The sequence below is a fragment of the Coregonus lavaretus genome (assembly GCF_964263955.1).
Source record: "Coregonus lavaretus genome assembly, chromosome: 31".
In the NCBI taxonomy this organism is placed as follows: domain Eukaryota; kingdom Metazoa; phylum Chordata; class Actinopteri; order Salmoniformes; family Salmonidae; genus Coregonus; species Coregonus lavaretus.
This window is the reverse complement of record NC_140018.1, coordinates 13118456-13262634: the sequence shown is the minus strand read 5'-3', so window position 1 is coordinate 13262634 and position 144179 is coordinate 13118456. Positions and strand designations below refer to the sequence as shown.

At 44.2% G+C, this 144179-nt stretch overlaps 1 pseudogene across 1 annotated transcript; it reads left to right on the top strand.

The window, feature by feature from the left end:
• Positions 1 to 48668: 48668 nt before the first annotated feature.
• On the top strand, positions 48669 to 137966 carry LOC311106768 (fas apoptotic inhibitory molecule 1-like; annotated as a pseudogene). The gene is made up of 2 exons: positions 48669 to 49199; positions 137892 to 137966. The product of its transcript is annotated as a fas apoptotic inhibitory molecule 1-like (transcript).
• The last annotated feature ends 6213 nt before the right edge of the window (positions 137967 to 144179 follow it).

The window sequence follows — 144179 nt, the reverse complement described above, 5'->3', positions numbered from 1 at the left end:
GTTTCTAACAACAGAAACAATTTCAGAACAATCTGAGATGGTGGGTGTCAATCCTCTTTCTTTTGCTTTTTGAGGTGGAACGAGACTGTCAGGCAGCTTACTTAATGTTTCATCATATAGTAAAATTAGTCCCCTTGTCATATTTTTCCACTCTCTTTTCAGTCATTTCACCATTCTCTGAGTGCCCTGGCTTCAAACCCATTTTCAAACACTGCAGCCTATCTCATTAAAAAGCTCCAATTTCCTGTTCAACTCCTGACAGACGTGCCATTCTGCTATTCGTTATGATGATGCATAGGCTTACAGTACAGAGTCACACCATTGGTTTAATCCTGAATTCTGATTGGTTAAAACCGCATGCCAGCCGGTGTCTATTCCACAAGTTACCACCGGTAACCACCTAGCTCCTCTGAACAACAGTGTCCTGACAAGTGAGCATATTTTCTATGCCCGGCAAAATCGCGCCTCATTAGCTCATAGTTATGGATGTATCAAAATAAAAGTCACTAGAAATCAGCTTAAACAAATGCAAATGCTACTACTTTGCTGTAATTCTGGCTGCACTGTTTGACGTGTCTGTAAATTATCCGTAGTTGGCTAGCTAGCAGCAAGTGATAAGAATGTTGCCAGCCAGTATGGCAAGGGAACATTTAGAACGAACGACTGGGTCGCGTCCATAGATACAGAACAAAAAGACAGAACAACTTGGTCGCGTCTCTAGCAACCGAACCAATAGAACAAACGACCAGCCGGCTTGGGTAGCAACCCTAGATTTGTGTCGGGACTATATCTTGTGGAAGGATGAAATAGTATGAAAAAATTAATGAACATACAGTGCCTCCGGAAAGTATTCAAACCCCTTGACTTTTTCCACATTTTGTTACGTTAAAGCCTTATTCTAAAATGGATTAAAACAGATGTTTAGAAATTAACAAAACATAAATACCTTATTAACATAAGTATTCAGACCCATTGCTATGAGACTCGAAATTGAGCTCAGGTGCATCCTGTTTCCATTGATCATACTGATGATGAGATGTTTCTACAACTTGATTGGAGTCCACCTGTGGTAAATTCAATTGATTGGATATGATTTGGAAAGGCACACACCTGTCTATATAAAAACCAAGCCATGAGGTCGAAGGATTGTGTCAAGGCACAGATCTAGGGAAGAGTACCAAAAAATGTCTGCAGTATTGAAGGTCCCCAAGAACACAGTGGCCTCCATGATTCTTAAATGGAAGAAGTTTGAAACCACCAAGAATCTTCTTAGAGCTGGCCACCCGGTCAAACTGAGCAATCGGGGGAGAAGGGCCTTGGTCAGGGAGGTGACCAAGAACCCGATGGCCACTCTGACAGAGCTCCAGAGTTCCTCTGTGGAGATGGGAGAACCTTCCAGAAGGACAACCATCTCTGCAGCACTCCACCAATCAGGCCTTTATGGTAGAGTGGCCAGACGTAAGCCACTCCTCAGTAAAAGGCAAATGACAGCCCGCTTGGAGTTTGCCAAAAGGCACCTAAAGACTCTCAGACCATGAGAAACAAGATTCTCTGGTTTTTCTTTGTTAATATGGGGTAGTGTTTGTAGATTGATGAGGGGGGAAAAAAACAATTTAATCAATTTTAGAATAAGGCTGTAACGTAACAAAATGTGGAAAAAGTCAAGGGGTCTGAATACTTTCCGAATGCACTGTATGTCAATCATTATTTGAATATGTTGGTAACCCGTTGTATAAACGTGATAATGCCCTCGAAGCCAGTGTTTGGAGGATATATTGGCATGGTTTGCCGGTGCTCAACTTCGTCTCAGGCCTAACAACACCCGTGCCAATATATCCTTCAAACACCGGCTTCTTGGGCATTATCACTTAAGTAGCCACTGGTAAAATACATTTACATTTCAGTCATTTAGCAGACGCTCTTAACCAGAGCGACTTACAGGAGCAATTAGGGTTAAGTGCCTTGCTCAAGGGCACATCGACAGATTTTTCACCTAGTCGGCTCGGGGATTAGAACCAGCGACCTTTCTGTTACTGGCACAACGCTCAATTTAATTTTCCTGCCGCCCAAAATAAAGGTTAATGCATGCATAAATGGCATACATAAATATAATGAATTTGCCCACAACCATATACACCTATTAGGTCTATAGGATTTGCATGTGGATATACTGTAAATCTACCTACACTCACCCTATCTGGGGCAATGCAATGTTATCAGTAATGGTATGATTGTCCTCATCCCACCCCATTACAAAGGCTGTGGTTACACAGGCAGCCCAAATCAGATTTTTTTGGCCCAAATATTGGCAAAAATCTGATTTGTCAAAAGACTAATTAGTGGCAAAATAAGTGAATTGGGCTGCCTGTGTAAATGCAGCCATAGACACATTTGAAAATTACAGCTATTCCAGGCCAATAGAGGGTGATGCTGTACGGTAGGTTGACAGAGGAACTATCAATGTGTATGGATGGAAAATATGGGCGAAACAAGACAAAGAACACATCAAAGACAGTACAGTACGAGGCTAAAACTGCTTCTCCAATAGAAGTCCCAGATCACATTTGTAGGCGATGTCATGGCAGTGTTGGCTTGCTAAGCTCATAAGTAGAAACACGTCATTGGGTCTAACGGTTGTCTTGCGCCGAACTGCGCATATGCAGGCCGTCAAATCAAAGGCAATTTTTGGACAAAAATTAAAATGTATCAGTTTATCAACTTCACGAGGTTGGAGTAATAACATGTTCAACTACTTAAGACATTGGCTCGAATCTAGGATGTCTTTCGATTTCGAGAAAATGAACAACTAAGGAATTATCTTTCACATCTCACACTGACTTCTCAAACCGCAATCCCCGGCCTGGTCTGTTTGGTCTGTTTCGCAAGCTTTCACAGAAGTCTCGCGATGTTGCGCCTCTGGGTTTAGAAACACTGTGAACACGCTGTCCACGTACTGTATCAATACCAAACTTTATTTCGATCAGTGATAGCATCAAAACATAGGGCTGCAGGGCTACGCCCCTCTTTCCGCGGTTATGGTTCCAGGAACAGACACCACCACTCATTTTTAGCATACACATTTCAATAACATGCTGGTTATCGTGGTTCCAAACATTGAATAGCTACAAAAGTCTCCTAGGTGAACCATTCAAAAGATTAGATATCGCTTTTTTTCAAAACAGCGATATATGAAGAAAAGGAGTCAAGGGCACAAGACTGTTGCTGGCTTCATGTGCTCTTAGGAAATAGGAAACTGGGAAGTGGTGATTGTGGGGCAGTGGAGGCTGTTGAGGGGAGGACGGCTCATAATAATGGTTGGAACGGAGCAAATGGAATGTATTTGATACCATTCCACTTTTTCCGCTCCAACCATTACCATGAGCCCGTCCTCCCCAATTAAGGTGCCACCAACCTCCTGTGTTGTGGGCGCATTTGAGAGGTAAGGCTGAAGCAACCAACTTAAGACGAATGTCCAGGAGTGAAGTCGGGGAGGTGCATATGCTACAGCCGAAAGTCGGACACTGATGTTGTTTTCCAACAGCAAGGCGCAGTGCAACATGGCAGTGTTGCCAGTAGCTAGATTTCCATCCAATTGGCGACAGATTTGTATGCGAATATTCCCACCAGTGGTGCGGTGTTTCGACCAAACAGACTTGTTGTGGATAAAAGTCAGTGCATGATGACATAATGCACACAAAATGTCCTTTTTGGCTTAAGTTTTCATGTACATTTTAAACTCTACTGATAGTTTTGTCACAAAAACTGTTGAATTAAATTGTAAATGTGCCTACTCGGTCTTGGTACGTGCGCTCTAGCCAACAGCGCGCAGATACAGTGCAGTAGGCTGTGTGGGTAGGCTAGTCTACATGATGAGATTATTATGGATAAGAGGTTTAATATTTGTATTTGTCAAATAGCAGTCAAGCATCGATCATCATGTCACCAGAATAAGACCCTCAATATTCATTGAAAAGGAGCACCAAGATCACTGTGCACTTTCACCACTTGACCACTTGTTGTCCCTCAAATACATCATTACAATTGTTGGTCAGCTAGCTAACGCATTTTATCCATATTAGCATTGACATAAAATCAGTCAAAAAAAATCAAAACAAGGTAACATGGTATCAATAACATGATGAAACAAGCTGAAACAAGCCACTTACGATTCCCCACATGGCAGTTTCTTGTCATTCTTGCTAGCAATCTGGCCATACAGAATTACAACAGCCCAACTTCTGCCCCATGGAAGCGCGGACATCGTTTTCGTGACGTTGTCAGCCAACCCCTTAGTGAGTACAAACTTCTTCTTCTTTGGTATAATGGCGTTCGCAACAATTATATGTGCATTCCGTCACGTACTGTACAGGTGGATAATAAGGATCCAAAAATTGGAAAAAATGTGGGGTAAAAAATAAACCTTTTTTTTTTCTCCATACAAACTATCAGTAAATAAATGTTGTTTAAACTAAATCAGCCTGCTTTTCTGTTTTAATCAGGTCCCTACACAGGCGCAGAAGGATCCTGTGATGGCGAGACATTTCCAGGCAACAGTAGTCCTTGTAGTGCTTCTGCCTACAAGTCTTGGAGGCCCAAAAACGTATTGGCTGCAGATATAATGATGCCCAGCTTCTAGGACTTCTTGGACACTTGTGCAGTACAATTAATAACTGTGGCTAGAAATGCTACAAAATCCACCTTTTTCACAATAAGTGTATCCAGATCACTTGATTGAAGTATAACATTTGCAACTGGTTGTCGTACATCCACCGCCATATCTTCTTCAGAACTGCCACTTAAATGCTCTTCACCGCCTCCACATAGGAGATTTGCTGTACAGCCCTGATCCTTGACACCTCAACCTCTTTCACCCTAACAGGGCACTAAGGGAATTCAGAAAGATGATCCCCACCACAGTTGCAACATTTTACATTCATAGACTCTTCAATAACATATTCCTTCCGTCTGCAAACACTTGACACATGGACAAACTTTTTACACTTCTTACATTGCATCGGGTTTTGCACGAACGCTCTTACGGCGTATCTTATATATCCCCCCCCAAAAATAAGGGGGTAGATCAGCTTAATAGTGCAGATAGATTGTAAATGCCATCAATGTAATTGTCTGCATCACTTCCAATCCCTCATGTTTATATATATATATATATATATATATATATATAGACAGTGCTATGAAAAAGTATTTGCCCCCTTTCTAATTTTCTCTACTTTTGCATATTTGTGATACTGAATGTTATCAGATCTTCAACCAAAACCTAATATTAGATAAAAGGAACATAAGTGAACAAATAACACAACAATTACATATTTATTTCATAAACAAAGTTATGCAACACCCAATTCCCCTGTGTGAAAAAGTAATTGCCCCCTTACACTCAATAACTGGTTGTGCCACCTTTAGCTGCAATGACTCCAACCAAATGCTTCCTGGAGTTGTTGATCAGTCTCTCACGTCGCTGTGAAAGAATTTGGCCCACTCTTCCATGCAGAACTGCTTTAACTCAGTGACGTGTGGGTTTTCAAGCATGAACTGCTCGTTTCAAGTCCTGCCACAACATCTCAATTGGGATTAGGTCTGGACTTTGACTAGGCCATTCCAAAACTTCAAATTTGTTGCTTTTTAGCAATTTTCATGTAGACTTGATTGTGTGTTTTGGATCATTGTCTTGCTGCATGACCCAGCTGCGCTTCAGCTTCAGCTCACAGACGGATGGTCTGACATTCTCCTGTAGAATTCTCTGATAGTGTTGTGGAATATAACCACTATACTTTATTACAAATAAGGTCTTACAGAGTTTTTGTTGCATCAAGAAATGACTTTATTCAAGTTTCAACAAAGCCAATACCAGTCTGCAGAATGGCACACCCCCTTACGGTCTCCCTCCATCTTATATAGTCCTTTTCAGTTTTCCCGCTCTTTTATTGCTCCGCCCACTTCCTTTGTCTCTGAGAGCGGCTAAACTCGACTTTCATTAAGTTCAGATCAATCCTTATCTTGCAAAAACACTAATGTTTAGTTTAAACTCTGTTCAACCCCGGCTCTTTTCACTGTGTTTGAAGACAGAAACAAAAGGCCCAAGCCAGTTTCAGTCTTTGATATGATAAGACAACCATGGATCTAAGTAAGAGCAAGCAATCTGACCCTAGGTCAGATTCCCTCTTTACCACCACACACACAGTGAAATGACCCAATTACATTCCTGGCCCAGTAACAAATAATTCTAACTCTATGTTCGTGATTAACCCAGTTTTATCTGATAATCCATAAAAAAATACACATCATATCCCTCCTAATGGGATTACTAATCCCATAAATTTACAAAAGTATATTATGTTTATGCTATCAATCACAATCTTTGCATTCAAGGTGATACTCATAATAAAAATATCACTATTTCTACTCAAAATAATTCCAACATAAGTGTTAGTCTCCTAACACATGAAAACTAACGTAGCATTGTTTTAACCATACTGTCAGTATGGTACCAATGTGGATGTGATGAGGAGTCAGGCGCAGGACACAGAGGTTTAGTCCAACAAACTTTACTATTAGTAAAGTGTACAATAATCCATACACGACCTCGAAAATACAGAGGCGAGAAACAGTACGCAACATGCGTAAAACAAATACCATGAAGAGCACAAAACACGCAGCTCAAAAGACACGCGGACAACAACACACAATATAACTAACACAAAACAGGGAACTTATAGGACACGTAATTAGGACACAAACAGACACTGGTGTACCAGACAGACCAAAGCAATCAACACACGAAACATACAACGGTGGCAGCTAGTATTCCGGGGACGGCGAACGCCGAAGCCTGCCCGAACCAGGAGGAGGAGCAGCCTCGGCCGAAACCGTGACAGTACCCCCCCCTTGACGCGCGGCTCCAGCCGTGCGCCGACCCCGGTCTCGGGGACGGCCAGGAGGACGCAGACCCGGGCGCGTGGGATGCCCACGGTGGAACTCTGTCAGGAGGGATGGGTCGAGGATGTCCCTCCTAGGTACCCAGCACCGTTCCTCCGGACCGTACCCCTCCCACTCCACGAGATACTGGAGACCACTCCTCCGGCGCCTCGAGTCCAATATAGTCCGGACCCTGTACGCCGGTGCCCCCTCGATGTCCAAAGGGGGTGGAGGGGTCTCTCCTATCTCCTCCTCTTGGAGTGGACCAGCTACCACCGGCCTGAGAAGAGACACATGGAACGAGGGGTTAATATTTTTGTACTCAATAGGCAGTTGTAATCTGTAACACACCTCGTTCAATCTTCTCAGGACTTTGAAGGGCCCCACAAACCGCCGACCCAGCTTCCGGCAGGGCAGGCGGAGGGGCAGGTTTCGAGTCGAGAGCCAGACTCGATCTCCCGGTGCGTACACCGGCCCCTCACTGCGGTGGCGATCGGCGCTCGCCTTCTGTTGACGGATGGCACGCTGCAGATGGACATGGGCAGCGTCCCACGTCTCTTCCGAGCGCCGAATCCACTCGTCCACCGCAGGGGCCTCGGTCTGGCTCTCGTGCCACGGTGCCAGGACCGGCTGATACCCTAAAATACACTGGAAAGGTGTTAATCCGGTGGAGGAGTGGCGGAGAGAGTTCTGGGCCATCTCTGCCCAGGGGATATACCTCGACCACTCCTCCGGCCGGTCCCGGCAATAGGACCTCAAAAACCTACCCACATCCTGGTTCACACGTTCAACCTGCCCATTGCTCTCTGGGTGGTACCCCAAGGTAAGGCTAACCGAGACCCCCAGGCGTTCCATGAAAGCCCCCCAGACTCTGGAGGTGAACTGGGGACCTCGGTCGGACACAATATCCTCGGGGACCCCATAGTGCCGGAACACGTGGGTAAAGAGGGCCTCGGCGGTCTGTAGGGCAGTAGGGAGACCCGGCAGTGGGAGGAGACGACAGGCCTTAGAAAACCGATCCACAACGACCAAAATGGTGGTATTACCCTGGGAAGGGGGTAGATCGGTCACAAAATCTACCGAGAGGTGGGACCATGGTCGTTGTGGAAGGGGCAGAGGATGTAACTTACCCCTGGGCAAATGTCTAGGTGCCTTACACTGGGCACACACCGAGCAGGAGGAGACATAAACCCTCACATCCCTGGCTAACGTTGGCCACCAGTATTTCACGCTAAGGCAGTGCACCGTCCGACCAATACCAGGATGTCCAGAGGAGGGTGATGTATGAGCCCAAGAAATAAGCCGATCACGAACCTCGAGCGGAACGTACGTCCGCCCCACAGGACACTCGGGGGGAGTAGGGTCGGTACGCAGCGCCCGCTCGATTTCCGCATCGACCTCCCATACTACCGGAGCCACCAGACAAGACTCCGGCAGTATGGAAGTAGGCTCAATGGACCTCTCCTCCGTGTCATACTGCCGGGACAGTGCGTCTGCCTTACCGTTCTGGGACCCAGGGATGTATGTGATCTTAAAAACAAACCGGGTCAGGAACATGTTCCACCTAGCCTGACGAGGGTTCAATCTCCTAGCTGCCCGGATGTACTCCAGGTTACGGTGATCAGTCAGAATGAGAAAAGGGTGTTGAGCCCCCTCAAGCCAATGCCTCCACACCTTTAGGGCCAGGACTACAGCTAACAGCTCCCTGTCCCCAACGTCATAATTGCGCTCCGCCGAGCTGAGCTTCTTGGAGTAGAACGCACAGGGGCGGAGCTTAGGTGGCGTGCCGGACCGTTGTGACAGGACTGCCCCAATACCGGTCTCGGACGCGTCCACCTCTACTTGGAAAGGCAAAGAGGGATCCGGATGCACCAGCACCGGGGCCGAGGCGAACAGGTTCTTCAGCTTGACAAATGCCCTGTCCGCCTCAGCTGACCACTGCAAGCGCACCGGACCCCCCTTTAGCAGGGACGTAATGGGAGCTGCAACCTGTCCAAAGCCCCGGATAAACCTCCGGTAGTAATTAGCAAAACCCAAGAACCGCTGCACCTCTTTTACGGTGGTTGGAGTTTGCCAATTACGCACAGCCGATACCCGATCTACCTCTATCTCCACGCCAGACGCGGACAACCGATAACCCAAAAAAGAGACGGACTCCTGGAAGAACAGGCATTTCTCTGCCTTGACATACAAGTCATGCTCCAACAGTCGTCTCAATACTCGGCGCACCTGGGCTACATGCTCGGCTCGTGTAGAAGAATACACTAGAATGTCATCAATGTACACCACTACACCCTGCCCATGCATGTCCCGGAAAATCTCATCAACAAAGGATTGGAAGACTGAAGGAGCATTCATTAACCCGTACGGCATGACGAGATACTCGTAATGACCCGAGGTGGTGCTAAATGCTGTTTTCCATTCATCCCCCTCCCTAATGCGCACCAAATTGTACGCGCTCCTGAGATCCAACTTTGTGAAGAACCGCGCTCCGCGTAATGACTCCGTCATCGTCGCAATCAGTGGAAGTGGGTAACTGTATTTTTTCTGTGATCTGATTGAGACTACGGTAATCAATACACGGGCGCAATCCCCCGTCCTTCTTCTTCACAAAGAAGAAACTCGAGGAGACCGGAGAAGTAGAGGGCCGTATGTATCCCTGTGCCAAGGACTCGGCTATGTAAGTCTCCATAGCCGCAGTTTCCTCTTGAGACAGGGGATACACATGACTCCTGGGAAAAGCTGCTCCGGTCTGGAGATTTATCGCACAGTCCCCCTGTCTATGAGGAGGTAGCCGTGCTGCCCTCGATTTGCTAAACGCTAGTGCTAAATCCTCATACTCGGGGGGAATGCGCAGTGCGGGCACTTGGTTCGGACTCTCTACCGAGGTCGCCCCTATGGAAACACCTAGACATCTCCCTACACACTGGGCAGACCACTCCATAAGAGCCCTCTGTTGCCACGCTATGGTAGGATCGTGGGTGCTTAACCAGGGAAGCCCCAACACCACTGGGTACGCAGGAGAGTCAATCAGATAGAACTGAATGATTTCCTCATGACCCCCCTGCGTAGTCATCCTCAGCGGTGCTGTGACATCCCTGATCAGACCCGACCCCAACGGCCGGCTGTCTAATGCATGGACAGGGAATGGAACTTCTACCGGCCGAAGAGGAATTCCTAACCTAGCACAAAATGCCCGATCAATAAAGTTCCCAGCTGCGCCTGAATCTACTAGCGCCTTATGCTGGGAATGAGGTGCCACCTGTGGAAAACGCACAGGAATACTCATGTGACCAACAGAGAGCTCTGGGTAAGTGGGGCGCCTACTCACCTGAAATGACTCCCCAGTGCGTGACCTGTTGTCCCCTCTCTCAGAAGACCCTCCCCAGCACCTGGCCGCGGTGTGTCCTCCACGGCCACAGTTGGTGCAGGGGGTGGCCCTCCTCGGGTTCTCCCCCCTCCTCTCTCTAGCGCCAGCACCCCCGAGCTCCATAGGAATTGGCTCGGAGGTGCTGGAGGATGGAATGGACGACCCCCACTCGGGACGTCCGCGGGTGGCCAGCAGGGTGTCAAGCCGGATGGAGATGTCCACCAGCTGGTCGAAGCATAGGTTGGTGTCCCTGTAGGCCAGCTCACGACGAACGTCCTCTCGCAGGCTACACCGGTACTGGTCGATGAGGGCCCTCTCATTCCATCCCGCATCCGCAGCTAACGTCCGGAACTCCAGTGCGAACTCCTGTGCGCTCCTCTTCTCCTGTTGGAGGTAGAACAGACGCTCCCCCGCCGCCTTCCCTTCAGGTGGGTGATCGAAGACTGCCCGGAAGCGGCGGGAGAACTCAGCGTAGGTGATGGTAGCTGCGTCTATTCTCCTCCATTCGGCGTTGGCCCATTCCAACGCCTTACCGGATAGACAGGAGATGAGGGCGGAGACGCTCTCGTATCCCGAGGGCGCTGGGTGTATAGTAGCCAGGTATAGTTCTATCTGCAGGAGGAACCCCTGACACCCGGCTGCAGAACCGCCATATGCCCTCGGGAGCGAGAGCCGAATGCCACTGGGTTCCGGCGCTGAGAGAGGAGGATTGACCGGTGGCGTTGGGATGGTGTATGTGGACGTGGGCACCTCTCCACTAGCCAACCGGTGCAGAGTGTTGGACACATCGCCTACAACGGCCTCCAGTTGCCGGATCATGGAGTCCTGCTGACTGAGCCGTTCTTCTGGTGACCAGGCTGTCGTCGCTGATCCTGCTGACTCCATAAGTGGTGTGTTGTTCTGTCAGTATGGTACCGATGTGGATGTGATGAGGAGTCAGGCGCAGGACACAGAGGTTTAGTCCAACAAACTTTACTATTAGTAAAGTGTACAATAATCCATACACAACCTCGAAAATACAGAGGCGAGAAACAGTACGCAACATGCGTAAAACAAATACCATGAAGAGCGCAAAACACGCAGCTCAAAAGACACGCGGACAACAACACACAATATAACTAACACAAAACAGGGAACTTATAGGACACGTAATTAGGACAAACAGACACAGGTGTACCAGACAGACCAAAGCAATCAACACACGAAACATACAACGGTGGCAGCTAGTATTCCGGGGACGGCGAACGCCGAAGCCTGCCCGAACCAGGAGGAGGAGCAGCCTCGGCCGAAACCGTGACACATACTACCTAGGACATGTTTAAGAATAGTGTCAACATCTTTTACTCACATACAGTGGGGAGAACAAGTATTTGATACACTGCCGATTTTGCAGGTTTTCCTACTTACAAAGCATGTAGAGGTCTGTAATTTTTATCATAGGTACACTTCAACTGTGAGAGACGGAATCTAAAACAAAAATCCAGAAAATCCCATTGTATGATTTTTAAGTTATTAATTTGCATTTTATTGCATGACATACGTATTTGATCACCTACCAACCAGTAAGAATTCCGGCTCTCACAGACCTGTTAGTTTTTCTTTAAGAAGCCCTCTTGTTCCCCATTCATTACCTGTATTAACTGCACCTGTTTGAACTTGTTACCTGTATAAAAGACACCTGTCCACACACTCAATCAAACAGACTCCAACCTCTCCACAATGGCCAAGTCCAGAGAGCTGTGTAAGGACATCAGAGATACAATTGTAGACCTGCACAAGGCTGGGATGGGCTACAGGACAATAGGCAAGCAGCTTGTGAGAAGGCAACAACTGTTGGTGCAATTATTAGAAAATGGAAGAAGTTCAAGATGACGGTCAATCACCCTCGGTCTGGGGCTCCATGCAAGATCTCACCTTGTGGGGCATCAATGATCATGAGGAAGGTGAGGGATCAGCCCAGAACTACACGGCAGGACCTGGTCAATGACCTGAAGAGAGCTGGGACCACAGTCTCAAAGAAAACCATTAGTAACACACTACGCCGTCATGGATTAAAATCCTGCAGCGCACGCAAGGTCCCCCTGCTCAAGCCAGCGCATGTCCAGGCCCGTCTGAAGTTTGCCAATGACCATCTGGATGATCCAGAGGAGGAATGGGAGAAGGTCATGTGGTCTGATGAGACAAAAATAGAGCTTTTTGGTCTAAACACCACTCGCCGTGTTTGGAGGAAGAAGAAGGATGAGTACAACCCCAAGAACTCCATCCCAACCGTGAAGCATGGAGGTGGAAACATCATTCTTTGGGGATGCTTTTCTGCAAAGGGGACAGGACGACTGCACCGTATTGAGGGGAGGATGGATGGGGCCATGTATCGCGAGATCTTGGCCAACAACCTCCTTCTCTCAGTAAGAGCATTGAAGATGGGTCGTGGCTGGGTCTTCCTGCATGACAAAGACCCGAAACACACAGCCAGGGCAACTAAGGAGTGGCTCCGTAAGATGCATCTCAAGGTCCTGGAGTGGCCTAGCCAGTCTCCAGACTTGAACCCAATATAAAATCTTTGGAGGGAGCTGAAAGTCCGTATTGCCCAGCGTCAGCCCCGAAACCTGAAGGATCTGGAGAAGGTCTGTATGGAGGACTGGGCCAAAATCCCTGCTGCAGTGTGTGCAAACCTGGTCAAGACCTACAGGAAACGTATGATCTCTGTAATTGCAAACAAAGGTTTCTGTACCAAATATTAAGTTCTGCTTTTCTGATGTATCAAATACTTATGTCATGCAATACATTTACATTTACATTTTACATCATTTAGCAGACACTCTTATCCAGAGCGATTTACAGTTAGTGTATACATTATTATTTTTATTTTCATACTGGCCCCCCTTGGGAATCAAATCCACAACTCTGGCGTTGCAAACGCCATGCTCTATCAACTGAGCTACTACCAACTGAGCAATAAAATGCAAATGAATAAAATGCAAATTGATAAAAAATAAAAATACAAATACAAATGAATAAAATGCAAATTAATTACAACTGAGCTACTACCAACTGAGCAATAAAATGCAAATTAATTACTTAAAAATCATACAATGTGATTTTCTGGATATTTATTTTTTTGATTCCGTCTCTCACAGTTGAAGTGTATCTATGATATAAATTACAGACCTCTACATGCTTTGTAAGTAGGAAAACCTGCAAAATCGGCAGTGTATCAAATACTTGTTCTCCCCACTGTATCTTCATTCAGATCACTCAGTCAGCTTACAATTCATAATCATAATCAAATTACCCAAAACAAATTTAGAATGACAATTCTTAGTTAGTCACCTTGGTTCCATCATTCAAAGTTAAAACTCTCACCTTGGCACATATTGACACTGGCATACTGTATAGTTATATTATCATAATTCTAGCATTACCTTCCTCATAACGAGAATTAAAAACAGATCAGTATCTTAATGTATTCCTAGTCTAAATTACTATAAATTTAGCAGTGTACCTCCTCAATTCAACATACTACCTCAACAAACACTCCCTTCCTCTACCGGCACTCAATCTTCTGGCGTCCTCCTTATGTTCTTCAGATAGCTTCATAGTTCATCTTGGATTGCCCATGGCAAAGTCCCAATTCCAATGTCACACCTGAGCTGCCACACCTCTACCTCCATTCTGTTTTGTCCATTTTGCCAACCAGTATACCCAAACTATGAGAAATGTTGTATTATAATAGATCTCTCTTCCTGCTCACTCCACATGGACTCCTGTCACATTCTTGAGAGAGAAGGCATAAAAGAAAAGGCAATTGATTGCTTTGATTTGATGCTGGTTCTGATTCAGGTCTCCTGGTAGAGGTGGTGCTGGACAGGAACGTCTTCAACGCCTTTGTTGCTCCTCTTCAGCCGGGTAGAGGGTGTTTGGTTTTTATTGAGGTTCACACCGTTCTGGACCGAATTATCTCTGCTATGCATTACGACATCATCCGTAGTAACCTCAGGAAAGGACAGATCATAACAGTTTAGTTGAGTTAATTTCTAATCCAAAACATCCCTATAAGCATTGACTATATGACAAATTATTATGTTTCACCACTCATTCTTATTACCAATTTCTAATACTTGATCCTGCTGCCTGATAGTTTTTCTTTGAGGGGTCCCTGCATTCCAAAGGCTATCTGTTTAAATGCCACCTAGTTTCACATTCTCCCTTGAATTCTCCCAAATTATATAACCCAATTGTTCTATTGTAACATTCCTATATTTGCTCATAGTCTATTTGATATTACTTTGGTGTTTCCCTTTTCCTTGTTCCTACTCTAACAATTGCTTACACTTCTCTCCTCATCCTGGTTGATCATAAAATTGTTTATATTTAGAATGTCCTAAATATGACAAAAGTTGTGATTGAATCCTAGCACAGTCCTGGTGACTGTGAACATTTTGAACTACTGTTAATTCTTTAAACGGAGATGTGGTGCATATTAAACTATTTTCCTCATTTCATTTTGATGTAATATATTGTACTCATCTATACCAATCGTTGTTTAACGGCTCCTTCCATTCCCTTTCTTCTGCAGTTGGTATGGCTCTAACATATACAGGGTTTAGTGCACTTTCCCAAGGAATAACTACTCCAACAACACTTCCCCCTGGAACTCTAACACTAAGTACTACATAAAATTGTTTATCTAAGTCTTGAACTGTTATCCTTATGTCTATGATCCATCTGTCTTTTTATTTTATTATTTTAAGGTCACCGTTACCCCATGTGATTTCCCCATAATCGTTGTGCTGGTTCCTCCCACACCAATAACCAGTTAACCCTTGTATTTTAGTTATGGTTCCTGCCTGTGCATGAATCTACATTTGAATCCTTTCTATATCTCTGTCTTGATATTTTGCTCTCCACTAATGTCAGTATGCTATTCCCCTTATTTTTAGGGGAACTAATCAAGGGCAGAGAAATCAATGATGGGGATATCTGGTGCGTCTTGGATGTATGAAATATCCTGATGGTCTTGAAGGTCTCGAAAGTCTCGAAGGTCTGCCCCTCCGCCGAGGGAATCAGCAAGAACACATAGCTCATCAGTAATTGCCATCCTCCCCCATGTGATTCTCACCAGCATCCTCAGCTCTCTCATCTCTTAGTCATCAGTTCCCTCACTCTGGTACAATGGTTTAGATGATACCCGATCGCGCTCCCCTCTATCCGTACCGCCGTTGGTGTAACCTGGACGACGATCTATGGTCACTTTAGCTGTTAACCTTCTTCCGTCACTAGCGTCTCCGGATCAGCCAGAGTCTCTCTCAATCTATCGACATCGGTCTGCGAAGAGTGTCCTTCTATCAGCCTACCCATAGGGAAGCTCGGAGTTACTGCTGCAAGGACACACAAGCACAGACACACACAAAAGACAACAATGCTACCCAATGGCGGGAGCCATCTTCCTCTTCTGGGGTTGGAACACTCCTATAGTGGGAAACATGGATCTAAGTATCTGTCTCCGCCACCTTTTACCATCATTGAGGTAGCCAACACCACCTGGTACGGGCCCCTCCACATAGGGTCTTTCCAACTCTTTCTTCCGTGGTCTTTTACCATCACATAGTCTCCAGGGCGCAGAAAATGCTCAGATTCTCCTACTCAGTTGGCCAGAGTTATCTTCACCCATGAAAATAAAATCTTAAGAACATTGTTAGGTTAGGTGAGACACAGTATGCTACTTATGTCCTCTCATCCGTCAAGAGAAACCTTGAGATTATGAAGCGCACCTACTTCCAGCTCATTGTAGTCCACTCATTTCATAGACAGACTGAATAATTCAATGAATTGTTCCATCCAATGGTATACAACTCATTAACAACCGTCAAACCATTTCATAAATGTTGTACCCCAAGTGTACAGTAAAGCCCAAATTACATGTATTTGCCCCTTTAAGACATACCACTTCTACCCCGTGAAAAGAAAGCCCCCCCCCCAAAAAAAGAAAATCCTATACAGCTAACATTTCATACTAAGTAGCTTGTTTGTGGTTATTTGAACACCATATAGTAAAACAATAAACAACCAAAAAATGGCCAGGCCTTATTTATAGTCTATGAAAATATTTCAAAGAAAAGAGAATCACTCCCCCCTTTTTCCTGGAACAAAAAGTACACATTTAGTTAGTTTCCATTTTGATTCCTCTTAATCAGTCCACACAATCTAAATTCGAAATTCTCACTCTCTCTTTTTTTTTATATATATTTTTTCATTTAATTTTTTTTATTTTTTTAGTCATTTAGCAGACGCTTTTATCCAGAGCGACTTACAGTTACATACATTATTATTTTTTTTTTCATACTAGTCCCCCGTGGGAATCGAACCCACAACCCTGGCGTTGCAAACGCCATGCTCTACAAACTGAGCTACATCCCTGCCGGCCAGTCCCTCCCCTACCCTGGACGACGCTGGGCCAATTGTGCGCCGCCCCATGGGTCTCCTAGTGGCACAGCTATCACTGCGATGCAGTGCCTTAGAACACTGCACCACTCGGGAGACTATTCCCACATCTCCTGATCCCCCCTTTCAGACAACCCCCAATAACATAACTTGTGACTGCTCCCTTCCCCGGTGAATTCCACAATCCAGTGCACATAAAACGAAAAAAAATAACATAAGATTTAAACCCCTAGGCTTTTCCCTAGCCGCACTGCTACCACTCAATCACCCCCAACATGCTTCGTGACGTCGAAAACTCAAATATGCTATCTCTTGCCTCGTTGGTTGTACTTTCCCACATGCCTGTGGCCCCCCTTCTACCAAAATGGATTACTAATGTGATGATGGTTTCGCCCATTAGTGTCCTCGTACTTCGATGCCCCTAACATTTTACTACAATCCACAACACTCAAATTCATCCCCTCCAAGGATTGTTTAAATGCAGCATGATACACCATTTGACTATTTGTAACCCTCATTCGCACTGTCACCCACACATACTGTCAATTTACATTTCACCTTTCAGAATCCATTATCTTTGACCCTCGGAAGGATTCTTTAACCCCACTGAATGTAATACTTTTCCCTGTCACAAATACAGTAAATGTATCAGTGTAAGGAATCAGTGATATTTGATCCCAAGTATCTATTAAAATGTTGTTTGAGACGTGGGTCTCCTACATCTCCCTCATCATTCATACTGTAGGGGATTTCCATCAATCCCAGAAAAAAGACTCCCAATCAAGACATATCAGACATTATCATGTTTCATTAAGTATAATATACACCTCTAACATAAAACCCATAACCACTTTCCAGTAATCTAATCATTTCAACCTGCTGCATTGATTTTAGTAAAAATATAAATTGTTGTGCAATCAATCCAGAACCTACAAAAAGTTAGTCCTGTCCCCTAGTCCAAAATAAATGCTTCTCTAGCTACCCTGATTTGGTCCTTCCCATGAGTTCTAAGACTGCTGCCATTCATCTTAGCTGGTGCCATTTCTTTGCCAATTTTCCTGTTGTGGTTGCCTAGGCACCCACGGCTTGGTAGGACAATTCCTTATCATATGCCCCGATTGATTGCACCCCCAGCAGACGCCTGGTCTTCTTGTTCCACCACTCTGGTGTGTTTGATGCTGTGGTTGGTACCATTGATTTTTGGATCCATTTTCATTATTCTTGTTTTGCCACTCTCCAGGGGATTGTTGTGTGTACACATTCACTACTGGTAAGGCAGGAGCTCTTTGGCCTTGCTGCTGAGGCGGTATCTGTTGACCTTCTTTTTGCCCTTTCTTGTCAGCTCTTCCAGCTGCCACTGTCCCAGTTTTCTCAGAATCTCTCTCCACTCCTTCGCCAATTTCCGTTCATCCCTCCTGTATTTCTCCATTTCGTGGATAATATGGTCGCTGAATTCCTTGCGTGATTCTGACGTTAGTCCCTCTGTCTCACTCTGTCCTTGATCAGAGTCAGCGTACTGTCTAAATTCTTCACCTTCCTCCTCATACTCTTGTTCATCTATCCCATAATTTTCCAGTTCCGTTACCATTACCCTCAGTCCTCCATAACAGTCTATATCTAAATGTGATTGTTCTCCTCTTCTTGGTGTGGAAACCTGCTGCTTCCTTTTTTCTACTTCTATCTCTACATTCCCTGTTATTGAGACTAGACCTGTGACCTGAGAATACTGCCCCCCTTCTGTGTATGGTGGTGGTGTAGTTAAGCCAACCTTTTTTGTTTCACTCTGTCTCTCCACTAGCATCCTTCTAGCTTTGGCTATGCTGTCCCTCCAACTCTTTCCTTCCTCCCAGAACATTTTCAGGATTTCTCTCTCTTTCTCTCTCCTTTCTTTTCTCCCCTTTCTCTCCTGTTTTATAGTTCTTTATTAGGGTATCCATTTCCTCGCACACTGTTACATCAAATGTTCCCTCCTTTGACCATTTAGTTACTATTTTCCTGGTCCTTTTTTCCCATTTGTCAGAGATATTACCAATATTACTATTTTTTGGGAACCTTCTCTTCATGATTGCTACTGGTGTTCCTGCCATCTCTACTTATTGTGTGGTTCAGTGTCTATATTAGGGTGTAAGGTCAATTATTCCTGTTGCCTTTCTCAGCTAAACGTTTTTATATCCCTCAGTTAATGGTATTTTCCTTCCTAATATATCTTCATACTCTTTCTTTCCTTAAATGAGATTTTATCCCTTGCCTTTCCTTTCCTATCCTTCTATCATTACTGGATCAATGACACGTAATTACTGTTTCGCATTAAATTGTGCCTTTTTCTGATAATACTACAATTGTAGCCTATTGCATTAATTTAGTTTAAAATATAAGTTTGTTATTCAACAAATCTAGAACCCACTATAAATTGGTGCTATTCCATCAGCATAATAGCTAAAGCTACTTGCATCCCCTGGTTCACGTAACGAAAACAAATTATTGTTTTAGAATTCACCAATTATTTGCATACACCACTGGTGTTAAGCAACCTATCGAATAAAGTAATAACAATTAGAATTTGTCAAAGAACTGTTTTCCATTAAACTATTTAGACTTCTACTTGAAATCTATCTTACAGCTCGATTCGTACTAGCTGGACTGTCTCTCTTTTACCCGCGAACCAGAGCCATAAATTATTTTCCTTTGTTCTCAATTCAAATCATTGCCACAGCGCCATTGCAATTGCCAGCCCGCTATACATTTTCTGTAACTGTCCTTTCTGATTACGCTCTAATTAATGAAACAAACACTGGCTATAATTGACCCGCATACACTCAATTCATATCCATATTCAATTCAATATTCCAAATTCCAACCCTATTCCCAGTAGTTTAAACTTTCAAATCATTAGGCACCGCAAAAAATGACTACCTCGAAAACATCTCACTATTCATGTTGAATAGGTGACTCTTTCAATTCGAAATCAGCAAGCTGCTAAATCGTCCTGTCTTATAACACAAAATGAACAGTGACTGTTCTATCAATCTAAGCAACCCATCACCATAATTGGACTATAATCAGAAAATCTAGATTTTAGTCAGTAATGCAGAATCTATGCTTTATTGGAATGACAAGTAAATCCTCCGTTATTCCAATTATAAATGGTCTGTATTTTTAGTATCTGGCACATACCACATTTATCACAACATAGATTTGAAGGACACAGATCTCACACGCTCAACGTAAATAACTTAGCAGTCAATGAGTCAAACCCACATTCATTGATTTGGAAACAGATCTAACGACTTTACTCAAATTAATTATATTTTCCCCCTGATATACTAACATTCCTTGACTATATCACCTCTGCTTCTGAAATGATAGATAGCTGTTATAATGAAGCATTATCTATGTACCCTCTCCCACCCCCCACATACGTCTACGTGTTTGGGCGTGCAAGCCAGCACTCCACTTTTTTATCGACTCTCTATTAATCAATTACCCACACATAACATACATCATATTTCAATATTATTCATATCATCCACCGCATTCGTATTTCTAATGATTCTTTATTGCCGCAAGTTAATTTTACCATACCCCCCGGTATCATTATATCACCAGCTCATTCTCCAAACTTCAGATTTACTCATACCACATTCACACACCGCTACTTCCCAAACACACAATCAATATTCGTACAACCTACAGGAATTTTCTTCTATAAAAGTACCCAAATTTGGAAAGTTAACTCTATCAACATTTACTTTTATATTTCCCAAATGTAATGATCACCTATGAGCTTGTGTTGTGTTGACGTCATATGATCACCCCCGTACACGTGACCTGTTCCTCCAACAGGATTTCTTTCTCCTTTACGTTAGTAAATTAATATCCACTTACTATTAATTCTTCTCTCCTTAATGCAAGATTGGGCTTTCCCTTTCTCCACCAGCCTTAGAAGCTTCAAACGATCTTAAATATAGTCCCTTTCCTTACACTTTCTCCACAAAGGAAAGGCTATTATTTACAGGATTTATTTTTGTTGTTCGATCACCCACACAGATAAGCAGCCACTCGTGCTTAAATGAATCACTGAATGACTCACAGCCACTCAAGATAACCATTCACCCAAACGAGATGAGCAGACCTACTCTATCTTATTATTTCTCTATACTTTGAAGCCCTGGTGGCGCTCACAACCGTTCACCTACTTGAGATGAAAAGCGCGACTTCCAATTTATGGTGTCACCTACTCAGGATGACCTACTTTTTTTACCCGATTAGCTGTCTAATTTGTGCATCCCCTCATCCAGGATAATGCACACCTACCGAGTAGTCCTCAAACGATGAACTCCACATTAGAGCGGTACCGTAGGCCCTCTCAGTCTTATGTACAACTCTTGGCTAGCCACCTGCCCGTCCAGTCCTCTGGAGTGCTAACTTAGCTCTCCACAGCGGTACCGTAGGATTTAACTTATTTACCCTTTTCAACAATCACATTGCATGCATGCTTATTCTTTATTCCAACAAAAACTCTGTTTTTTCTGCTAAATGTGGTCCTTAAATTCTGGAGAGAACCCTTCGGTACCCTACCCTCAGATTCAGCTTGATCCAAACACACAGTTTAAGTAAGAACGTCGCTTACCTTTGTTTAAACAGTGGCCACTGATTGTGAGATTCGTCAAAACCTCCTCCGATGGCAAAGCACTCAAAGATCTCTTATAACCAGTCCCTTCGTGGTCGCCAATTATGTTGTGGAAAATAACCACTATACTTTATTACAAATAAGGTCTTACAGAGTTTTTGTTGCATCAAGAAATGACTTTATTCAAGTTTCAACAAAGCCGATACCAGTCTGCAGAATGGCACACCCCGTTACGGTCTCCCTCCATCTTATATAGTCCTTTTCAGTTTTCCCGCTCTTTTATTGCTCCGCCCACTTCCTTTGTCTCTGAGAGCGGCTAAACTCGACTTTCATTAAGTTCAGAGTACTACAATCAATCAATCCTTATCTTGCAAAAACACTAATGTTTAGTTTAAACTCTGTTCAACCCCGGCTCTTTTCACTGTGTTTGAAGACAGAAACAAAAGGCCCAAGCCAGTTTCAGTCTTTGATATGATAAGACAACCATGGATCTAAGTAAGAGCAAGCAATCTGACCCTAGGTCAGATTCCCTCTTTACCACCACACACACAGTGAAATGACCCAATTACATTTCTGGCCCAGTAACAAATAATTCTAACTCTATGTTCGTGATTAACCCAGTTTTATCTGATAATCCATTAAAAAATACACAGAGCAGAATTCATGGTTCCTTCTATTAAGTCGTCCAGGTCCTGAGGCAGCAAAGCATCCCCAAACCATCAAACCACCACCACCATGCTTGACCTTTGGTATGATGTTCTTACTGTGGAATGCAGAGTTTGGTTTTCGCCAGGCATTACTGGAACCATGTCGTCCAAAAAGTTATACTTTTGAATCATCTGTCCATAGAACGTTCTTCCAAGAGTCTTGATGATCATCCAGGTGCTTTTTGGCAAACTTGAGTCAACTTTTTGGACGAGATGGGTCCCATTATGCCTGGCAAAAACCAAACACTGCATTCCACAGTAAGAACATCATACCAAAGGCCCAGACCTACAACCTGAAGGTGCACCAGTGCACACACACTGATGAGAGGCCCTAAAGGTGTGACGCCTGCCACGCCACCTTCCGCACCACCAGTCACCTGTACAGACACGCCCGCAACCACCTATGCCACACAGCCCAAGCCTACACCTGTCACACATACTGTCACCTGTACACCTACCAAACAGGCCCAACTGTTACCTGCACAAACTAAGCCTTTACCTGTCTCTGCCAAGCCCTCATCTGCAGAGACCAAGCACGTGATTTGGGCAGTCAAACCAGCCACAAGGTTTTTCAGTGGCAGGGACTGGGAGACTAGTTAGGATCGAGGCAAAGATGAACAGAGCAAAGTACAGAGATATCCTTGATGAAAACCTGCTCCAGAGTGCTCAGGACCTCAGACTGGGGCGAAGGTTCACATTCCAACAGGACAATGACCCTAAGCACACAGCCAAGACAATGCAGGAGTGGCTTCGAGACAAGTCTCTGAATGTCCTTGAGTGGCCCAGCCAGAGCCCGGACTTGAACCTGATCAAACATCTCTGGAGAGACCTGAAAATAGCTGTACAGCATCGCTCCCCATCCAACCTGACAGAGAGGATTTGCAGAGAGGAATGGGAGAAACTCAAATACAGGTATGCCAAGCTGGTAGTGTCCTACCCAAGAAGACTCGAGGCTGTAATCGCTGCCAAAGGTGATTCAACAAAGTACTGGGTAAAGGGTCTGAATAGTTATGTAAATGTGATATTTCTGTTTGTTAATTTTAATACATTTGCAAAAATGTGTTTTTGCTTTGTTATTATGGGGTATTTTGCCGCCTGATAGATTGCTCTTCGAGGAGTGTCTGCATTCCAAGAGATATCATTATCTAAATGCCATGTGCTCTCACACTTTCCCATACATTTTCCCAAATCATGTTCCCTGTTTGTTTTGTTATAGCATTCATACTTCTGCTCATAATCTATTCGATATTTCTCTGGTGTTTCCATTTTTCTTGGTTCTATTCTGACATCTAATTTTTTACACCACTTGATTATAGTATTTGTGATGGTCAGGACTTCCTAAGAAGGATAAGCATTCTGCACGGCAATAGGGTCTCTCTGATCTTTTGAGGTGACAGAATTTTCGTTTAAAGTCAGCACAGTACCTGTGGCTATGTGGACTTGGTATTACCATCAGTTCCTTTAATGGGGAAGGGAGCATACTAGACAATCCGTTTTCTTATTAATTACTTTAGCTGAATACTGTGCCCATCTGTACCAATCATTTTGTAATGCTCCCTCCCATAGTCTCCTTAGTTTTGTTGGTGCTTTCATTATTTCTGGTATTACTGCTGGGGGATCTAGATTGTTTATTTTCCTGGTTTCCCCAATTAGTCAAAGATTTCCATACATTTTGAAAGAACCCAGTTTCTAATTTTGTCATTATTGGTTTAGTTGTTACAATAATTGATGGTCCTTGGGTGATTGCCATGGTTGCATTATCTGTCCCTATTTTTATTTCCTGTCTAGGCTGACGTGTGGAATTAGGAGTAATATCAATCGTTGTTATATTGTTCCCTTCTGACTATTTAGTGCTGACTATTTCCAAAACATATTTTGCATCATTCTCTTGTGTCAACTCCTCTAAGGTAATTTCCCAAGTAGTGTTTCCCTTATCAATGCATTCTGTTTTACAGCCATATTCATCCCAGATTGCTTCTCCCATTGTTTGATGATAAGCCCACCCACAAAGTGATAGTTATGGCAGAGGTTTGATCCTCCTTATTGAAAATGATCTTTGAGTTTCTGTAGCTGTCATTTCTTGGGCTGGAATAAAAATAATAGTTTGAGCTGTTTCCAATGGTCCCTGCTTTTTTATTCAATTTTTTATTCTAGCTTCAGGGGGCAATTCCTTAAGTACTGGTGAGATCATAAGCTGTTTGGCTTGTTTTATATCCATTATTTTTGCATATCTATTCCCTACAAGTTTTCAATTTTTATTTATTTTTGGCTTAACTTCCACACAATTATTTTTTAAGCATTTTATTTTAAACAGTGCATATCCTTCTATCTGACATCTACCTAGTCTAGGCTAGCCTGTGTATTTGGTCTCTGTTCACAACAGATACTCTTCCTGGCTCATTTCCATTTCCTTTCTTATGCGCCTGACACTTTATTATCGCCAATTTTGTGGGGTACATTAACGCCGTCATTAATTTTACAATCTGCTCGTGGTGTTGTATGGGTGTACCATCACTTTTCCTAAATCCTCGTTGTTTCCAGACTGCCCCAAATAAATGACATACCACATGAGCATATGCTGAATCAGTATAGATGTTAACTGTCTTTCTTTTCCCTAGGATACTGTCACACCCTGGCTCTGGGACTCATTATGTTGAGCCAGGGTGTGTTCATTCTATGTGTTTATTTCTATGTTGGTAGTTCTGTTGTGTCTATTTCTAGGTTGTTGTATTTCTTTGTTTGAGTGACTCCCAATCAGAGGTAACGAGTGTCAGCTGTTGGCTCGTTGTCTCTGATTGGGAGCCATATTTAAACTGTCTGTGTTCACCTTGTGTTTGTGGGTTTTTGTTCCTTATGCGGTCAGTGTAACCGTGGACTTCACGAGTCGTGTTTTGTTTGTTTGTTAGATACTTTATTAAATAAAGTCATGTTCGTTTCACACGCTGCGCCTTGGTCTACTCTCCTTTACGACGATCGTGACAGAAAAACCCACCATCAAAGGACCAAGCAGCGTGTCCAGGAACAGGCAACCTGGACGTGGGAGCAGCGTCGGAGGGTCGAGAGGCAACCCCAAGAAATTTTTAGGGGGGGGCACACGGCATGGACGACGGAGGCAAAGATGGGGCGAATCCAGGAGGCCACCAGGCCAGGGGTACACCGCCCTGTACGTCCCGTGCGGATGCCTCACACAGAGTGTGTGAGGGTAGGCATTCAGCCAGGACGGGTGGTGGCCGCTGTTCACTCCAGGCCTCCTATCCGTCTCCACAGCCCGGTCCGGCCTGTTCCTGCCACCCGCACCAAGTCTACGGTGCGCGTCGCCAGCCCGACCCGGCCTGTTCCTGCCACTCGCACCAAACCTACGGTGCGCGTCGCCAGCCCGGTCCGGCCTGTTCCTGCCACCCGCACCAAGTCTACGGTGCGCGTCGCCAGCCCGACCCGGCCTGTTCCTGCCACTCGCACCAAACCTACGGTGCGCGTCGCCAGCCCGGTCCGGCCTGTTCCTGCCACCCGCACCAAGTCTACGGTGCGCGTCGCCAGCCCGACCCAGCCTGTTCCTGCCACTCGCACCAAACCTACGGTGCGCGTCGCCAGCCCGGTCCGGCCTGTTCCTGCCACCCGCACCAAGTCGACGGTGCGCGTCGCCAGCCCGACCCGGCCTGTTCCTGCCACTCGCACCAAACCTACGGTGCGCGTCGCCAGCCCGGTCCGGCCTGTTCCTGCCACCCGCACCAAGTCTACGGTGCGCGTCGCCAGCCCGACCCGGCCTGTTCCTGCCACTCGCACCAAACCTACGGTGCGCGTCGCCAGCCCGACCCGGCCTGTTCCTGCCACTCGCACCAAACCTACGGTGCGCGTCGCCAGCCCGGTCCGGCCTGTTCCTGCCACTCGCACTAAGCCAGGGGTGCGAGAAGTCAGCCTGGTAAGGCCCGTTCCTCCTCCACGCACAAAGCCAGGGGTGCGAGTCGTCAGCCTGGTAAGGCCCGTTCCTCCTCCACGCACCAAGCCTACGGGGTGCGTCGTCAGCCCTGTCCGGCTCGTTCCTGCTCTCCGCACCAAGTCTGTGGTGCGCGTCGCCAGCCCATTCCGGTCCATTCCTGTTCCACGCACCAAGCCAGGGGCGCGTGTCGTCAGTCCGGCTCCGGCCAGCGGGGCTAGACAGGACCAGGGGTACTTTGGGGGGTGTATCGGAGGGTGGTGGTCAAGGCCGGAGCCAGAACCGCCGCCGAGGAGGTATGCCCGCCCAGCCCTCCCCTGTTTTGTTTAGTTGAGGCGCGGTCGCAGTCCGCGCCTTTAGGGGGGGGTACTGTCACACCCTGGCTCTGGGACTCATTATGTTGAGCCAGGGTGTGTTCATTCTATGTGTTTATTTCTATGTTGGTAGTTCTGTTGTGTCTATTTCTAGGTTGTTGTATTTCTTTGTTTGAGTGACTCCCAATCAGAGGTAACGAGTGTCAGCTGTTGGCTCGTTGTCTCTGATTGGGAGCCATATTTAAACTGTCTGTGTTCACCTTGTGTTTGTGGGTTTTTGTTCCTTATGCGGTCAGTGTAACCGTGGACTTCACGAGTCGTGTTTTGTTTGTAATTTAGATACTTTAATATAATAAAGTCATGTTCGTTTCACACGCTGCGCCTTGGTCTACTCTCCTTTACGACGATCGTGACAGATACAGGCCGCGGTGAGTGCTTTTAGTTCGGCTAACTGGGCTGAGCATGGCTGTGGACAGTATTCTGTTATCACTTCTTTAAACTCCTTTCCTTGTTTTTGTACTACTGCATAACCTGCATGATTTCCCAAATGATCTTTATAACAGGACCCATCTACAAAATATTATTCTATGTACTCTTCCCCACATTAAGCAACGGGGCTGACTCTAGGTCTGGTCTAAGTCTGGGAAGCGTCAAGGAATCTGCTACACAGTCATGTGCCTGTCCCTCAAATTCCAAAGGAATTCTCTCAGCTGGGTTTACTGTACTGCACCATTTAATGGAAACATCTGGATAGGTCAGTAGAGTCATATATTCTAAAGTTCTGGCATTGGTAAGAACAAACTTTCCTTTCTCTATCAGTTCCACTATTTTATGGTGTGTGTGTATTGTTACTGGATATCCCATGGTGATGGTGGATGCCTTGTCATATGCATATTGTAATGCATCTAAGCCTTGATAGCAGGGTGGGTATCCCTGGACAACAGATTCCAATTTAGTACTATAATACGCAATGGGCTGTTTTCGTCTTCCACTGCATGTTTCTTGCATAAGTACCGCCGTCGCATACTTATCACATCTGTTTGCCATATACAACAAGAATGGTTTTGTATAATCTGGGGCTGCTAGAGCCGGAGCGGATTGCATCTCTTTTTTCATTGTTTCAAATGCAATTAGGGCATCACTGTTCCATTCAAGACTTGCTCTACGGTCTAGCTGTCCTGCTTCTTTCATGATTTCTCGCAGAGGAGCTGTTTTAACATTCACATTTACATTTTAGTCATTTAACCGCATACTCCTCTATCCAGTCTGAGCTGAATCCAGTCATCCCTAAGAACGTCATCATCTGAGCAACTGTTTGAGGAAGCGGCACTTTGCTAATTCCTTCTAGTTGTCCTGGCGCTATTGCCTTTGTTCCATGCGCAATTGTTTGTCCTAGGAATTCAACTTGGGATTGGCAGTACTGAAGTTTTGTTTTTGACACCTTGTGTCCTCCTTCTGCCAATCGCTTTAAAACCTTCATAGAATCAGCATGGCATTGTTCCAAGGAGGTGGCACAGATCAACAGATCATCCACATACTGAATCAATGTTCCTTCAAGTATCAGATCTTCCAGGTCTGCTCTTAGCACCTGATTGAACACATGAGGATAGTGCTTAAATCCCTGTGGAGTGCGGGTATATGTGTACTGTTTACCTTTGTATATAAATGCAAACAAATGTCTGCATTCTTCCGCCAGGGGCATACTAAAAAATGCTCCACATAGATCAATTACTGTAAAATACTTGGCTTCTGGGGGGACATTGGTCACCAGCGTGTGAGGGTTTGGAACGTCAGCAGGCCAGTCTTGTACTATGTCATTTATGGCCCTTAAATCATGGACTAGCCTCCACTTCTTTCCATCTGCTTTAAGAACTGGCAACAGAGGTATGTTACAATAACTTTGTGTTTCTATCAGCACTCCTGCTTTTATCAGTCCCTCGATTGTCATGCTGATACTCTCCTCTGCTTCAGGTTTCATATGGTATTGAGCCTTCCAGGGGGGCTTGGCATCTGGTTTTGTCTTGACGCATACAGGACTTGCTGATGCGTCAAGTTTCATGTTGTGACCACATCTCATGTGGTACAGTGGGGGAAAAAAGTATTTAGTCAGCCACCAATTGTGCAAGTTCTCCCACTTAAAAAGATGAGAGAGGCCTGTAATTTTCATCATAGGTACACGTCAACTATGACAGACAAATTGAGAAAAGAAAATCCAGAAAATCACATTGTAGGATTTTTTATGAATTTATTTGCAAATTATGGTGGAAAATAAGTATTTGGTCACCTACAAACAAGCAAGATTTCTGGCTCTCACAGACCTGTAACTTCTTCTTTAAGAGGCTCCTCTGTCCTCCACTCGTTACCTGTATTAATGGCACCTGTTTGAACTTGTTATCAGTATAAAAGACACCTGTCCACAACCTCAAACAGTCACACTCCAAACTCCACTATGGCCAAGACCAAAGAGCTGTCAAAGGCACCAGAAACAAAATTGTAGACCTGCACCAGGCTGGGAAGACTGAATCTGCAATAGGTAAGCAGCTTGGTTTGAATAAATCAACTGTGGGAGCAATTATTAGGAAATGGAAGACATACAAGACCACTGATAATCTCCCTCGATCTGGGGCTCCACGCAAAGATCTCACCCTGTGAGGTCAAAATGATCACAAGAACGGTGAGCAAAAATCCCAGAACCACACGGGGGGACCCAGTGAATGACCTGCAGAGAGCTGGGACCAAAGTAACAAAGCCTACCATCAGTAACACACTACGCTGCCAGGGACTCAAATCCTGCAGTGCCAGACGTGTCCCCCTGCTTAAGCCAGTACATGTCCAGGCCCGTCTGAAGTTTGCTAGAGTGCATTTGGATGATCCAGAAGAGGATTGGGAGAATGTCATATGGTCAGATGAAACCAAAATAGAACCTTTTGGTAAAAACTCAACTCGTCGTGTTTGGAGGACAAAGAATGCTGAGTTGCATCCAAAGAACACCATACCTACTGTGAAGCATGGGGGTGGAAACATCATGCTTTGGGGCTGTTTTTCTGCAAAGGGACCAGGACGACTGATCTGTGTAAAGGAAAGAATGAATGGGGCCATGTATCGTGAGATTTTGAGTGAAAACCTCCTTCCATCAGCAAGGGCATTGAAGATGAAACGTGGCTGGGTCTTTCAGCATGACAATGATCCCAAACACACCGCCCGGGCAAAGAAGGAGTGGCTTCGTAAGAAGCATTTCAAGGTCCTGGAGTGGCCTAGCCAGTCTCCAGATCTCAACCCCATAGAAAATCTTTGGAGGGAGTTGAAAGTACGTGTTGCCCAGCGACAGCCACAAAACATCACTGCTCTAGAGGAGATCTGCATGGAGGAATGGGCCAAAATACCAGCAACAGTGTGTGAAAACCTTGTGAAGACTTACAGAAAACGTTTGACCTGTGTCATTGCCAACAAAGGCCATCCTCCAAGGACCCTGAGCCACTATGGTTTTTCCTTGTGACTATGTGCATGTGGCTATGTGTGTCAGGTCATAAGCACAAACAAGTGATAACACTAGTTCCATTGTTACTCCAATCTCCACACAGCCACAACGAGAAGTTTTATCTCCGTCACATGTCATTGACATACCCAGACCAGCTGCGGGGAGTTAGAGGGAACCATTCTTTATCAGAAGTACAGCATTTGCACTAAATAAATGTCCCTGCTCTGTTTTAACCCTTTAATTGGTTCTTAATCCATAAACATTTAAGGCATATAGGCGTTTCATTCTACAACATATGTACTGGAAAATCATCCATACCCCCCAGTCAATACTTTGTAGAGCCACCTTTTGCAGCAATTACAGCTGCAAGTCTCTTGGGGAATGTCTCTATAAGCTTGGCACATCTAGCCACTGGGATTTTTGCCCATTCTTCAAGGCAAAACTGCTCCAGCTCTTTTAAGTTGGATGTGTTCCGCTGGTGTACAGCAATCTTTAAGTCATACCACAGATTCTAAATTGGATTGAGGTCTGGGCTTTGACTAGGCCATTCCAAGACATTTAAATGTTTCCCCTTAAACCACTCAAGTGTAGCTTTAGCAGTATGCTTAGGGTCATTGTCCTGCTGGAAGGTGAACCTCCGTCCCAGTCTCAAATCTCTGGAAGACTGAAACTGGTTTCCCTCAATAATTCCCTGTAAATAGCGCCATCCATTATTCCTTCAATTCTGACCAGTTTCCCAGTCCCTGCCGATGAAAAACATCCCCACAGCATGATGCTGCCACCACCATGCTTCACTGTGGGAATTGTGTTCTCGGGGTGATGAGAGGTGTTGGATTTGCGCCAGACATAGCGTTTTCCTAGATGGCCAAAAAGCTCAATTTTAGTCTCATCTGACCAGAGTACCTTCTTCCATATGTTTGGGGAGTCTCCCACATGCCTTTTGGCTAACACCAAATGTGTTTGCTTATTTCTTTCTGGCCACTCTTCCGTAAAGCCCAGCTCTGTGGAGTGTATGGCTTAAAGTGGTCCTATGGACAGATACTCCAATTTCCGCTGTGGAGCTTTGCAGCTCCTTCAGGGTTATCTTTGGTATTTTTGTTGCCTCTGATTAATGCCCTTCTTGCCTGGTCCGTGAGTTTTGGTGGGTGGCCCTCTCTTGGCAGGTTTGTTTTGATGCAATATTCTTTCAATTTTTGAAAAATGGATTTACTGGTGCTCTGTGGGATGTTCAATGTTTCGGATAATTTTTTCTAACCCAACCCTGATCTGAACGTCTCCACAACTTTGTCCCTGACCTGTTTGGAGAGCTTCTTGGTCTTCATGGTGCGGCTGGCATGGTGGTGCCCCTTGCTTAGTGGTGTTGCAGACTCTGGGGCCTTTCAGAACAGGTGTATATATACTGAGATCATGTGACAGATCATGTGACACTGAGATTGCACACAAGTGGACTTTATTTAACTAATTGTGTGACTTCTGAAGGTAATTGGTTGCACCAGATCTTATTTAGGGGATTCATAGCAAAGGGGGTGAATACATATGCACGCACCACCTTTCTGTTATTTATTTTTTTGAATTTTTTGAAACAAGTAATTTTTTTCTTTTCACTTCACCAATTTCGACTATTTTGTGTATGTCCATTACATGAAATCCAAATAAAAATCTATTTAAATTACAGGTTGTAATGCAACAAAATAGGAAAAACGGCAAGGGGGATGAATACTTTTGCAAGGCACTGTATATCTATAATAGTTATCCATATTACCAGAGCTTCATCTTATTCATTCTAACTATTTCTATGGTGGAATCGCGACTGCAATTTATGGACGATGCCAAAACTTTGGAGATAACAATAGATGGCGATGTCAAAGATAGGCCAGTTGTTTCCATCTGTGTGAAGATAAGGTTAGCATGCTAGCTAGCTACACTGACAGCTGTCAGTGCCCTATTTGTTGATGTTTATCAACTCCACATGGAAATTCCCACACCCAATATCTACAGTGCCCTCCGTACAGACGCATAAATATCATACCCCCTTCCCAAAATTGCTAACCTCCCCTTTTATTGTAATGTTGAGAGGTTAGCATGTCTTGGGGGGTATGATATTTGTGTGTCTGTAACTTTCTCACTCATCATTATTCACGATTTATTCGGGACTATCCGTAATCATGGTAGCATCCACATTAATGTAGAAGTGTTTAGAAACGTTCTATTTTTTTAACTAAAAAAGTGACTCCAAAATGACACAATACATAATTTACCATTCAGTTCTATTGGGCACAACATTATCTGAAACAAAACCAAACAAACAGCAAATGCATCCAACAAGTTTGTAGCGTCACAAGCTTGATGTAATCATTGTAATCAATATGGGACTAAATATTAAACTTCTGACTACTTTAATACACATACACTACATGACCAAAAGTATGTAGACACCTGCTTGTCGAACATCTCATTCCAAAATCATGGGCATTAATATGGAGTTGGTCCCCCCTTTGCTGCTATAACAGCCTCCACTCTTCTGGGAAGATGTTGGAACATTGCTGCGGGGACTTGCTTCCATTCAGCCACAAGAGCATTAGTGAGGTCGGGCACTGATGTTGGGCGATTAGGCCTGGCTCACAGTCGGCATTCCAATTCATTACAAAGATGTTCGATAGGGTTGAGGTCAGGGCTCTGTGCAGGCCAGTCACGTTCTTCCACCGATCTCAACATACCATTTCTCTATGGACCTCGCTTTGTGCATGGGGGCATTGTTAAGCTGAAACAGGAAAGGGCCTTCCCCAATCGTCTAGAATGTAATTCTATGCCGTAGCGTTAAGATTTCCCTTCACTGGAACTAAGGGGCCTAGCCCGAACCATGAAAAACAGCCCCAGACCATTATTTATTCTCCACCAAACTTTACAGTTGGCACTATACATTCGGGCAGGTAGTGCTCTTCTGGCATCCGCCAAACCCAGATTTGTCCGTCAGACTGCCAGATGGTGAAGCGTGATTCATCACTCCAGAGAACGTGTTTCCACTGCTCCAGAGTCCAATGGTGGCGAGCTTTACACCACTCCAGCCGACGCTTGGCATTGCGCATGGTGATCTTAGGCTTTCATGAAGTTCCATCTGAACAGTTCTTGTGCTGACGTTGCTTCCAGAGGCAGTTTGGAACTCTGTAGTAAGTGTTGCAACTGAGGACCGACAATTTTTACGCAACTACGCACTTCAGCACTTGGCGGGCCCATTCTGTGAGCTTGTGTGGCCTACCACTTCACGGCTGAGCCACTGTTGCTCCTCTGTTTCCACTTCACAATAACAGCACTTACAGTTGACCGGGGCAGCTCTAGCAGGGCAGAAATTTGACGAACTGACTTGTTGAAAAGGTGGCATCCTACGACGGTGCTACGTTGAAAGTCACTGAGCTCTTTAGTAAGGCCATTCTACTGCCAATATTTGTCTATGGAGATTGCATGGCTGTGTGCTCGATTTTATACACCTGTTACGGGTATGGCTGAAATAGCCGAATCCACTAATTTGAAGGGGTGTCCACATACTTTTGTATATGCAGTGTATAAGTGAATTTGTCCCAATACATTTGGTCCCCCAAAATGGGGGGACCATGTACAAAAAGTGCTGTAATTTCTAAATGGTTCACCTTCAAATTAAAGCTGACAGTCTGCACTTTAACCTCATAGTCATTGTATTATTTCAAATCCAAAGTGCTGGAGTACAGAGCCAGAACAAAAAAACGTGTCACTGTCCCAATAATTACGGAGGGAACTTTGTAAGTAGCCTTCGTCATTCTTCGGAGGTGGAACTCTATACCTCAGTGGGTGGAACCTAAACATGCATTTCCTATCTAGGACAGGAAATTACATAGAAATAGTGGCCGCAGGGCCAGTTCCAGGCATAAGCGACATAAGCGGTCACTTAGGGGCCCCCTACCAAAAAAAACCCCCACTAACACTGGAACTCAGTTGTGGTCTCAACTTACTATTGAGAGTAAGAATATTAGAATACACCAGGTACAATTGAGATATTTGTGCATCAGCAGTTTTTATCTTATGTCAGTCACTGACAGTAACTAAATTTTACATGTCAGCTAACAATTTTTAGATTGGTAGTTAGTCTAGCCAGATATTTAAACTTGGAGTACACAGAACGGGTACACAGGGCACGTGCCCAGGGGCCCTGACCTCCTGGGGGCCCCCATTGATTTTGTTAGTCATTCTCATTGATTTTGTTAGTCATTCTCACTCATATCATATTAGCATGGTATAAGTCATCACAAAATGTGTAGAATTGCAGGAAATTAGCTTTAAAATAATAATATGCCACTTAGCAGACGCTTTTATCCTAAGCGACTTACAGTCATGTGTGCATACATTTTTACGTATGGGTGGTCCCGGGGATCGAACCCACTACCCTGGCATTACAAGCGCCATGCTCTACTAATTGAGCTACAGAGGGCAACGCTCTAGTGGCCGGGGACTTTAATGCAGGGAAATTTAAATCCATTTTACCTCATTTCTACCAGCGTGTTAAATGTGCAACCAGAGGAAAAAAAACTCTAGACCACCTTTACTCCACACACAGAGACATGTACAAAGCTCTCCCTCGCCCTCCATTTGGAAAATCTGAGCATAACTCTACTAAAGCAGGAAGCACCAGTGACTCGGTCAATAAAGAAGTGGTCAGATGACGCAGATGCTGAGCTACAGGACTGTTTTGCTAGCACAGACTGGAATATGTTCCGGGATTCTTCCGATGGCATTGAGCAGTACACCACATCAGTCACTGGCTTCATCAATAAGTCCATCGATGCCGTTGTCCCCACAGTGACCGTACGTACATACCCCAACCAGAAGCCATGGATTACAGGCAACATCCGCACTGAGCTAAAGGGTAGAGCTGCGACTCCAGCCTACCTAGTCATAGATTGTTCTCTCTGCTGCCGCACGGCAAGCGGTACCGGAGCGCCAAATCTAGGTCCAAAAGGCTTCTTAACAGCTTCCACCCCCAAGCCATAAGACTCCTGAACAGCTAATCAAATGGCTACCCAGACTATTTGCATTGTCCCTCCCCCACCCCCTCTTTTACGCTGCTGCTACTCTCTGTTTATAATCTATGCATAGTCACGTTAACTCTACCTACATGTACATATTACCTCAATTACCTCGACTAACCTGTGCCCCTGCACGTTGACTCTGTACCAGTACCCCCTGTATATAGCCTCGCTACTGTTATTTTACTGCTGCTCTTTAATTCTTTTATATTTTTTACTTATCTATTTTTTACTTAACACTTGTTTTTCTTAAAACTGCATTGTTGGTTAAGGGCTTGTAAGTAAGCATTTCACTGTAAGGTCTACACCTGTTGTATTTGGTGTATGTGACAAATACAATTGTATTTTATTTGAAACAGCAAAAATGTCTCTCAACCTCATGGCAAAATGGGTAGAAGTTCAGGAAATTTTATGAAAACTGGCAATCTTTTCTCTCTGCCCCATGGCAAATCTCCGTCAAGAGGGGAGCCACTAAAATGTTTTGCTGCAAGGTGGGGGGGCCCCCAACCAATTCTGCTTAGGGTCCCCAAAAGGCTAGAGCTGGCCCTGAGTGGTGGCATTATGTCTTACAATGGAAACCTACCTGAATTTGTCCAACACAAACTCTCATTTTCGTTGCAAAACATTTTGCGTTTGGAGTAATAGGTTTCTGTTGCAAAACAGAATTGGCGTAATGAATACACCCCAGCTCAACCTTTTGAGTGGAGATAGATTGGATTTGAGTTGGGGCTTTGGACTCCAGCTGTGTTACACAGACACTAGGGGGCTCTAGCAAGTCAGTCATGATGATATACAGCATATGACACACACACACACACACACACACACACTCTAGACTGCTCCACTGGTCAATCATTGTGGCAGACACACTGCAGCACCACAGGAACCAACATCTTGCTACGCTTTCGAATGAGTCCAGGGAGGCCAGTAATACGAGCATTAAGACTTTGCCCTTTCACTGGGGCAGTATTTAGTCTGGGTCTGATCTGAAAAAACATCTGCATGGTGTCCCCATTTATCTCTGGGCTTGTATTACTCATAGCAGTAGTTGGTTATAAAGTGGTATCTTTCCCTCAATGCTATAAACAGACATTATTCAAGGACTGGGTTTCTTGAGTTTCGGTGATATGTATTCACCTTTATTTAACCAGGTAAGCCAGTTGAGAACAAGTTCTCATTTACAACTGCGACCTGGCCAAGATAAAGCAAAGCAGTGCGATAAAAACAACAACACAGAGTTACATATGGGGTAAAAAAAACATAAAGTCAAAAATACAACAGAAAATATATATACAGTATGTGCAAATGTAGCAAGTTATGGAGGTAAGGCAATAAATAGGCTATAGTGCAAAATAATTACAATTAGTATTAACACTGGAATGCTAGATGTGCAAGAGATTATGTGCAAATAGAGATACTGGGGTGCAAAAGAGCAAGATAAATAACAATGTAGGGATGAGGTAGTTGGGTGGGCTAATTTCAGATGGGCTGTGTACAGGTGCAGTGATCGGTAAGGTGCTCTGACAACTGATGTTTAAAGTTAGTGAGGGAGATAAGAGTCTCCAGCTTCAGAGATTTTTGCAATTCGTTCCAGTCATTGGCAGCAGAGAACTGGAAGGAATGGCGGCCAAAAGAGGTGTTGGCTTTGGGAATGACCAGTGAGATATACCTGCTGGAGCGCAGACTACGGGTGGGTGCTGCTATGGTGACCAATGAGCTAAGATAAGGCAGGGATTTGCCTAGCAGTGATTTATAGATGGCCTGGAGCCAGTGGGTTTGACGACGAACATGTAGTGAGGACCAGCCAACAAGAGCGTACAGGTCACAGTGGTGGGTAGTGTATGGGGCTTTGGAGACAAAACGGATGGCACTGTGATAGACTACATGCAATTTGCTGAGTAGAGTGTTGGAGGCTATTTTGTAAATGACATCGCCGAAGTCAAGGATCGGTAGGATAGTCAGTTTTACGAGGGCATGTTTGGCAGCATGAGTGAAGGAGGCTTTGTTGCGAAATAGGAAGCCGATTCTAGATTTAACTTTGGATTGGAGATTCTTTATGTGAGTCTGGAAGGAGAGTTTACAGTCTAACCAGACACCTAGGTATTTGTAGTTGTCCACATACTCTAGGTCAGACCTGTCGAGAGTGGTGATTCTAGTCGGGTGGGCGGGTGCCAGCAGCGTTCGATTGAAAAGCATGCATTTAGTTTTACTAGTGTTTAAGAGCAGTTGGAGGCTACTGAAGGAGTGTTGTATGGCATTGAAGCTCGTTTGGAGGTTTGTTAACACAGTGTCCAATGAAGGGCCAGATGTATACAAAATGGTGTCGTCTGCGTAGAGGTGGATCTGAGAGTCACCAGCAGCAAGAGCGACATCATTGATATACACAGAGAAAAGAGTCGGCCCAAGAATTGAACCCTGTGGCACCCCCATAGAGACTGCCATAGGTCCAGACAACAGGCCCTCCGATTTGACACATTGAACTCTATCTGAGAAGTAGTTGGTGAACCAGGCGAGGCAGTCATTTGAGAAACCAATGCTATTTATTCTGCCAATAAGAATGCGGTGGTTGACAGAGTCGAAAGCCTTGGCCAGGTCGATGAAGACGGCTGCACAGTACTGTCTATTATCAATCGCGGTTATAATATCGTTTAGGACCTTGAGCGTGGCTGAAGTGCACCCATGACCAGCTCGGAAACCGGATTGCATAGCGGAGAAGGTACGGTGGTATTCGAAATGGTCGGTGATCTGTTTGTTAACTTGGCTTTCAAATACTTTCGAAAGGCAGGGCAGGATGGATATAGGTCTGTAGCAGTTTGGATCTAGAGTGTCACCCCCTTTGAAGAGGGGGATGACCACGGCAGCTTTCCAATCTCTGGGGATCTCAGACGTTATGAAAGAGAGGTTGAACAGACTAGTAATAGGGGTTGCGACAATTTTGGCGGCTAGTTTTAGAAAGAAAGGGTCCAGATTGTCTAGCCCAGCTGATTTGTAGGGGTCCAGATTTTGCAGCTCTTTCAGAACATCAGCTGTCTGAATTTGTGTGAAGGAGAAGCGGGGGGGGCATGGGCAAGTTGCAGCGGAGGGTGCAGAGTTGGTGGCCGGGGTAGTGGTAGCCAGATGGAAAGCATGGCCAGCCGTAGCAAAATGCTTGTTGAAATTCTCGATTATTGTAGATTTATCGGTGGTGATAGTGTTTCCTAGCCTCAGTGCAGTGGGCAACTGGGAGGAAGTGCTCTTATTCTCCATGGACTTTACAGTGTCCCAAAACTTTTTGGAGTTAGTGCTACAGGATGCAAATTTCTGTTTGAAAAAGTTAGCCTTTGCTTTCCTGACTGCTTGTGTATATTGGTTCCTAACTTCCCTGAAAAGTTGCATATCGCGGGGGCTATTTGATGCTAATGCAGTACGCCACAGAATGTTTTTGTGCTGGTTAAGGGCAGTCAAGTCTGAGGAGAACCAAGGGCTATATCTGTTCTTAGTTCTGTATTTTTTGAATGGGGCATGTTTATTTAAGATTGAGAGGAAATTACTTTTAAGGAACAACCAGGCATCCTCTACTGACGGAATGAGATCTATATCCATCCAGGATACCTGGGCCAGGTCAATTAGGAAGGCCTGCTCGCTAAAGTGTTTTAGGGAGCGTTTGACAGTGATGAGGGGTGGTCGTTTGACAGCGGACCCGTATATTCTCATCCAGTTGGTTAGAAAGGTTAACCAAGGCTTCCAATTGACCTTAAGCAGACCATCAGTCAGGTTAAATTAGAAATTTGATAAAGGTGACACAGTCCCTCAGGCCATGCATGATATGGTAATGTTGTATTGATCATGTTGCTGTTGTTATATAAACAGTTTATCTTACAGGTAACACGCTAAAAGAAACTAATGAAGTGCACATAGTCCATTTCCTTTTATTGATGGAATGTCTTAAAAGGATTGATTGGTCTGTACTGCTTTTTAACTACAGATAATTACAGACAACAACACTGCCCTGCAATCAGTTAGCCTATTGATTGGCTGGTTATTGATCTGTGCCATGACATTTAGGTAGCATTTATCAATAACAGCTTTCTGAAGGCCTGTTGAATTTCTAGAATGATTACCCAATCACAGCCTCAACAGAATGACAGTAGAATGACAGCTAGTCAATTTAATACACATCCCTGTCAGTCACTGTATGGAGTAGTCTCTTGCAGCTCATACTAGGTGAAGTCGAAGGGCTTGTCTCAAATGACCTTCTATTCCCTACACAGTGAAGGTACCAGTTGGATTACCAGTGCCAAATGTAGTACACTAGATGGGTACTAGTTATGGTGTCATTCTGTAAAATATGGATCGTTATTCATCTATTCAGCACCCACACGCTCAGGTTTATACTGTAGCTATGGGGATCTCTTAATGTATTATTGTCCTTTTAAAGTGTCCTATGTCACATAATACACTTTCTACTTTAAACAGTCCCATTTTTAGACCGGCGATTTAACACAGCCTTGAACCAAACCCTTGCTAATGTTTTATTGTGTCTTCATCATTGTGTTGCGTAGGAAATGGCACTAGTTGTTCACCAATTAGTGTCCTCAGGGCCTGTTCTGGCACCGGACCACAGATGGTCCCATGACACACAGGGACTCTAGACAAAGTCTTGGGGCGAATTAGCGTAAACCAAGCACAAAGGACAGTGTCACCCAACATCAAAGGAGGTGTGTGTGTGTGTGTGCGTGTGTGTAACCCATCAAAGGCATGTGATGTCCAAATCATCCATCATACTTAATTTGCAGTTCCCTTTCTAAGTTGTATGGATCAGAGAACATCAGCAGTGAATCTCTGAATAGAGCAAGTCACGCCACAGAGCATGAGGCCTGCTATTAGTGATGACATTCATCTTCGCCGTACATAAAGTCTGTCAATATATGTCAACATATACAGTCCTTTATTGATACTTCTTAATACACACAGTGTGTTTTGGGCTTCATGTAATCCTCAAGACCAACTCCTCCATCTCACCCCACTTCAATTATTCCCTGAATTGTTCACCATAATAATGGATTTACCAACCCACCTTTCATTGTGCTTCATGTATGGGGGAGATTACATTGTGTTTTCGCTCTCAAAGCCTATGCTATTCAATCAAATCAATCAGTCAAATGTATTTATAAAGCCCTTTTTACATCAGCAGATGTCTCAAAGTGCTTATACACTTTTTATAGGCTACTCTGAATGGAAGGATTTAAAGCAAGTGGCACATACAGAATATCAATGCTTGTTTTATTTTATTTTACAAACAAAGGTTGCTATTGAGGATGTACTGTATGCAGAGCCTCAAGGCTGCTGTGCCCAATGTTGTCGGTCTCTCTGTCTCTGACTCACTCAGTGGGAAAGACGTTCACATTGCCCTGATAAATGGATGTTGAGTCCTGTGGCGTCTAACTTCTATCACCTGAGGAATATTGCCAGAGGGCTGACACTGAGAGATTTATGCAAGCTGGTCTGCCCCAAAACGCTATTAGTCAACGCTGAAGTACGTGTGCTGACCAAGACCAGTACCTGATTCAGCTAACGGGTGATTCCTCACGAAACTAGAACTAAAAATACCATGATTTTAGGGATTTTCACAATATTTAATTCATAGAAGGGTCATTTGGAGGAAGTGTTGTTGATGTATCTTTGACATTTGTATCTTAAAGCATATTGAGAAATAATTTATTGAAGTTGGAACATTTGTAAAATTTTGACCAAGGCCTCCTTTAAGACTCCATAATGTTTCATCTGTAGGTGCTACAAAGCTATGAAGCTTTATCGCTTGGTCCGTAATATGAGTAGTATTTAGATTTCAATAACAATTTTCTTACATTAATCTATGAATATTGAAAAATATAAACATGAATATTGAAAATATATTTTTTTTTATTTGTTTGCCAGCATTGCAAATAAAGATGTGCAGAAAGATAATCAGCCTCTGTGTCTATGGATCCTTTCCCCTTAGTGTATTTTTCATGACAGCCAGGCCCATCTTTTCAAAGAAATATGATTTATTTAAATCTCTAGTTGAGTAAAATAAGTTTTGTTCTGGCCACAAAATAATCCAGAGAATTGCGGTAAACAGCGCCACACTCAGGCAGAAAACTGAATGCTCTATACCCAGCCAGGCCCATATTTTCAAAGAAAACATAATTTAATTATATCTCTATTTGACCAAAAGTAAAAATCTGAATGTTCTATCATAAAGTGAAAACAATTAGTTTCCCTGGCTGCTACATGGCCGCTACTTAGAAATACTAACAGTAAATTCATAGATGACATTCACTGCTATAAACCTGTCTTCTCTCCAATATAATCGCATAGTTTACAAAGACCCACCATCGACCTTTGACAAATAAATCTCTGTGTGAAAAGGCGTCCCATGGTCTGTTTTGCTAACTAGCTCAATGTATTCCAAACACCAGTGGTAACCAGATGATCCCAATCATTTAGATAGTAAACGATGCCCCCCTCTGGTATGTTCTATTTAAACTGTCTGGGATTCGTTGTTTCCCTGTTTACTACTCAAATACAGGGGTGCAACTTTGCATTTATGTCCACCCTAGTTTTATCATTGGAATGTGATACAAAACGAGGCAACAGTGTGCTTTGGGACCATGTGGACACCTCAGAGCGGTCGGGTAGGCTGTTTGGAGTGTTTATCCGACTGGTTCTAAAACCAAAGTTGCGCCCCTGCTCAAATATATTTTACTTATTAAGTAAAAGACGAAATTAACTGCAATACACTGGTCTCAAATATATTAGCATAACTAGGCTACACAGAACATGGCGGACCTATGAATGAGAGGCTTTTCACTGCATTACAAAATGTCCATTGCAACATGCCTAGCTCTGCCTACTTACGGCAAGGTTTCACAAACTCGGTCCTGGGCCCCAGGATATGCCACATAAATTATCCTAACCTTCTATGTAAACAAACCATCTGTGGTGACAAATAATCTGTAGGCTATCACCACACCGGCATTATACCTAAAGTGGACATTGCCATTGGCTGCACAGAGTCACATTAACAGAAATCCCATGCAGCCTTGTTTACAAGTTCCAACATTGGAATGTGAGATGTAATCTAGCTACACCTTGATTAGGATGACAGAAATCCTCATAATTTTGTTTAATTTAAATTTGAGCATAATTATTTCTATATAGCCTACACATTCTCGCAATGAACTTCTAACACGAATGATGCGGGTGTAGCTTCCTGGCAATCGCAAGAGCAGCCGCTCACCGATTTGGCCACTTCCGACACTGCCAAAGCATCCACTATGTGGGTGTTTAACGCTTGATCAGATTGAATCCAGGCCCTTGTCACACACCAACCTCCTACACCAGGGGCCTCATTTATAACCGTTGATTAGATTTCACAACAATCTGCGTGTGCGTGCACCATTTCTGAAAAGACTGCACAAGTACAAAAATATTCCGATTTATAAACTTGGCGCATGCCATACATGCACATGTTTCCCGTTATAAATCAGACCCATCCTGAAGCTATGCGCGCGTGAACAAGCATTAAAACTTTGCCTGAAAAATGCTCATCATTCACCTCTTATGTCAGCCCAACCTCACATTCAATTCGTGCATATATGTACATAATGTATTTCAGCAGATTTCGTGCGTTTTTGTGTGGCTTAATTCATGAGAAAACACACAAATTTATGTGCTACTTAATTAGTGTGAAAAGACACACAAGCCTTTGCAACAACCATAGACGCCACAGCCTTTATTTCCTTCTTTTTTTTTTACGTTATGAATATATCGATATTTTGTCTTTATTTAATCCCTATTTAAACATTGTAGTTGTATGCCTATATGTAGTGTTTTCAATTTTTCCATAACACATTTCTCAGAATGAATTTAAGCAATGCGTGATGGCTAATGGTGTTTTATTTGGTTGTAGTTCCATGTATTTCTTACAAAAACGAATGTGTAAAGCGTTTTTATTGACCAGAATGTAACTGAAAATACAATGGCAGCCTTCATATCAAATTTGGGGAAATGTATTCAGTCATTGTAGTCTTAAATATTGTTGGCCAACCAAAATGACCAAAACGTTAACCCGTAATAAGGCCAGGGTGGAATTGTACTATGAGCTGGCTGAGTCTAAATACATGGCTCTGAGTGTAAGCACCTTTTCACTAGAAACTATCTTGGGTTAAAATTACCATCAGTGCGAAATAGCTAGAAAGCTTTTGGATTTCCACTGGGCTGCACCTTCATTTATGAGAGCGATAAATCATGTGCAATACCTACGTCAACCTGCGAAGGACAGCAAAACACCGGAAAGCTGCTAGCTTACCGGAAAGTTACAAGAAGAACAAGAAGAACAAGAAAAGTTACCTCATCTGGTCATGTGACATTTATTGTTTATTGATTTTTCGCGCCACACCAGATGTCTGGACCTTGGACAGATAACAGGTAGGTCGACAGTTCGTCCCTTGTTGTAAGAAATACAGCATGCATACACATTTATTTTGTATTTGTTAAAGTGTGTGGTTTAAAAAACGTGTTAAACCAGTAAGGAAGGTTACGTAGCTAAGGTGAATAAAGAAAGTTGCATAGACAACATAGAAATGTGTGGATATTTTTGTTTCATTACTTGCATGTATTTGGATATCATTCTCACTTATTATTTGAGCTACCTATACATTAGGCTATATATTCACCTTTTTCCTCTTTGCATCTTCAAAGAAATACATATTGCCACTCAATCTGTATTCATCTTGTGACTTCTCCTTGGAAGAAGGAGAAAGGGACCCTAGGAGGGACTTAAAGGAGTTGATCAAATCCTGTTAAGACATAGACAATCAGGTGAGAGGGGGTCCTAACTAGTCAGTGATCTAAATTGATTGTTCATGTACAAGGGAGGAGCCGAAACCTGCAGACACTGTAGCCTTTAAGGACTGGAGTTCAGCGTTCAACACCATAGTGCCCTCAAAGCTCATCACTAAGCTAAGGACCCTGTGACTAAACACCTCCCTCTGCAACTGGATCCTGGACTTCCTGACGGGCCGCCCCCAGGTGGTAAAGGTAGGTAGCAACACATCTACCACGCTGATCCCCAACACGGGGGCCCCTCAGGGGTGCGTGCTCAGTCCCCTCCTGTACTCCCTGTTCACCCATGACTGCATGGCCAGCCATGACTCCAACACCATCATTAGTTTGCCGACGACACAACAGTGGTAGGCCTGATCACCGACAACGATGAGACAACCTATAGGCAGGAGGTCAGAGACCTGGCCGTGTGGTGCCAGGATAACAAAAGTTCTACAGCTGCACCATCGAGAGCATCCTGACTGGTTGCATCACCGCCTGGTATGGCAACTGCTCGGCCACTGACCGCAAGGCACTACAGAGGGTAGTGCGTATGGCCCAGTACATCACTGGGGCCAAGCTTCCTGCCATCCAGGACTTCTATACCAGGCGGTGTCAGAGGAAGGCCCTAAAATTGTCAAAGACTCCAGCCAACCTAATCATAGACTGTTCTCTCTGCTACCGCACGGCAAGCGGTACCGTAGCTTCTACCCCCAAGCCATAAGACTCCTGAACAGCTAATCATGGATACCCAGACTATTTGCACTTTTTTTTAAACTGCATTGTTGGTTAAGGGCTTGTAAGTAAACATTTCACTGTAAGTTGTTCACCTGTTGTATTCGGCAAATGTGGCAAATACAATTTGATTTGATTTGAGTTGCACACAACATGAAAAAGAAAGTGACGGAGTAATAATGCAGTGTTGGTAAATGGTGACAGACTGACTGACCTGCAAGTAATAATACATATTTATTTGTAATGCAAAGTGATTTGTAGATCAGTCAGTCTGCATGAAGACCTTTAGTTACATGCAGGACATATTAAAACACACTATCAATGACATGCAGCTTTTCTCATAGACATGGGAGGTTTCTATGTGAAGGAATGTGTTAGGATTGGAAGTTGTTTCTTTTGAGATGGTATGGCCTCTGAGGACCCCCAAGACCAATTGGATGAGGCTATTAAAAAGGCAGACGGCTTGCTGAGGAGCTCAACCAAGAGAAGGACCCGCAAGCCCAACAAGAAGAGGCCATTAACGAGGCAAAAAGGCTGGCTGAGGAGCTCAACCCAGAACCGGTAATGTAACAAGTCATACATTACCAGTAATGTAAACCCTATAGCTCCCATATGTGCACAAATATTTCCAACACACCCCCAACACCACAGCGTTATGATTTATCATTGCATTTTGTTTGTCAAAGTAGAGCCCACATGGGACAAATGTAAATTTAAACGTAGACTCAGTGATATGACCTGATCACGGGCATCAATGATATTGCACATTGAGCATGAGGCACAAGGGTGCACTTGTTAGCATCCTTGTGAACTTCTACACATGTTAGCTGTGTGAGTGAGCCAGAACGTGGGTCTACTGCAGGTGCCTTTCCTCAGCTGACAAATCACTTCACCTTATGTGAAAATAAGGGCCAGTACATCAAGAGCCAGACTAGTGCAAACTTTTGGGCCAGTCACTGAGGAGGAAGATTCAGGTATTGATGAGCGATTTAACAATTCCTTGTTATTCAGTGGCCTTGTAATTCATTTATTGTATTTTTTTTTTAAATAAAGCCGTAGTTGAAACAATAACAAAGCACCTTCCCCTCCCCTGTTTTGGTAAAAAGCTCCCCTGTTTTGGTAAAAAGCTGAGTGATGGGGTTGGGGAAATGTAACCACTTTCAATTTATAGACAGAGCTATGGATGCAATAACTTACCATCAATGATATTAAAATAGTAGTTTTAACCATGTTTTAAGGCTATACAGTGTTTTTTTACATTTACTTTGTTTGCCAACATTTGACTAAAACAAGCACATAGTTTGTGTAAAACAAGCTTATATTTTGGGTTCTGATGGGGTACGACAGTTGAATTAAACTCATGAGGCATTAAATAAGTTATAATCTTCATGATTTTTGTTCCTCTAACTTTCTCACTCCTCATCATTCACCATTCATTAATGATTATCCATAATCATGGGAGCATCAACATTAATGTAAAAGTGTTCACAAACATCTTCTATTCTTACTTACAATAAAAGTGACTACAAAATGACACAAATTATTCACCATTCAGTTCCTATTGGGCACAAAATAATCTGAAACACAACCAAAACAAGCTGTAAATGTATCCAACAAGTTTGTAGATTCACAAGCTTGATGTAGTCATTGTGTTCTAGGAATATGCGCCCAAATACTAAACTTTTGACAACTTTAATCCATACATGAAATGTGTCTAAATACTTATGACATCGTCAAATGGTGGGGCTAGTTGCAAGATTTATTAGTCGTATGTACTGGATACTGATGGTAACACCATCCAACGAAATGCTGACTTGCATGTTCCTTCTCGATAATGAAATTCAAAATGCTGGAGTATAGAGACTAATTCAACATTTTAGCATCACTGTCCAAATACTTCTGTAGGGGAGTGCAATAACAAAATCCTGGCAGAGCTTCTTCCTACACATTTCCTTTAATATGAAGCAATCTGCCATTCCACATTATGGAATTAGTCTTAGTTGAATTCTTTCAAATCCACTATTGGAATGTTTACACAGTGTCTTTCCTTTTGCAAGGACTGTCTGTAATTGTGGAAGCTGGAAGCATTTGCCTTTGAGGAGAGTTTACTCTGTAGTCAAAATACACTGAGTGTACAAAACATTCCTAATATTGAGTTGCACTCCCTTTTGCCCTCAGAACAGCTTCAATTCGTCGGGGCATGGACTCTACAAGGTGTCGAAACCATTCCACAGGGATGCTGGCCCATGTTGACTCAAATGCTTCTGACAGTTGTGTCAAGTTGGCTGGATGTCCTTTGGGTGGTGGACCATTCTTGATATACACGGTAAACTGTTGTGAAAAACCCAGGAGCGTTGTAGTTCTTGACACAAACCGTTGCACCTGGCACCTACTACCATACCCCGTTCAAAGGCAATTCAATCTTTTGTCTTGCCCATTGACCTTCTGAGTGGCACACATACACAATCCATGTCTCAACTGTTTCAAGGCTTAAACATCTCTCCACGGTGATGCCAAATATGCACTTCATGAACAGGGTGTGTTTTATATATTTTTTTAGGCTGAATGTATTATATCAAAGTTAAAATGTATTCTTGTTTATTGTTGTATAAAATATTGTCCCTAGATTGTTTCTTACCATTGGACGTACCAGAGGTGATATGTTGTTGCCTGACAAGCACCATCCATGTTGGCCCTGGGAAACATATCATCCTCGTAGGAATAAATGGTATGTGCAATATCTACAAGAACCAAACAGTGATGTAGCAATGCAATGTAAAACAACATTAATTCAGACTGTACATTTTTTTCCTCAAGGTTGCTACAATGTCACTGTGCCTGTGCTGACCTGCACAACCTGTCTTAGCACCTGGACAGCAAACTTGGCAGATCTGATAAAGAATGGGTACTGGCCTGTCACTGTCAACTGTGACACTGTCACGGTTTCGGCCGAGGCTGCTCCTCCTCCTTGTTCGGGCAGGCTTCGGCGGTCGTCGTCCCCGGAGTACTAGCTGCCACCGTTCGATGTTTCATGTTTGTTTGGTTTTGTCTGTTTGTACACCTGTCCCTTGTTAGTGTTTGATTTGGTTGCCTATTTAGTTTTCGTGTGTGGGGGCAGGTGTTATGGCAGGTGTTATGGCAGGTGTTATGTGGTATTGTTTATTTGTCAAGCTGTTGCTCTTTGATATTACTCTATATCATTTAAACAATCCAAACAAGGTTTGCCCTTTCTCTGTCCAGTGTGAAAGTCTTCAAATGCAGTTGAGCTCATTTTTAGCTTAAATGTTTTGAGTTTGTAATGAAATGAATTATCAACATTGTCAAGTGTCCCACAATCAGTTACTGAGGTTGATTTATATTTCATATGTCATATATATAATGTATTTCATGTATCCTTTGAAGGGCTGATGACAAAGGATTATTTGATGGCGTATTTATCTGCAAGGTTGAGGATGTGTCTGACTTTGTGAACTATGTCCATACAAAGATTAAACATGTACGTTTCCTGTGTATCCTCTAATCTGTGAAATAGGACTGGCCTCGGGCCATCTGACTCAAGGCAGACTCGTTATACATATCATTTTGGAGAGATAGTAATCCTCTCTCTTCAAGTCCAGGGTGATTACACCACTCCCTCTGTTCAGAATGTGTCCCCATGCTTCACTGTCCCAAATCAACACACTTTACAAGTGCTTCTTTTTGACACTCAATCTCCCACTTCTGATCTCCATTGTAGCGAACACGGGGGGTAGCTCAGCGCCCTCAGCTAGATTTGAAAAACCTAACCACTGTCCCGTTAACGCTTTCCCCCCCAAACATTTTTCTACATCCTTGTCTAGGGTCATGGAAAATGGGTATGTGGAGCATCCCAGTGGACAGCAGCTAAAGAGTCGTCAAGGAAAACAAACAACAAACTTGATAAAGAGGGACTCTAAGTTGCCGTCTGCCGCCATGGAATACTTCTGAGGAGCCTCAACATGATGCGGAGAGATCTTTGCGTACCCACTGTTCTTGTAGAAGGAGTTGTCTGGCAGCAGGAACATACAATTAATGTGTACGGATGTGATCTGCAAGCCATACCTGACCAAAGTTGCCCTTCATTGTCCAGAGCTCGCCACTCTTCTAGACATGAAGCCACTTATTTCCGTCATGCAAGCAAAGGCACATTGTTGTTTCAATATTCTAGAGTTGGTGGCCAAAGCGGGCCAGTGAGGAGGACAGAATGTCGGGCGACCTGGTAGGGGTGTGGGAAGTGGCCCTGAGCGATGGAGTCCATCGGATTGAGTTTGAACATGGTACAACCACGGGGAAAAGGGTAATCTACATAGACGGAAAGGAAATTGTAAGGAGAGACTGGATGTTCAAGCTGGTGGGAAAGGAGACCTTCAACGTAGGAAGCGTGGACACCAAAGCAACCATTAACATTGACGCAGTGAGCGGCTTTGCTTACAAATACACACTGGAGATCAATGGAAAAACGTACATGTAGAACCGCTCCAAAGTCACCAGCACTTGGCTGCTCAACCTGGACGGCATCGACTGCAGGGTCGTCCTGGAGAAAGACACCATGGATAATTTGTGTAATGGACAAAAACTTGAGACTGCGGGGGAGTTTGTGGAAGACGGTATTGAAACACACTTCACTCTAAGCGACCACGACTGTTGCATTAAGGCCGTGAGCAGTGGAAAGAGGCGAGATGGCATTATCCACACTTTGCTCATGGACGGCACAGAGATACAGTGGGGAGAACAAGTATTTGATATACTGCCGATTTTGCAGGTTTTCCTACTTACAAAGCATGTAGAGGTCTGTAATTTTTATCATAGGTACACTTTAACTGTGAGAGACGGAATCTAAAACAAAAATCCAGAAAATCACATTGTATGATTTTTAAGTAATTAATTTGCATTTTATTGCATGACATAAGTATTTGATCACCTACCAACCATTAAGAATTCCGGCTCTCACAGATCTGTTAGTTTTTCTTTAAGAAGCCCTCCTGTTCTCCACTCATTACCTGTATTATCTGCACCTGTTTGAACTCGTTACCTGTATAAAAGACACCTGTCCACACACTCAATCAAACAGACTCCAACCTCTCCATAATGGCCAATACCAGAGAGCTGTGTAAGGACATCAGGGATAAAATTGTAGACCTGCACAAGGCTGGGATGGGCTACAGGACAATAGGCAAGCAGCTTGGTGAGAAGGCAACAACTGTTGGCGCAATTATTAGAAAATGGAAGAAGTTCAAGATGACGGTCAATCACCCTCGGTCTGGGGCTCCATGCAAGATCTCACCTCGTGGGGCATCAATGATCATAAGGAAGGTGAGGGATCAGCCCAGAACTACACGGCAGGACCTGGTCAATGACCTGAAGAGAGCTGGGACCACAGTCTCAAAGAAAACCATTAGTAACACACTACGCCGTCATGGATTTGAAAAGGGCGCTCGTCTGTCACTGCTTTTGCCCGGAAACATGACCAGCCCCGATGTACCCCTTTAAATGGCCAATCTGCAGTTGCTGCATCCACTTTTGGACTTATAAATTAAATGGATGTACCCATTAATTCTTGAAGAATATTATTTATAAATGCCTCGTGAACATAGTTCAACTGTCGTACCCCATCAGAACCCAAAATATAAGCCTTTTCTACTCCAATGTTTGTAAACAAAGTAAACATACATACACGTGTCAAACTCATTCCACGGGTGGGCCGAGTGTCTGCGGGTTTTCGCTCCACCCTTGAACTTGATTGATGAATTAAGGTCACTAATTACTAAGGAACTCCCCTCACCTGGTTATCTAGGTCTTAATTTAAAGGAAAAAACAAAAACCAGCATACACTAGGCCCTCCATGGAATGAGATTGACACCACTGGACTATAGCCTCGAAACATGGTTTAAACTATGGTTACATTTCTCCAGCCCCATCCCTCTCCTTTTTACAGAACCATTGGCGGGGAGAACTATTTATTGTTTTACCTGATGATTGCCGATTTAAACATTGTTAAACTGTAACGTGCTCCTGTGCTTGTGTGTGCTTATTAGTTTAGCTAAAAAATACAAAAAAAAGGGTATCCTTGGCTTCAAGTAATAATTTGCATCCCGATGGAGCAGTGGTTCACAGCACATTAGTCATGGGCTTTTAAGTCAACAATTCCTTGTTATATACAGTGGGGAAAAAAAGTATTTAGTCAGCAACCAATTGTGCAAGTTCTCCCACTTAAAAAGATGAGAGAGGCCTGTAATTTTCATCATAGGTACACGTCAACTATGACAGACAAATTCAGAAAAAAAAATCCTGAAAATCACATTGTAGGATTTTTTATGAATTTATTTGCAAATTATCGTGGAAAATAAGTATTTGGTCACCTACAAACAAGCAAGATTTCTAGCTCTCACAGACCTGTAACTTCTTCTTTAAGAGGCTCCTCTGTCCTCCACTCGTTACCTGTATTAATGGCACTTGTTTGAACTTGTTATCAGTATAAAAGACACCTGTCCACAACCTCAAACAGTCACACTCCAAACTCCACCATGGCCAAGACCAAAGAGCTGTCAAAGGACACCAGAAACAAAATTGTAGACCTGCACCAGGCTGGGAAGACTGAATCTGCAATAGGTAAGCAGCTTGGTTTGAAGAAATCAACTGTGGGACCAATTATTAGGAAATGGAAGACATACAAGACCACTGATAATCTCCCTCGATCTGGGGCTCCACGCAAGATCTCACCAAGTGGGGTCAAAATGATCACAAGAAATCCGCAAAAATCCCAGAACCACACGGGGGGACCTAGTGAATGACCTGCAGAGAGCTGGGACCAAAGTAACAAAGCCTACCATCAGTAACACACTACGCCGCCAGGGACTCAAATCCTGCAGTGCCAGACGTGTCCCCCTGCTTAAGCCAGTACATGTCCAGGCCCATCTGAAGTTTGCTAGAGTGCATTTGGATGATCCAGAAGAGGATTGGGAGAATGTCATATGGTCAGATGAAACCAAAATAGAACTTTTTGGTAAAAACTCAACTCATCGTGTTTGGAGGACAAAGAATGCTGAGTTGCATCCAAAGAACACCATACCTACTGTGAAGCATGGGGGTGGAAACATCATGCTTTGGGGCTGTTTTTCTGCAAAGGGACCAGGACGACTGATCCGTGTAAAGGAAAGAATGAATGGGGCCATGTATAGTGAGATTTTGAGTGAAAACCTCCTTCCATCAGCAAGGGCATTGAAGATGAAACGTGGCTGGGTCTTTCAGCATGACAATGATCCCAAACACACCACCCGGGCAACGAAGGAGTGGCTTCGTAAGAAGCATTTCAAGGTCCTGGAGTGGCCTAGCCAGTCTCCAGATCTCAACCCCATAGACAATCTTTGGAGGGAGTTGAAAGTCCATGTTGCCTAGCGACAGCCCCGAAACCTGAAGGATCTGGAGAAGGTCTGTATGGAGGAGTGGGCCAAAATCCCTGCTGCAGTTTGTGCAAACCTTGGTATAGAAACAAAGGTTTCTGTACCAAATATTAAGTTCTGCTTTTCTGATGTATCAAATACTTATGTCATGCAATACATTTACATTTACATTTTACATCATTTAGCAGACGCTCTTATCCAGAGCGATTTACAGTTAGTGCATACATTATTATTTTTATTTTCATACTGACTTCCCATGGGAATCAAACCCACAACCCTGGCGTTGCAAACGCCATGCTCTATCAACTGAGCTACTACCAACTGAGCAATAAAATGCAAATTAATAAAATGCAAATAAATAAATAAATATTAATAACAAAATGCAAATTAATAAAATGCAAATTAATGACAACTGAGCTACTACCAACTGAGCAATAAAATGCAAATTAATTACTTAAAAATCATACAATGTGATTTTCTGGATTTTTGTTTTAGATTCCATCTCTCACAGTTGAAGTGTACCTATGATAACAATCACAGACCTCTACATGCTTTGTAAGTAGGAAAACCTGCAAAATCGGCAGTGTATCAAATACTTGTTCTCCCCACTGTACATGTAACAGATAAATTCTTATGTTACAGAAACCGGAAAAGTTGTGAACTACAAACATGGCGCCATTTTGTAGTAATTTTTTCTCCTAACCCTAACCAGTTTGTTCTTTATCAATATCTTCGCCAATATCATTATAATAGAATGATATGTACATTCATTAGGACATACATAACGCTGTACTGCATCAGCACATGCCAATTTAATGTCTGAAGTGGTGCACTTTTTGAAATGTGATTTTCAATCATAACTATTTAAGCTTGAAATGTGTGATTCTTAAGATTTAATAAGGTCCCCTTACTAAACCTTCATGTCAAATAACGTTAGAATGTGTTAATCTATTATTGATTAAAAAATCATCAAAGTTTGGGAAAAAGTCGACTGTGGGTGGCGCTACTGAGCACCCCATGGCCACCAGGGGTACGGGATTGCATAATTATGTCTGATTCATGCAAAGGATTATTTGTGCCAAGCCATAAGACTGAGCCACAAAAAACAACAATAATATATTTTTGAGGATTTCATGACCAGACCTGACCTCTTACAAAGGTTTCCTATGGGTGTATAAAGATTCATGGCAGAAAACAAGTGTATGTATAGAAATGCTTATACATCGATATTGACGCTTCTAGAAGCTCAAAAATAGACAATTTAAACATTCAACAGCCTGTATGTGGCCTTTCAACCCCTATACCCATTACCCGCATGGCCTTATAACCGCACCTCTATTGCCATGGTCCTCGGCACATCATATTCCTGATAAGCAACAATGATGAAAATTAATTCTCACTGCCTATTCAAAAAAAGCAGTTGTGGAATGATTTGGCTTTCACCTTCATCAAATACTTTCCGCGGACAACTAGCCTAGAGCCCAAGCAGATAGACGGTCTGTCTCCATGCGCTAAACATGCTGCATGTCAATATGACTCAGGGGTAGGCCTATATCCAACAGAAAAAATGCAGGTAAAGTAATATACGTAATAGCATTATATATACTGTATATAATTAATATATATAATCTATGTTGTTATACACGTAGGCCTATGTATTTTAATATATAGCCTAGCTACGCCTAGCCTTTAGGCCTATAATAAACTTGGATATGAATTGCGAAGTTCAAGATCAGTCGGCCAAAATGCTTTACAAAATGCAACATTCTCATCACTTTTGATGATTATTTTCTCATTACTCATAAGACATTCACCAATTACTAAAGTTGATCAGCCCAATCCACTGCTCATTACTAAATATCCACATTGTACTATGTTCCTTGGCCTCTGGTCAAAAGTAGTGCACTTTCAAGGGAATAGTGTCACGACCCGGTGCGAGAAACAGTCACTAATAATAGTCAGAACCCAGAAGATGAGGCAGACGCAGCAGTACTAGAGATGGTGGTTTAATAAAGAACAAAATCTTCAGGCAAAGAAACTAAATCCACAATGTCCAAAAATAAAGCCAAGAGGCACAAAGAGGAAAACCTCCAAAAAACAAAAGAAACTCCACAGAGTGGTAAAAAACAGCAGGGAAAAAACAAACCTCAAAAGACTACTCAAACAAAACACAAGAACTAAACCAGAGAACCTCTGGAAAATCCCACCAGAGAAAAATCTATATAAAACAAGGCTTGGGCTGGGGCTGGGTGCTAACTTACAAACACTGAGCAAGGAACTGAGGAACACACAGGGTTTAAATACTAACAAGGGAATGACCTACAGGTGCAAACAATAATTAGAGCAAGAAAAACAAAAGGTACAAAAAAGGTGCAATGGGGACATCTAGTGACCAAAACCCGAACAGTCATGGCCAAAACCTGACAGAATCCCCCTCCTAGGAACGGCTCCTGACGTTCCTACCAGCCTTCTCAGGGTGGAGGGCCCTGAACTGACGAATGAGGTCAGGGTCCAGTATGTCCTTGGCAGGAACCCAGGAGCGCTCCTCGGGACCGTAGCCTTCCCAGTCCACCAGATACTGCCAGGACCGCTGCACCCGGCGGGAATCCAGTATCCGGTGGACGGTATAAGCCGACTGGCCACCGATGACACGGGGCGGAGGGGGAGGTCTGCCTGCCGGGATAAAGGGAGAAAAAACAACAGGTTTTAATAAAGAAATGTGAAATGTTGGATTGATCTTAAGGGATCTGGGTAAGTGCAGGCGAAAAGTAACGGGATTGACTCTCCTGGCAATCTTAAAGGGACCGATGAACCTCTGGGACAGCTTGCGAGACTCCACCCGTAGTGGTAGGTTCTTAGTTGAGAGCCATACTCTCTGGCCGGGGTACAGGGTAGGACCGGGACGGCGACCTCTGTTGGCTTGTCGTTGGTACTGCTGAGAGGAACGCAGAAGATTAAGACGTGCCTTCTTCCACGTAAGCCGACAGCGTCTGATGAACCTTGAGGCTGAAGGCACTCTGACTTCTGCCTCCTGGTCCGGGAACAATAGAGGCGCATAGCCAAACTGACACTCATGCGGGGACATACCAGTGGAGGAGGAGCACAAGGTGTTGTGCGCGTACTCGGCCCAAACAATGAAGGATGACCAAGTGGACGGGTTGTTGGAAACCATGCATCTGAGGGTGGTTTCCAGCTCCTGATTCATCCTCTCAGTTTGGCCATTGGACTCCGGATGGTACCCTGAAGATAAACTGGCCGTGGCCCCTATGAGTTGGCAGAAGGCCTTCCAAAACCTTGAGGCGAACTGGGGACCTCTGTCGGAAACCATATCTTGCGGAATCCCAAAGACTCGGAACACATGGTTAATCACCAACTCAGCTGTTTCCTTGGCAGAAGGTAATTTGGTCAAAGGAACAAACCTGGCCGCCTTAGAAAACCTGTCGATGATGACTAGGATCGTAGTATTACCATGGGACGGAGGAAGGCCAGTAATAAAGTCCAACGAGATATGGGACCAGGGTCGGTGGGGAATAGATAGAGGGTGAAGGAGTCCTTGAGGGCGGAGGTGAGAAGATTTGCCCTGGCAGCACACGGAACAGGCCTTGATGAAAGTGGCAACGTCTTCTTTTATGGTGGGCCACCAGAACTTACGCTGGATGAACTCCAAGGTGCGGCCTACGCCCGGGTGACAGGTGAGGCGAGAGGAGTGCCCCCACCGAAGGACTTGGGACCTTGCTGCCTTGGGAACAAACAACCGATTAGCAGGACCTCCTCCAGGGCCCGGTTCGATGGCTTGAGCTTGTTTCACGGTATCCTCCACTTGCCACGAGATCGGAGCCACGATCTTAGCGGCCGGAAGGACAGTCATGTCAGTATCTTCTCGAATGGCAGGAGAGTAGATTCGTGACAAGGCGTCCGGCTTGAGATTCTTCGACCCGGGTCTATAGGTGAGGATAAACTGAAATCGGCTGAAGAAAAGAGACCATCGAGCTTGTCTGGCGTTCAACCGCTTCGCCTGCTGGATATACTCCAGATTCTTGTGGTCCGTAAGCACTTGAAACGGTTGAGAAGCCCCCTCGAGCCAGTGTCTCCATTCCTTCAATGCCATCTTAACCGCTAGGAGTTCACGATCCCCCACATCGTAATTCCTCTCGGCCGGGGTAAGCCGGTGAGAGAAGAAGGCGCAAGGATGAAGCTTCTTGTCTTCACCCCTCTGAGACAGGACGGCTCCAACCCCAACCTCTGATGCGTCTACCTCCACCACAAAAGGTTCCTCCGCCGTTGGTAGTGTCAGGATGGGAGCAGAGAGGATGCGCTGCTTGAGTCCTTGGAAGGCCGTCTCAGCTTCTCTTCCCCACAGAAACCTTGTGTTGCCACCCTTGGTTACCGCCGAGAGAGGGGCTGCCACCGAGCTGAAGTTCTTGATGAACTTGCGGTAAAAGTTGGTGAAGCCCAGGAAACGCTGAACTTCTTTAACGGACTTGGGGGTGGGCCAATCCGCTACCGCCTCTACCTTCTTGGGGTCCATCTGGACTCGTCCGGGTTCCACTATAAATCCCAGGAATTGTACTCGAGAGGAATGGAATTCACACTTCTCCGGCTTAACGTACAAATGGCTGTCTAGGAGGCGTTTGAGCACTTGTCTGACATGCTTAGTGTGTTCTTGAAGGGAGCTCGAAAAGATGAGGATGTCATCCAAGTAAACAAACACAAAGATGTTAAGCATATCCCTAAGCACATCGTTTATGAGCGCTTGGAACACAGCCGGAGCGTTGGTCAGGCCGAAGGGCATCACCGAGTATTCGTAGTGACCAGTAGGCGTGTTGAAAGCGGTCTTCCACTCGTCCCCGGGTTTGATCCGCACAAGATGGTATGCGTTCCGCAGGTCAAGCTTAGTGAAGACAACTGCTTCCTGGAGCAGCTCAAAGGCTGTGGCCATAAGGGGTAGCGGGTAGCGGTTACGGACGGTTATGGCATTGAGTCCCCGGTAGTCGATGCAAGGTCGTAATCCACCGTCTTTCTTGGCCACAAAGAAAAACCCTGCTCCCGCCGGCGAGGTAGATGGACGCATGAGGCCTGCTGTCAGAGCGTCCTTGATGTAGGTATCCATAGCAGCTCGTTCGGGAGGAGAAAGGGAAAAGATCCGACCCCTGGGAGGGCAGGTCCCCGGCAACAGGTCGATGGTGCAATCGTAAGGTCTATGGGGTGGTAGTTTGGTGGCCCTCCGTTTGCTAAATACCAGTTTGAGGTCATGGTAACACTCGGGAACTCGGGACAAGTCGATGGATTCTAGAGACTCGGAAGGAGAACTCTGGGAACTCGGGAAGATACAAGTGGCTTGGCACGTAGGACCCCACTGCTTGATAGTGCCCACAGACCAGTCGATGTGAGGGTTATGGCTGTGAAGCCAGGGAAAACCAAGGACAAGAGGAAACTCGGAACAGGAGATCAGATGAAAGTTCATCACTTCCTGGTGTTGGGAAACTGAAAGTCGTAAGGGGGTAGTGGCACGAGTGACAAGTCCAGATCCCAAAGGACTTCTATCCAACGTAGTAACCCTTATGGGGTCACTTAGAGGTTCAGAAGGAACGCCATGCTCCTTCGCCCAGATCCCATCCATGAAGTTACCTGCGGCTCCAGAGTCTACCAAGGCTTGAAGAGAAAACTCGTGGTCGTCCCAGGAAAGGGTAACAGGAATGAGCAGGCGGGAGTTGGATGGATGGGAGGAGGTTATGTTTCCCGTTACAGTCCTCCCAGGCCTGCACGGGAGAGTGCGTTTCCCTGGAGCCCGGGACACGTGGAGCGGAAATGGCCCGGTTTGCCGCAATATAGACAGCATCGCTCCCTCATCCGGCGGTCTCTCTCAGCCTGGGAGATGCGTCCAACCTGCATGGGTTCTGGTGGAGCCAGCGAGGATAAAGGTGGAGACTCGGAGCTGGAACCGATAGGAGCTCGGGTGAGCGGTCTATGGTTTTGTTCTCTCTCTCTCAGACGCTGGTCTATGCGTGAAGCCAACTTGATAAGGGACTCGAGGTTGTCCGGTGGTTCCCGAGTGGCCAGTTCATCTTGGATGGTGTCAGAAAGACCCTTCAAAAAACACACTGTAAGCGCCTCGTCGTTCCAGCCACTTGCTGCTGCCACAGTGCGGAACTGGATGGCATAGTCCGTCACGCTGCGCCGACCTTGGCGGAGAGTCAGGAGCTGTTTGGCTGAGTCAGGGCCGTTGGTAGGACCTTGAAACACTCGCTTGAATTCTTCAGCAAAGGTAGAGTAGCTGGCACAGCAGGGACTTTGGGCATCCCACACAGCAGTAGCCCAGGCTAGGGCCTTTTCCGACAGCAGGGTGATGATATATGCTATCTTGGACCGGTCGGTGGGAAACGACGATGGTTGCAGCTCAAAAGAGAGAGAACATTGGGTGAAAAACCCCTTACAAACACTCGGGTCCCCTGAGAACCGTTGGGGAGGCGGCAGACGAGGTTCAGCCAGGGGATTAACTGTCAGGGGTCCTTGAATCGGATGAACTGGAGCAGAAGCGGTTGCCGGGGAAAGTCGATCCGAAATCTGCTTTATGGAAGTCAGCATCTCTGACAGAAGTTGAGAATGTCTAGCCATTAAGGCCTCTTGCTGAACCAGAGCAGCTTCGTGGCGTTGGACAGTCCCCTCATGGTGGGCCAGCATGGAAAAAAGATCCTGGGTACTGGCTGCCTCTGGGTTCATAATAATGGCTCAGTGTTTCTGTCACGACCCGGTGCGAGAAACAGTCACTAATAATAGTCAGAACCCAGAAGATGAGGCAGACGCAGCAGTACTAGAGATGGTGGTTTAATAAAGAACAAAATCTTCAGGCAAAGAAACTAAATCCACAATGTCCAAAAATAAAGCCAAGAGGCACAAAGAGGAAAACCTCCAAAAAACAAAAGAAACTCCACAGAGTGGTAAAAAACAGCAGGGAAAAAACAAACCTCAAAAGACTACTCAAACAAAACACAAGAACTAAACCAGAGAACCTCTGGAAAATCCCACCAGAGAAAAATCTATATAAAACAAGGCTGGGGCTGGGTGCTAACTTACAAACACTGAGCAAGGAACTGAGGAACACACAGGGTTTAAATACTAACAAGGGAATGACCTACAGGTGCAAACAATAATTAGAGCAAGAAAAACAAAAGGTACAAAAAAGGTGCAATGGGGACATCTAGTGACCAAAACCCGAACAGTCATGGCCAAAACCTGACAAATAGAGTGGCATTTGGAAAGAAATGATCCAGTACCTTTATCCATTGAACTAACATTGTTCCAGTAGAAAGACAGAAGGAAACAAGAGTGACCTTTAAGTCTCAGATTTGCATTCATTTGTTCCAAACATAATGTTGTAGCTTAACTATATTGAAAAGGGCATAGGTAAAATGAAGAACTGTGTATGTTAACCTGTGTGCCTTTTCTAATAGTGCGGCAAAGTTTTATTTGAGGACCACGGACAGCTACTGCTAGCTAGTGCGGGAGAAATGCAAGGCATGCTGTGGCGAGTTCAGAACCACGGCAGCGGAGACTGGGGAGCATCGCTAACAACAAATAGGAAGACCACGAGATGATTTTTGCCTTCTGTAACATTGCAATTTCAAATCACGATATGAATCTTCTGTGATTTTCAACCATCTGACCTACTACTGTCTGATTCATATAGCCTGATTTTTTATGTGTGTTCTTTATTATATCACCTGATTGCTTCTATATGGGGTGATTTGGCTGAAAGACAAGCATGTTTGATCTGGAGCCCATAGACTGTGTAACTTGCAAATTAACAGTCTATACAGCAAAGATAATTAGCTATGAGCATTGTGTTATAGAAATAGACATAGGCTAAAGGTCAAGAATGGACAGAGAGTGAAATTAAACATATATATTTAAAAACATAGTAAAATTAATCAATTAAAATGTAAAAGACAAAAATACTAAACTTCTGACTACTTTAATACACACATAAGTTAATTTATCACAATACTTTTGGTCCCCTAAAATGGGGGGACTATGCACAAAAAGTGCTGAATTTCTAAACGGTTCACCAGATATGGATGAACATACCCTCAAACTAAAGATGACAGGATGCACTTTAACCTCATAGTCATGGTATAATTTCAAATCCAAAGTGCTGGAGTAGAGCCAAAACAACAAAACACGTGTCACTGTTGCAATACTTTTGTAGCTCACTGTATATCAAGAAGATCTAAATGCATATTCTCATGAAACTGATTGAGATCAAATGGTTGGCATGCTGATGCTCCATTAATGTTTCAATGGTAAATCATGACGAATTTGGCCAACCAGTTATGATTGACAGTGATAAATGTGAAGGGAGAGTGAGGAAGACATTTGTGCATAAAGTAGAGGTTAAACTGGAGAAACCCTGTCCTCGGCCTTGATCAGTTATCGTCCCATTTCTTGCCACTGTAAGACAAGAAATAAAACATAAAAAGGAATGTAATGTTTTTAAGCAGAAATAGAAAATAAATAATTCAATATTTAATCGTGAGCAAGGGTTGCACCTATTCCTTTCAAAGGGTTTTATGATTTTTGGTTGCACCTTATCTCACGTTGGTTGATCTCCTTCTCCTCTCAAATATATTATTTCAACTACATAAAGTGCCTTGCAAAAGTATTCATACCCCTTGGATTTCTTCACATTTTATTGTGATACAAAGTTGGATTGAAATTGATTTAATTTAGATTTTTTGTCAACAATCAACTCAAAATGGTGTACACTAATGTCAAAGTGGAAGAACATTTTGATTTTTCATAAAGATTCATTTAAAAAAATGAGAGTATTGTATGTTAAGTATGATAAGTATTCAGCCCCTTTGTTTAGGCATGCCTAAATTAGTTAACAAGTTAAATTTGGCTTAACAAATCACATAATATGTTATATGGACTCAATAGGGGTTGACATGATTTTTGAATGACTACCCATACCTCTGTCCCCCATACATACAACATCTGTAAGGTCCCTCAGACAAGTATTGAATTTCAAGCACAGATTCAACTACAAAGACCAGGGAGCTTTTCGAAAGCCTCATAAAGAAGGGCAGTGATTGGTAGATGGGTAACAATAACAAATCAGGCGTTGCGTATCTCTTTAAGCGTGAATCAAATTAATAATTATGATGTGGATTATATATTAAACCACCCAGACACATCAAAGATACAGTCGTCCTTCTGAACTGAGCTGCAGGACATGAATGAAACTGCTCAGGGGTGTTACCATGAGGCCATTGGTGATTTTAAAACAGTTACAGGCTGTCATGGTAGAAAAACTGAGGATGGATCAACATCATTGTAGTGACGCCACAATAATGACTTAAATGATCGTGAAAAGAAGAATACAAATATACATAATAAAAATACTGAAAAAAACAACTGCAAAGGAATATAATTGTTGGCCTAAATGCAAAGCTTTATGTTTTGGGCAAATCCAACACAACATATCACTGAGTAACTACCTCCTTATTTTCAAGCATGGTGGTGGCTGCATCATGGTATGGGTATGCTTGACATCGTTAAAAACTGTGGAGTTTTTCAGGATGAAAAGAAACGGGATGGAGCTAAGCACAGGCAAAATCCTAGAGGAAAATCTGCTTCAGTCTGCTTTACACCAGACACTGGGAGAGGAATTCACCTTTCAGCAGGACAATAACCAACAACACAATGACAAATCTACACTAGAGTTACTTACTAAGAAGACAGTGAATGTTCCTGAGTTGCCAAGTTAAAGTTTGGACTTAAATCTGATTGGAAATCTATTGCAAGACTTTACATTTACATTTACATTTTAGTCATTTAGCAGACGCTCTTAACCAGAGCGACTTACAGGAGCAATTAGGGTTAAGTGCCTTGCTCAAGGGCACATTAACGTCATTTAGCAGACGCTCTTAGCCAGAGCGACTCACAAATTGGTGCGTTCACCCTATAGCCAGTGGGATAACCACTTTACAATTTGGGGGGGGGGTTAGAAGGAATACTTTAGCCTATCCCAGGTATTCCTTAAAGAGGTGGGGTTTCAAATGTCTCCGGAAGGTGGTGAGTGACTCCGCTGTCCTGGCGTCGTGAGGGAGCTTGTTCCACCATTGGGGTGCCAGAGCAGCGAACAGTTTTGACTGGGCTGAGGGGGAGCTGTGCTTCCGCAGAGGAAGGGGAGCCAGCAGGCCAGAGGTGGATGAACGCAATGTCCTCGTTTGGGTGTAGGGACTGATCAGAGCCTGAAGGTACAGGGGTGCCGTTCCCCTCACTGCTCCAAAGGCAAGCACCATGGTCTTGTAGCGGATGCGAGCTTCAATTGGAAGCCAGTGGAGTGTGCGGAGGAGGGGGGTGACGTGAGAGAACTTGGGAAGGTTGAACACCAGACGGGCTGCGGCATTCTGGATGAGTTGTAGGGGTTTAATGGCACAGGCAGGGAGCCCAGCCAACAGCGAGTTGCAGTAGTCCAGACGGGAGATGACAAGTGCCTGGACCAGGACCTGCGCCGCTTCCTGTGTAAGGCAGGGTCGCACTCTCCGAATGTTGTAGAGCATGAACCTGCAGGAGCGGGTCACCGCCTTGATGTTGGCGGAGAACGACAGGGTGTTGTCCAGGGTCACGCCTAGGCTCTTCGCACTCTGGGAGGAGGACACAGCGGAGTTGTCTACCGTGATGGCGAGATCATGGAACGGGCAGTCCTTCCCGGGGAGGAAGAGCAGCTCCGTCTTGCCAGGGTTCAGCTTGAGCAACTTTAAAATTGCTGTCTAGCCATGATCCCCAACATATTGACAGAGCTTGAAGAATTATGAAAAGAATAATGGGCTACTATTGCACAAGAAGACTCACAGCTATAATCGCTGTCAAAGGCGTTTCCAAGGGGTATGACTTATTTTGCAAGGCACTGTAACGTTAGATCCAATACCAAGGTACAGCCAAAACCATATGTATTTGGACAGTGAAGCTAAAATGTGAAATTTGGATCTATACACCAGAATTAAGTATTTTAAATAAAAGGTTTATTGTACTATAACTTTAATACACTTTAAGTGAATTTGTCAGAATACTTATGGCTTCTTCAAATTGGGGGGACTATATCCATAAAGTGCTTTCATTTCTAAATTGTAAAAAGGTGACCTTCTGTACTATCGACTCATATGAAACATTTGATCTCAAATCCAAAATGCTGGAGTTTAGAGTCAACCTGTACATTTTAGCTTCACTGTCCAAGTACATATGGTGTTCAGTGTACAGTATATCCTCAATTCATTCTAGTAAACATACCATCCAGAGAGCATGGCTTCCACCTCACCTTCTGCTCCTGACCCTTTATTATGCAAGAAATATAAATGTATTTTCTATTTTAAAGCTGCACTATGCAGAAATCGCTCCGTCATGTCAGGGTTGCTCATGTCAGCTGTTTGAAGCTGATGTACAAAACCAAAGTAGAAGACTCAAAAACAAAACTTAAGAACGGGAAGCATAGAAATAAGAGTTAACTACAAGGTCTATGCACTGAAAGTTAACTACAATTGGTGTTGCACTAGGATTATCATGTAAATACAGTCAATTTCAATGTACTGCAGATTATTTACCTCCTTTGAAGTTCTATTGGCAAGAATTGCGAGAATAATGAAAATCGTTTGCCCCGGATGCACTGGACACTCTGAAACAATAAATGCATGTATTTATTTAATCACCACCCATCAGAACATTAATAAAGTTAGTTTACATCTATGCCTAGCCTTAGACTACACTCTTAGAAATGGTTATTTGGCTGTCCCCATAGGAGAACCCGTTTTGTTCCATGTAGAACATTTAAGACAAAGGGTTCTACATGGAACCCAATAGAGTTCTACCTGGAACCAAAAAGGGTTCTACCTAGAACCAAAAAGGGTTATCCTATGGGGACAGCTGAAGAACCCTTTTGGAACCCTTTTTTCTAAGAGTGTACAGTATGCCTGCCTCCTGAAAAGTAGGGGACCATCAATCACTGGAATTAGTTTATTAAAAACATAATTGAAGAAATTGACATCATTAAGATTGATGAATACCACCATTGGGGTGCCAGAGCAGCGAACAGTTTTGACTGGGCTGAGCGGGAACTGTGCTTCCGCAGAGGTAGGGGGGCCAGCAGGCCAGAGGTGGATGAACGCAATGCCTTCGTTTGGGTGTAGGGACTGATCAGAGCCTCAAGGTATGGAGGTGCCGTTCCCCTCACAGCTCCGTAGGCAAGCACCGTGGTCTTGTAGCAGATGTGAGCTTCAACTGGAAGCCAGTGGAGTGTGTGGAGGAGCGGGGTGACGTGAGAGAACTTGGGAAGGTTGAACACCAGACGGGCTGCGGCATTCTGGATGAGTTGTAGGGGTTTAATGGCACAGGCAGGGAGCCCAGCCAACAGCGAGTTGCAGTAATCCAGACGGGAGATGACAAGTGCCTGGATTAGGACCTGTGCCGCTTCCTGTGTAAGGCAGGGTCGTACTCTCCGAATGTTGTAGAGCATGAACCACTCGCTGACCGGAGCTGGACTAGGCACCGGTGGAGCGGACTACTCTGGCTCCGGAGTGGAGCAGCTGACCGGAGCAGGACTGACCCCGGTGGAGCGGACTGCTCTGGCTTCAGAGTGGAGCCGCTCACCGGAGCTGGACTCGGCACCGGTGGAGCGGACTGCTCTAGCTCCGGAGTGGAGCAGCTGACCGGAGCTGGACTGGACCCCGGTGGAGCGGACCGCTCTGGCCCTGGAGGGGAGCAGCTGACCGGAGCTGGATCAGGCACCGGTGGAGCGGACTATTCTGGCTCCGGACTGGAGCTGCTGACCGGTGCCGGACCAGTCACCGGTGGAATAGGCACGGGCCGTGCCGGACTGGACACACGCACCACTTGGTCTTCACCATGAAGACCAAGGACCTCTCCAAACAGGTCAGGGACAAAGTTGTGGAGAACAGATCAGGGTTGGGTTATAGAAAAAGATCAGAACCTTTGAACATCCCACGGAGCACCATTAAATCAATTTTTTTTAAATGGAAAGAATATGGCACCACAACAAACCTGCCAAGAGAGGGCCGCCCACCAAAACTCACGGACCAGGTAAGGAGGGCATTAATCAGAGAGGCAACAAAGATACCAAAGATAACCCTGAAGGAGCTGCAAAGCTCCACAGCGGAGATTGGAGTATCTATCCATAGGACCACTTTAAGCCGTACACTCCACAGAGCTGGGCTTTACGGAAGAGTGGCCAGAAAAAAGCCATTGCTTCAATAAATATATAAGCAAACATGTTTGGTGTTCGCCAAAAGGCATGGGGAGACTCCCCAAACATATGGAAAAAGGTACTATGGTCAGATAAGACTAAAATTTTGCTTTTTGGCCCTCAAGGAAAACTTGCCAGTTTGGATAGTAGTTGCATGTTTTTTGTAAAAACAAATAGGCTATGTCTGGCCTGCAAATTAATTGTGTTTTTTCAATATGGCCCATGTGCTGATTGAATTTGACACCCCTGGGCTAGCGTATCTACAGTTGAAGTTGGAAGTTTACATACACTTAGGTTGGAGTCATTAAAACTCGTTTTTCAACCACTCCACAAATTTCTTGTTAACAAACTATAGTTTTTGCAAGTCGGTTAGGACATCTATTTTGTGCATGACACAAGTAATTTTTCCAACAATTGTTTACAGACAGATTATTTCACTTATAATTCACTGTATCACAATTCCAGTGGGTCAGAAGTTTACATACACTAAGTTGACTGTGCCTTTAAACAGCTTGGAAAATTCCAGAAAATGATGTCATGGCTTTAGAAGCTTCTGATAGGCTAATTGACAAATTTGAGTCAATTGGAGGTGTACCTGTGGATGTACTTCAAGGCCTACCTTCAAACTCAGTGCCTCTTTGCTTGACATCATGGGAAAATCAAAAGAAATCAGCCAAGACCTCAGAAAAAAAGTTGTAGATCTCCACAAGTCTGGTTCATCCTTGGGAGCAATTTCCAAACGTCTGAAGGTACCACGTTCATCTGTACAAACAATAGTACGCAAGTATAAACACCATGGGACCATGCAGCCGTTATACCAGTCAGGAAGGAGACGCGTTCTGTCTCCTAGAGATGAACGTACTTTGGTACGAAAAGTGCAAATCAATCCCAGAACAACAGCAAAGGACCTTGTGAAGATGCTGGAGGAAACAGGTACAAAAGTATCTATATCCACAGTAAAACGAGTCCTATATCGACATAACCTGAAAGGCTGCTCAGCAAGGAAGAAGCCACTGCTCCAAAACCACCATAAAAAAGCCAGACTATGGTTTGCAACTGCACATGGGGACAAAGATCGTACTTTTTTGAGAAATGTCCTCTGGTCTGATGAAACAAAAATAGAACTGTTTGGCCATAATGACCATCGTTATGTTTGGAGGAAAAAGGGGAATGCTTGCAAGCCGAAGAACACCATCCCAACCGTGAAGCACGGGGGTGGCAGCCTCATGCTGTGGGGGTGCTTTGCTGCAGGAGGGACTGGTGCACTTCACAAAATAGATGGCATCATGAGGAAGGAACATTTGGTGGATATATTGAAGCAACATCTCAAGACATCAGTCAGGAAGTTAAAGCTTGGTCGCAAATGGTTCTTCGAAAATTGACAATGACCCCAAGCATACTTCCAAAGTTGTAGCAAAATGGCTTAAGGACAACAAAGTCAAGGTTTTGGAGTGGCCATCATAAAGCCCTGACCACAATCCTATAGAACATTTGTGGGCAGAACTGAAAAAGTGTGTGCCAGCAAGGAGGCCTACAAACCTGACTCAGTTACACCAGCTCTGTCAGGAGGAATGGGCCAAAATTCACCCAACTGATAAGTTGCGTCAATTCAAATCTGGTATTGGAACAAAAAGAGGTCAATACACGTCTTCTAAAATAGACTATTATTTTAATTAATGCAAAACACTTCAATGGTAAATATGATGTTCGTATATACGGGTCCACTGAAATACCACGCAGGGCAGACAGAGAACTGGTCCATTGTTATAAGTTCTTCTTTAAATACTCTGATAGAGATAGTTCCCGCTCCCTGCTGGCCTATCAGAGTAGAGACTGAGCGTGGATTAGACTTACTCAGCCTATCGTTGGCGCACAGGCTGGTCCCAGCCCCTTGGCTCTTCACTGTTGCCAGGTGTTCGTTGTTTTGCAACTTGTCCAGAGAGTCAGCACTTTTGCAGTACACATGTCCTTGAGCGGTCTAACAAAGAGGCAGTTTGTGTGTATGTGAGAATCCCAAGTCTGTCTCGGCCTACCCCCTAATGGTTCCCCACATTAATCACAGCTTGTTATGTTAAACAATCTGTATCAGTACAGCACAAACCTATTATGTTTAATCATTAATGTATTCTTTCTAAGCTAACAGCACATCTAAAATATAAGAGAATAATTTCCCACACAACTTATTGTGGGAAGCTTGTGGAAGGCTACCTGAAACGTTTGACCCAAGTTAAACAATTTAAAGGCAATGCTACCAAATACTAATTGAGTGTATGTAAATGTCTGACCCACTGGGAATGTGATGAAATAAATAAAAGCTGAAATAAATCATTCTCTCTACTATTATTCTGACATTTCACATTCTTAAAATAAAGTGGTGACCCTAACTGACCTAAGACAGGGAATTTTTACTAGAATTAAATGTCAGAAATTGTGAAAAACTGAGTTTAAATGTATTTGGCTAAGGTGTATGTAAACTTCCGACTTCAACTGTATGTAGCTCGCTATTTATTTAGCAAGCTAAAAACACGAAGCCTAACGTTCCCTAGCTAGCTAGCTGCTGGGAGGATGTCATGTCATTGGAGGAGTGGGTGAGTGACCTACTTTTTCCCAACATATCGTTTTTTGGTGGCTACAGCTAGAGATGCAGGTGTCATTTAGTTAGCTAGCAAGAAATGTGACTCGCTTTGCTAGCTAGATAGCTATGCTGAACTTGAACAACTGTTATCCACAGTTAGCATGTCTCTTAGTTGTCAATCAAATGTATTTGGCATTGATCAAATGGGTGGGTAGGCAAGTTCCCATTCAATTGTCAAATCATGGGTTGGGACAAGCATGCATTGGCAGGCAAGCTGCAAAAGGACTATCGTTTCAGTGCAATTCTGGCGGCCAAATAGCTTAAAAAGTTTGAGAGGGTTTATTTAATTTTCCCTCGTTCAATTGTTCCTTATCTCACTCTGGCTAGCATTAGTTGTTGATCTTGTTGTTGTTGATGTGAATAGTCAACTGAGGGAGAGATAGCATACCTTTTCATGGTTGTTTGATCAATAGGACTTTGAATTCTGGCTTTTGGCGAATGTGTTTTAATGATCTAAAGTCACGCTGCTGCTACTGCCTATAAACACACAGTCTAGTTCAAAGTGAATAATGGCAGGCCCGTGTGGCAAAAGGCTTATTTGCATATAGGCCTACTATAGCTCTTATTGGCTATGGCACACCGGTCTGTGTAGACTCTGGTCATGGACAAGACAGATGTTTTTATTGGGTTTTATTTATTGCAGTGTCTATTAATTGTCCAAACGCACGTCTGCTTTCCCACTCTATATTGCTATAGAATTTTCACAAATGCCTTACTATCATTCCCAAACATTCTATGAATTTATGGAAACGTGAAAATGACCTTGCTTGCCAGAAAATGTAAAACAAGGTGTCATGTTCTTCCTGGGGGTGTATTTGAACAGATTTTAATACGATTTCATGTTGCTAAAACGCTGTCAGTTCCACTTCAGGTTGCTAGGTTTAGACAACCACATATCACAATCATAGTAAGTAAAGAAAATCATAATTTTTTTGGGGGGGGTATACTTTTTGAAGAGATAGGTTTTCAGATGTTTTTGGAAGATGGGCAGGGACTCAGCTGTCCTGACGTTAGGAGGAAGCTTGCTCCACCGTTTGGGTGCCAGGGCAGAGAAGAGCCTTGACTCATTTCCTGATCTACTGATGTGTTGTAGGTAGTGCTCTGCTCTCAGCACAATACACTGGTGGAATGATTAATTGCCTGGTCTGTAAAGCTCTATAAAGCCTGTATGGAGCATGTGCCTTGATGTGCAATAATAGCTTTTTAAATGCAGTATTTGAACTGGAGCAATTTGGGTTGGAGAATCAGGGTGGTTGTAGTTCTGATGTAATTTCATATTCAATACATTAATACTTTATTGTTATTCTTGACTTAGAGGCAGAGAATGAGACAATTACTCTGCCTTTGATTATTCTGAATAGGGGTTATGTCAGAATAGCAAAAGTCCTTTGATGACGTCCCAGCTTTCTGCGAATTAACATTTTAAATGATATATACCCATTGATTCTTGAAGAATATAACATATGAATACCTCATGCGCTTAGTTCAACGATTGTACCCCATCAGAACCCAAAATATAAGCTTTTTTAACTCCAATGTTTGTAAACAAAGTAAATGCAAACAAACACTGTACACCCTCAAAACATGGTTAAAACTATAATTTTGATACCATGGATGATCAGGCTTTGCATCCATAGCTCCGTCTATGAATTTGCGAGTGGTAAAATGTATCTAGGCCCATTCCTCATCTTTTTACCAAAACAGAGCCAGGGTGACCTGCTTTGTTATTGTTTCAACTAAGGATTCTAGATTTAATGGTGGAGGCAATTTGGCCATATGAGGCTGCAAAACGGGGATAATTTTGAATAATGCATTCCGACTTTTCCCAATGTCAAGGTAATTCTTGGAGAGTAAGTATACCTAGTTTCACGGTTGAGCCTAACCCGTTGAAACAGCTGTGGAGTGGCTCCTCGCCGATGAGGCTTGTCTGGAACGACAGGCACTGGGGCTCTCTTTGCTTCTTGGCTACAGTGTCTCTCCTCGTAAGGATTAGAGCACTTTGTGTGTGTGTGTGTGTGTGTGTGTGCATTTGTGGCTGCGCGCTTCCAAAAGGTGTTATTCGCTCCACAGGAGGAGGACCAGGAGAATTTTGGCTGGACTAGATAGTGTTCCCTTTCTCCAACAGGCCATGACACACACACAAACACACACACACACACACACACACACAATCAAACACTGTGAAGAAAACGCTGTTAGCACAGATGGGTGAAAGTGAAATTTGGACAGGAGCATAGAAAGACTGCAGCATTCACCCAGGGCAGGAGTGTGTGTGTACATGAGTGTGTGTGTTTGTGTGTGTGTATTTACCCTCACAGTTGACAGTTGTCATCCTAATCTGCTCAGTGGGGAAGGGGAGGTGGGGGTGCTGTGTGTGTGTGTACAATACACATCTGTGTGTGTGTGTGTGTGTGTGTGTGTGTGTGTGTGTGTGTGTGTGTGTGTGTGTGTGTGTGTGTGTGTGTACTTAGCATGTCTGGGTGCATATGTGTGGGAGTCCATTATGGAGAGGGAATATAAAGATTCTAGGAACTGATTGAAAATGCTACCTGTGGTAACGTCAAGGATAAGCCTTATTCAGATAAGCCTGTGTCCCTGTTGGAGGTCTACTTCTCATGCTGGCACCGTTTAGGGAGTTTGAATACTGGTCCCTGCTGGTCTAGTCCATCTGTGGAAGTGGAGCATGGAGGAGGACAACAAATACCCGTCCAAACTGTCGCCCACTGTGGACTACTGGGCAGGCATGTACCTAATGGTGATAGGTGTGCTACTTACAGCAGCTACTGCTGCTCTCTTTCATTCCTTCTTCTTTCTTCTTCTTTTCCCTCTGTGGATGGATTCTGTTCAGCATTCAGCATGAGGCTGGTAGTTTGGGGTTTGTGAAACACAAATTGCAGGAGTTTAGATCAAATCAAATCAAATTTAATTTGTCACATGCATCGAAAACAACAGGTGTAGACCTTACCGTGAAATGCTTACTTACAAGCCCTTAACCAACAATGCAGATGTCAATGCATCATAGATTTTTTGGGGAGACGTGATTAGAGATGATGGGAAGGGATTTGTACAGACTCTCTGAGTGTGAGCGTTTTGACGTTTTCATTTTTCTAATTTCTCAGCGGGGCATGGACTCTACAAGGTGTCGAAAGCATTCCACAGAGATGCTGGCCCATGTTGACTCCAATGCTTCCCATAGTTGTGTCAAGTTGGCTGGATGGCCTTTAGGTGGTGGACCATTCTTGATACACATAGGAAACTGTTGAGCATGAAAAACCTGTCTGTCCGTCTGGCACCTACTACTATGCCCTGTTCAAAGGGACTTAAATCTTTTGTCTTGCCCATTCAGCCTCTGAATGGCACACATACATAATCCATGTCTCAATTGTCTCAAGGCTTAAAAATCCTTCTTTAAGCTGTCTCCTCCACTTCATCTACACCGATTGAAGTGGATTTAACAAGTGGCATCAAAAAGGGATCATAGCTTTCACCTGAATTCACCTGGTCAGTCTGTAATGGAAAGAGCAGGTGTTCCTAATGTTTTGTACACTCAGTGTATAGAATAGGCAGCAGTTACGGAATAATTGATTTGACACAAAACATTATGGTTGTCTTTTCAATTATTGGTAATGTGTGATCTAGTTCTGTTGATGTGTGAATGGTTATTGTGCAAAAGAAATAGAGGCTGCACACTCATAAGCTCCACCACGTACCTTTATTCACAAACAAACAATGTTTTAATCCTGCAAAGATTTTTGTCAGGTGACTAATGGTTATTGTGCATACCACTGATTTTCCACGAGCGCATTGGCCATCACCGGCGAGAGAGCTGGGCATTATTGGGCGAGTCAGTGAAACTGGAAAGCATTTTTAGGACTATAAAATCCTCCTCATATTGTACAATATGTGTGTCTCCACACACCTAGGCTATTGATGGATTCAAGACGAGGTCGTTTTTATTGATCTCAGATTCTCAGTTTGTCAGAGTCAAAGTAGCCTGTCATTTCGATCTAATGTGAGGTATTAAAAAATATTCTGCCAATGTCTCCAGTCATGAAGTAAAATTGTTGTGAAGTAAAATTGCATGAAATGCTTTTATAAAAGGACCCTAGGCTACAAAAACGTTTACCCATGTGTGCAACTTCTGTAAGAGCCTCTAATCTACTGCTCTATGCCACTACGCAAATGCGATGATATGCATGCAATCAGTGGAGGCTGCTGTCATGACTTGCCCTCATGGGCTGAGGATCAAAGATACCGGCCAGGCAAAGGTTTGAACACCTTCTTTCCTGTGGGCCAGTGTTATGACCGGTCATAAATAGCGTGCAGACTTTCTATTCCTTGCCATGAAGTATTGGGAGAAAGGCCCCCTTTTTTAACAAAGGAAGTCTTCCCGCCAAGATTCCAACATCCAAAAGTGGATAATGAAACAATATTCCTACTTAAAGGAATGTGGGAAATGGTTGGTGGGGACTTAAAGAACAATCATGTCAAATTCGTTACTATGTTGTGATGTCATTAAAGATGGTGGAACAACATAACTGTATCTCTGGGGGGTTACACTTCCCAATTATAAGGTTTGCATCTAATTGTTGTATAAAACGAATGATTAAGTATAATAATACTTTTTGAAGACAACAATGTGATTTTAGCATTCTAGATGAGATGATTGTTTTCCATATTGATTTGTTCTCAGTCAGTGGCCACGCCAAGATGAGCACAAACATGATGGAACGCCCATTTACCCCGAGTGCATAAAAAGCCTCGTGATGAAATTCACCTCAGAGCAGCAGACGTGAAGCATGAGCCAAACTTTGAAAATGGTTGAATTTCTACCAGACCAGTAAGCCCCACGGCTTAAAATGGTTGACACTCTACAAGACCAAGAAGCGTGAAGCTGAAGCTACACGTTACAAAATGGTTAGACTAGAAAGACCAGAAAACATGAGACGTTAGTCCACACTTTTGAAATGGAGAAACTCTGAAACTCTCAACATCTACACGAGGTGAAGAAGAAGACAATGCACTAGACCTTATCATTTCAGTCTGCAGCTGGCATGTACAGTCGTCTAGACAACTTTTACTAAAGACACGAGTTGGAAAGGACAATCCCTCTCCGACAACCGCTGGTACATATGAAGTATTCATTCTAACCACCACTATGACCAGAAACTCTACCAAGGACATTGATATCTCTGGTGGGCAAACCAGAGTCCTACATCATCAACTCAACTATCGAGGACAGCAACACGTAAATACATGTTGCATTTCAAATCCGAATGAGCGTTATTAGTATTATGATTACTGTGAGCATAGTCTCCAAAGTAACCACGATAGTGTGAATCTCTCTCTCCCTTCCGTTCTGACCCCTCCACTACCCAAGCATTCATGCTATTGTTAGGCCATGTCAGGTGTCAGTGTGTAGCGGTAGGACGGAGTCAGGCACAGGACACAGAGCCAGTAGAAAACATACTTTACTCGTAAATAACAAATGAACATAAACTCCACGCAGGGAGGACAATCCCGCTCACCAGTCGATAACACCAAACATAGAACAAACACGCACACAACACAGTGGGAGCCAGATGATTAAATAGGGAACAAATCATAGACATAATTGGAACCAGGTGTGTACAATGAAGACAAAACAAGTAGAACACAGAAACATAGATCGGTAGCAGCTAGTACTCCGGTGACGACGAACGCCGAAGCCTGCCCGAGCAAGGAGGAGGAGCAGCCTCGGCCGAATCCGTGATAGTCCAGTCCACTAGGGACCTGTTTTCATTGTATTACGTTAGTAATCATTAACCTGTGTGTGTGTGTGTGTTTGTGTGTGTGTTTTGTATTGTGTTATTATTTAGTTAGTAAGTAAATCAATAATTAAGCCAATTTGTGTATTGTTGATTCATCAATATGGTTAGGGTTCATGCAGGTTCAAGGATTATGCAAAGTTCAGAATGAGACTGATAAGAGGTAATTATTTAATAACATTTTACATTTACATTTTAGTCATTTAGCAGACGCTCTTATCCAGAGCGACTTACAGTTAGTGAATACCTTTTTTTTTTTTTTTTTTTTTATACTGGCCCCCTGTGGGAAACAAACCCTCAACCCTGGCGTTGCAAACGCCATGCTCTATCAACTGAGCTACATCCCTGCCGGCCATTCCCTCCCCTGCCCTGGACGACGCTGGGCCAATTGTGCGCCGCCCATGAGTCTCCCGGTCGCGGCCGGCGGCGACAGAGCCTGGATTCGAACCAGGATCTCTAGTGGCACAGTTAGCACTGCGATGCAGTGCCTTAGACCACTGCGCTACTCAGGAGTTAATAATAAGTGACTGTTATTGATATATATATATATACATATATATCTTCTAAGAGTTTAATTCGGGAGAGGGTAACTCGTTAAACAACTTCTTCTGTGGTGCCCCAAATTCCTAATGAGTTAATTGTAACATGATTAATTTAATCGAGTGACAATTAAACATAGTTAGGTGATTCGATAAATAACAGTCATACATTAAAGTAAGTCACGTCACAACACTGCTGAGGGGAGAACGGCTCATAATAATGGCCGGGACAGAGCGAATGGAATGGCATCAAATACCTGGAAACCATGTGGTTGATGCATTTGATACCATTCCACTGATTGCGCTCCAGTCATTACCACAAGCCCGTTCTCCGCAATTAAGGTGCCACCAACCTCCTGTGCATGCAATGCTTTATTATAAAGGTGTTTTTAGTTTTTCTCATGCTTTCTGGTACCTCAGAGCGTATGGACAGATCACAAGAACCTGGAATATCTCCGCACCGCCAAGCGCCTCAACTCCAGATAAGCTCGGTAGGCCCTGCTATTCACCCGATTAAATTCACCATCTTCTACCGCCCGGGGTCCAAGAATGTGAAGCCGGATGCGCTGTCATGCCTCTATAGTCTATGAGTCCAAGATGGCGTAGCAGTGCGGTCGTGTTTTTTTCTCTGTGTCATTGTGTAAATAGCCAGTTTCTTGTTTTTTGTCTATTTTGTATATATTTCTCAATTTTTACTTTTCATTCTTTAACTAAATATACTTTCCTGCAACCCGCCTCACCCAACGTGGAAAGGATTCTACTATTTCTTATAACTTTTATCAAGAACCTTAAGGTGAAACTAGGCTAGCTGCAACTGAATTGGCTACTTGCTATTAGCCACCGTTAGTGTCGTCACCATTGTCCGTGGCCTGCACTATCCACCAGCCAGCTCTAGCTCTAGCCTGGACAATTCGTCGGCCAGTCTGCACAGCGTGCTATCGACCCAGAGCATTTCTGATTTTCTGCCGGAATCACTGGACCCTAGCGCCGGATCATCGCAACCAGCTAGCTGCAACCTGTTGTTGGCTAATTACCATTGCCCCTTAGCAGCACCAGTTAGCCTCGAGCTAGCCTCGAGCCCATCTCCCGGCTATCTACCTCTCATCTAAAATCATCTGACGTGGTTTCAACAGGCTTCCCGATACGACGTCGACCACGAAGATCCATCTGCTAGCCCCGGCCCGCTAGCACACGCAAACTACAACTGTGCTTCCTGCTAGCCTGTGCCGTAGCACCAATTTCGAACTGCTCTCGGACTCACATATTGCTGTTCACTGGACCTTATGATCACTCAGCTGCACAGCGGATGTCTGCTGGACTGTTCCTTTACACGGTACCCTGTCCTGTTTATTCTGTTTAGCCTCAGCCCAAACTTTATCGCCATTACCAGTTGTTGTCTTAGCTCTCTCTAATAACACCTGTGATTGCTTTATGCCTCTCTCCCATGTCAATATGCCTAGCCTATTGCTGTTCCAGCTAGTTCTTATTATACAATTTCACTGTAGAACCCCAAGTCCCTCTCAAACTGCCTCAAATAGTTCCTTTGTTCCACCCCCCATACACGCCGAGACCGGCTCAATCGGTGCCTCCAGTGATGCTATCTCTTTCATTGTTACCCAACACTTAGGTTTACCTCAACTGTACTCATATCCTTCCATATCCTTTTCTGTACATAATGCCCTGAATCTTTTTGTAGTGTATTAAAGATTATGACTATTCTAGAGGGACAAAGAAAATATGTTTATCTTAGTTCAAAAGTAGCAGTTGTAGGGTGACGCCCCAGGGGAGACCGGTGATTGGACGGAAGAGGGAGCAACCCATATTCTGCCATTGTTTATAAGTATGAGCTAGACAAAGAGGAAAGCAGAGCAGCCATTAGAATTCGAGGACACTGCTCTCCAGACCCTGCAAGTCTGTAACTCATGCTGAAAGCTTGTGATATAAATAAAACTTATGATCCAGGTTCAGTATGAGCGGACTCCTTTGTTTGACAGCAATGAGCACCAGCATTCGACGCGACACGATAAATGGGGGCTCGTCCGGGATCTGTATGCATCGTTCTTTGTCCCGTTCCTGAATCGCGAGATGACTACCGCTCAACCCGGCTAAGGTGAGATTCCTCACAAATTATTGGGCGTTTAGTTGTTTGGCTGGTTTATGAAGGGGCACTGAAAGGTGTACCGTTTAAATTACTTGGGTTTTGTGCAGATGTGGTGCTATTGCGGTCGACTAGGAGTCTGTAATAATTATTCTAAAATGTGGTTGCATTGGTAAACGGTAAATAATTGGAATTTTAGAGCAATCGATGGTAGGGATTAAGGCAGATAATGGCAGATGTACAATTAAGGCAGATATGCGTATACATTAGAGCACTGTACCGCGTAAGACCCCAGGGGGGCCATTTAGAATGGGCCGACAATCCGGTTGCGCGTTAGAATGTGCAGTCGGTGTGTTTTAAAGAAAACTCGGGTTGATGGAATTTATCTGATTGTGATTATTGCTCGACTTTCATCCGACGGGGGGTCCGCTTGGGTGTAATTTCTCAGTAGATTGTCATTAAATTCACGGTAGCACAAACGGTAGGAAAATAAGTCAAAAGGAAAGGGCAGTGCAGGATGTTTGTTGCGTGGGGTAGGCCACAGTTAGCTAAAGGCTAAGGCTAATGTTAATGCTAAATGCTGGCTGGGTTTCATGCCACATTGTACATAGCGGCTATAAAATAAAATAAACATGTTTTTGAGCGATCTATTTAGTCCTGAGTTAAGTCTTAAAGCGAATGTGAGTGGGGGAATATTGAATATGGTTGGAATAACTCAGTGATTGCATTAACTACAAAAATATTTTTGTGTCTCTGTTCTTTTGTCATATGAGAGGAACAATGGAGAGAGAAAGAGAGGGGGTGCTGACGTACACGTCACGTGACGCGACAGATGATCGAGTCAAAAAGGTTTTGGTACTGGTCTGGTTACAAAATCTTCCCCTACAGGATATTTGATGTTATGACAATTTCACATAGGCTTGGCAAATACTGATTCATTAAAAATTGCATTTTAGAGTCTCTGGCATCACTTGGATTTGATTGGAGATGTGTTGGGAATCAAGGACTGACATTATTCTGTAAAATTAAGATAATTAGGTGCTTATAGAGCAAGGGGGTTTATGGGAATTGTAGTGTTGTAAGGTTAGAAGGTTTTGTTTTTGGGATTGCTTTGAAGTTGACTAACTTACATTTACTTTCCTGATGGGTTGTGGTAAGATAGCCACCACTAATATTAGAACATATACATTGGTAAGATAGGATATAGAAATAAAAAAATGGTTTTAATTATTCATAATTTTTAATTGATTTTTTAATTGATTTTTTATTTTAATTGGAAATTGTTTTTGAATAGAAATTTTAATAGAATTTGTTCATATTCATATTTTTACTGATTGATTTAAATAAAAAATAAAAAAATAAATAAAATATATATTTTTTATTTTTTTTGTTTGGTTTATATTAATAATTAAAGGGGGGAAGCCATAGGCTATATAGTCTAAAATAAAATAATTCACGATAAAGGAATATAAAAGGGTTGTTACAATGGGGAAAAACGACATCAAGGCTATGAAAGTCATTACACCGGTTGATATAATACAAAATAGTAATCCTTTAACTAAAGTAGTGTTAGGTTATCCGGCAAATGAAACAAAAGTTGCCCTTCATTCTCAAACAAAAACTGATAAAAGATTCCAGTGATAAGATAAACAGAGGTATAGAGAAAAGGCTAAAGGAAGAGAAGGCGACAGAAAAACTAATGGCAGAAGTTAGTACACCTTTCTCACATACGGAATCAGCAAAAAGACACACACCTTATGAGAAGGAAGTAGAGCTTAGGGATGTTTATCCTCAGCTTCCACTGATCATCCAGCAGGGTGATTATTGCATCAGAGATGAAGATGAACGAATAATAGATAGAGGACAAGCAGAAACGACCAGAAAGATGAATCCAAAACTCCAGAAGTAAGAAAAAAACGAGATGTCTGGAAACTAAGAGAAGAATGAGGTTCGGGAAGATGAAGACTTAGAGATTAAAGGTGCTTTATGTTCAAGAGGATTTTATTCAACAATGATTGGCACAGAAGAAATAGAAGGAGATATGGACCGATGTTTATCATGCCTGGATAAAGCGAATAGTTTAGAAGAAGTAACACAACTGGATGAACAACTCAAGAAGAGAAGATACAGAAGGAGAAACTGCGGAGAAAAGAATCCCAAGAATTGGAGGAGAAGAATACATTGAGGCCAAGAAGCTGAAGAAAAGTAAGAAGATGATGGAAGATGATATTTCGAGGACAGAACTTAGAATATAAGCTGTTGAAGAATCCTGATATGTCAACACCAAGAAAGAACAGGATCAAGAAACTCTCAGAAAACTCAATCATACAACTGGTGGAGAAGAGAAGCTTTGGTTATGAAGAATCAGAGTGAACCAAATCAACAATCACTGTTACAGCTTCAACTGAACAAGGCCAACCGCAATTGTCCCAGCCACCAAGGGGGGTACCAGGTGTTCCATATCCACAGCCAGTTTCTGGACAGACACAGAATTGGAGAGGAAGAGGACGAGAAGGCTTAGAAGGAGGAGGAAGATTTCAGCTACACTTCCAGCAACTTTCAGAAGAGTGTTATAATTATGGACAGATTGGTCACTTTACCTGTGAGTGCAACAAGCCAGGAGGAAACATCAGAGGGAATTTCAGAGGAAGATACAGGGGCCAGTCAAGATCATCTGGAGGACCGGTGAACCCCTACAGGGGTCCGGAGCAAGGAGTCTAGAGCCTAGAAGATCCAAAAGGGGGGTGTCAGCTGATAGCACCAATTAGAGAAGAAGAGAAAATATCTAACAATTGAAGTGAAAACAAAGGACTATGAGAAATAATGGTGAATAGTGGAAAAACTTATCTGTGTTCAGCCTAAAGAGGTTAAACATCTCACTATGTAAAATTAACTAATTAGGATAGGGATTTGAGGTAGTAAAACAGCTAATTACTCTTAAGGAACCAATTGAGCTCTGCTATAAAAATCAAAGAGAAATTAAAATAGACATACTAATATTAGAACATATACCTATTGCATTGTTGGAAAGAGATGCATTGTGTAAATTGAACTGTACAATAAAATGTACACTAGACGGCTGTCTGGTAGAAGATAAAAAAAAAAAAAAAAGGGGTTTTGGGAATCATATTGGCTTAAAAATATATTATCATAGGAAGGATGATAATCTATTAGACTGCCTATTAGACAATCTGTCTGAAAAATAAAGTTAAAAGGGGTGACTGTTATTCTGGGTTACATTCTTACACCAAGAGATTTCAGGCTAGGCTAAAAGGTGTTTAGTCGTTTGCCAAGTCTGTGTGTAAAGAAGTCAGAAGCATGTGGGGACTTCCCAATCACCTATTCTAAAAATTTGGTGGTAAAGGGATTTTGTGAATAAATCAGTGGAAAAGGTTTTTAAGGATTAGGAGAAAAGATTAGATTAAAATAAGTTAGGAGAACTAGGTTGAAGGAACTCTAAGACAGTAAGCTAAGTTTCAAAGTTAGTAGTAAGAGAGAGAACAGTGGTGAAGGACATTTTAGAGTTTAGTGGGAAGATATGGTAGTAGTTTAGATCTGTTAGGAGCAGATGCATTGAGAAAGTATGTGTTGCTGAATGATAAGAGAAGATTGAGGGTGATTGAGTATCTATATTTACAGTTCCCAGCAGGAAGATCAAGGTATTTGTAGGTGTATTTTTATAATCAAAAGTTTGAAAGTTAGGGTTTAGAGTAGGAAGAGAGAGTGAATGTAAGTTACATTTACGTCATTTGACACTAGTGGTGATAGATGGAAGTACAAGCAAAGAGTTCAAAGCTTTGGGGAAACTAGATGAAGTAACAATAAGGACATTAACACGTCAGTCTATTAAAACAACAGTGAGAAGCAATTTAACTCTTTCAACATTCATAGTTATTAAAGCCATAAATATATTGCATTTGATTATAAGGGAACCAATAGCTCCAGCACCAATTTTAGAGGAAAAGACTGTTATTAGGGTTAGGATGGGGACGTTCCTCCCACATGGAGAGATAATTATGGAGAAGAAGTATTGTTATCAGGACCAGATGTAGAAGCTGTTGCACCTAGTCAAAGGAGGTATAGTTTGTACAATGATATGAAGTGGAAGAGGGTTATGAGTGATTGTTCATTTATTTTGCGTAATGTTACAGAGAAAGATCAGGGAGAATATATGTGTACTTATCTAGTGCAAGCATTAAAATTTGTTCCGCTTCCACAGTCACCGAGGGAGTTCAGGAGGAGTAGATTACCGTAGTCACTCCAACAGTAAATAATACACAGAGGATATCGGGAACTTTCCCACTAGAAGTAGTTAAGGGTGTTAATACATCAACTACATCAACTACTTTAATGGTAATTTTGGAAGGGATTAATGATGCGACGGCAATAACAAATGTAGGAAGTATGACACCGACACCGACAACAGCTTTTCTGAAATTAAAGAGGGTAGCAAGAAGGACTCAGGGGTTTATGGTACTGATGGAGAGTGTTGTCAATGATAGTACGAATAGGGTTAAAATAGGAGAGCAGATAGTAGTAGAGAACAATATAGATTCATCTGAAATAGTGAAGGATACTATCATGGAGGTACAGGATGAGGTCTTTGATTTTAATGACAGACAAGGAGAGGTATCTGATCAGTACCGCTCGTTAGGGAAGAGAGAAACTAAATGCATGTAGTTTGATTCTTCTGTTGTGAAAATTAGAGATAGATGGGCAGGTAGGAATCTTTGGTTCCAGCAGCTCATTATGTAAGATCAGTGAGGAATCTTGAGGGTCCATGTCTGTTGAGAATTCCAGCCAAACATTTTAGAGACGGTCGCTCGACCTCTATCAAGTATGTGTCAATCTTATGCTTTGTCATGACTGTTGTATCGGCAACAACAATCAGTAACAGATAAAATAATGTCGTTGTCAAAACATTTGTTTAAGCCTAGGTTTAAGTGTTCTTGGGTTAAATGAATTACCCTATGGGAATTTGTTAAATGGGAAGAAAAATCAGGTAACAGCGAACCCTGAAGCATTTGGAGGTGAAACCATTGAGGGCTAAAAGTTGTTTTGTTCTAATAAAACATATGATGTAAGGGGTATGTTTATGGGAATATCAGATTGTGATGATTATATGATAACTTTGGGTAAGCATGACCTTAAGGGTAGTAATGACAAATATAATGTTACTTTTTATGTTCCAGTTAGTAAGAAGAGCAGGACTTTGAGGGTTAAAAGATTAGCTTTTGCCTGACAATGTGACTATTGGGAATTTTAGAGATATTTGGAGGGTTTGTGATGAAATATATATATTCTTACCCTATTGATGGACAGGATGTTGTTACATGTCAACGTTGAAGCTTCCATATGAGGTTTTTACCATTAAAAGAGGGGTAGCACCGGACACAGATAAATCTAGGGTTGAAAATAGGGTGAAAAGAGACATGGCGACATGTCATAGTCTTCAAGCCTATCATTGAAGGATAAATCTAAGGGAGAAGGGGGGACTTTTTCCATGGTATGGTGTAACATTTGGGAAGATCATATTGATAATATTAGTTATACTTTGAGTCCAGATAGTTCAGATATTATCACTAGGGTTATATATGCATTGAAGAATATAAGGGATGCGTTTGGTAGATCTGAAGGAGCTGGATGGTCAGCGAAGACTTGGTTGCAAGATCAGTTAGGCCCAGTAGGAGCAGTGATGGATTACATTTTAATAGCTGTTTTGATAGCACTGTGTGTGATGTTTGTAATTTGTTACTGACCTTTGAGAAAGCTATGATTGAGATAGGGATGCCTGGAGTAGGGATGCCTGGAGACAACACTCAGATGCCGTTGTTGACTGTTCCTGATCTGGATGAAGATGGACAAGTGGAACTGGATGATAAATATCCTTTTTGAATATTTGATCATTTTTCAAAATGTTTTTCAATATTAGGGTGATTTTAGTATGATGTTATAAATCAAAGGGGGGAAGTGTATGAATGAATCGTATTATCCTAGTTCATTATTCTATCATTTATATTGATTCATACATCATTTATATATAGTTTTTATATTCTTAGTTGATATTGATGTTTAATTTGAAAGTGTTGTTTTGCAAAATATACTGTTTGGTCTTTTCTTTTCTTCCAGAAGCATTTGGGGGAATATGTGGAGATTGAAATACTCAAACAAGGACAATATGAAGGGACAATATGAAAGGACAATGACTGGAGGAGATGGAACAAAGAAGGTGTGGAAAGATTCTGATTCCATCATCAACAATACATTGGAAGAGGAGACTACGGAGGAGATGAAGTGTAGTGGACTACATTCCAGTGTCTGCAATGAAATATAGACATATTTGCATGTGTAATACATAATTTGTGTCATATTCTTAGGTATTAATTTTTGTTGTAGAATGATATTTGATGTTATTGGATACATGTGGGGATCTAAGATGTTTTTGTTTATTTCGTTGATGCTTAGGGACAGGGAGTCTAGGCAGGGAGAGGTCCACTGTAGGGTCCAATGGGTTGACCAGCCTTAGAGTGGACATTTTTTGGATAGGATTTTGTTTGCAGGGGCTTACATGTGTATTTATTTGCATCATAGTTTCAAATGCATTTATAAAGAGTTATGAATTCATTGGGAGTACCTAGGTGGTTGCCTGGGGCAGAGGGACCGTGAGAGAATTTTACTGTCTTGATTGATGGATGGATTTGGAATGAAGGTTGCCAGACAGTTTTTCGCTCTCACACTCCATAAAGATTTGTTCATATTTCATAGTAATATATTCACACTTCATAAACAGTTATTCATATTTCATAGAAAGGTATTTACAATCTAGAGGAGAATGTTTTTGGTTTAATGTTAAAGATACTCAATAAGATAAATTGTTACTGGTCATAATCCTATTTTTTTCGAGACTTTTAGTTAGTCTCGAAGGGGGGAAATGTAGTGTATTAAAGATTATGACTATTCTAGAGGGACAAAGAAAATATGTTTATCTTAGTTCAAAAGTAGCAGTTGTAGGGTGACGCCCCAGGGGAGACCGGTGATTGGACGGAAGAGGGAGCAACCCATATTCTGCCATTGTTTATAAGTATGAGCTAGACAAAGAGGAAAGCAGAGCAGCCATTAGAATTCGAGGACACTGCTCTCCAGACCCTGCAAGTCTGTAACTCATGCTGAAAGCTTGTGATATAAATAAAACTTATGATCCAGGTTCAGTATGAGCGGACTCCTTTGTTTGACAGCAATGAGCACCAGCATTCGACGCGACACAATATTTTCTACAACACCCGGAAATCTGCCCCCTTTATTCTCTGTACCCAACGCACTAGAAGACCAGTTCTTAAAGCCTTTAGCCGCATCCTTATTCTACTCCTCCTCTGTTCCTCTGGTGATGTAGAGGCTAACCCAGGCCCTGCAGCCCCCAGTATCACTCCTACTCCCCAGGAGCTATCATTTGTTGACTTCTGTAACCGTAAAAGCCTTGGTTTTCTGCATGCTAATATCAGAAGTCTACTTCCTAAGTTTGAGTTATTCACTGCGTTAGCACACTCCGCCAACCCTGATGTTCTAGCAGTGTCTGAATCCTGGCTTAGGAAGGCCACCAAAAATTCTGAAATTTCCATTCCCAACTATAAAATTTTCTGTCTAGATAGAACTGCCAAAGGGGGTGGAGTTGCAATCTACTGTAGAGAGAGCCTGCAGAGCTCTATCATACTATCCAGGTCTGTGCCCAAACAGTTTGAGCTTCTACTTCTAAAAATCCACCTTTCCAGAAATAAGTCTCTCACTGTTGCCGCTTGCTACAGACCCCCCTCAGCCCCCAGCTGTGCCCTGGACACCATATGTGAATTGATTGCCCCCCATTTATCCTCAGAGTTCGTACTGCTTGGTGACCTAAATTGGGATATGCTTAACACCCCGGCCATCCTACAATCCAAACTAGATGCCCTCAATCTCACACAAATTATCAACGAACCTACCAGGTACAACCCTAAATCCGTAAACATGGGTACCCTCATAGATATCATCCTCACTAACTTACCCTTTAAATACACCTCCGCTGTCTTCAACCAGGATCTCAGCCTTATTGCCTGCGTCCATAATGGGTCCGCGGTCAAACGACCACCCCTCATCACTGTCAAACGCTCCCTAAAACACTTTAGCGAGCAGGCCTTCCTAATTGACCTGGCCCAGGTATCCTGGATGGATATTGATCTCATTCCGTCAGTAGAGGATGCCTGGTTGTTCTTTAAAAGTAATTTCCTCTCAATCTTAAATAAACATGCCCCATTCAAAAAATACAGAACTAAGAACAGATATAGCCCCTGGTTCTCCTCAGTCTTGACTGCCCTTGACCAGCACAAAAACATCCTGTGGCGTACTGCATTAGCATCAAATAGCCCCCGCGATATGCAACTTTTCAGGGAAGTTAGGAACCAATATACACAAGCAGTTAGGAAAGCAAAGGCTAACTTTTTCAAACAGAAATTTGCATCCTGTAGCACTAACTCCAAAAAGTTTTGGGACACTGTAAAGTCCATGGAGAATAAGAGCACTTCCTCCTAGCTGCCCACTGCACTGAGGCTAGGAAACACTATCACCACCGATAAATCTACAATAATCGAGAATTTCAACAAGCATTTTGCTATGGCTGGCCATGCTTTCCACCTGGCTACCACTACCCCGGCCACCAGCTCTGCACCCTCCGCGCTGCAACTTGCCCATGCCCCCCCCCCCCCCCCCCCCCCGCTTCTCCTTCACACAAATTCAGACAGCTGATATTCTGAAAGAGCTGCAAAATCTGGACCCCTACAAATCATCTGGGCTAGACAATCTGGACCCTTTCTTTCTAAAAATAGCCTCCGAAATTGTCGCAATCCCTATTACTAGCCTGTTCAACCTCTCTTTCGTAACGTCTGAGATCCCCAGAGATTGGAAAGCTGCCGCGGTCATCCCCCTCTTCAAAGGGGGTGACACACTAGATCCAAACTGTTACAAACCTATATCCATCCTGCCCTCCCTTTCGAAAGTATTTGAAAGTCAAGTTAACAAACAGATCACCGACCATTTCGAATCCCACCGTACCTTCTCCGCTATGCATTCCGGTTTCCGAGCTGGTTATGGGTGCACTTCAGCCACGCTCTAGGTCCTAAACGATATTATAACCGCAGATCCTTCAGGTTTCGGGGCTGTCGCTGGGCAATACGGACTTTCAGCTCCCTCCAAAGATTTTCTATTGGGTTCAGGTCTGGAGACTGGCTAGGCCACTCCAGGACCTTGAGATGCCTCTTACGGAGCCACTCCTTAGTTGCCCTGGCTGTGTGTTTCGGGTCATTGTCATGCTGGAAGACCCAGCCACGACCCATCTTCAATGCTCTTACTGAGGGAATGAGGTTGCTGGCCAAGATCTTGCAATACATGGCCCCATCCATCCTCCCCTCAATACGGTGCGGTCGTTCTGTCCCCTTTGCAGAAAAGCATCCCTAAAGAATGATGTTTCCACCTCCATGCTTCACGGTTGGGATGGTGTTCTTGGGGTTGTACTCATCCTTCTTCCTCCAAACACGGCGAGTGGAGTTTAGACCAAAAAGCTCTATTTTTGTCTCATCAGACCACATGACCTTCTCCCATTCCTCCTCTGGATCATCCAGATGGTCATTGGCAAACTTCAGACGGGCCTGGACATGCGCTGGCTTGAGCAGGGGGACCTTGCGTGCGCTGCAGGATTTTAATCCATGACGGCGTAGTGTGTTACTAATGGTTTTCTTTGAGACTGTGGTCCCAGCTCTCTTCAGGTCATTGACCAGGTCCTGCCGTGTAGTTCTGGGGTAGTTCTGGGCTGATCCCTCACCTTCCTCATGACCTTCTGTGGTACAGGCAGGCGAGGTGAGTAGTCATGCTGTACTTCGCTCCGCAGGTAATATGACACATTACATTACAATGGAACGATTTGATTAGTGTAATGTTAAGCTAGCTACATAGTTGTATTTGTATCAAAGATAAAGGTGTAGTATAGAGAAACTATCGAGGTTAGCTAGCCAGCTACATTGGTTCGCAGCGACGCCGTTTGTCAAACAAAGTCAACACCGCAGCCATTGCTAGCTCATCCCTATATTGTTATTTATTTTTGCTAATTTGCACCCCAGTATCTCTATTTGCACATCATCTCTTGCACATCTATCATTCCAGTGTTAATACTAATTGTAATTATTTTGCACTATAGCCTATTTATTGCCTTACCTCCATAACTTTCTACATTTGCACACACTGTATATATACAGTGGGGAGAACAAGTATTTGATACACTGCCGATTTTGCAGGTTTTCCTACTTACAAAGCATGTAGAGGTCTGTAATTTTTATCATAGCTACACTTCAACTGTGAGAGGCGGAATCTAAAACAAAAATCCAGAAAATCACATTGTATGATTTTTAAGTAATTAATTTGCATTTTATTGCATGACATAAGTATTTGATCACCTACCAACCAGTAAGAATTCCGGCTCTCACAAACCTGTTAGTTTTTCTTTAAGAAGCCCTCCTGTTCTCCACTCATTACCTGTATTATCTGCACCTGTTTGAACTCGTTACCTGTATAAAAGACACCTGTCCACACACTCAATCAAACAGACTCCAACCTCTCCATAATGGCCAATACCAGAGAGCTGTGTAAGGACATCAGGGATAAAATTGTAGACCTGCACAAGGCTGGGATGGGCTACAGGACAATAGGCAAGCAGCTTGGTGAGAAGGCAACAACTGTTGGCGCAATTATTAGAAAATGGAAGAAGTTCAAGATGACGGTCAATCACCCTCGGTCTGGGGCTCCATGCAAGATCTCACCTCGTGGGGCATCAATGATTTACATTTACATTTTATATTTACGTCATTTAGCTGACGCTCTTATCCAGAGCGACTTACAAATTGGTGCATTCACCTTATAGCCAGTGGGATAAACACTTTATAAATTTTTTCTTCTTCTTTTTTTAAAATATATATATATTTTTTTACTTGTTTTTAACTTTAAAAAAAAAAATTTTTTTTTTTTGGGGGGGTAGAAGGATTACTTTATCCTATCCCAGGTATTCCTTAAAGAGGTGGGGTTTCAAGTGTCTCCGGAAGGTGGTGAGTGACTCCGCTGTCCTGGCGTCGTGAGGGAGCTTGTTCCACCATTGGGGTGCCAGAGCAGCGAACAGTTTTGACTGGGCTGAGCGGGAACTATGCTTCCGCAGAGGAAGGGGAGCCAGCAGGCCAGAGATGGATGAACGCAATGCCCTCGTTTGGGTGTAGGGACTGAGCAGAGCCTGAAGGTACAGAGGTGCCGTTCCCCTCACAGCTCCATAGGCAAGCACCATGGTCTTGTAACAGATGCGAGCTTCAACTGGAAGCCAGTGGAGTGTGCGGAGGAGCGGGGTGACGTGAGAGAACTTGGGAAGGTTGAACACCAGACGGGCTGCGGCATTCTGGATGAGTTGTAGGGGTTTAATGGCACAGGCAGGGAGCCCAGCCAACAGCGAGTTGCAGTAATCCAGACGGGAGATGACAAGTGCCTGGATTAGAACCTGTGCCGCTTCCTGTGTAAGGCAGGGTCGTACTCTCCGAACGTTGTAAAGCATGAACCTACAGGATCGGGTCACCGGCTTGATGTTAGCGGAGAACGACAGGGTGTTGTCCAGGGTCACGCCAAGGCTCTTCGCACTCTGGGAGGAGGACACAACGGAGTTGTCAACCGTGATGGCGAGATCATGGAATGGGCAGTCCTTCCCCGGGAGGAAGAGCAGCTCCGTCTTGCCAAGGTTCAGCTTGAGGTGGTGATCCGTCATCCATACTGATATGTCTGCCAGACATGCAGAGATGCGATTCGCCACCTGGTTATCAGAAGGGGGAAAGGAGAAGATTAGTTGTGTATCGTCAGCGTAGCAATGATAGGAGAGGCCATGTGAGGATATGACAGAGCCAAGTGACTTGGTGTATAGCGAGAATAGGAGAGGGCCTAGAACTGAGCCCTGGGGGACACCAGTGGTGAGAGCACGTGGTGCGGAGACAGCTTCTCGCCACGCCACTTGGTAGGAGCGACCGGTCAGGTAGGACGCAATCCAAGAGTGAGCCGCGCCGGAGATGCCCAGCTCGGAGAGGGTGGAGAGGAGGATCTGATGGTTCACAGTATCAAAGGCAGCAGACAGGTCTAGAAGGACAAGAGCAGAGGAGAGAGAGTTAGCTTTAGCAGTGCGGAGAGCCTCCGTGACACAGAGAAGAGCAGTCTCAGTTGAATGACCAGTCTTGAAACCTGACTGGTTTGGATCAAGAAGGTCATTCTGAGAGAGATAGCAAGAGAGTTGGCTAAAGACGGCACACTCAATAGTTTTGGAAAGAAAAGAAAGAAGGGATACTGGTCTGTAGTTGTTGACATCAGAGGGATCGAGTGTTGGTTTTTTGAGAAGGGGTGCAACTCTCGCTCTCTTGAAGACGGAAGGGACATAGCCAGCGGTCAAGGATGAGTTGATCTGCGAGGTGAGGTAGGGGAGAAGGTCACCGGAGATGGTCTGGAGAAGAGAGGAGGGGATAGGGTCAAGCGGGCAGGTTGTTGGGCGGCCTGCAGTCAAAAGTCGCAAGATTTTATATGGAGAGAGAGGGGAGAAAGAAGTCAAAGCATAGGGTAGGGCAGTGTGAGCAGGACCAGCAGTGTCATTTGACTTAACAAACGAGGATCGGATGTCGTCAACCTTCTTTTCAAAGTGGTTGACGAAGTAATCCACAGAGAGGGAGGGGGGGGGGGGATTCAGCAGGGAGGAGAATGTGGCAAAGAGCTTCCTAGGGTTAGAGGCAGATGCTTGTAATTTAGAGTGGTAGAAAGTGGCCTTAGCAGCAGAAACAGATGAAGAAAATGTAGAGAGGAGGGAGTGAAAAGATGCCAGGTCCGCAGGGAGTCTAGTTTTCTTCCATTTCCGCTCAGCTGCCCGGAGCTCTGTTCTGTGAGCTCGCAATGAGTCATCAAGCCACGGAGCTGGAGGGGAGGACCGAGCCGGCCGGGAGGATAGGGGACATAGAGAGTCAAAGGATGCAGAAAGGGAGGAGAGGAGGGTTGAGGAGGCAGAATCAGGAGATTGGAGGGAGAAGGATTGAGCAGAGGGAAGAGATGATAGATGGAAGAGGAGAGAGTAGCAGGAGAGAGAGAGCGAAGAATGCGGCGGCGCATTACCATCTGTGTAGGGGCAGAGTGAGTAGTGTTGGAGGAGAGGGAGAGAGAAAAGGATACAAAGTAGTGGTCGGAGACATGGAGGGGAGTTGCAGTGAGATTAGTAGAAGAACAGCATCTAGTAAAGATGAGGTCAAGCGTATTGCCTGCCTTGTGAGTAGGGGGGGACGGTGAGAGGGTGAGGTCAAAAGAGGAGAGGAGTGGAAAGAAGGAGGCAGAGAGAAATGAGTCAAATGTAGACGTAGGGAGGTTGAAATCCCCCAGAACTGTGAGGGGTGAGCCATCCTCAGGAAAGGAACTTATCAAGGCGTCAAGCTCATTGATGAACTCTCCAAGGGAACCTGGAGATGACAAGGATATTAAGCTTAAATGGGCTAGTGACTGTGACAGCATGGAATTCAAATGAGGAGATAGACAGATGGGTTAGGGGAAAAATTGAGAATGTCCACTTGGGAGAGATGAGGATTCCTGTGCCACCACCCCGCTGACCAGATGCTCTCGGGGTATGCGAGAACACATGGTCAGACGAGGAGAGAGCAGTAGGAGTAGCAGTGTTTTCAGTGGTAATCCATGTTTCCGTCAGCGCCAAGAAGTCGAGGGACTGGAGGGTAGCATAGGCTGGGATGAACTCTGCCTTGTTGGCAGCAGAACGGCAGTTCCAGAGGCTGCCTGAGACCTGGAACTCCAGGTGGGTGGTGCGTGCAGGGACCACCAGGTTAGAGAGGCAGCAGCCACGCGGTGTGAGGCGTTTGTGTAGCCTGTGCGGAGAGGAGAGAACAGGGATAGGCAGAGGCATAGTTGACAGGCTGCAGCAAATGGCTACAATAATGCAGAGGAGATCGGAATGAAATTAACTAAACATCTGGGAAAGGAGAGAGCGGGGCCTCCCTCACCACAACTCCCAAATTTAACTCTCCCAACTTCCACCTCAGAAACTATAATTGTTGCACTGAAACACCCGAACATAACTCTCCCAACTTCCACTTTAGAAATTATAATTGTTGTAAACTACAGCGGTTCAATGTTTCTAGGAATAGACTCTAACTTACTTTATTCAGCTAGCTAACTTGGTACAGTATTCTTCCATGAAAACCGCCCAGGGCACCGTATCCTATGACGCCATAGCTAACTAGCATGCTAGCATCCAATAACACATGGTTTAGCACCAATACTTGGTTACAACAAACTATCAATAGTGTGTTAACACACTAAACAGATAATTTGTGTCCGTGTCTAGTTCCTTTCATAACGCAGCAATAATTAAACGTTGGCTAGCTAGCACAAAGTCAGTCATGCTAGCTACACAAGTGGACTACACATCTCGAATGTTCAGAAAGGGAAGCTTTATGTTGCAAAATTCTCATTGACTAAAATTATATTGTATTTAGCTGCTACAGTACTGCTAGCTGGTAGTGTTGGCTAGCTAGCAATGGCTGCGGTGTTGACTTTGTTTGAAAAACGGCGTCGCTGCGAACCAATGTAGCTGGCTAAAATTATATTGTATTTAGTTGCTACAGTACTGCTAGCTGGTAGCGTTGGCTAGCTAGCAATGGCTGCGGTGTTGACTTTGTTTGAAAAACGGCGTCGCTGCAAACGAATGTAGCTGGCTAAAAGGATATTGTATTTAGTTGCTACAGTACTGCTAGCTGGTAGTGTTGGCTAGCTAGCAATGGCTGCGGTGTTGACTTTGTTTGAAAAACGGCGTCGCTGCGAACCAATGTAGCTGGCTAGCTAACCTCGATAGTTTCTCTATACTACACCTTTATCTTTGATACAAATACAACTATGTAGCTAGCTTAACATTACACTAATCAAATCGTTCCATTGTAATGTAATGTGTCATATTACCTGCGGAGCGAAGTACAGCATGACTACTCACCTCGCCTGCCTGTACCACAGAAGGTCATGAGGAAGGTGAGGGATCAGCCCAGAACTACCCCAGAACTACACGGCAGGACCTGGTCAATGACCTGAAGAGAGCTGGGACCACAGTCTCAAAGAAAACCATTAGTAACACACTACGCCGTCATGGATTAAAATCCTGCAGCGCACGCAAGGTCCCCCTGCTCAAGCCAGCGCATGTCCAGGCCCGTCTGAAGTTTGCCAATGACCATCTGGATGATCCAGAGGAGGAATGGGAGAAGGTCATGTGGTCTGATGAGACAAAAATAGAGCTTTTTGGTCTAAACTCCACTCGCCGTGTTTGGAGGAAGAAGGATGAGTACAACCCCAAGAACACCATCCCAACCGTGAAGCATGGAGGTGGAAACATCATTCTTTAGGGATGCTTTTCTGCAAAGGGGACAGAACGACCGCACCGTATTGAGGGGAGGATGGATGGGGCCATGTATTGCAAGATCTTGGCCAACAACCTCATTCCCTCAGTAAGAGCATTGAAGATGGGTCGTGGCTGGGTCTTCCAGCATGACAATGACCCGAAACACACAGCCAGGGCAACTAAGGAGTGGCTCCGTAAGAGGCATCTCAAGGTCCTGGAGTGGCCTAGCCAGTCTCCAGACCTGAACCCAATAGAAAATCTTTGGAGGGAGCTGAAAGTCCGTATTGCCCAGCGACAGCCCCGAAACCTGAAGGATCTGGAGGAGGTCTGTATGGAGGAGTGGGCCAAAATCCCTGCTGCATTGTGTGCAAACCTGGTCAAGACCTACAGGAAATGTATGATCTCTGTAATTGCAAACAAAGGTTTCTGTACCAAATATTAAGTTCTGCTTTTCTGATGTATCAAATACTTATGTCATGCAATAAAATGCAAATGAATTACTTAAAAATCATACAATGTGATTTTCTGGATTTTTGTTTTAGGAAAACCTGCTAAATCGGCAGTGTATCAAATACTTGTTCTCCCCACTGTATTTGCTGTTGTATTTTTGACTTTACGTTTTGTTTTACCCCATATGTAACTCTGTGTTGTTGTTTTTATCGCACTGCTTTGCTTTATCTTGGCCAGGTCACAGTTGTAAATGAGAACTTGTTCTCAACTGGCTTACCTGGTTAAATAAAGGTGAAATAAAAAATTAAATAAAAATAGCCCCACTGCTACACTATCGGACCCCGAGACCATCCTCCCTACCTCTTGTCTCGCGGCTGCACTCATCTGGGGTATAAAGAACCGAGTCCGTGAGGCGCAGCGTTCCCAGGCGGACCCGGGGTTGGGGGGGGGGGGGGGGGGGGGTATGTTTGTCCTGGACTCTGCCCGTTCCTCGGTTCTGGAATGGGCTCATTCCTCTTGACTGGCCTGCCATCCTGCTCCCGTCGGACCCTGGCCTTTGTGCAACATCGTTTTTGGTGTTCCACCTTGGTTCCTGACGTCTCCAGGTTCGTCGCCGCCTGCACCGTGTATGCCCAGAATAAGACTCCTCGGCAAGCTCCGGCTGGCCTTCTTCAACCACTTCCTGTCCCTCACCATCCCATGTCACATACACTACCAGTCAAAAGCTTGGACACACCTTTTCATTCCAGGGTTTTTCTTTATTTTTACTATTTTTCACATTGTAGAATAATAGTGTAGACATCAAAACTATAAAATAACACATGTGGAATCATGTAGTAACCAAAAAAAGTGTTATACAAATCAAAATACATTTTATATTTGACATTCCTCAAATAGCCACCCTTTGCCTTGATGACAGATTTGCACACTCTTGGCATTCTCTCAACCAGCTTCATGAGGTAGTCACCTGGAATGCATTTCAATGAACAGATGTGCCTTCTTAAAAGTTAATTTGTGGAATTTCTTTCCTTCTTAATGCGTTTGAGCCAATCAGTTGTGTTGTGACAAGGTATACAGAAGATAGACGTATTTGGTAAAAGACCAAGTCCATATTGTGGCAAGAACAGCTCAAATAAGCAAAGAGAAATGACAGTCCATCATTACTTTAAGACATGAACATTTCAAGAACTTTGAACGTTTATTCAAGTGCAGCTGCGAAAAAACATCAAGCGCTATGATGAAACTGGCTCTCATGAGGACCACCACAGGAATGGAAGACCCAGTTACCTCTGCTGCAGAGGATAAGTTCATTAGAGTTACCAGCCTCAGAAATTGCAGCCCAAATAATTGATTCACAGAGTTCAAGTCACAGACACATCTCAACATCAAATGTTCAGAGGAGACTGCGTGAATCAGGCCTTCATGGTCGAATTGCTGCAAAGAAACCACTGCTAAAGGACACCAATAATAAGAAGAGACCTGCTTGGGCCAAAAAACACGAGCAATGGACATTAGACCGGTGGAAATGTGGGTGAAATGTGGGTGAACGGATGATCTCTGCATGTGTAGTTCCCACCATAAAGCATGGAGGAGGAGGTGTTATGGTGTGGGGGTGCTTTGCTGGTGACACTGTCTGTGATTTATTTAGAATTCAAGGCACACTTAACCAGCATGGCTACCACAGCATTCTGCAGGGATACGCCATCCCATCTGGTTTGGGCTTAGTGGGACTATGATTTGTTTTTCAACAGGACAATGACCCAACACACCTCCAGGCTGTGTAAGGGCTATTTGACCAAGAAGGAGAGTGGGAGTGCTGCATCAGATGACCTGGCCTCCACAATCCCCTGACCTCAACCCAATTCAGATGGTTTGGGATGAGTTGGACGGCAGAGTGAAGGAAAAGCTGCCAACAAGTGCTCAGCATATGTGGAAACTCCTTCAAGACTGTTGGAAAAGCATTCCTGGTGAAGCTGGTTGAGAGAATGCTAAGAGTGTGCAAAGCTGTCATCAAGGCAAAGGGTGGCTATTTGAAGAATCTCAAATATAAAATGTATTTTGATTTGTTTACCACTTTTTTGGTTACTACATGATTCCCTATGTGTTATTTCATAGTTTTGATGTCTTCACTATTATTCTACAATGTAGAAAATAGTAGAAATAAAGAAAAACCCTTGAATGAGTAGGTGTGTCCAAACTTTTGACTGGCCTTCATCACTGGTCTCCCCCCATCTGATGGCAACACGGTTATCCTTACCGTGGTGGACCGGTTTTCCAAAAGCCTTCCATTTCATTCCTCTGCCCAAGCTACCCTCAGCCAAGGAGACGGCCCAGCTCATGGTGCAGTACGTCTTCCGGATCCATGGACTTCCGGTGGACATGGTCTCCGACCGGGGTCCTCAGTTCTCATCCCAGTTCTGGAAGGCGTTCTGCACGCTCATTGGGTCGTCGGCCAGCCTGTCCGCCGGGTTCCACCCCCTGTCTAACGGCCAGTCGGAGCGAGCCAATGAGGACCTGGAGACGACTCTTCGCTGCCTTGTCTCCATCAATCCCACCACCTGGAGCCAGCAGCTCGTGTGGGTAACACTATGCGGCAACACCCTCCCTTGCTCAGCCACTGGTCTCTCGCCTTTTGAGTGCTCCCTAGGATATCAGCCCCCACTCTTCCCGGAGCAAGAGGAAGAGGTCAGCATACCTTCGGCCCAGATGTTCGTCCGCCGCTGTCGCCTTCCCTGAAGAGAGCCCAGTCCGCTCTTCTCAAGACCACCTCCAGCCCACCTCCAGCTCAAGACCACCACCGGACCCCGGCTCCCTGTTATCATCTCCGGCAGAGGGTATGCCTGTCCACTCGGGATCTGCCCCTCCGGGTAGAGTCCCGCAAACTTTCCCCCTGTTTTATCGGCCCTTTCCCCCATCTCCAAGATTCTTAGCCCCTCTGCTGTTCATCTTCTGTTGCCCCGTACCCTCCGTATACATCCCTCTTTTCATGTGTTTAGTTTTCGGAGCAAATAAATACTAATACTAAAATCCTGCTTTAAAAAAATATTTCATATTTTTTGGACATAACACACCAGGAAATCAGCTCAAAGTGATTTTAGGAAATTTAGGAAATCTGTCCCCAAGTATTCCCACGCATAAGTAGAGAGGCATATGCAATCGTATCCCAATGTAATCAAGGTTTGAAATGATTTAGTTTTTGTCAAATACTATATCTGTTTGGGATTCTTGCGGTCAATTTGCAATGTACAAATAATTAATTATATGTTCTAGCCCCCCGACCATCCGCTCAAGGAAAAATTGGCCTACTGCTGAATGTAATTAGGGACCCCTGGTTTAGGTGATGAGAGTCAAGGCATGATGATTATAGATCCATAATGGATTATTATGCTTGGTTTAGCATATATTTTATTAGGTTAGCTTTTGCTGTATTCTGAGAAAAGTGGAAAATAATGACCCAGAGGAATGTAATTACAAATGTGTGACATTATGAAAGAGAGAGAGGGGCGAGAGAGAGAGAGAGAGAGAGAGAGAGAGAGGGGCAAGAGAGAGAGAGAGAGAGAGAGAGAGAGAGAGATGGCGAGATGGAGGAGTTGGTCTCTGCTGTGTTCTAAGTAGCTCCAATAAAGGACTGTATGAATGTATTGTATGTATCGACATTTCTGCCTCCAATTATTCCTTTTGGAAGTTTTTCTTGGCAAGCCCTTTTGATGTATCGACGTGTTGTCAGTGGAAAATGTTACTGTGAATCTCCATCCTTCCTCTCCTACTTGAACAAGCACAAGGACGGGATGACTAAATTATCAATCACATTGTTCAGTGTGAAATGAAATGATCAGTATTGTAGCAGGCTTTCGATACCTTTCACTGACTGTGCCACTGTTATTACATAACGTGAATACCAGGGATGATCAATGCCTTTCCATGCAGCTAGTTAATGGAAAATACTATTGGTGAAACCGCAGAGTCAAATCAATTGGACCCATTTATCATTGTCATGATCTTTATAATTGTCTGTGTAATTGTAGCTTACTGGAAAGACTTCTTTCTATTTCCCTTATTTTCTTTGTAGAAGTGTCAACCCCAAAACTCTATGCTGTTCCAAAATTCTGTTTAATTCTGAATGTTATTTGATGAGCTAAATTAATTTGTCCTTTACTTAACTAGGCAAGTCAGTTAAGAACAAATTCTTATATCTGGAGACAGATCTACATCGGCCCACCTGGCATCAGAGCTCATTCTCCTGGATGGTTTTACCTCCATCCCCTGTAGTCGTTATGAGACCAATTACCTGCATGTTGAGCACTTATGGATGTACAGGGAGAACAGTTGCTGGTAGAAATTACTAGAGTTCCTATGGGGATCCCCCACCTTGTGATGCCATTGATTAGGCCTACGTAACAACTAACCTTCTTAATTGGATCCAACTGATTAGAAGTCATGGCATGCTGCTATGTTCTGTCCGATTGTGAGCTATGATCAATATTAAGGTTCATACAGATGTAGGAACTTAATTTGAGCCAGTTTGCTACAGCAGGAAAATAATTCTGCATCAACAGGAAATGTGAATTATTATCTGGATTATAATTAATGGAATTTTTTGTAGAGGTTGATTATTTTTTTGTTAGGGCAAATCAAGTCTGAAATTTCAAGTGGAAATTATAAACTTTAGAAGCCTTTTTAAAACTGAAATGCACTATAAGTTTGCATTTCCTGCTTTGCAGGAAAATTCTCAGCAACAAAAGAGTGATAAAATTAAGATCCTACAACTGTATAGATCTTCTTCAATGTCGCAAATACTAATCATATTTCTCTGCTGTCCGTGTTAAAATGGCGTACATTTTTCGGGCTTCTTTCATAGACTGTTCTCTCTGCTTCCGCATGGCAAGCAATACCAATGCACCAAGTCTGGAACCAACAGGACCCTGAACAGCTTCTAACCCCAAGCCATAAGACTGCTAAATAGTTAGTCCAGGTAGCTATTTCTTAATAGCTATCTGCATTCACCCTTTTTGCACTAACTCTACCTACAGTGCATTCGGAAAGTATTCAGTCCCGTTGACTTTTTCCACATTTTGTTACGTTACAGACTTATTCTAAAATGGATGAAATAAACACTTTTCTTCATCAATCTACAAACAATACCCCATAATGACAAAGCGAGAAAAGTTTTTTTGTAATTTTAGCAAATTTATGAAAAATATAAAACAGAAATACCTTATGCACATAAGTATTCAGACCCTTTGCTATGAGACTCGAAATTGAGCTCAGGTGCATTCTGTTTCCATTGATCATCCTTGAGATGTTTCTACAACTTGATTGGACTTGTGGTATATTCAATTGATTGGACATGATTTGAAAAGGCACACACCTGTCTATATAAGGGCCCACCCACAGTTGACAGTGCATGTCAGAGCAAAAACCAAGCCATGAGGTCGAAGGAATTGTCCGTAGACCTCCGAGACAGGATTGTGTTGAGGCACAGATCTGGGTAAGGGTACCGAAACATTTCTGCAGCATTGAAGGTCCCCAAGAACACAGTGGCCTCCATCATTCTTAAATGTAGGAAGTTTGGAACCACCAAGACTCTTCCTAGAGCTGGCCGCCTGGCTCAACTGAGCAATCAGGAGAGAAGGGCCTTGGTCAGGGAGGTGACCAAGAGCCCGATGGTCACTCTGACAGAGCTCCAGAGTTCCTCTGTGGAGATGGGAGAACCTTCCAGAGGGACAACCATCACTGCAGCACTCCACCAATCAGGCCTTTATGGTAGAGTGGCCAGACGGAAGCCACTCCTCAGTAAAAGGCACATGACAGCCCACTTGGAGTTTGCCAAAAAGCACCTAAAAGACTCTTAGACCATGAGAAACAATATGCTCTGGTCTGATGAAACCAAGATTGAACTCTTTGGCCTGAATGCCAAGCGTCACGTCTGGAGGAAACCTGGTACCAACCCTACGGTGAAGCATGGTGGTGGCAGCATCATGCTGTGGGGATGTTTTTCAGCGGCAGGGACTGGGAGACTAGTCAAGATCAAAGGAAAGATGAACGGAGCAAAGTACAGAGACATCCTTGATGAAAACCTGCTCCAGAGCGCTCATGACCTCAGACTAAGGCGAAGGTTCACCTTCCAACAGGACAACGACCCTAATCACACAGCCAAGACAACACAGGAGTGGCTTCGGGACAAGTCTCTGAATGTCCTTGAGTGGCCCAGCCAGAGACCGGACATGAACCCAATCGAACATCTCTGGAGAGACCTGAAACTAGCTGAGCAGTGATGCTCCCCATCCAACCTGATAGAGGTTAAGGGTATATGCAGAGAAGAATGGGAGAAACTCCCCAAATACAGGTGTGCCAAGCTTGTAGCGTCATACCCAAGAAGACTCGAGGCTGTAATCACTGCCAAAGGTGCTTCAACAAAGTACTGAGTAAAGGGTCTGAATACTTATGTAAATGTAATATATGTATTTTTTATATATATACATTTGCAAACATTTCTAAAAACCTGTTTTTGCTTTGTCATTGTGGAGTATTGTGTGTAGATTGATGATGCAAAACATGTTTTAAATCCGTTTTAGAATAAGGCTGTAACGTAACAAAATGTGGAAAAAGTCAAGGGGTCTGAATTCTTTCCGAATGCACTGTATACATACAGTACAGTGCCTTCAGAAAGTTTTCATAGCCCTTCACTTATTCCACATTTTGTGTTACAGCCTGAATTAAAAATGTATGAAATATATTTTTTCTCACCAATCTACACACAATATGACAAAGTGAAAACATGTTTTTTGAATTTTTTCAAAATGTATTGAAAATTAAATTCTGAAATATGGCATTTACATAAGTATTCACACCCCTGAGTCAATACTTTGTAGAAGCACCTTTGGCAGCGATTACAGCTGTGAGTCTTTCTGGGTAAGGCTCTAAGAGATTTCCACACCTGGATTGTCCTTTATGATTACAAACATACCCATAACATGATGCAGCCACCACTACGCTTGAAAATATGGAGAGTGGTACTCAGTAATGTGTTATGTAGTGGATTTGTATAACACTTTGTATTCAGGACAAAAAGTTAATTGCTTTGCCACATTTCTTTGCAGTATTACTTTAGTGCCTTGTTGCAAACAGGATGCATGTTTTGGAATATTTGTATTCTGTACAGGCTTCCTTCTTTTCACTCTGTCAATTAGGTTAGTAACTACAATGTTGTTGAACCATCCTCAGTTTTTTCCTATCACAGGCATTAAACTCTGTAACTGTTTTAAAGTCACCATTGGAATCATGGTGATATCCTGCGGTTTACTTCCTCTCAGGCAACTGAGTGAGGAAGGACGCCTGTATCTTTGTAGTGACTGGGTGTATTGATTCACCATCCAAAGTGTAATTAATAACTTCTCCATGCTCAAAGGGATATTCAATGTCTGATTTTTTTTTTTTACCCAACTACCAATAGGTGCCCTTCTTTACGAGGCATTGGAAAATCTCTCTGGTCTTTGTGGTTTAATCTGTGTTTGAAATATACTGCTGGACTGAGGGACCTTACATTTAATTGTATGTGTAAAGTACAGAGATGAGGTAGTCATTCAAAATCATATTAAACACTATTATTGCACACAGAGTGAGTCCATGCAACTTGTTAAACACATTTTTACTCCAGAATTTATTTAGGCTTGCCATTACAAAGGGGTTGAATACTTATTGACTCAAGACATTTTAGCTTTTCATTGTTAATTATTTTGTAAAAATGTTGAACAAATTCATTCCACTTTGACATTATGGGGTATTGTGTGTAGGCCAGTGACAAAAAATCTCAATTTAATCCATTTAAAATTTAGGTAACGCAACAAAATGTGGAAAAGGTCAAGACGTATGAATACTTTCTGAAGGCACTGTACATACAGTATCTACCTCAATTACCTCGTACCCCTGCACATGGACTCTGTACTGGTACCCCATGTATATAGCCAAGTTATCGTTACTCATTGTTTATTTATTCCTTTTGTTATTATTTGTCTATTATTTCTTTTCTCTCTCTCTCTCTCTCTCTCTGCATTGTTGTCTGGTAAGTAAGCGTTTCACTGTTAGTCTACACCTGTTGTTTATGAAGCATGTCAAATTTGATTTGATTCATTAACAATTTATTAGATTGAGTGAGAAAACTTGATCTCAATATTCATACCTATAGGAGGATGAAAGTAAAAAGTGTGCAACATCCCACGCAAGCTCCCACAGAGTTTAATCGATGACTTTAAACCACTCTCTAAAGATCTAACTGTCAGTTATGCTGCATTCTGAGTAGTTCTGAGTAGTTTTTTGTCTCATACTCAGTAGTTGAATGGTATCCACATGTAATCGTCTGTGGTTTCAACAGGCTTCCTGTTGCGACGACCACGAAGATCCATCTGCTAGCCCCGGCCCGCTAGCACACGCAAACAACAGCCGTGCTTCCTGCTTGCTGTGCTTTAGCACCAATTCGAATTGCTCTCGGACTCACATATTGCTGTTCACTGGACCTTATGATCACTCAGCTGCACAGCTGATGCCTGCTGGACTGTTCCTTTACACGGTACCCTGTCCTGTTTATCTGTTTAGCCTCAGCCCAAACTTTAATCGCCATTACCAGTTGTTGTCTTAGCTCTCTCTAATAACACCTGTGATTGCTTTATGCCTCTTTCCCATGTCAATATGCCTTGTCAATTGCTGTTCCAGTTAGTTCTTATTATACAATTTCAATATAGAACCGCAAGTCATTCTCAAACTGCCTCAAATAGCTCCTTTGTTCCACCCCCCATACACGCCGAGACCGGCTCAATCGGTGCCTCCAGTGATGCTATCTCTTTCATTGTTACCCAACGCTTAGGTTTACCTCCACTGTACTCATATCCTTCCATATCCTTGTCTGTACATAATGCCCTGAATCTATTCTACAACGCCCGGAAATCTGCCCCCTTTATTCTCTGTACCCAACGCACTAGAAGACCAGTTCTTAAAGTCTTTAGCTGTATCCTTATTCTAGTCCTCCTCTGTTCCTCTGGTGATGTAGAGGCTAACCCAGGCCCTGCAGCCCCCAGTATCACTACTACACCCCAGGAGTTATCATTTGTTGACTTCTGTAACCGTAGAGATAGCCTTCAGAGCTCTATCATACTATCCAGGTCTGTGCCCAAACAGTTTGAGCTCCTACTTCTAAAAATCCACCTTTCCAGAAATAAGTCTCTCACTGTTGCCGCTTGCTACAGACCCCCCTCAGCCCCCAGCTGTGCCCTGGACACCATATGTGAACTGATTGCCCCCCATTTATCCTCAGAGTTCGTACTGCTTGGTGACCTAAACTGGGATATGCTTAACACCCCGGCCATCCTACAATCCAAACTACATGCCCTCAATCTCACACAAATTATCAACGAACCTACCAGGTACAACCCTAAATCCGTAAACATGGGCACCCTCATAGATATCATCCTGACTAACTTACCCTCTAAATACACCTCCGCTGTCTTCAACCAGGATCTCAGCGATCACTGCCTTATTGCCTGCGTCCGTAACGGGTCCGCGGTCAAACGACCACCCCTCATCACTGTCAAATGCTCCCTAAAACACTTTAGCGAGCAGGCCTTCCTAATTGACCTGGCCCAGGTATCCTGGATGGATATTGATCTCATTCCGTCAGTAGAGGATGCCTGGTTGTTCTTTAAAAGTACTTTCCTCTCAATCTTAAATAAGCATGCCCCATTCAAAAAATTCAGAACTAAGAACAGATATAGCCCCTGGTTCTCCTCAGACTTGACTGCCCTTGACCAGCACAAAAACATTGTGGCGTACTGCATTAGCATCTAATAGCCCCCGCGATATGCAACTTTTCAGGGAAGTTAGGAACCAAGCAGTTAGGAAAGCAAAGGCTAGCTTTTTCAAACAGAAATGTGCATCCTGTAGCACTAACTCCAAAATGTTTTGGGACACTGTAAAGTCCATGGAGAATAAGAGCACCTCCTCCCAGCTGCCCACTGCACTGAGGCTAGGAAACACTATCACCACCGATAAATCTACAATAATCGAGAATTTCAACAAGCATTTTGCTACGGCTGGCCATGCTTTCCACCTGGCTACCACTACCCCGGCCACCAGCTCTGCACCCTCCGCTGCAACTTGCCCATGCCCCCCCCCCCCGCTTCTCCTTCACACAAATTCAGACAGCTGATGTTCTGAAAGAGCTGCAAAATCTGGACCCCTACAAATCATCTGGGCTAGACAATCTGGACCCTTTCTTTCTAAAAATAGCCGCCGAAATTGTCGCAACCCCTATTACTAGCCTGTTCAACCTCTCTTTCGTAACGTCTGAAATCCCCAGAGATTGGAAAGCTGCCGCGGTCATCCCCCTCTTCAAAGGGGGTGACACTCTAGATCCAAACTGTTACAGACCTATATCCATCCTGCCCTGCCTTTCGAAAGTTTTTGAAAGCCAAGTTAACAAACAGATCACCGACCATTTCGAATCCCACCGTACCTTCTCCGCTATGCAATCTGGTTTCCGAGCTGGTCATGGGTGCACCTCAGCCACGCTCAAGGTCCTAAACGATATTATACAACACTCTTTCAGTAACCTCCAACTGCTCTTAAACACTAGTAAAACTAAATGCATGCTCTTCAATCGAACACTGCTGGCACCCGCCCACCCGACTAGAATCACTACTCTCGACGGGTCTGACCTACAGTATGTGGACAACTACAAATACCTAGATGTCTAGTTAGTGTCAGGTTTTGGCCATGACTGTTCGGGTTTTGGTCACTAGATGTCCCCATTGCACTTTTTTTGTACCTTTTGTTTTTCTTGCTCTAATTATTGTTTGCACCTGTAGGTCATTCCCTTGTTAGTATTTAAACCCTGTGTGTTCCTCAGTTCCTTGCTCAGTGTTTGTAAGTTAGCACCCAGCCCCAGCCCAAGCTTTGTTTTATATAGATATTTCTCTGGTGGGATTTTCCAGAGGTTCTCTGGTTTAGTTCTTGTGTTTTGTTTGAGTAGTCTTTTGAGGTTTGTTTTTCCCTGCAGTTTTTTACCACTTTGTGGAGTTTCTTTTGTTTTTTGGAGGTTTTCCTCTTTGTGCCTCTTGGCTTTATTTTTGGACATTGTGGAATTTAGTTTCTTTGCCTGAAGATTTTGTTCTTTATTAAACCACCATCTCTAGTACTGCTGTGTCTGCCTCATCTTCTGGGTTCTGACAATTATTAGTGACTGTTTCTCGCACCGGGTCGTGACAGAAACACTGAGCCATTATTATGAACCCAGAGGCAGCCAGTACCCAGGATCTTTTTTCCATGCTGTCCCACCATGAGGGGACTGTCCAACGCCACGAAGCTGCTCTGGTTCAGCAAGAGGCCTTAATGGCTAGACATTCTCAACTTCTGTCAGAGATGCTGACTTCCATAAAGCAGATTTCGGATCGACTTTCCCCGGCAACCGCTTCTGCTCCAGTTCATCCGATTCAAGGGCCCCTGGCAGTTAATCCCCTGGCTGAACCTCGTCTGCCGCCTCCCCAACGGTTCTCAGGGGACCCGAGTGTTTGTAAGGGGTTTTTCCCCCAATGTTCTCTCTCCTTTGAGCTGCAACCATCGTCGTTTCCCACCGACCGGTCCAAGATAGCATATATCATCACCCTGCTGTCGGAAAAGGCCCTAGCCTGGGCTACTGCTGTGTGGGATGCCCAAAGTCCCTGCTGTGCCAGCTACTCTACCTTTGCTGAAGAATTCAAGCGAGTGTTTCAAGGTCCTACCAACGGCCCTGACTCAGCCAAACAGCTCCTGACTCTCCGCCAAGGTCGGCGCAGCGTGACGGACTATGCCATCCAGTTCCGCACTGTGGCAGCAGCAAGTGGCTGGAACGACGAGGCGCTCACAGTGTGTTTTTTGAAGGGTCTTTCTGACACCATCCAAGATGAACTGGCCACTCGGGAACCACCGGACAACCTCGAGTCCCTTATCAAGTTGGCTTCACGCATAGACCAGCGTCTGAGAGAGAGAGAACAAAACCATAGACCGCTCACCCTAGCTCCTATCGGTTCCAGCTCCGAGTCTCCACCTTTATCCTCGCTGGCTCCACCAGAACCCATGCAGGTTGGACGCATCTCCCAGGCTGAGAGAGACTGCCGGATGAGGGAGCGATGCTGTCTATATTGCGGCAAACCGGGCCATTTCCGCTCCACGTGTCCCGGGCTCCAGGGAAACGCACTCTCCCGTGCAGGCCTGGGAGGACTGTAACGGGAAACACAACCTCCTCCCATCCATCCAACTCCCGCCTGCTCATTCCTGTTACCCTTTCCTGGGACGACCATGAGTTTTCTCTTCAAGCCTTGGTAGACTCTGGAGCCGCAGGTAACTTCATGGATGGGATCTGGGCGAAGGAGAATGGTGTTCCTTCTGAACCTCTAAGTGACCCCATAAGGGTTACTACGTTGGATAGAAGTCCTTTGGGATCTGGACTTGTCACTCGTGCCACCACCCCCTTACGACTTTCAGTTTCCCAACACCAGGAAGTGATGAACTTTCATCTGATCTCCTGTTCCGAGTTTCCTCTCGTCCTTGGTTATCCCTGGCTTCACAGCCATAACCCTCACATCGACTGGTCTGTGGGCACTATCAAGCAGTGGGGTCCTACGTGCCAAGCCACTTGTATCTTCCCGAGTTCCCAGAGTTCTCCTTCCGAGTCTCTAGAATCCATCGACTTGTCCCGAGTTCCCGAGTGTTACCATGACCTCAAACTGGTATTTAGCAAACAGAGGGCCACCAAACTACCACCCCATAGACCTTACGATTGCACCATCGACCTGTTGCCGGGGACCTGCCCTCCCAGGGGTCGGATCTTTTCCCTTTCTCCTCCCGAACGAGCTGCTATGGATACCTACATCAAGGACGCTCTGACAGCAGGCCTCATGCGTCCATCTACCTCGCCGGCGGGAGCAGGGTTTTTCTTTGTGGCCAAGAAAGACGGTGGATTACGACCTTGCATCGACTACCGGGGACTCAATGCCATAACCGTCCGTAACCGCTACCCGCTACCCCTTATGGCCACAGCCTTTGAGCTGCTCCAGGAAGCAGTTGTCTTCACTAAGCTTGACCTGCGGAACGCATACCATCTTGTGCGGATCAAACCCGGGGACGAGTGGAAGACCGCTTTCAACACGCCTACTGGTCACTACGAATACTCGGTGATGCCCTTCGGCCTGACCAACGCTCCGGCTGTGTTCCAAGCGCTCATAAACGATGTGCTTAGGGATATGCTTAACATCTTTGTGTTTGTTTACTTGGATGACATCCTCATCTTTTCGAGCTCCCTTCAAGAACACACTAAGCATGTCAGACAAGTGCTCAAACGCCTCCTAGACAGCCATTTGTACGTTAAGCCGGAGAAGTGTGAATTCCATTCCTCTCGAGTACAATTCCTGGGATTTATAGTGGAACCCGGACGAGTCCAGATGGACCCCAAGAAGGTAGAGGCGGTAGCGGATTGGCCCACCCCCAAGTCCGTTAAGGAAGTTCAGCGTTTCCTGGGCTTCACCAACTTTTACCGCAAGTTCATCAAGAACTTCAGCTCGGTGGCAGCCCCTCTCTCGGCGGTAACCAAGGGTGGCAACACAAGGTTTCTGTGGGGAAGAGAAGCTGAGACGGCCTTCCAAGGACTCAAGCAGCGCATCCTCTCTGCTCCCATCCTGACACTACCAACGGCGGATGAACCTTTTGTGGTGGAGGTAGACGCATCAGAGGTTGGGGTTGGAGCCGTCCTGTCTCAGAGGGGTGAAGACAAGAAGCTTCATCCTTGCGCCTTCTTCTCTCACCGGCTTACCCCGGCCGAGAGGAATTACGATGTGGGGGATCGTGAACTCCTAGCGGTTAAGATGGCATTGAAGGAATGGAGACACTGGCTCGAGGGGGCTTCTCAACCGTTTCAAGTGCTTACGGACCACAAGAATCTGGAGTATATCCAGCAGGCGAAGCGGTTGAACGCCAGACAAGCTCGATGGTCTCTTTTCTTCAGCCGATTTCAGTTTATCCTCACCTATAGACCCGGGTCGAAGAATCTCAAACCGGACGCCTTGTCACGAATCTACTCTCCTGCCATTCGAGAAGATACTGACATGACTGTCCTTCCGGCCGCTAAGATCGTGGCCCCGATCTCGTGGCAAGTGGAGGATACCGTGAAACAGGCTCAAGCCATCGAACCGGGCCCTGGAGGAGGTCCTGCTAATCGGTTGTTTGTTCCCAAGGCAGCAAGGTCCCAAGTCCTTCGGTGGGGGCACTCCTCTCGCCTCACCTGTCACCCGGGCGTAGGCCGCACCTTGGAGTTCATCCAGCGTAAGTTCTGGTGGCCCACCATAAAAGAAGACGTTGCCACTTTCATCAAGGCCTGTTCCGTGTGCTGCCAGGGCAAATCTTCTCACCTCCGCCCTCAAGGACTCCTTCACCCTCTATCTATTCCCCACCGACCCTGGTCCCATATCTCGTTGGACTTTATTACTGGCCTTCCTCCGTCCCATGGTAATACTACGATCCTAGTCATCATCGACAGGTTTTCTAAGGCGGCCAGGTTTGTTCCTTTGACCAAATTACCTTCGGCCAAGGAAACAGCTGAGTTGGTGATTAACCATGTGTTCCGAGTCTTTGGGATTCCGCAAGATATGGTTTCCGACAGAGGTCCCCAGTTCGCCTCAAGGTTTTGGAAGGCCTTCTGCCAACTCATAGGGGCCACGGCCAGTTTATCTTCAGGGTACCATCCGGAGTCCAATGGCCAAACTGAGAGGATGAATCAGGAGCTGGAAACCACCCTCAGATGCATGGTTTCCAACAACCCGTCCACTTGGTCATCCTTCATTGTTTGGGCCGAGTACGCGCACAACACCTTGTGCTCCTCCTCCACTGGTATGTCCCCGCATGAGTGTCAGTTTGGCTATGCGCCTCTATTGTTCCCGGACCAGGAGGCAGAAGTCAGAGTGCCTTCAGCCTCGAGGTTCATCAGACGCTGTCGGCTTACGTGGAAGAAGGCACGTCTTAATCTTCTGCGTTCCTCTCAGCAGTACCAACGACAAGCCAACAGAGGTCACCGCCCCGGTCCTACCCTGTACCCCGGCCAGAGAGTATGGCTCTCAACTAAGAACCTACCACTACGGGTGGAGTCTCGCAAGCTGTCTCAGAGGTTCATCGGTCCCTTTAAGATTGCCAGGAGAGTCAATCCCGTTACTTTTCGCCTGCACTTACCCAGATCCCTTAAGATTAATCCAACATTTCACATTTCTTTATTAAAACCTGTTGTTTTTTCTCCCCTTATCCCGGCAGGCAGACCTCCCCCTCCGTCCCGTGTCATCGGTGGCCAGTCGGCTTATACCGTCCACCGGATACTGGATTCCCGCCGGGTGCAGCGGTCCTGGCAGTATCTGGTGGACTGGGAAGGCTACGGTCCCGAGGAGCGCTCCTGGGTTCCTGCCAAGGACATACTGGACCCTGACCTCATTCGTCAGTTCAGGGCCCTCCACCCTGAGAAGGCTGGTAGGAACGTCAGGAGCCGTTCCTAGGAGGGGGATTCTGTCAGGTTTTGGCCATGACTGTTCGGGTTTTGGTCACTAGATGTCCCCATTGCACTTTTTTTGTACCTTTTGTTTTTCTTGCTCTAATTATTGTTTGCACCTGTAGGTCATTCCCTTGTTAGTATTTAAACCCTGTGTGTTCCTCAGTTCCTTGCTCAGTGTTTGTAAGTTAGCACCCAGCCCCAGCCCAAGCTTTGTTTTATATAGATATTTCTCTGGTGGGATTTTCCAGAGGTTCTCTGGTTTAGTTCTTGTGTTTTGTTTGAGTAGTCTTTTGAGGTTTGTTTTTCCCTGCAGTTTTTTACCACTTTGTGGAGTTTCTTTTGTTTTTTGGAGGTTTTCATCTTTGTGCCTCTTGGCTTTATTTTTGGACATTGTGGAATTTAGTTTCTTTGCCTGAAGATTTTGTTCTTTATTAAACCACCATCTCTAGTACTGCTGTGTCTGCCTCATCTTCTGGGTTCTGACAATTATTAGTGACTGTTTCTCGCACCGGGTCGTGACAGTTAGACTGTAAACTCTCCTTCCATACTCACATTAAGCATCTCCAATCCAAAGTTAAATCTTGAATCGGCTTCCTATTTCGCAACAAAGCCTCCTTCACTCATGCTGCCAAACATGCCCTCGTAAAACTGACTATCCTACCGATCCTTGACTTCGGCGATGTCATTTACAAAATACCTTCCAACACTCTACTCAGCAAATTGGATGTAGTCTATCACAGTGCCATCCGTTTTGTCACCAAAGCCCCATATACTACCCACCACTGTGACCTGTACGCTCTTGTTGGCTGGTCCTCACTACATATTCGTCGCCAAAACCCACTGGCTCCAGGCCATCTATAAATCACTGCTAGGCAAATCTCTGCCTTATCTTAGCTTATTGGTCACCATAGCAACACCCACCCGTAGTATGCGCTCCAGCAGGTAAATCTCACTGGTCATCCCCAAAGCCAACACCTCCTTTGGCCGCCATTCCTTCCAGTTCTCTGCTGCCAATGACTGGAACGAATTGCAAAAATCTCTGAAGCTGGAGACTCTTATCTCCCTCACTAACTTTAAGCATCAGTTGTCAGAGCACCTTACCGATCACTGCACCTGTACACAGCCCTTCTGAAATTAGCACACTCAACTACCTCATCCCCATATTGTTATTTATTTTGCTCATTTGCACCCCAGTATCTCTATTTGCACATCATCTCTTGCACATCTATCATTCCAGTGTTAATACTAATTGTAATTATTTTGCACTATGGCTTATTTATTGCCTTACCTCCATAACTTGCTACATTTGCACACACTGTATATATATTTTCTGTAGTATTTTTGACTTTATGTTTTGTTTTACCCCATATGTAACTCTGTGTTGTTTTTATCGCACTGCTTTGCTTTATCTTGGCCAGGTCGCAGTTGTAAATGAGAACTTGTTCTCAACTGGCTTACCTGGTTAAATAAAGGTTAAATAAAAAATAAAATAAACATTTCTCGAAACCCATTTTATAATTGATTATATATGCTAGCTGTGCCACTAGAGATCCTGGTTCAAATCCAGGCTCTGTCGTAGCCGGCCGTGACCGGGGGAGACCATGGGGCGGCGCACAATTGGCCCAGCGTCGTCCAGGGTAGGGGAGGGAATGGCCGGCAGGGATGTAGCTCAGTTGGTAGAGCATGGCGTTTGCAACGCTAAGGTTGTGGGTTCGAAAATAATGTATGCACTCACTAACTGTAAGTCGCTTTGGATAAGAGCGTCTGCTAAATGACTAAAATGTAAATGTAAATAACAACTACCTGGAGAATGAAAGCATAGTCATATCTTATAGTTCTATTCAAAGAGAACATTGTGTATGTCCTATAGCCTACCTATGTGAGTGCTCTGGTATTTTATTTATCCACAGCCATATTTGATGTTCACTAGTACTGAGACACACATACAGAACTGTTGTGCCTGTGCAGAGTTTGAACTTCACACGCGTCAACCCTTCTCCGTCTCTCAACTCTCCTGCCTCTATACACATTCATAATCATCCACAACCCTTCTATCTTCCATCTATCTTCTCTCTATCCCCAACACTCTCTCTATCTATCCTCTACTTTCTCTATTCTCTCTCCTTATCTTCCATCACTCTCTATCTTCCATCTATCCTCTTCTTCTCCATCCTTCCTCTATCCTTCCTCTATCCTCCATCTATGTATTCTCTACCCTCCATAATCTCCATCTATCCTCTCCTTATCCCCCACCACTATCTTCCATCTATCCTCTCTCTATTCCCTACCTCTAACCCATTACACTGTGTGAAACAGAATGACCCTGTGTGAAATAGCACAATGATGTTCCTGCCCTCTGTCCACTGTCAAAGCAACAATATACACTGTGTGTACAAAACATTAGGAACATGACATAGACTGACAAGGTGAATCCAGGTGAAAGCTATGATCCCTTATTGATGTCACTTGTTAAATCCACTTCAATCAGTGTAGATGAAGGGGAGGAGACAGGTTAAATAATGATTTTTAAGCCTTGAGACATGGATTGTGCATGTGTACCACTCAGAGGGTGAATGGGCAAGACAAAATATTTAAGTGCCTTTGAACGGGGTATGGTAGTAGGTGCCAGGCGCATCGGTTTGAGTGAGTCAAGAACTGCAATGTTGCTGGGTTTTTCACGCTCAACAGTTTCCCGTGGGTATCAAGAATGGTCCACCACCCAAAGGACATCCAGCCAACTTGACACAACTGTGGGAAGCATTGGAGTCAACATGGGCCAGCATCCCTGTGGAATGCTTTCGACACCTTGCAGAGTCCATGCCCCGACGAATTGAGTCTGTTCTGAGGGCAAAAGGGGGTGCAACTCAATATTAGGCAGGTGTTCCTAATGTTTTGAACACTCAGTGTGTTTTCATCAGCTGTCCACTGTCAAAGCAGGCCTTGTCTCTCACAGATAGTGAGATTGTGGTTTAGATTCCCACGAGGAACACTGAATGTAAGTTCGGTAAGTCAGTAAAGTCAGTAAGTCGCTTTGGATGAAAATGTCTGCTAAATATGTTGGGACAGTGTTTGACTCAATTCAATTAAATAATATTTGTCTTTATACCAAATGGGGCATTAATGCAGGCAAGCAGTTAGAACGAACATTGTGTCTAATATGTGTTCAGTTCAGTTCATGTGCTTTTCATTGCAATAATTGACCAGGTGAAAATGTCAACAACAAAAAACACAGCATTATAAAATAGAAGTCATAAGCTCAGTAGATAATGAGCTCATTAACAAACCACAACAGATGTTGCTTGCATTGCTATTGAAATATGATGGCTATGAATAGATATATGTAGTGGCTAAAGAGGAAAAGATTGAGTCGTTATTTACTTTGGATTGAGGTAGAGTACATTTAAAGCACATCTTATTTGGGGCTGTTCAATGCTCAAACGTTCCCAGCTGTTGGCCTAGCTGTTCTAACAAGAAGCGGACTGGAGATAAGACAGCCCAGGGGATGAGACTGGATGCAGGATGGTTCCCATCTAATTCCCTTTCATTTGCTCTGCAAACACCATCCAAACCCCTAAACTCCCGGACAGCTGATTTGTGTCCACGTCTCCACATTTCCTAACTACTGTAGGATGGTGCCTTAGGTTAGTTCTCACAATGCATGTTGAGAGAGACACTCTCAAAAGACAGTTGTAAGTGGTGGCACTGCAGCAATCGTTTATCCCCCCAAAATGATTTTATATTGCTTTTGTAGAACATTGCCTTCTGTATCCCCGATGACCCTCCTCAGCCTTTGAGGGAGAGGGAAAGAGGGAGGGAGAAAAGGTGGACGAAGGGAATGAGGCCTTTGTGCCATCTTGTTACTACAGTATCATTACATTAAGGGCTTCAGTTTAGGAGCCATTGTTCCATGACAAATACTGCACATAGGGATTAATGGTGTCCACTCACCCATGTGATGCTCAGTGCTCTGCCGTGCTCTGCCCTGTGACACCAATATCTGGCCATGCTGGAGAAGACGTAAGGGAAGGACTGTATGGCACTTTCTACTCTACTTCTGTTATCTCCACCATGGACATCTAGTGACTACCCTCTTATCTCGCTCTCTCTCTCTCTCTCTCTCTCTCTCTCTCTCTCTCTCTCTCTCTCTCTCTCTCTCTCTCTCACTCTCTCTCTCTTTCTTCCAGCTTGATTGGTTAATTGATTGCTAGATTAGTTGATGAACCCTTCCTCTCTCTTCCAGCTTACTTGACTGACTGACTGACTGAACTCTCTCTTCCCCATCCAGTGGTGCTGTCAGTCCTGGGTAATGCTGCGGCACTCTGGAGTGGTAGGGGTAGATATGTATAGGGGTAAGGTGACTAGGCATCAGGATATATGATAAACAGAGTAGCAGCAGCGTATATTATGATTGTATGTGAGTGGGTGTGTGTGCGTGTGTGTGTGTGTGTGTGTAGAGTAAGTATAAATTATGAAGTGAGTGTGTGTGTGTGTGTGTGTGTTGGAGTCAGTGTGCGTGAGTGTGTCGGGCCCTGTGAGTGTGCATAGAGACAGTTCTAGATAGCGCTCCGACTTTCCGACCTGAAGATCACTGACATTATGATTTGAACTAGTTTTTTTTCCGAGTTCCCAGCTGTCTTGAAAGCACCATAACTATCAGATGCAGGTACCATCAGTCCAGTAAAATAAAATAAATAATTACTTGCTAATTATTTCAATTTATGCTCAGCTGTGCCTCGCAAGTGCTACACCAACTGATCTATTTTCTTATCAAAGCTCAAGTTTTGAAATATAATATGGTCTGAGAAGAACAGTATTGGCAGGCCAAGCATATAGCCAAAATGTTATGATAATGTTATAGGCCTCCTGCACAAACCTCATTCCTACAGAACTGTTTATATTAGGTTAATGTTTTAAAAAATTAAGTTAAATCTGAGCGGTAGATCCGGTCCGGGACAAGGTAGCACGTCCGGTGAACAGGTCAGGGTTCCATAGCCAAAGGCAAAACAGCAGAAACTGTTCTCCCTCCATCACCTATTATTCTGTTGCTTTCTCTGTGTCTTGTCTGGTGTCTCTCTCCATCTACTCTTCTGTTGCTGTCTCTGTGTCTTGTTTGGTGTGTCTCATTAGTTTTGCAATCCAAAACGGTCAAGGGGATACTGGAATTCATATGTGGTGACGAATGGTACATACAAGACACATAACAACATAGAACACAAAAACATGTAGGCTACAGTATAAATGATTAGAAGCATTCTATGCAGGTATATACAGTTGAAGTCGGAAGTTTACATACACTTAGGTTGGAGTCATTAAAACGTGTTTTTCAACCACTCCACACATTTCTTGTTAACAAACTATAGTTTTGGCAAGTCGGTTAGGACATCTACTTTGTGCATGACACAAGTAATTTTTCCAACAATTGTTTACAGACAGATTATTTCACTTATAATTCACTGTATCACAATTCCAGTGGGTCAGAAGTTTACATACACTAAGTTGACTGTGCCTTTAAACAGCTTGGAAAATTCCAGAAAATGATGTCATGGCTTTAGAAGCTTCTGATAGGCTAATTTACATCATTTGAGTCAATTGGAGGTGTACCTGTGGATATATTTCAAGGCCTACCTTCAAACTCAGTGCCTCTTTGCTTCACATCATGGGAAAATCAAAAGAAATCAGCCAAGACTTCAGAAAAAAAATTGTAGATCTCCACAAGTCTGCTTCATCCTTGGGAGCAATTTCCAAACGCCTGAAGGTACCACATTCATCTGTACAAACAATAGTACACAAGTATAAAGCCCATGGGACCACACAGCCGTCATACCACTCAGGAAGGAGACGCGTTCTGTCTCCTAGAGATGAACGTACTTTGGTGCAAATCAATCCCAGAACAACAGCAAAGGTCCTTGTGAAGATGCTGGAGGAAACAGGATCAAAAGTATCTATGTCCACAGTAAAACAAGTCCTATATTGACATAACCTGAAAGGCCGCTCAGCAAGGAAGAAGCCACTGCTCCAAAACCGCCATAAAAAAGCCAGACTACGGTTTGCAACTGCATATGGGGACAAAGATCGTACTTTTTGGAGAAATGTCCTCTGGTCTGATGAAACAAAAATAGAACTGTTTGGCCATAATGACCATCGTTATGTTTGGAGGAAAAAGGGGAAGGCTTGCAAGCCGAAGAACACCATCCCAACCGTGAAGCATGGGGGTGGCAGCATCATGCTGTGGGGGTGCTTTGCTGCAGGAGGGACTGGTGCACTTCACAAAATAGATGGCATCATGAGGAAGGAAAATTATGTGGATATATTGAAGCAACATCTCAAGACATCAGTCAGGAAATTAAAGCTTGGTCGCAAATGGGTCTTCCAAATGGACAATGACCCCAAGCATACTTCCAGTTGTGGCAAAATGGCTTAAGGACAACAAAGTCAAGGTATTGGAGTGGCCATCACAAAGCCCTGACCTCAATGCTATAGAAAATGTGTGGGCAGAACTGAAAAAGTGTGTGCGAGCAAGGAGGCCTGCAAACCTGACTCGGTTACACCAGCTCTGTCAGGAGGAATGGGCCAAAATTCACCCAACTTATTGTGGGAAGCTTGTGGAAGGCTACTTGAAACGTTTGACCCAAGTTAAACAATTTAAAGGCAATGCTACCAAATATTAATTGAGTGTATGTAAACTTCTGACCCACTGGGAATGTGATGAAAGAAATAAAAGCTCAAATAAATAATTCTCTCTAGTATTATTCTGACATTTCACATTCTTAAAATAAAGTGGTGATCCTAACTGACCTAAGGCAGGGAATTTTACTAGGATTAAATGTCAGGAATTGTGAAAAACTGAGTTTAAATGTATTAGGCTAAGGTGTATTTAAACTTCCGACTTCAACTGTACACATACATACAAATACAAATAAAAACTTAAAGAGTTAAGGAATTTGATGGATGTTGGCACAAAACTAGAAGCTACTCTCTTAGATTTGAATGGGAGAGCTCTATACCTGTGCCCGGAGGGTAGTGGGGTATACTGGTGTGTGTGTTATGTCAAATGCTATCTGTTCCCCCTTCTTCCTCACTCATTTTTTATAAATGTCACTGAGGGGTTCCTGGCTTGCTCTGATGACCTTCCCACTGATTCTTATTACCCTATTCATTGGGTTCTGACTTGTGTTCCCTAGAGCACCAAACCCCCCTACGATATTAAAGGTTAAGATGGATTCTATAAAGCATATATAAAATGCTTGGAAGATTGATTGGTGTACATTAAACTTCTTCAATTTCTGTAGAAAGAACAGGCTTTGTTGACATTTTGAGTGAATGTGTTCAATGTTTCTTTTGAAGGAGAGCTTGTTGTCAATGATGGTTCCTAGGTATTTGTAGTCCTCCACTCTCTCAATGATCTGTCCATTAATCTCCAGCGCTGGGTTGGTAGGTTGGTCTCTTCTGAAGTCAATGATCAGGTCTTTGGTTTTGGTTGCATTGACAACAACAACAATAGAACAATTAAGTAGATAAGTGAATAAAAAGAGTAATAAAAATAAAAGCTCAATAAAATAATTTCAACAATTTAATAATGGACTTATTTTTTTATATATTTTTTTTACAAATAGTTACATAGCCTATATGGAAATAACAGACATGAGCCAGGCATGTTTACCTGTAGAATGGAATAGGTTATAAGACCTCATTATAAGACATTTCATTTTGTCAGTTTTACCCAACCTGGTATCAGAGCATTTCAAATTATTCTGTGAATTACAAATTACAATTCATATTACATGTTACAAATTTGCTAAATGTACAATATGTTAAGAATTTCAAAACGTACAATATGTTACGAATTTGCAAAATGTATGGTATGTTACGAATTCTAGCTAGATGGCTAGGTGGCTAGTGTTAGCTAGCTGGCTAACGTTAGATAGGCTAGAGGTTAGGGTTAGGTTTAGGAGTTAGGTTAAAGGGTTAAGGCTAGGGTTAGAGGAACAGTTAGCTAAAAGGGTTAAGGTTAGGGGAAGGGTTAGCTAACATGCTAAGTAGTTGCAAAGTATCTATAAAGTAGTAAGTAGTTGAAAAGTTGCAAATTAGTTAAAATGCTAAAGTTGTCCGTGGAGATTCGAAGTCGCAAACATTTGCCTTATATGCCCATCCACCCCGACCAACGACCCTACTTTCGTTTTCCATTAAATAACCATCTGTCTAATGTAACCACACCAAACGTAACATATGATACTAATTTGAGTGTCCCAGATTTACATTTACTATGTTACGTCTAGTCTATGAGACCAGGCAGTTCTACCACCTCAACATTGCTAATTTTAAACAAGGTTAAATATAATGTTGTAGTAAAGTTCAGCTTCAGTCCACAGGGGGTCACTGTGTCACTGTCAGAAGATGAACGCTTCAGTCAGAAAAAGGTTCTCTCATCTCTTCGGTTTCAGCTATCTAGCCAGTAGCTACCAAAGTGGCTAGCCAGCCAAGCTAGCTACAGAAACGAAACCCATCAAATACACTCGCTGGAAATAAACACTTTTCCTAATATACTTTTATTAACATCCTTAGCTTGCCCATTCACTAAATATACTGTTAAATAACTCTGACTGACACCCAATAGCTTAAGAATACTGAATGCTAACGCTAGCTTTTTAGCTATAGCCAACCCTTATACGAAGGGAGACTAGCTAGTTAGCTACTACCAACCCTGCACAAACCTGTAGCTAACTCTACTGCTGCTGCAATTTGACTTTCTGGCTGTTCTGCCCTCGCCACCTCATTCACTGCTGCCTCAGCCTGCTCACTTATTTTTTGCAGGTTCCGAATATCCAGACTCTGACTGAGTGACAGGCATTTTGCTGAGTGATGACATTGACATCTAACCGGTGCTGAAGGGGTGGGAGAGAGGTCAAGGGACGTGAGCAGTACACTGCATTGTGAAATCTCAACTAATCACAGCAGGCACCGCGTCACTCCAGGGGCTTCTTGCAGTGTCTGCTACTGCCTAGCGCAGTATATTGGATTATTTATTTTCGTCATAAAAATGTGTCAGTCATTTTGTTTTTTATACTGTATAGCGCAAGTGTGGTTATGGAAATTCATCTCAGACTGAAATGTAATTTTGTAAATATATATATTTATTTTTTATATTTTTTACCATCAAAAGGTTCGGGGCTGGATCAAAAACATCCGGAGCTGAAGCCCCGGAAGCCCAGGCCTAATGACGCCACTGCCCTCACCACCTGGAGTCATCCATCAGGAAGTCCAAGATCCAGTTGCAGAGGGAGGTGTTCAGTCCCAGGGTCCTAAGCTTGGTGATGAGCTTGGAGGGGACAATGGTGTTGAACACTGAGCTGTAGTCAATTAACAGCATTCTCACAGCATTCTCTGACGAGTCGTTACTCCTCAGAGATAATGTTTTAGTGTAGTTCATTTGAAGAAGAAGAAGATGAAGAACCCCCTGAGTCTTGGTTTCTCAAATGACTGCCTCGCCTGGTTCATCAACTACTTCTCAGATAGAGTTCAATGTGTCAAATCGGAGGGCCTGTTGTCTGGACCTATGGCAGTCTCTATGGGGGTGCCACAGGGTTCAATTCTTGGGCCGACTCTTTTCTCCGTGTATATCAATGATGTCGCTCTTGCTGCTGGTGACTCTCAGATCCACCTCTACGCAGACGACACCATTTTGTATACATCCTTGACTTCGGCGATGTCATTTACAAAATAGCTTCCAACACTCTACTCAGCAAATTGGATGTAGTCTATCACAGTGCCATCCGTTTTGTCACCAAAGCCCCATATACTACCCATGACCTGTACGCTCTTGTTGGCTGGTCCTCACTACATATTCATCGCCAAACCCACTGGCTCCAGGCCATCTATAAATCACTGCTAGGCAAATCCCCGCCTTATCTTAGCTCATTGGTCACCATAGCAACACCCACCCGTAGTATGCGCTCCAGCAGGTATATCTCACTGGTCATCCCCAAAGCCAACACCTCCTTTGGCCGCCATTCCTTCCAGTTCTCTGCTGCCAATGACTGGAACGAATTGCAAAAATCTCTGAAGCTGGAGACTCTTATCTCCCTCACTAACTTTAAGCATCAGTTGTCAGAGCACCTTACCGATCACTGCACCTGTACACAGCCCATCTGAAATTAGCCCACCCAACTACCTCATCCCCATATTGTTATTTATTTTGCTCATTTGCACCCCAGTATCTCTATTTGCACATCATCTCTTGCACATCTATCATTCCAGTGTAATTATTTTGCACTATGGCCTATTTATTGCCTTACCTCCATAACTTGCTACATTTGAACACACTGTATATATATATTTTCTGTAGTATTTTTGACTTTATGTTTTGTTTTACCCCATATGTAACTCTGTGTTGTTGTTTTTATTGCACTGCTTTGCTTTATCTTGGCCAGGTCGCAGTTGTAAATGAGAACTTGTTCTCAACTGGTTTACCTGGTTAAATAAAGTTTAAATTTAAATAAATTTAAAAAACACACAGGACCCTGAGTTTTTAATTGATAACGTGGTATAATGACTGTCTAACAGGTTCACTCCACACCCCTGGTTTTTCTATGTAGTTCTAATACAAACATGACTAAACCGAGAAGACACTTCTGTCCTTACGGACCGAGGCGCTGAACCCCTAATTTATTTTATATATATACATATTTTTTGCATGTTATTTTGGCATTAATACGTGTCACATGTCAGTTTGCAAACCATGTAAAAAACAAACAAACATTGAGTTAATAAAGCCGCATACAAACCTGGTCTCGTTTTTGCTTTCTAAAGTAAGGCAGCTCCAAAATGCAGGTGTTTCAGCCTAGCTTATTGCTTTCTGTGGTGGTGGGGCAGCCAGCGGAAAATACGGATCGTAGGGGTTGGTGATGTTCTGTAGTTGCGCCGTGATTGGCTCAGTGTTCTGTCACTCATTGGGACACTGCGTCACTGCAAAATCTACGGGAAAGCTAGAATATTCAAACCCCTTGGGTGCTACCATAGAGTTACATTAGAAGTGCCCATCCAAGAAGGCTCAAGGTCATTGGCCACAGATACAATTACGTCAAATCACGTTATATCTACTGTAGCTTTGATTGGACTGATCATGTCAACATCATACTTTCAAAATCGTAGCTAGCAAGCTAGCAGTCATCATCATGAATCAAGTTGACAATCTACTGGCAAATCCTTTTCAAGCCTTTATTATAGATAAAACGAATCAGTGCTCATTGGCCATTGGACATAAACATTACACAACAAGTTGGAAATTGCAAATTCAACAATGAGTGGTTTGGAAGGAATCAGTGGCTAACTGCAAGCATTGCAAAGCAATCAAAAATCAAATCAAATGTTATAGGTCACATACACATATTTAGCAGATGTTATTGCGTGTGTAGCGAAATGCTTGTGTTCCTAGCTCCAACAGTGCAGTAGTATCTAACAATTAACAACAACACACACAAATCTAAAAGTAAAAGAATGGAATTAAGAAATATATAAATATTAGGATGAGCAATGTCTGAGTGGCATTGACTAAAATTGTTGGTAGAGCATGGCGTTTGCAACGCCAGGGTTGTGGGTTCAATTCCCACGGGGGGCCAGTACAAAAAAAATAATGTATGCACTCACTAACTGTAAGTCGCTCTGGATAAGAGCGTCTGCTAAATGACTAAAATGTAAACGTAAATAGCTGGGTCACCCCGTCCTGTCCCTAGGGGTCCACAGCCCTGCAGCGCCCCAACCCAACACACCCCACTCAGTTTAGGATCTTAGTGAAGCATTCATTATTGGTTTCAGGTGTGTTGGTCCAGGGCCAGAGTGTCAACCAACAGTAGGCAGACCCCCAGGGCCAGGACTGTGCAGCCCAGCAGCTAGGGATTGCCTAAATACAGTTGAAGTCGGAAGTTTACATACACCTTAGCCAAATACATTTAAACTCCGTTTTTCACGATTCCTGACATTTAATCCTAGTAAAAATTCCCTGTTGCTTAGGATCACCACTTTATTTTAAGAATGTGAAATGTCAGAATAATAGTAGAGAGAATGATTTATTTCAGCTTTTATTTATTTCATCACATTCCCAGTGAGTCAGCAGTTTACATACACTAAATTAGTATTTGGTAGCATTGCCTTTAAATTGTTTAACTTGGGTCAAACGTTTCGGGTAGCCTTCCACAAGCTTCCCTTGCTCGCACACGCTTTTCCAGTTCTGCCCACACATTTCCTATAGGATTAAGGTCAGGGCTTTATGATGGCCACTAAAATACATTGACTTTGTTGTCCTTAAGCCATTTTGCCACAACTTTGGAAGTATGCTTGGGGTCATTGTCCATTTGGAAGACCCATTTGCGACCAAGCTTTAACTTCTTGACTGATGTCTTGAGATGTTGCTTCAATATATCCACATAATTTTCCTTCCTCATGATGCCATCTTTTTTGTGAAGTGCACCAGTCCCTCCTGCAGCAAAGCACCCCCACAGCATGAGGCTGCCACCCCGTGCTTCACGGTAGGGATGGTGTTCTTCGGCTTGCAAGCTACCCCCTTTTTCCTCCAAACATAACGATGGTCATTATGGCCAAACAGTTCTTTTTTTGTTTCATCAGACCAGAGGACATTTCTCCAAAAAGTACGATCTTTGTCCCCATGTGCAGTTGCAAACTGTAGTCTGGCTTTTTTATGGCGGTTTTGGAGCAGTGGCTTCTTCCTTGCTGAGTGGCCTTTCAGGTTATGTCGATATAGGACTCATTTTACTGTGGATATAGATACTTTTGTACCTGTTTCCTCCAGCATCTTCACAAGGTCCTTTGCTGTTGTTCTGGACATGGGCATGTAATAAATCAAATCTAGTGATACATAACTTGACATTTCTTCCATCCATTGTGGGAGGATAACCAACTTTCCAATTAATGGCAATGCATTTCTTAGCTGCAATAAATGCAAGGTTACACAGTTTCTTCTGATAAGTCTCCAGTATTAACATTTCCAAGCAAACAAAAACTGTGAATCTGTAGACGTGCTGAGACATTTACATTTACATTTACGTCATTTAGCAGACGCTCTTATCCAGAGCGACTTACAAATAGGTGCATTCACCTTATAGCCAGTGGGATAACCACTTTACACCTTTTTTTTTTTTTTTTTTTTTTTTGGGGGGGGGGGGGGGGTGGGTTGGAGTAAAGGGGGGGGGGGGGGGTAGAAGGATTACTTTATCCTATCCCAGGTATTCCTTAAAGAGGTGGGGTTTCAAATGTCTCCGGAAGGTGGTGAGTGACTCCGCTGTCCTGGCGTCGTGAGGGAGCTTGTTCCACCATTGGGGTGCCAGAGCAGCGAACAGTTTTGACTGGGCTGAGCGGGAACTATGCTTCCGCAGAGGTAGGGAAGCCAGCAGGCCAGAGGTGGATGAACGCAGTGCCCTCGTTTGGGTGTAGGGACTGATCAGAGCCTGAAGGTACGGAGGTGCCGTTCCCCTCACAGCTCCGTAGGCAAGCACCATGGTCTTGTAGCAGATGCGAGCTTCAACTGGAAGCCAGTGGAGTGTGCAGAGGAGCGGGGTGACGTGAGAGAACTTGGGAAGGTTGAACACCAGACGGGCTGCGGCATTCTGGATGAGTTGTAGGGGTTTAATGGCACAGGCAGGGAGCCCAGCCAACAGCGAGTTGCAGTAATCCAGACGGGAGATGACAAGTGCCTGGATTAGGACCTGTGCCGCTTCCTGTGTAAGGCAGGGTCGTACTCTCCGAATGTTGTAGAGCATGAACCTACAGGATCGGGTCACCGCCTTGATGTTAGCGGAGAACGACAGGGTGTTGTCCAGGGTCACGCCAAGGCTCTTCGCACTCTGGGAGGAGGACACAACGGAGTTGTCAACCGTGATGGTGAGATCATGGAACGGGCAGTCCTTCCCCGGGAGGAAGAGCAGCTCCGTCTTGCCGAGGTTCAGCTTGAGGTGGTGATCCGTCATCCATACTGATATGTCTGCCAGACATGCAGAGATGCGATTCGCCACCTGGTTATCAGAAGGGGGAAAGGAGAAGATTAGTTGAGTGTCGTCAGCGTAGCAATGATAGGAGAGGCCATGTGAGGATATGACAGAGCCAAGTGACTTGGTGTATAGCGAGAATAGGAGAGGGCCTAGAACTGAGCCCTGGGGGACACCAGTGGTGAGAGCACGTGGTGCGGAGACAGCTTCTCGCCACGCCACTTGGTAGGAGCGGCCGGTCAGGTAGGACGCAATCCAAGAGTGAGCCGCGCCGGAGATGCCCAGCTCGGAGAGGGTGGAGAGGAGGATCTGATGGTTCACAGTATCAAAGGCAGCAGACAGGTCTAGAAGGACAAGAGCAGAGGAGAGAGAGTTAGCTTTAGCAGTGCGGAGAGCCTCTGTGACACAGAGAAGAGCAGTCTCAGTTGAATGACCAGTCTTGAAACCTGACTGGTTTGGATCAAGAAGGTCATTCTGAGAGAGATAGCAAGAGAGTTGGCTAAAGACGGCACGCTCAATAGTTTAGGAGAGAAAAGAAAGAAGGGATACTGGTCTGTAGTTGTTGACATCAGAGGGATCGAGTGTTGGTTTTTTGAGAAGGGGTGCAACTCTCGCTCTCTTGAAGACGGAAGGGACATAGCCAGCGGTCAAGGATGAGTTGATCAGCGAGGTGAGGTAAGGGAGAAGGTCACCGGAGATGGTCTGGAGAAGAGTGGAGGGGATACATTTACATTTACATTTTAGTCATTTAGCAGACGCTCTTATCCAGAGCGACTTACAGGAGCAATTAGGGTTAAGTGCCTTGCTCAAGGGCACATTAACGTCATTTAGCAGACGCTCTTAGCCAGAGCGACTCACAAATTGGTGCGTTTACCCTATAGCCAGTGGGATAACCACTTTACAATTTGGGGGGGGGGGGGGGGGGGTTAGAAGGATTACTTTATCCTATCCCAGGTATTCCTTAAAGAGGTGGGGTTTCAAATGTCTCCGGAAGGTGGTGAGTGACTCCGCTGTCCTGGCGTCGTGAGGGAGCTTGTTCCACCATTGGGGTGCCAGAGCAGCGAACAGTTTTGCCTGGGCTGAGCGGGAACTATGCTTCCGCAGAGGAAGGGGAGCCAGCAGGCCAGAGGTGGATGAACGCAATGCCCTCGTTTGGGTGTAGGGACTGATCAGAGCCTGAAGGTACAGAGGTGCCGTTCCCCTCACTGCTCCATAGGCAAGCACCATGGTCTTGTAGCGGATGCGAGCTTCAACTGGAAGCCAGTGGAGTGTGCGGAGGAGGGGGGTGACGTGAGAGAACTTGGGAAGGTTGAACACCAGACGGGCTGCGGCATTCTGGATGAGTTGTAGGGGTTTAATGGCACAGGCAGGGAGGCCAGCCAACAGCGAGTTGCAATAGTCCAGACGGGAGATGACAAGTGCCTGGATTAGGACCTGTGCCGCTTCCTGTGTAAGGCAGGGTCGTACTCTCCGAATGTTGTAGAGCATGAACCTGCAGGATCGGGTCACCGCCTTGATGTTGGCGGAGAACGACAGGGTGTTGTCCAGGGTCACGCCTAGGCTCTTCGCACTCTGGGAGGATAGGATCAAGCGGGCAGGTTGTTGGGCGGCCTGCCGTCACAAGTCGCAAGATTTTATCTGGAGAGAGAGGGGAGAAAGAAGTCAAAGCATAGGGTAGGGCAGTGTGAGCAGGACCAGCAGTGTCATTTGACTTAACAAACGAGGATCGGATGTCGTCAACCTTCTTTTCAAAATGGTTGACGAAGTCATCCACAGAGAGGGAGGGGGGGGGGGGGGGGGGGATTCAGCAGGGAGGAGAATGTGGCAAAGAGCTTCCTAGGGTTAGAGGCAGATGCTTGGAATTTAGAGTGGTAGAAAGTGGCCTTAGCAGCAGAAACAGATGAAGAAAATGTAGAGAGGAGGGAGTGAAAAGATGCCAGGTCTGCAGGGAGTCTAGTTTTCTTCCATTTCCGCTCAGCTGCCCGGAGCTCTGTTCTGTGAGCTCGCAATGAGTCATCAAGCCACGGAGCTGGAGGGGAGGACCGAGCCGGCCGGGAGGATAGGGGACATAGAGAGTCAAAGGATGCAGAAAGGGAGGAGAGGAGGGTTGAGGAGGCAGAATCAGGAGATTGGAGGGAGAAGGATTGAGCAGAGGGAAGAGATGATAGGATGGAAGAGGAGAGAGTAGCGGGAGAGAGAGAGCGAAGGTTGCGATGGCGCATTACCATCTGTGTAGGGGCAGAGTGAGTAGTGTTGGAGGAGAGGGAGAGAGAAAAGGATACAAAGTAGTGGTCGGAGACTTGGAGGGGAGTTCCAGTGAGATTAGTAGAAGAACAGCATCTAGTAAAGATGAGGTCAAGCGTGTTGCCTGCCTTGTGAGTAGGGGGGGATGGTGAGAGGGTGAGGTCAAAAGAGGAGAGGAGTGGAAAGAAGGAGGCAGAGAGAAATGAGTCAAATGTAGACGTAGGGAGGTTGAAATCCCCCAGAACTGTGAGGGGTGAGCCATCCTCAGGAAAGGAACTTATCAAGGCATCAAGCTCATTGATGAACTCTCCAAGGTAACCTGGAGGGCGATAGATTACAAGGATATGAAGCTTAAATGGGCAAGTGACTGTGACAGCATGGAATTCAAATGAGGAGATAGACAGATGGGTCAGGGGAAAAATTGAGAATGTCCACTTGGGAGAGATGAGGATTCCTGTGCCACCACCCTGCTGACCAGATGCTTTCGGGGTATGCGAGAACACATGGTCAGACGAGGAGAGAGCAGCAGGAGTAGCAGTGTTTTCAGTGGTAATCCATGTTTCCGTCAGTGCCAAGAAGTCGAGGGACTGGAGGGTAGCATAGGCTGGGATGAAGTCTGCCTTGTTGGCAGCAGAACGGCAGTTCCAGAGGCTGCCTGAGACCTGGAACTCCACGTGAGCCGTGCGTGCAGGGACCACCAGGTTAGAGAGGCAGCAGCCACGCGGTGTGAGGCGTTTGTGTAGCCTGTGCGGAGAGGAGAGAACAGGGATAGGCAGAGGCATAGTTGACAGGCTGCAGCAGATGGCTACAATAATGCAGAGAAGATCGGAATAAAATGAACTAAACATCTGGGAAAGGAGAGAGCGGGGCCTCCCTCACCACAACTCCCAAATATAACTCTCCCAACTTCCACCTCAGAAATTATAATTGTTGTAAACTACAGCGGTTCAATGTTTTCTAGGAATAGACTAACCTAGTTTATTCAGCTAGCTAACTAGGTGCAGTATTATTCCGTGAAAAAACGTCCGGGCACCTCGTCATAAGACGCCACAGCCAGCTAGCATGCCGGTCTCCAACAGCAGGGTTTAGCGCCAATACTCAGCCACAACAACCACCAGTGTATCAACATGCAAGCAGATCGTTCGTGTCCGTGTCTAACGTTGTGGGTTAGTCCCGACAGCTTGAGCGAGTCCATCGTCAACTTATTCAGCCAGTTAGTTAGCTAGAATAGTTAGCAAACTAGCTAGCCATTGCTTTCAGACAAAGAAGAACCCCTCCTTTCACGGCACGAACACACAGAGAGAGCCAAACTAACGTTAACTAGTCACCCATGTCCCGAATTCCTTGAGCGACTCGGGCTATCAATATGTAAAAAAACAAAACACAAGTGTAGGTTATGACTTACCCCTAGCAGCTACTGTTAGCTAGCCAAGTGCAAAGCAAGCCACTAAATTGACTCAGCCAGTTCGCGTCTGTTCGCTCGGTCGTTCCAGCTATTGTTTACAAGTAGCTATCCAGGTTGCAACAAGCTTGCTAATTTTCAAGCACAGTAGCCACTTGCTACCTAACGTTAACGGTTCAGACAATGAGGTTAGAAAACAGCTGAATGGTAGGCAGTTATTGTATGTAACTATCGTAGGCAGCCAGCTGGCGTAATTACAGGCACTCTCAGGCGTGAAACAACTATACCGTTGCTAATAGCTACTCGCCAGCTAGTCCAGGAGGTGAGTTAGCTAGCTAGCTAGCTTCGTGCTACACCCGGCACCGCCGAATACAATACTAAACAGAAAACAGCTGAATGGTAGGCAGTTATTGTATGTAATCATTGCAGGCAGCCAGCTGGCGTAATTACAGGCACTCTCAGGCGTGAAACAACTATACCGTTGCTAATAGCTACTCGCCAGCTAGTCCAGGAGGTGAGTTAGCTAGCTAGCTAGCTTTGTGCTACACCCGGCACCGCCGAATACAATACTAACCTACAATAATTACATACAATAACTACCCACAACAACCCACGATGCCTACCTACAATACCTAACTACAATCTAAATACATAGTTTAAGCCTTACTCGACAAAGCCCAAGCTATGTATAAAGCCAAACTTACCCGACGCCAGCTGTCTGGGTGGCAGACAAGAAGACATTGGTCTTCTGCAATCAGTAGCTGTAATTAAGTACAGTAGCTACTAACTACCTAACGTTAATGCTTCAGATAATGAGGTTAGAAAAACAGCTGAATGGTAGGTAGCTAGCTGGCTTAATTACAGGTACTCTTAAGCGTGAAATAACATTGGAAACAACTATCCATAGTTGCTAAAAGTTACCAGTAGCTACCCGCTAGCTAGCTAGCTTTATTGGTCCAGGTAGTGGGTTAGCTAGCCTCGTGCTTCAACGGGCTCAGCCGAATACAATACTTACCTACAATAATTACCTACAATAACCTACAATAACTACCTAAATAAACTACCTACAATACCTAACTACAATACATACCTACAATCTAAATACATGGTTTAAGTTTTACTCAACACCATATAAGAAGCCAAGCTTACCTCCTGCTAGAGAAAACACAACCTCACCCGACCATCCACCTTGTGCCTTTAGACAAAATAACATACTCTTAGCCAGAATTAATCCAGCCTTCACAAGACCATAACATATGCAAATACAGTGCATTCGGAAAGTATTCACACCCCTTGACTTTTTCCACATTTTGTTATATTATAACCTTATTCTAAAAATGGATTTTAAAAAATGGTTCCCTCAACAATCTACAAACATTACCCCATAACGACACAAAGAAAAAACTGAAACTGAAGTATCACATTTGTATAAATGTTCAGACCCTTTACTCAGTACTTTGTTGAAGCACCTTTGGCAGCAATTACAGCCTTGAGTCTTCTTGGGTATGACGCTACAAGCTTGGCACAACTGTATTTGGAGAGTTTCCCCCATTCTTCTCTGCAGATCCTGTCAAGCTCTGTCAGGTTGGATGGGGAGCGTAGCTGCACAGTTATTTTCAGGTCTCTCCAGCGATGTTCGATCAGGTTCAAGTCCGGGCTCTTGCTGGGCCACTCAAGGACATTCAGAGACTTGTCCCGAAGTCACTCCTGCATTGTCTTGGCTGTGTGCTTAGGGCCATTGTCCTGTTGGAAGGTGAACCTTTGCCCCAGTCTGAGGTCCTGAACGCTCTGGAGCAGATTTTCATCAAGGATCTCTCTGTACTTTGCCTGTTCATCTTTGCCTTGATCCTGACTAGTCACCCAGTCCCTGCTGCTGAAAAACATCCCCACAGCATGATGCTGCCACCACCATGCTTCACCGTAGGGATGATGCAAGGTTTCCTCCAGACGTGACACTTGGCATTCAGGTCAAAGAGTTCAATCTTGGTTTCATCAGACCAGAGAATATTGTTTCTCATGGTCTGAGTCCTTTAGGTGCCTTTTGGCAAACTCCAAGTGGGCTGTCATGTGCCTTTTACTGAGGAGTGGCTTCTGTCTGGCCACTCTACCATAAAGGCCTGATTGGTGGAGTGCTGCAGAGATGGTTGTCCTTCTGGAAGGTTCTCCCATCTCCACAGAGGAACTGGAGCTCTGTCAAGAGTGACCATCGGGTTCTTGGTCACCTCCCTGACCAAGGCCCTTCTCCCACGATTGCTCAGTTTGGCCAGCTCTAGGAAGTGTCTTGGTGGTTCCAAACTTCCTACATTTAAGAATGATGGAGGCCACTGTGTTCTTGGGGACCTTCAATGCTGCAGACAATTTTCGGTACCCTTCCCCAGATCTTTGCCTCGACACAATCCTGTCTCAGAGCTCTACGGACAATTCCTTCGACCTCATGGCTTGGTTTTTGCACTGACATGCACTGCCAACTGTGGGACCTTATATAGACAGGTGTGTGCCTTTCCAAATCATGTCTAATCAATTGACTTGACCACAGGTGGACTCCAATCAAGTTGTAGAAACATCTCTAGGATGATCAATGGAAACAGGATGCACCTGAGCTCAATTTCGAGTCTCATAGCAAAGGGTCTGAATACTTATGTAAATAAGGTTTCTAAAAACCTGTTTTCGCTTTGCCATTATCGGGTATTGTGTGTAGATTGATGAGGATTTTTAAAAATGTAATCCATTTTAGAATAAGGTTGTAACGTAATAAAATGTGGAAAAAGTCAAGGGGTCTGAATACCGAATGCGCTGTAGGTCCCCTTTTGTGTTTTACACCTCCAGCAGAATAACTACATTTCTGTGTGCATGATATTCAGCTTCACTGGCATATAGTACATTCTATGGATGGTCTTAAACTGCAGTCATTTATGTCTGAGATTATATTAACATGACTGGGCATTCTAACATATCTGTATCCATTCATCATCCTCATCAATAGCGTCTCCCAGGTCTTCCTCACATCTTTGTTTCACATGTTTTGTGTCATCGGGAAAGCCTCTATCAACCCTTGGTACAGTTTGGAAATCAACTTTAGAGGTTTGTCAGACTGCCTTAAAATGTTTTCAATCTTTTAAGCTTCTTGCTTTTCCAGTGTTTGCAGCACAGAGAAAATAAAGTGTTGTATCTGCAAAGATTTACCTCCGTCACAGACTGGTCTTCCCTGGCTGCATGACCCTGATGAGACTCCTGTCATCATCTGATTCTGCTCAGATGAGACATGACAAAGAATGACATTGGTATACATTATATTATCCATTAATAGAATCAATGTTCAACAATTGAAATTACCATTATTCCCAGATACCAGACTGTAGCCTACCCATCAACTCAAGATGGAACTTTGTATCCATTCACTGATTGTTATAATATACTGCAAAATTCACCTGAGCTCTGTAGATTGGTCATCCCTGGCAGTCTGACCCTGCAGAGACACCTGTCACCATCTGATCCTGCTAAGACATGATGAGCATAGTGTTGTGTACTAACTGTGCATATGACAGTGAAGCCTGTCGAGCTGTTTATACCGTGTCATTGTGAAAAGTAGGGAATTAGCTAGGGAAACTGGCAGATCAATAACATTACATCGCTATACTGACTAATAAAAACTCACATTGCGCTTTAAAAATATCTTCAATCATTTGGCCACTGTTTTCATCATTTGATTCAGGTCTAGTGTGATTGACCGATATTCGAAAGTTAGTGAGCTAGCGAGCTAACGTTAGCCAACTTTTGGCTAGCTCTGCTAGCTAATGGTACAATGACATATCATCAAATGTACTTCTGTTGAAGCGGGACAAAACAAAGGCTACAAAACATTTCCATACACACAACAGCTGTTAGATACTGCTACCTGAAAGATAGTTAGAGGCTAGCTAGAGCTGAACTGGCTGTGGTAGCTACTAGCTATCTAACTAGCTGCTAATAGTTAATTCACTTCAGTTGAGGGGAGATGAAACATCAGCTAACGTAACATGTCAGTTACACTACTAGCTCAGCACTGGGAATAAACATTTATTTTTCTGTCAAACAGCAGTTACCTTGCCAGCTAGATCAGTCAACTAAAGAGTAGCCAGATTCTGCTTGGCTTGCTTTTACAACCCTGAGAAAAAGCGCAACACAGACAGCAGCTACCTCTGTTCATCTCTCCTAAATCCAGCCGGCTGAAACCGGAAAACAGCCTACCCGACTGCTATGAGGCATCCGCATGGTCCTAAAGCACACCGGAGCCGCGTTTTGGGGACGGGGGGGGGAACAAAAATGCAATTTCAGAATGTGTGTGTGTGTGGGGGGTGAAAGTTTCACCCCTGGCTTTGATAATGCGTTGCAACCTATAGATTACAGAATACAATTTGGAATTTTTATGCGAGACAGGAGTCAGGATTTTGGGTTTCAGTGGGATTTGGACGGGATAGGAAAATAGTCTCTAGGACAGGAGAAGATTTTTCCCTCATGCCTCTCTGAATTGTTAAGACAACAGATTTTCTGTCTGTGACAGTGATGCCTATGTAGTGAATTGTGTATAGGCCTATCACATTTGTGACTGTCTGAAGAGTCTCAATGACAGTTCAAAGAGGCACACGTTATTTTATAGGCTAAACTGTAGGGGTTTCCTGTAGGGTTTATTGACTGCATTCGGGTCGTGTGTGCAGTCCGTTAGTGTGAATTATGCATGTGCTTTGAAATTATGGCGACTTTGTGTGAAGTACATGTAAATATGCTAGGCTAAAGGCTTCCATGTGACAACCTGTTTGGATAATGTGCTATTGAATTTTCTGCTAATCTGCTGCTGCGCATGTTGTTTATTTTGTGAAATTGCATTAGTGGGACATTGGAAGAGTGTTCCCAGGACAGTCCTGGGATCCCGGTTACTCATGTTCATCCCTACTGCTACTGTAGTATATGTCTGTAGAGGCTGTTGGGACGCATGGAGAATCGCCAGGAAATGTTTGACATTCCCAGTTCTGGACGGTTTATGAATGATAATCCCCTGTTGCAGATAAATACATGAAAAAAAACCTGGAAATAAGTTTACTTCTTAAGGTTCTGGACTGTTTTATATCGGTTTCATATCGTCACAATCTACACACAGCAGGAGGGATGAACACCCATAGAATTAGAATGATAAGTGATTCTACTTCTATTGTAAAACCCAGCTTTTAACCAGTGTGGTATCTGAGGAATTTATGACTTTGCTAATGTTTTCAAATGGTATCTTGGAGGATGTTGATTCAGCTTAGGGGAGCATCTGGGGAGTCGTTTTATGGGGGCACCCCATAGAACAGAGGAAGTCTGTTGTGTGGAGACAGGGGATTGGTCTGTATGGGAAACCACCCATATCATGGTAAAGATTATAAATACTTGGTTGAGACAAAGGAGGTCAGAACAAACATATTATTTTGGGTCACTGTTCTCCAGATGCCTGCAGACGTCTGTAAACTTATGCTGAAATCTTGTGATATAAATAAACCTTTATAATCAAAGTACAGTGTAAGCGGACTCCTTGGTCTCACAGCAAAGATTAGCATTATTCTTTATAAACAAAACCAGCAAATGAGGTGAGGTTGTGATTAAATCATGGCAGCATGCCAGAAGGTCATCAGTTGTGTATAGCAAATCAATGGGTAAATACATCCGATCTGGCTGATCTTTGCCAGAACACATGAAATATTGCAAAGACATACTGTATACAACATATTCCCATGCAGGTATACACACCCACATAGGCCTACTCATGCACACACAAACTAGACCTTACAGTGAAATGCTTACTCACAAGCCCTTAACCAACAATGCAGTTTAAAAAAAGAATACCCCCCAAAAATCACAAAAAATACAATATAAAATGCTACGAGATAAAAGTAACAAATAATTAAAGAGCAGCAGTAAAAATAACAATAGCGAGGCTATATACAGGGGGTACCGGTACCGAGTCAATGTGCGGGGGCACCAGTTAGTCGAGGTAATTGAGGTAATATGTACATGTAGGTAGAGTTATTAAAGTGACTATGCATAGATAGTAAACAGAGAGTAGCAGCAGGTAGCCATTTGATAAGATGTTCAGGAGTCTTGTGGCTTGGGGGGTAGAAGCTGTTTAGAAGCCTCTTGGACCTAGACTTGGCGCTCCGGTACCGTTTGCCGTGCAGTAGCAGAGAGAACAGTCTATGACTAGGGTGGCTGGAGTCTTTGACCATTTTTAGGGCCTTCCTCTGACAACGCCTGGTATAGAGGTCCTGGATGGCAGGAAGCTTGGCCCCAGTGATGTACTGGGCCGTACGCATAACCCTCTGTAGTGCCTTGCGGTCGGAGGCCGAGCAGTTGCCATACCAGGCGGTGATGCAACCAGTCAGGATGCTCTTGATGGTTCAGCTGTAGAACCTTTTGAGGATCTGTGGACCCATGCCAAATCTTTTCAATCTCCTTAGTGGGAATAGGTTTTGTCGTGCCCTCTTCACGACTGTCTTGGTGTGCTTGGACCATGTTAATTTGTTGGTGATGTGGACACCAAGGAACTTGAAGCTCTCAACCTGCTCCACTACAGCCCTGTCGATGACAATTGGGGCGTGCTCGGTCCTCTTCTTTTTCCTGTAGTCCACAATCATCTCCTTTGTCTTGATCACATTGAGGGAGAGGTTGTTGTCCTGGCACCACACGGCCAGGTCTCTGACCTCCTCCCTATAGGCTGTCTCGTCGTTGTCGGTGATCAGGCCTACCACTGTTGTGTCATCGGCAAACTTATTGATTGTGTATTGAGTCGTGCCTGGCCATGCAGTCATGAGTGAACAGGGAGTACAGGAGGGGACTGAGCACGCACCCCTGAGGGGCCCCCGTGTTGAGGATCAGCGTGGCAGATGTGTTGTTACCTACCCTTACCACCTGGGGGTGGCCCGTCAGGAAGTCCAGGATCCAGTTGCAGAGGGAGGTGTTCAGTCCCAGGGTCCTTAGCTTAGTGATGAGCTTTGAGGGCACTATGGTGTTGAACGCTGAGCTGTAGTCAATGAATAGCATTCTCACATAGGTGTTCCTTTTGTCCAGGTGTGAAAGGGCAGTGTGGAGTGCAATCAAGATAGCATAATCTGTGGATCTGTTGGGGCGGTATGCAAATTGTAGTGGGTCTAGGGTTTATGGGATAATGGTGTTGATGTGAGCAATGACCAGCCTTTCAAAGTACTTCATGGCTACAGACGTGAGTGCTACGGGTCAGTAGTCGTTTAGGCAGGTTACCTTAGTGTTCTTGGCACAGGGACTATGGTGGTCAGCTTGAAACATGTTGGTATTACAGACTCAGACAGGGAGAGGTTGAAAATGTCAGTAAAGACACTTGTCAGTTGGTCAGCGCATGCTCGGAGTTCGCGTCCTGGTAATCCGTCTGGCCCTGCGGCCTTGTGAATGTTGACCTGTTTAAAGGTCTTACTCACATCGGCTACGGAGAGCGTGATCACACAGTCGTCCAGAACAGCTGATGCTCTCATGCATGTTTCAGTGTTACTTGCCGCCTCGAAGCGAGCATAGAAGTAATTTAGCTCGTCTGGTAGGCTCATGTCACTGGGCAGCTCGTGGCTGTGCTTCCCTTTGTAGTCTGTAATAGTTTGAAAGCCTGCATGTAACTGTTAGTGAATAAAATATCAGAATTGGGCTGACTGTCTAAACGCAGCCTAACAGTTGCTCTGCCAATTAGGCTACTGAATATGAGATCTTTGCAGGCACATTTTTTCATCATTAGCTAGATCAGCCACCACATTATTAATTGGTTTATTCACCAATGTATTAATTCTATTCACCATCACATCTATCTCACTATCTGTCTAATGTGCTGATTACAGTTCCAAACTGTTGGCTCAGAAATATACATATCTTAAGGTTTCTGATTCTAATTCTATGGTAGGGGGTTGTTTCCAAACGCAGTCATGGTTGGCCGGATGGCAGCCGAGCCAGTCACTGGCAGCTAGTCAAAACCAATTCATCTGGTGTTCATCTGAAGTGCTTTTTCTGATTGGTATGATCCAAAATGACGCTTTGGTTTGTTCAACATATTCTATAAAATTTGCCTGAAATCAAATAACGAATTTGACAGCTCAATGTGATTATAATTGTTTTGAAAGAAAGCTTCTAAATTCCTTTCAACACCTCATGCTCATTCGCATTACATAGTGGTGTTTGCAATGTAGCGACTGCAGCCTATCAGAAGAGTTGGAGGCATGGCCTATTGGGGCCGTGGATTTCAGTTTGTTATTTTTGGCCACCCGTGATAGTGAATATCATTCCAGGTAATGTGTTTTGTTTTTTGTTTTATTTTATGATTATATGTTTACTGCCAGCACTGAATCTTAAATTGTACAGTGCATTCGGGAAAGTATTCAGACCCCTTCCCTTTTTCCACATTTTGTTACGTTACAGACTTATTCTAAAATGTATTAAATACAATTGTTTCCTCATCAATCTACACACAATACCACATAATGACAAAGCTAAACCAGTTTATTTTTTGAAAATGTTTTAGAAATAAAAAACAGAAATACCTTATTTACAGAAGTATTCAGACCCTTTGCTCTGAGACTCGAAATTGAGCTCAGGTGCGTCCTGTTTCCATTGATCATCCTTGAGATGTTTCTACAACTTGATTGGAGTCCATCTGTGGTAAATTCAATAGATTGGACATGATTTGGAAAGGCACACACCTGAATATATAAGGTCCCACAGTTGACAGTGCATGTCAGAGCAAAAACCAAGCCATGAGGTCGAAGAAATTATCCGTAGAGCTTCGAGACAGGATTGTGTCGAGGCACAGATCTGGGGAAGGGTACCAAAAAATGTCTGCAGCATTGAAGGTCCCCAAGAATACAGTGGCCTCCATCATTCTTAAATGGAAGAAGTTTGGAACCACCAAGACTCTTCCTAGAGCTGGCAGCCCGGCCAAACTGAGCAATCAGGGGAGAAGGGCCATGGTCAGGGAGTTGACCAAGAACCCGATGGTCACTCTGACAGAACTCCAGAGTTCCTCTGTGGAGATGGGAGAACCTTACAGAAGGACAACCATCTCTGCAGCACTCCACCAATCAGGCCTTTATGGTAGAGTGGCCAGACGGAAGCCACTCCTCAGTAAAAGGCACATGGAGGACTTGGAATTTGCGAAAAGGCACCTAAAGGACTCTCAGACCTTGAGAAACAAGATTCTCTGGTCTGATTTAACCAAGATTGAACTCTTTGGCCTGAATGCCAAGCGTCACGTATGGAGGAAACCTGGCACCATCCCTACGGTGAAGCATGGCGGTGGCAGCATCATGCTGTTGGGATGATTTCAGTGGCAGGGACTGGCAGACTAGTCAGGATCGAGGGAAAGATGAACAGAGCAAAGTACAAAGAGATCCTTGATGAAAACCTGCTCCAGAGCGCTCAGGACCTCAGACTGGGGCAAAGGTTCACCTTCCAACAGGAAAATGACCCTAAGCACACAGCCAAGACAATGCAGGAGTGGCTTCGGGACAAGTCTCTGAATGTCTTTGAGTGGCCCAGTCAGAGCCCGGACTTGAACCCGATCGAACATCTCTGGAGAGACCTGAAAATAGCTGTGCAGCGATGCTTCCCCATCCAAACTGACAGAGCTTGAGAGGATCTGCAGAGAAGAATGGGAGAAACTTCCCAAATACAAGTGTGCCAAGCTTGTAGCGTCATACCCAAGAAGACTCGAGGCTGTAATCACTGCCAAAGGTGCTTAAACAAAATACTGAGTAAAGCGTCTGTATTCTTTTTTCTTTATATTAGCAAAATGTTCTAAAAACCTGTTTTTGCTTTGTCGTTATGGGGTATTGTGTGTAGATTGATGAGGGGAAAAAACTACTTCATCCATTTTAGAATAAGACTGTAACGTAACAAAATGTGGAAAAAGTCAAGGGGTCTGAATTCTTTCCGAATGCACTGTATCTGCATAAGTACTGTGATGCTACAGAGCCTGGAAAGCTTCCATTGATGAGATCGTCACCATTTGGTTACACTATTGTAACCAGTTAATTTTAAAATCTTATGTAAAGAAAGTGCTTGGAGTCAATATTTCATGTTATGGAATTGCTTGTAACACAATTAAATAAATGTGGATAGGATAATTCCAAAGTGAAAAATCAACTAACATGAAAAAACAGCTGTTATATTTGATTATTAACAAACTGATAAAGAAATGACTAAAATGTCACACCCTCAGTTAAACTAATAATGTATGACTAATTAGTAGACTAGAGCTTAGAGAGTTAATCAAATGTGTTTATATCACAGCAACAGAGTATTTGTGTCTTGTAATTAGGCAAGCAGAAGTGCAAAACGATTGAAACCAATAACAGGAGACTGGTTCCAAAAACACACAGGGAAAGGGGAGTGAAAAGGCTTGCAGGATATTGTGAGGACGGCGATAACTCAGCCTACCCGAGCAAGGAGTAGACTATGATAAGAACATGTGTGTGTGTGTGTGTGTGTGTGTGTGTGTGTGTGTGTGTGTGTGTGTGTGTGTGTGTGTGTGTGTGTGTGTGTGTGTGTGTGTGTGTGACCTGATGGTCAGGAGAGCAGAGGAAAATCACATGAGCTAAACCCAGGTGTGAGCTTACAAGATGCGTACAGTGGAAAAATACCTCTGGTATGATGGGATATTTCCTCTGACGTGTGCGTATAAAAAGATTGTACGACCATTTTGTTGCAGAGCGCTCTCATGAATAAACATGCTGACCATTGCAGAATTAGGTATTTGTTTAATTTATTCAAACTAAGAGATTTACAACCTTTTGGGAATTATTCTAAGATTTAAGAAGTAGTTACATTTTACATTTTTACATTTTAGTCATTTAGCAGACGAGCATCTTATCCAGAGCGACTTACAGGAGCAATTAGGGTTAAGTGCCTTGCTCAAGGGCACATTTACGTCATTTAGCAGACGCTCTTATCCAGAGCGACTTACAAATTGGTGCATTCACCCTATAGCCAGTGGGATAACCACTTTACAATTATTATTTATTTATTTTTTTGGGGGGGTAGAAGGATTACTTTATCCTATCCCAGGTGTTCCTTAAAGAGGTGGGGTTTCAAATGTCTCCGGAAGGTGGTGAGTGACTCCGCTGTCCTGGCGTCGTGAGGGAGCTTGTTCCAACATTGGGGTGCCAGAGCAGCGAACAGTTTTGACTGGGCTGAGCGGGAACTATGCTTCCGCAGAGGAAGGGGAGCCAGCAGGCCAGAGGTGGATGAACGCAATGCCCTCGTTTGGGTGTAGGGACTGATCAGAGCCTGAAGGTACGGAGGTGCCGTTCCCCTCACTGCTCCATAGGCAAGCACCATGGTCTTGTAACGGATGCGAGCTTCAACTGGAAGCCAGTGGAGTGTGCGGAGGAGGGGGGTGACGTGAGAGAACTTGGGAAGGTTGAACACCAGACGGGCTGCGGCATTCTGGATGAGTTGTAGGGGTTTAATGGCACAGGCAGGGAGCCCAGCCAACAGCGAGTTGCAGTAATCCAGACGGGAGATGACAAGTGCCTGGATTAGGACCTGTGCCGCTTCCTGTGTAAGGCAGGGTCGTACTCTCCGAATGTTGTAGAGCATGAACCTGCAGGATCGGGTCACCGCCTTGATGTTAGCGGAGAACGACAGGGTGTTGTCCAGGGTCACGCCAAGGCTCTTCGCACTCTGGGAGGAGGACACAACGGAGTTGTCAACCGTGATGGCGAGATCATGGAACGGGCAGTCCTTCCCCGGGAGGAAGAGCAGCTCCGTCTTGCCAGGGTTCAGCTTGAGGTGGTGATCCGTCATCCATACTGATATGTCGGCCAGACATGCAGAGATGCGATTCGCCACCTGGTTATCAGAAGGGGGAAAGGAGAAGATTAGTTGTGTATCGTCAGCGTAGCAATGATAGGAGAGGCCATGTGAGGATATGACAGAGCCAAGTGACTTGGTGTATAGGGAGAAAAGGAGAGGGCCTAGAACTGAGCCCTGGGGGACACCAGTGGTGAGAGCACGTGGTGCGGAGACAGCTTCTCGCCACGCCACTTGGTAGGAGCGACCGGTCAGGTAGGACGCAATCCAGGAGTGAGCCACGCCGGAGATGCCCAGCTCGGAGAGGGTGGAGAGGAGGATCTGATGATTCACAGTATCAAAGGCAGCAGACAGGTCTAGAAGGACAAGAGCAGAGGAGAGAGAGTTAGCTTTAGCAGTGCGGAGAGCCTCCGTGACACAGAGAAGAGCAGTCTCAGTTGAATGACCAGTCCTGAAACCGTTCCAGTATGACACCATCATGATGGTGATCAATGTTATCTAGCTAGGCTTAAAATTAGGTTTTGGGCTAGGATTAGGCTTGGGGTAAGGGTTAGGGCTATTGTTAGGCCTATGCTCAGGGTTAGGGTTGGTGTATTAATGCATCAGCGCTAGCTAACAGTACACTGCACCCTTCTCTACCTCTCCCCGTTCTACCTCTCCACCAGCCAACAAGTTCCAGCGTCGGACCATCACCATGGTGATCAGTTTGATCTGGCTGTATTCTGGGCTGTGGGCTGTGTTCCCTCTCCTAGGTTGGGGCAGCCATGGACCGGAGCCCTTCGGAGTGGCCTGCTCCGTGGACTGAGCCAGCTACCAAGACTCCCTGAACCACTCTACCTTCATCATGTCTCTGTCTATCCTCTGTACCTTCAGCCCCTGCCACGTCATCCTCTTCTCCTATTCCGGCATAGCCTGGAAACTCCACAAGGCCTACCAGTCCATCCAGAGCGGCGACTTCAACTACGGACACATCGAGAGGAAGGTCACTCTGGTGAGTATGAAGGTTTATCTGTTGACTGTTTATTAACCGTTTACGGATTTTTCTTTAAAGCTGGAATCCACATTTGTTTTTGTTTTGTTGATAAAACGGAGGAGAGGAAAGTTTGGCAGCATGGTAATAAAAATTTCAAAACATATGAAGTAAAATAAAACATAATACAATTGTATTGGTCACATGCGCCGAATGCTTACTTACGAGCCCATTCCCAACAATGCAGAGTTAAAAAAAGAAAAAAAGATTTGCTGAATAAAAACTGAAATAGTAACACAATAAAATAACAATAACGAGGCTATATACAAGGATTAACGGTACCGAGTCAATGTGCAGGGGTACGAGGTAGTTGAGGTATTGAGGTAATACAGTATGTACATGTAGGTAGGGGTAAAAGAGACTAGGCAATAAGGATAGATAATAAACAGAGTAGCAGCAGCGTATGGGTAGTGTGTGAAGTGTGTCTATGTGTGAGTGTGTGTGTGTGTGGTGTCAATATGCATGTGTGTGTGAGCGTATGTGTGTGTATATGTGTGTGTGTGTTGGAGTATCAGTGTAGTATGAGTGTGTGTGTGGGTAGAGTCTATTGAATGTGCATAGAGCCAGTGCAAGAGAGTCTGTGCAAAAAATTAATATAAAATAATAAAATAATAAACGGGGTCAACGTAAATAGTCCGTGTAGCCATGTGATTAACTGTTCTGGAGTCTTATGGCTTGGGGATAGAAGCTGTTCAGGAGCCTTTTGGTCCCAGACTTGGGAGCAGTCTATGACTTTGGTGGGCCTTTGACAATTTTTAGGGCCTGTTATTATAAAAATAATAATAATTCTTATTATTATAATTATAATTATTAGGATGTTCTATTGCACGTGCAATGATGTCCGAAGGAGAAAACAGTGTTTGTTGTTTGAAGTAACTTATTTGTTGTGGTAATATCACAAACAGACATGGCAGTTTAAGTACGGATTCCATCTTAATGAGATTATTGGGTTTATTAATGGGTTACTGGGGTTTGAAGTCAATAAATCAATCCATGAATCCGTTTCAAATTTAAAGATTTATTGACTATCTATAAACCTTTGATAATCGCCAGCCTCATGGCTTCTCTATGGTGTCTGGTTAAAAATAACAATTTATCCGAACAGGCTGACCAGCATATCTACAAGAACAGATTGCACTGTTCAGTGAATACAATTGCCTTGTTATTGTCAAACTGCCTCCCTCCTTACCAATTGTGCAAGTTCTCCCACTTAAAAAGATGAGAGAGGCCTGTAATTTTCATCATAGGTACACGTCAACTATGACAGACAAATTGAGGAAAAAAAATCCAGAAAATCACATTGTAGGATTTTTAATGAATTTATTTGCAAATTATGGTGGAAAATAAGTATTTGGTCACCTACAAACAAGCAAGATTTCTGGCTCTCACAGACCTGTAACTTCTTCTTTAAGAGGCTCCTCTGTCCTCCACTCGTTACCTGTATTAATGGCACCTGTTTGAACTTGTTATCAGTATAAAAGACACCTGTCCACAAGCTCAAACAGTCACACTCCAAACTACACTATGGCCAAGACCAAAGAGCTGTCAAAGGACACCAGAAACAAAATTGTAGACCTGCACCAGGCTGGGAAGACTGAATCTGCAATAGGTAAGCAGCTTGGTTTGAAGAAATCAACTGTGGGAGCAATTAATTAGGAAATGGAAGACATACAAAACCACTGATAATCTCCCTCGATCTGGGGCTCCATGCAAGATCTCACCCTGTGGGGTCAAAATGATCACAAGAACGGTGAGCAAAACATCCTTGACATGATAGCAGACATTAGCGGAATATCTTCTAATACCACACAAATGACCGAAATGAGTGGCTACTCTGTCAGTGACAAACTGAGAGCAATAAAAACGACCTGGTCTTGAATGAAAACAATAGCCCAGGCCAATGAAGAGACACCCATATTGTACAATATTAGGATAAATATATATACTGTATATTATAGGCTACAGTAGGCTACTAAATAAACTTTCCAGTGGCATTGATTCACCCAATGATGAAGATTAAGCCTAGACTACTCACTGGTGATGGTTGATGCGCTCGTGCCAATAGCTTATCTCAAGATAAGACACTTTGAAAAACAGTGCTGTCCACTCAGAATCGCTCGAAAGTTGTTGAGAATTTTATTTTAGCTTCTACAGACAGATTAGTCTTCTCTTTTCAGCAGTAGGCATTTTCTTTCCAACATTTTTTCTCGTGGTTGTATTTAGAAATTTTCAAAAAGCAAACTGACAGCCTCAACCAACCATATAAATATAATCCATTGATGGCAGTTCCCATTGATGTCAGGACTGGCAGCAATTGCTAGTGTACCCATGAGTTTAACAGTCCAGGGTTAGAGGTTACAACACCCTTCTATGGATTATGTCAATGGCCACAACGCAACAAGCTGTTCTATATTTGCCGTTCGTGCTGCCCAAATTGCGGACTGTTTGTTTTTGCATTGTTTGTTTGTTTACGAGGGATGAATTATTAAATTCTGGTTAGATATCAAAACAGGACAAGTCTAGTAAATTGTCATCGTTTTTGAAGATAATATTTATCCAGGTAAAACCCTGTTTTATACTTATCCACTTAGGGTCTTTTAGACATTGGGCTCAAACAAAGCTCATGAATGACAGTGACTAAAGCGTAGAAGACTTTTGTATTTATTTAAGAAATGCTTTAGTCCCTGTCAAATCTGGCTTCCTCACGCTTAAGATGTTTGACAAGGCTGTAAACATAGTCTATATAGATGAATGTCTTTCCTCCCCCTCTCCTCTCCTCTCCTCCCCCTCTCCTCTCCTCTCCTCCTCCTCTCCTCTCCTCTCCTCTCCTCTCCTCTCCTCTCCTCTCCTCTCCTCTCCTCTCCTCTCCTCTCCTCTCCTCTCCTCCCCCTCTCCTCTCCTCCTCCCCCCCCCCCCCCCCTCTCCTCTCCTCCCCTCCCCAGATGGGGGTGTTGATCAGTTTAGGGTTCATCGTGGCCTGGTCTCCCTACGTGGTGCTCAGCTTTTGGTATATGTTCCAGGGGAAGGCCAGCCTGGCCCCACTGGTCTCCCTGCTGCGCTGCTTGTTCGCTAAGGGCTCCACGGCCTACAACCCTTTTATCTACTACATCTTCAGACGCTCCTTTAGACGCCAGCTCCACCAGCACCGGGGGCTGATCTGCTGCTCTGCCCAGCCAGACACACCTTCGTTTGGGGAGACGGAAGCAGACAGACTTTGAGGTCTGATCTACGACAGAGCCTCCCGGAGGAGAAGAGTGGAGCTCCTCTGGTGGGGGAGTTGGGAACTGCGGCGCTGGAGATATAGTCTGAGAATGAGTTGACAAGCTCCTGTTAATACTGTGTGTGTTTGTGTGTTTTGTGTGTGTGTGTGTGTGTGTGCGTGCGTGCGTGCGTGCGTGCGTGCATGCGTGTGTCTGTGTCTGTGTGGTGTCTGTGTGTCTGTTACAGGGTTACAAATGGATGTGGTGTGAGTTATTCAACTGTGTTTCTTCACTGTCATTCTATATTGCACACACTACTAGATCAAACCCTCGTCCTCACCACATCGCTAGCAAAGGTAACACTTTACTTGAAGCCAACAGACATAATGCATTATGATGCAGTCATAAAGATTTGTAAAATGTATTATAAGCATGTCCTGGCTAAATACCAGTTGCAGATACTTTTTAATATAATAATTAATATGCCATTTAGCAGATGCTTTTATCCAAAGCGACTTACAGTCATGCGTGCATACATTTTTGAATGAATGCTGCCTAGACACATCACATATTATACTGTATTCATCATAATAAGGCATTATAAGCGCTCACACGTGTTTATAAAAAATAGTAAAGCATTGTGTTTTTTCTCAAAGTTTGTTTGTAAAGTTAACTTTATTGTTAAATGTTGTTGTGAGGTACTGTAGCAATGAACTTAACCTTCACAATGGTCACTATGGCCATACTTCTGGTCCCTTTCGTCATATTTTGAGAGGTTTTGTTGGATATTGTAGCATTGTAGCTATTAGGTGGCCATTTTAACCATCCCCACGTCTACAGTGTTCTGTGTGTCTGTCCCCACACAGGAACCATCAGGATAGTAGAGCAAATCTGAAATGGCACCCTATTCCCTACATCATCCACTACTTTTATCCAGAGCCCTTTGTATCTAACATTAGTCCTACAAGGCTCTGGTTGTAAACTATGTAAGGAATAGCGGGAATAGTGTGCCATTTTGGAGGCTGCTGGAAACTTCAGGAAGGGATTTCTATTCCCAGGTGTTTCACATTCTGACCTTGTTTGTGTGACCGCTAATGACTGTAATAGTGAGAGAATTTAACAGCTTTAGAAAATGTGAAAGATAGGGGGCTCTGTAGTTTTTTATTTTGCTTTCTGTCTCTCTGTTTCTCCCCCTCCCCCCTCTCTCCCTCTCTCCCTTCCCACCGCTGTTTAGAAAAGGCTCTTCAAGCTAAATCACTTTTTCTTCAAGATAAGAAGACCCTCAATAATTAGTTAATAACGCCATGGCAATAAAGCAACCACATAATCCTCCCAGCCAATAAGGCGCTACACTCCATGAAGGCAGGTAGACACACACACACTACAACATACTACAACATGTGTGGGCTGGTTATTTTCTCCAACAGGGAAGAAATAATGAATGTAAAGGGGTTGCTGATCCCCTGACATAGAAATCAATACCTGCAGGTTGATTCACAACTATAAGTCCCCCATTAGTCTGTCTGATGTAAATTCCTCACCATCACCAAAACCACTGGGCAGGATTATTGTGTGATTATTGTGAGATTATGAAAAGGGGACAATCACCTGCATTGATAAGGTTTCACAACCAACAGGTTCTTTAAGGTCAGTGGTCTTAGGAGAAAGGTCAGTTGATTACAGTTTGATAGACTGATAAGCTGTAGACCAGTAACGTTACCCTGTCTGTTTGTTGAATGCAGAGGTTAGTATACATATTAATACTGGAACACTATGACAGCCTTCTTGCTCAGGTTTGATATTAAATTATGCTTATTATTAGCCTGCAATAAGGTATACATTCCTTCCACATTTCCTGCACTTTCCGGTGCTGTACTGTGTGGCTGGCCCTGTGCTCCAACCTCTCTGGGAGTTGGGATAAAGCAAAAAGACAAATCGATTTCTTATGGACAATAACGTAATAATGTTCTATACAAGGATAATCTGATTCTCTTAAAGACAACTAACCTGTGGTACCTATGGCAAAGTAATGACATCCTAACAATATTTGCAAAAGTCTCTTGTTACCCTTCCATAGTGTGCAGTAACGTTGTCTTACCACATTTGGTGGTATTACTTTATTTTGGCTTCCTATCACCCATGTAGATCTGAGTCTGGGTTCACTCACACGTTGTGGGGCGTATATTGACCATGACATGAAGCCCAAACTTCACATCTCTCTGATGTCTCTGCCTCTGATGGATCACCGAAGTGCATACGTATTCACCCCCTTTGCTATGAAGCCCATAAATAAGATCTGGTGCAACCAATTACCTTCAGAAGTCACATAATTAGTTAAATAAAGTCCACCTGTGTGCAATCTAAGTGTCACGTGATCTGTCAGATGATCTCAGTATATATACACCTGTTCTGAAAGGCCCCAGAGTCTACAACACCACTAAGCAAGGGGCACCACCAAGCAAGCGGCACCATGAAGACGAAGGAGCTCTCCAAACAGGTCAGGGACAAAGTTGTGGAGAAGTACAGTTCAGGGTTGGGTTATAAAAAAATATCAGAAACTTTGAACATCCCACGGAAGCACCATTAAATCCATTATTAAAAAATGGAAAGAATATGTTACCACAACAAACCTGCCAAGAGAGAGCCGCCCACCAAAACTCACGGACCAGGCAAGGAGGGCATTGATCAGAGAGGCAACAAAGAGACCAAAGATAACCCTGAAAGAGCTGCAAAGCTCCACAGCGGAGATTGGAGTATTTGTCCATAGGACCACTTTAAGCCATACACTCCACAGAGCTGGGCTTTACGGA